This window comes from Mustela erminea, chromosome 5 (genome assembly GCF_009829155.1).
Source record: "Mustela erminea isolate mMusErm1 chromosome 5, mMusErm1.Pri, whole genome shotgun sequence".
Taxonomy (NCBI): Eukaryota; Metazoa; Chordata; class Mammalia; order Carnivora; family Mustelidae; genus Mustela; species Mustela erminea.
This window is the reverse complement of record NC_045618.1, coordinates 120,771,562-120,915,740: the sequence shown is the minus strand read 5'-3', so window position 1 is coordinate 120,915,740 and position 144,179 is coordinate 120,771,562. Positions and strand designations below refer to the sequence as shown.

Here is a 144,179-nt window from a genome sequence, read left to right as displayed (position 1 = left end):
AGCTGGCTTCATCCTAATATGTGATTTAGAGCTGTGGGCCTCAACCTATCAGTAGGAGGCTTTGCGATGAGTGTGAAACGCGTGCCTTTAAAAAATCATATATACTGACACCTCCGTATGGGTGTGTGAGTGTGCATGTTTCCTTTGCCTCTAGCTATCAGAGATACAATGGGCTTATGTTCACAGCAGCTGACCTTCTGCTAGGGTAGATATACAGAAAGTTTCAGCTGAGCCTCCCTCATTCTGGCCCTGAAGAACATGGCCTGTGCCTTCAACCAAATCTTCAAAGCCTCCTCTTGCCAGAGCACAAGCCCCGGGCTTCAACATGGTTGTCTTTATAGTGATGTGGATGGCCGCTGCACAGAGCTGGAGCTCTAGGCACTCTTAAGGTCCTCCCTGGAACACTCCACACATTAAGTACTCCAATCCCCGACCCCACCACAAAGTAAAATCACAAAGCACATCGCCCTCATATTCCTCCATAAATTCCTTTGTCAGCTATGTATCAAACATTTGTCATGTCATGGTTCTTGACCCTAAGGTACATCAACAATGAAGACAGTTCCAAGTCTAGCCACTGGAAAGTAAAAGTGAGGGCGTGAGAGGTCATAAGACATACACAGCTAGAGGAAATCATGCAAGACCAAACAGAGGCTGATGAAGATTGAAATCTGAGATTATGAGAATTCAGGGGATAAAGAAATCACCACTGGTCTGGGGAAATCCAAAAAGGCTTCATGAAGGATCACTCCGCAAGATGAGAAAGGGAAGGCTTTGCATATGGAGGAACATTGATCTGTGTTGAATCAGGGCCCACACAGAGGTCAATGAGCAAGCAGCCATGATGGTGGAATATTCATGAATATAAATGGGTGACATTACAGGCAAAGGCCTTGAATGTCAAGCTGAGTTTGAGTTTAACCGAATTGGCAGAAATGCCTTCAAGGAGGCATAATTTCATCACACAACTTCTGTCATTAGAGTTGACTTGTTGACTGATGTTTCCAAATCCTGTGTGCACTGTGCTCTGTATGCCCTTCATGTAATTTACAGTGCTCACGTAAATCATGTGAAAGGTCCCACAAGGGAACCTATTAAAGGCAAATCATAAGAAGTCAGTCTTCAGCAGTACTCAGAGTCAGCTGATGAGGAAAGGTTTAACTGGATTAAATTCTACATGTGCTAAGTTTAACCCAGGGAAACTCACACCTTTTACTGAAATTCTCCTCTCCCCTGGCCCTCCTCAAGTTTCCAGGGGCACCCTTCTCTGGCTCCGTCCTTGTTTCTTATACCTCTGCCTGCTTTTATAGCAGACTTTGGTCTATTCCAGAATTCCACCCTTGCCCCTTCTCTTTTTTTACCATCATACTAGTTCTGATTAGGGAAAATATCTTGGGCCATTACACCACCCAGCTTGTATTAAGACAGGTGAAGAATCCAAATTCACTTTAGAGACATGGTGCAAGAATATCAAGCTGAAAAGTTAACATCAAAACTTATCATTGAAAAGTGAAACTTCTGGGTCCCATAGGAAAAAAAAAAAAAAAAAAAAAAAAAACTAAACGTGTTCTATAGGAGGCATTCCCACAGCTCAAATACAACAGACTACCACAAGAGAGAATCCCCCACCAAATAAAAACCCACAATTGAAACTTGAAAATCACAGGGAGAAAAACAAAATCACGGACACATACCATCCAAAGGAGAATCAGCAGTTGCAGCAAACAGTAGAATTAGCATTCCAAGAGCCAGAAATGCCTGCAATACCTAAATACTAAAATCTGGTATTCCTAAAATATTAAAGAGAACAAAAGAGTAGAGACATTAATGACAGAATAAGACACCGATTTAAAAATTGATTTTTTTTAAACCAACTAAGACTAAAAAAAATGAATGCAAGAGGTATTGTATACAATATGCAATGGACAAATTAAACAACAGATCAATGAACCAGAAAGAATAGCTAAAGAATCCATCCAGAATGCACACAGACACATAAAGAGATAAACAATGTCAACAAAAGCTTCAAATATATAGTGAATAGAATGAAACCATCTAGTGTATATTTAATAGGATAGACAGGAGAAGAAAATAAAGACAGGAGAAAGACAACATTTGAATTTCCTGGGAATGAAGAAAAATTTAAGTTCCCAGATTGAAAAATCAAAGTGAAGTCTAATCTTGATCAATAAAAACAATTAGAGAAAATTATTCTTTTTAAGCCAACATTGATCTAATAATAAAAAATTTTGTTCTGTACAAGCCCACACAAAGGGATCTTCACAAATCCCAAAGACTAAGTGTCATACAGCCCAAGTTCTTTGTAATTCTTTGATGGTGGTATTTAAAAAAAAAAAAAAAAGCAATAACTGGCACATCATCAAGATAAAAAGCATCTGTGAAGCAAAGGAAACAGTCAACAAAACTAAAAGGTAACACATGAAATGGGAGGAGATATTTACAAATGATATTGCAGGTAAAGGGCTAGTATCCAAACTCTATAAAGAACTTAACAACTCAACACCCCAAAAATAAAAAATCCAGTTAAGAAATGGACAGAGGGTGAAGAGCAAGATGATATAGTAGTAGGAAACCTAAATATCATTGGGTCCCAAGGGGTTCAGCTGGATAGTTATCAAACCATACAAACTCAACAGGAAATCGAAGAGAAGAGCAGCCATTCTAGGAACAGGAAAGAGACCACTTTCTGGAAGGTAGGACATGCAGAGAAGTGAATCTGAGGCAATAAATGGGAAGAGAGGCCGGGGTGGGGGAAGGTCCAGCTCCCAGCAAATGGTAGAACAGCAGAGCCCAAAATCGGAACTTTTAAAAGTCTGCTCCACTGAGGGACATCATTCCTGATGCTAAGCTGGGGGTGGAGCCCTCACAGGGACAGTGTGGTCTCAGGACCCACAGGGTCACAAAAAGACCAGGGGTGCTTGAGTGTGGCAGGGCCCCCAGGTCTCAGAGTGGGGAAGTCGGCTACAGAGACAGAGCTGAGGAGTGCACTCTCAGCTCAGGGTTACCTTAAATCATGATCCAAGGCACAGTCAGGTCACTACTCTTTGGGCAGGAATCCCACAGATGGCAGATCCATGGAAACCCCCTCCCTCCTCTGGGAGGAGGGGTGCGGGAGTGCACCGCAGGAGACTTGAATCTGGGCCATGTGCAAGAGATAGAAACACTCGGTCACAGGCAGGGTGAGCTTGGAGTGCAGCCTGAGACCAGAGAAACAGGAGGAACTGACTGCTTTTCTCTGAGGGCACACTGAAAAGTGGAGCCCTGAGCTCTCAGCTCCTACAGGGAGGAGATTGGGAGGCCGCCATCTTCATTCTCCACCTCCAAAACTGTATGGAAAGCATTCAGGGAATAAAAGTTGCCAAGAGTGAACTTGAGCAGATTACTTATCTTGGCCCCCACCAAGGGTGGTGCAATTCCGCCTTAAGCAAAGATATTTGAGATCACTGCAACAGGCCCCTCCCCCGGAAGATCAGCAAGAACATCCATCCAATATCAACTCCACCAATCAATGAGAAGTGCAAAATGTCAGAGCTGGGTGAATACAGCATATAGATAGAATTCATGGCATTTTCCCCATGATTCTTTAGTTTTTCAAAGTTAAATTTTTTTAATTTTATTTTTTTTATTCTGTTTTGTTTAATTTTTCCTCTTCCCTATTTTAACCTTTTTAAACTATTTTATCTTTCAATACTTTTTTTAATTAACATATAATGTATTATTTGCCCCAGGGGTACAGGCTTACACAATTCATAATACGCACCATAACACATATCCTCCCAATGCCCATTAACCAACCACCCTATGCCTCCCTCCCATCCCCCAGCAACTGTCAATTTGTTTCCTGAGATTAAGAGTCCCTTATGGTTTTTCTCCCTCCCAATCCCATCTTGTTTCATTTTTTCCCTCTCTAACCCCCCTGCCCTCCCTCTCAATACCTTTTGAAAAAATCTTTTTTAGCTTAATTGTTATAGTCATCTGCTATTCCTTCATTGTATTTAACCTTATTTTTTGTATACATACAGGTATTTCTTTCTTTAAAATTTTGGGATACAGTTTCTTCTAACAGATCAAAATATACCCTAAATCCTGAACATAGCTTTATTCTAGTCTCCAGTCTTATCACATTTTTTCTTCTTTTTTTTTCTTTTTTCAACAAACTTCCCATCTTATCAATTCCTTTTAGAACCTATTTTAATCTTCATATTTATAGTCATATTCCATCCCTTCATAGTGTTTACCCTTATTTTTGCATATATATATATTTTTTTTTTTTCTTTCTTTCTTTAAAGTTTTGGGAAGCAGTTTCTTCTAACAGATCAAAATACACCCAAAATCAAGTATGAAGTATGTGGCTCTGTTCTGTTCACCAGCTATACACACACACACACACACACACACACACACAAAGAGAGAGAGAGGTGTTTTTTTTTTTTTTCTCCTTTTCTTCGCCTCCCACCCTCCCCAGTTTTGGGTCTCTTCCAATTTGGTTAGTGTGTATTTTTCTGGGGCTATTGCTACTCTTTTAGTATTTTGTTCTCTCACTCATCTATTCTTATCTGGATAAAATGACAAGGCAGAAAAACTCACCTCAAAAAAAAGAAAAAGAGGGGCGCCTCGGTGGTTCAGTGGGTTAAGCCGCTGCCTTCGGCTCAGGTCATGATCTCAGGGTCCTGGGATCAAGTCCCGCATCGGGCTCTCTGCTCAGCAAGGAGTCTGCTTCCTCCTCTCTCTCTCTCTGCCTGCCTCTCTGCCTACTTGTGATCTCTCTCTGTCAAATAAATAAATAAAATCTTAAAAAAAAAAAAAAGAAAAAGAGGAAGTACTGATGGTTAGGGATCTAATCAATGCAGACATTAGTAAGAGGTCAGAACTAGAGTTCAGAATGACAACTATCAAGGTGCTAGCTGGGCTCAAAAAAGCATAGAAGATACTAGAGAACTCCTTTCTGGGGAAACAAAATCCCTTTCTGGAGAAATAAAAGAACTAAAATCTAACCAAGTTGAAATCAAAAATTAATGAAATCAAAGACTATAAATCAAAGTAACTATTAATTATTTAAAACTATTAAAACTATTAATCAAAAAAATGAAAGCTCTTACTGCTAGGATGAATGAGACAGAGGAGAGAACTAGTGATATAAAAGACCAAGTGATGGAAAATAAAGAAGCTGAGAAAAAGAGAGATAAACAACTATTGGAACATGAGGGGAGAATTTCAGAGATAAGTGATACCATAAGATTAAACAATATTAGAATAATTGGGATCCCAGAAGAAGAAGAACAAAAGAGAGGGACACAAAGTATATTGGAGCAAATTATAACAGAGGATTTCCCTAATTTGGTGAAGGGAACAAGCATTAAAATCCAGGAGGCACAAATAACCCCTCTCAAAATCAATAAAAAGTGAAAAAATCAGTAAAAAGTCTCAGTGACAAAGAGAAAATCCTAAAGGCAGCTTGGGACAAGAAGTCTGTAACATACAATGGTAGAAATATTAGATTGGCAGCAGACCATCCACAGAGACCTTGCAGGCCTGAAAGGACTGGCATGAAATAATCAGAGAACTAAATGAGAAAAATATACAGCCAAGAATACGATATCCAGCAAGGCTGTCATTGAAAATAGAAGGAAAGATAAAAAGCTTCCAGGACAAACAAAAACTAAAAGAATTTGCAAAAACCAAACCAGCCCTATAGGAAACATTGAAAGGCATCCCCTAAGCAAAGAGAGAGCTTAAAAGTAACAGACCAGAAAGGAACAGAGACAATATACAGTAGCAGTCACCTTACAGACAATATAATGGCACTAAATTCCTATCTTTCAATAGTTACCTTGAATGTAAATGGGCTAAATGCCCCAAAACAAAAGACACAGGGTATCAGAATGGATTAAAAAAACAAGACCCATCAATATGCTGTCTAGAAGAAATTCATTTTAGACCCAAAGACACCTCCAGATTTCAAGTGAGGGTGGAAAATAATTTACCATGCTAATGGACATCAAAAGAAAGCTGGGCTGGCAATCCTTATAACAGATAAATTAGATTTTAACCAAAGACTATAATAAGAGATGAGGAAGGACACAATATCATACTTAAAGGGTCTGTCCAATAAGAAGATCTAACAAGTTTAAATATCTATGCTCCTAATATGGGAGCAGTCAATTATATAAAACAATTAATAACAAAATCAAAGAAACACAGTTGATAATAATACAATAATAGTGGGAGATGTTGACATCCCTCTAACTGAAATGGACAGATCATCTAAGCAAAAGATCAACAAGGAAATAAAGATCATAAATGACACACTGGACCAGATGGACATCACAGATACATTCAGAACATTCCATCCCAAAGCAACAGAACACACATTCTTCTCAAGTGCACATGGAAAATTCTCCAGAATAGATCACATCCTGGGTCACAAATCAGGTCTCAACTGGTACCAAAAGATTGGGCGCATTCCTTGCATATTTGCAGATCACAATGCTTTGAAACTAGACTCAACCACAAGAAAAAAGGTAGAGAGAACTCAAATACATGGGGGCTAAAGAGCATCCTACTGAAGAATGAATGGGTCAACCAGGAAATTAAAGAAGAATTTTAAAAATTCATGGAAACAAATGAAATGAAAACACAACTGTTCAAAATATTTGGGACACAACAAAGGCAGTCCCGAGAGGAAAGTATATAGCAATACAAGCCTTTCTCGAGAAAGAAGAAAGGTCTCAAGTACATAACCTAACCCTAAATCTAAAGAAGCTGGAGAAAGAACAGTTAAGAAAACTTAAACCTAGCAGTAGAAGAGAAAGAATAAAGATGAGAGCAGAAATCAATGAAATAGAAACCAAAGAATCTTAGAACAAATCAACGAAACTAGGAGCTGGTTCTTTGAAAGAATTACTAAGATTGATAAACCCTTAGCCAAACTTATCAAAAAGAAAAGAGAAATGATCCAAATTAATAAAATCATGAATGAAAGAGGAGAGATCACAACCAATACCAAAGAAATACAAGCAATTATAAGAACATCTTATGAACAACTATACACCAGCAAATTTGACAATCTGGAAGAAATGGATGCATTCCAAGAGACATATAAACTACCAAAACTGAACTAGGAAGAAATAGAAAACTTGAACAGACCCATAACCAGTAAGGAGATTGAAGCGGTTATCAAAAATCTCCCAAAAAACAAAAGCCCAGGACCAAACAACTTCCCAGGGGAAGTCTAGCAAACATTTAAATTAATACCTATTCTCTTGAAACTGTTCCAAAAAATAGAAATGGAAGGAAACCTTCCAAACTCATTTTATGATGCCAGCATTACCTTGATCCCAAAACCAAACAAAGACCCCCCAACCATCAAAAATAATTACAGGTGAATATCCTTGATGAACATGGATGCAAAAATTTTCACCAAAATGCTAACCAATAGGATCCAACAGGATGGTAAAAGGATTATTCACCATGACCAAGTGGAATTTATTTCTGGGCTGCAAGGTGGGTTCAACATCTGTAAATCAATCAATGTGCTACAATACATGAATAAAAGAAAACACAAGAACCATATGATACTCTCAATAGATGCTAAAAAAGCATCTGGCAAAGTACAGTATCCTTTCTTTATCAAAACTCTTCACAGTGTAGGGATAGAGGATACATATGTCAATATCATAAGAGCCATCTATGAAAAACCCACAATATATATCATTCTCAGTGGGGAAAAGCTCTCAGCTTTTAAGGTCACAAACATGGCAGAGCTATCCATTATCACCATTGTTATTGAGCATAGTACTAGAATTCCTAGCCTCAGCAATCAGACAACAAAAAGAAATGAATGACATCCAAATCAGCAAAGAAGTCAAACTCTTATTCTTTGCAGATGATGTGATACTTTATGTGGAAAACTCAAAAGACTCCACTCCAAAACTGCTAGAATTCATACAGGAATTCAATAAACTTTCAGGATATAAAATCATGCACAGAAATCAGCTGCATTTCTATACACCAACAGCAAGACAGAAAAAAGAGAAATTAAGGTGTCGATCCCATTTACAACTGCACCCAAAACCATAAGATACCTGAGAATAAAAGTAACCAAAAAGGCAAAGAATTTGTACTCAGAAAACTATAAAGTACTCATGAAAGAAATTGAGGAAGACACAAAGAAATGGAAAAATGATCCATGCTCATAGATTGGAAGAACAAATATTGTGAAAATGTCAATGCCACCTAAAAGAATTTACACATTTAATGCAATCCCTATCAAGATACCATCAATGTTTTTCAAAGAAATGGAACAAATAACCCTAAAATTTATATGGAACCAGAGAAGACCCTAAATAACCAGAGGAATGTTGAAAAAGAAAACCAAAATAGCCCCATCACAATTCCAGACCTTAAGCTCTATTAGAAAGCTGTCATTATCAAAACAGTATGGTACTGGCACAAAAACAGACACATTGAGGGGCGGCTGGGTGGCTCATGACCTCTGCCTTCGGCTCAGGTCATGATCCCAGGGTCCTGGGATCGAGCCCCACATCAGACTCTCTGCTCAGCAGGGAGCCTACTCCCCGCTCTCTCTCTGCCTGCCTCTCTGCCTGCTTGTGATCACTCTCGGTCTGTGAAATAAATAAAAAATCTTTTTAAAAAAATTTAAAAATTTAAAAAAAAAAGACACATTGATCAATGGAACAGAATAGAGGCCCAGAAATGGACTCTCAAGTTTATGATCAACTAATCTGCAACAAAGCAGGAAAGAATGTCCACTCTCGGTCTGTGAAATAAATAAAAAATCTTTTTAAAAAAATTTAAAAATTGAAAAAAAAAAAGACACATTGATCAATGGAACAGAATAGAGGCCCAGAAATGGACTCTCAAGTTTATGATCAACTAATCTGCAACAAAGCAGGAAAGAATGTCCAATGGAAAAAAGACAGTCTCTTCAACAAATGGTATTGGGACAACTGGACAGCCACATGCAGAAGAATGAAACTGGACCATTTCCTTATACCACACATAAAAATAGACTCAAAATGGATGAAAGACCTCAATGTGAGACAGGAATCCATCAAAATCCTTGAGAAGAACATAGGCAGCAATCTCTTTGACCTCAGCTGCAGCAACTTCTTCCTAGAAACATCACCAAAGGGAAGGGAAACAAGGGCAAAAATGACCTACTGGAAGTTCATCAATATCAAAATCTTTTGCACAGCAAAGGAAACAATCAACAAAACCAAAAGACAACCAACAGAATGAATGGAAGAAGATATTTGCAAATGACATATCGGATAAAGGGCTAGTATCCAAAATCTATAAAGAACTTATCAAACTCCACACCCAAAGAAAAATAATCTAATCAAGAAATGGGCAGAAAACATGAACAGGTATTTCTCCAAAGAAGACGTGCAAATGGCCAGAGACACATGAAAAAGTGTTCAACATCACTCAGCATCAGGGAAATACAAATCCAAACTACAGTGAGATACCACCTCACACCAGTCAGAATGGTGAAAATTAACAAGTCAGGACACAACAGATGTTGATGAGGATGAGGAGAAAGGAGAACCCTCCTACACTGTTGGTGGGAATGCAAGCTGGGAAGCCACTCTGGAAAACAGTATGGAAGTTCCTCAAAAACTTGAAAATAGAGATACCCTATGACCCAGCAATTGCACTAATGGGTATTTACCTTAAAGATACAGATGTAGTAATCTGAAGGGGCATGTGCACCCAAATGTTTATAGCAGCAATGTCCACAATAGTCAAACTATGGAAAGAACCTAGATGTCCACCAAAAGATGAATGGATAAAGAAGAAGTGGTATATATATATGCAATGGAATACTATGCAGCCATCAAAAGAAACGAAATCTTGCCACTTGTGACGACATGAATGGAACTTGAGGGTATTATGCTTAGCGAAATAAGCCAATCAGAGAAAGACAATTATCATATGATCTCCCAATATGAGGACGTTGAGATGCAACATGGGGGTTTGGGGTGTAGGAAACGAATAAATGAAACATGATGGGATCAAGAGGGAGACAAACCATAAGAGATTCTTAATCTCACAAAACAAACTGAGGGTTGCAAGGGGGAGGGGGGTAGGGAGAGGGTGGTGGGGTTATGGACATATGGTGAGTGCTATTAAGTGTGTAAACCTGGCGATTCACAGACCTGTAACCCTGGGGCTGATAATACATTATATGTTAATTTAAAAAAAAATTTTTTTAAAGAAGACATGGTATGTATCCATACAATGGAGTACTATACAGCCATCAAAAAGATTGCCATTTGCAATGATGTGGATGAAACTAGAGAGTATTATTAACGAAATAAGTCAATCAAAGAAAGACAATTATCATATTATCTCTCTGACATGAGGAATTTGAGAGGCAGGGCAGGAGGTCGTGAGGGGATGAGAAGCGGAAAAAATCAAACAGGATGGTACTGGGAAGGGAGACAAACCAAAAGAGACTCTTAATCTCAGGAAACAAACTGAAGGTTGCTGGGAGTGTGGGAGGGTAGGGATAGGGTGACTGGGTTATGGACATTGGGGAGGGTATGTGCTATGGTGAGTGCTGTGAATTGTGTAAGACTGAGGATTCACAGACCTGTACCCCCGAAGCAAATAATACATTATATATTAATAAAATTTTTAAAAAATAAAAGTATTATATAAGACATCCTTATACAAGGAAATTATTTGTCTAAAATTCTAATTTAGCTGGGGAGCCTGGATGGCTCAGTCAGTTAAATGTTTGCCTTTGGCTCAGGTCATGATCTCAGGTCATGATTCCCAGATGTGGGGATGGAGCCCCACATCTGGCTCCCTGCTCAGCGCAGAGTCTGCTTCTCCCTCTCCCTCCACCCCTCCCCCTGCTTGTGCTCTCCCTCACTCTCAAATACATAAATAAAGTCTTTTTTAAAAATAAAATAAAATAAAAATTTTTAAAAAAGAAATGGGTGGAAGACATGAAGAGATACTTCTCCAAAGAAGACATATAGGTGGCCAAGAGATACATGAAAAAATCCTCAACATCACTTAACATCAGGGAAATGCAAATCAAAACCACAATGAGATACTACCTGACACTTTTCAGAAGGGCAAACAAGAACAACACAGGAAACAACAGGTGTTGGCAAGGATGCAGAGAAAGGGGAACCCTCTCCCACTGTTGGTGGAAATGCAAACTTGTGCACCCACTCTGGAAAACAGTATGGATGTTCCTCAGAAAGTTAAAAATAGAACTACCTTATGACCCAGAAATTGCACTACTAGGTATTTATACAAAAATAGTGATTCAAATGGGCACATATACCTCATTGTTCATAACAGGAATGTCCACAGTATCCAAACTATGAAAAGAGCCCAGATGTCAATCAACAGATGAATGTATAAAGAAAATGTGGTATGTATATACAATGGAATATTACTTGGCCATCAAAAAGAATGAAATCATGCCATTTGCAATGACATGGATGGTGCTAGAATGCATTATGCTAAACAAAATAAGTCAGTCACAGAAGGACAAATACCATTAGATTTCACTCATATGTGGAATTTAAGAAACAAACCAGATGAACATAGGGGAAGGGAAGGAAAAATAAAATAAGTTAAAGACAGAGAGAGAGGCAAACTGTAAGAGACTCTAAACTACAGGGAACAAACAAGATTGCTGGAGGGGAGGTGGGTGGATGGAGGGGTCAATTGGATGATAGGCATTAATGAGCCTATTAATGAGCCTATTAATGAGCACTGGCCATTATATGCAACTGATGAATCACTAAATTCTATCCCTGAAACTAATACTACACTGTATGTAGTAGTATTTAAATTAAATACTTTAAATTTAAATTAAAATTCAAGTATAACTTGAATTTAAATAAAGTCTTAAAAGAAAAATAAATACATGCATACATAAATACATAAATAACAAAAATTTAAAAAATAAAAATAAAGCAATAACAAAGAGATAGTCAAGGAATTGGGAACTTGTTTTTGTTTCATTTCTTTTTTTCTTTTTTTTTAATTTAAATTCAATTAGCCAACATATAGTGCATCATTAGTTTCAGATGTAGTGTTCAATATTCCATAAGTTATGTACAACACCCAACCCATCACATTATGCTGAGTAAAATAAGTCAATCAGAGAAAGACAAGTATCATATGTTTTCACTCATACGTGGATTATAAGAAACAACAAAGAGGATCATAGCAGAAGGGAGGGACAATTGGGTGATGGAAATTTGGAATTTCTGTGGAAAGTTCTGGATGGCTATTGGAAGTATGAACAGGAGAATGACATAACTAGGTATTATGTTTGAGGAAATTCTCTTCAGGTGCAGCATGGAAGATGGCTCTGAGAACACAACCTGATTGGAAGTAGGGAGGTATCCAGACAAAAATAAATAACTAGGACCAAGACAGGCACTCTCTCTAGGAATAGAGAGAGTGGGATGCATTTGAGAGGCATTTTAAGTGATGATATGTTGGTTGGGTATGGGATGGGACAGCAAAAGCATCTATGACTTAGACTTCTGGTTGTGAATGCATTTGGGGGCCTTTCATGGAGGTGGAAACCAAAGAAACCAGTGGAAACCACCATGTCACCCACTCAGGACACCGTCAGAACCCATGTCTCATGTTTCGTGTAAGTGGTAACTAAAGCCTTGAGTACAGATGAAGTTATCAGGGAAAGCATATGCAGTAAGAGGAGCAATGGACCCAAAAACACTCTGAGAAACACCAGCATTTACGGTCTCAGCACTCTTGAAAGAGATCCAGAAGGAATAGTCACAGATACATGAGGAAAACCAAGATTTCATAAGAGAAGAGAAGTCCAAGTGGAAAGCAAATGCTACAATCAGGGCCTATTCTCAAGAGAAGTCACACAAATCAAGGAAAGAATGTGTCCATTGGATTCCCAGTTGTGGGAGTCTTGCTGAACTTGGAGAGAAGAGTTTTAGCAGAATGTCAGGGATCGACATGGAAAGGGTATGAACTGAGGAGTGAATGTAAGGTGAGGACATGTAAATGATTATTGAGGTTCCTGTTTCCTGAGGCTTGGCTGGGCATGTAAGGAGACAAGGTCTCATTGGCTGAGAGTTACCTGACTTAAAAGAATGCTAAGCCTCTCAAATAGGTAAAACTGAATAGCAATTTGTTGGAAGGAAGAAGGAAAAAAGGAAAGAAGGAAGGAAGGAAGGAAGGAAGGAAGTTGAGGAAGAGAGGGAGGGAGTGGGGAAGGGAGAAAGGAAGGAAGGAGAGGAGGAAGAAATTTTACCAAGGTTTAATTCTTGGTAGAATTTTGTTTCTGTAGATACATTTGAATCTTTCAAACTAACAGAAAATTTAAAGTAGACAACTGATCTCATTCTTCTTCTTTTCTTAGTTTTCAAAGTATGTGAAAGTCATCCTGTTCCAATGTACTCAAGTATTTTCAACATGGGTGCCTACAAACCTTTACTACCTAAGCTTCTTTCAGATCTAACCCTTGCTTTGGTCTTTGTGTTTCCAACAGAGCATCTATAAAGCACCCACAAAGTAGGAGGCAGAATTCAAGCCGGAGAAAGGACGGTGCCCCTTCTCTGTCTCTCATCACTCCGATCAAGAAATAACTTCTCAGCCTATTTCATGAATTCCTCTAAAGCTCATCCCTCCTGATCCCTGAGTTGTCAGGCTGTGGTATAAATTGTCCTGCCTGACAACTCAATCACAGACTCCTTTGACAGGTAAATGCAGAGGCTCCATTCTTTACCTAAAGTTCTCTCCATCCAGAGCAATTTAAATTCAACAAATGACCACTCCTTAAAGTTCAGAGAATAGTTTTTGTTGTGGCATGTTGTGGTTTCTACTGGTTTGTGGAGTGCTAGTCCACTGGTTATGGGACTAGCACTAATAGTTTTTGTTGTGTCATGTTGTGGTTTCCACTGGTTTGTGGAGTGCTAGTCCACTGGTTATGGGAGTGCTAGAACAGAGTTCACCCACAGGATTGTGTCTGAGTCATTTTTTTTCATGAATACGATAGGGGTTTGGGGTAGAAATTTTAATGGGAAAAGCAGAAAAATACAGTATTAACAACCCCATTTAGAGTCATGATTGATTTCACTGATTTGGATTTTCTACCCTTTTCTGGAAAGAAAAAATTATAAATATCATTGAAAACGTTTATCACCTGAGATGCACCATTTGGAAAAGAAAACAGGAGAACATATTTTTAAACCATAAATTTCTACCGTGTTCACCTCTCGCATAAATAAGCAGCCCCAGCCTTTGCAAGAAATATTAAAGTTCATTTAAATTGCAAATCTGACCTTATTAAAATAGCTTTCTCAAAGAGCCATAAACAAATAGAGTGCGTTAGTAATACTGCCAAACAACAGAATACATTCGCATCCAGTTCTGTAATTAAAGTGGAAAAATAGAATTTTCACAGTTCTGAATGACTCAGAGATGGAAGAAGAAACATGTGATGACAATCTTGAGGTGGGGAGAAGGCATCCATCTGGAGGGTCCCTTCAAAAACATCTCTGCACAATGATTCTGAAAGTCAATATAAGCTCTCATGAGCAGCTTGGAAACATTATTATATTGTCGCTAAACTAATGTGCTTTTGAATACTTTTCTCCACAGCTACCACATTCCCTTTTAACGCTGGAGGCACAACTATTAAGATTTACTATGTTTGGGGTAAGAATAAAAATGAACAATTAAGAATGAGCTTGTATCTGCAAAAGGCAAGGAGGAGCCAATAAATTTCAGAATTAAAAGCCAAACAGGCCGGGCTGGTTACCAGGTTTATGGAAAATCCATACCTGAAGGTATATTTAAATTAGTGGATTGTCAGCAAGCAAATGGTTTCCTTTTACTTAGAAAAATAATCCAAGGTGCCATAGGCCACACAAATCAGATGGAGTTGAAGAAGAACTTGACTTGGTTCTAGCTGGGTTTAGCAACTGTGAATTTATGGTTAAGGACGGGCTTCCATGAGGTCCAGAGCAAAGTAATGAGAGTATTGAGTTTTAAAGAATTAAAAAAAAAATAAAATGAAGGTTCAGGACAGATCACAAACAGAGCTCTTTACTGACTTAAAATGAGGTGGTCACCCAAAATATACTAGTTTCTTAAATTTTGTTAATTTTTAATTTTGTTTATTTTTATTAAAATTAATTAATTGTTAATTTATTAATTAAGAAATTAATTGTTGATTTTGTTTAATTTTTTGTTAATTTTATTTTATCTAGATGTGTTTTTTTTTAAGATTTTATTTATTTGACAGAGATCACAAGTAGGCAGAGAGGCAGACAGAGAGAGGAGGAAGCAGGCTCCCTGCTGAGCAGAGAACCTGATGTGGGGCTTGATCCCAGGACCCTGGGGTCATGACCTGAGCCAAAGGCAGAGGCTTTAACCCACTGAGCCACCCAGGCATCCCTAGATGTGTTTTTTAAAATTTATTCATTGATTCACTCAACAAATATTTCTGGAATACCTGCTCTGCACTAGACACAGAACTCAGTGCTGAGGATGTATTATGAACAAAATAAACACAATTTCTGCCATAGCTAAGTTTACAACTTAATTTCATATAATCTGTTTAAGAAGGCAGGATAAGTTTCACCTCATTTTATAAATATTTCTAACAAAAATAATTCAAATAAGCTTTGATGCCTAAGTGGTTTGCTTTTTGTTGTGCCTTTAAGAGGTGATGAGTATGTGAGTGTATGAGTGTGTGTGTGCGTATGTGTGTGTGAGAGAAAGAGAGAGAGAGAATTTCATTTGTGGATATTCTCTAAGATTTTAATAATTTCAAGTGCTTTTCACTGAGAGTACTGTGTACCTCAGAAAAGCTGACATACATCCCTTCATCTCATTTGTGCATGAGCCCTTGGTAAATAGACCTGTCCCCTAAAACTTGCCACTCACCAGCTTCCTATGTTGTCCCAGAAAAAAGAGAAAACTAACTTGTGTATGAAGCCAAAATAGCAGCATCAGGCTCAAACTTTACAGCATGGCATCCTGAGTGGTCTCTTGGCCTCTCCGAGCCTCAATTTCCTTTTGTGAAGTGAGGAAATAATTTCAACTTCCTCTTCCTGTTCAGAAGATAACGTGAGATCACACAGAATAAAGGCAGTGTGAGTGCTGGTGTCCAGATGCGATAGCTGTGTCTACCACTTCTACAAACTACTACAGTTACAGTTGGGGCTCTGTGATAACAGAGGGATTCTCAAGAGAAAAACAGACAAGTGTTTTGACACGTGCTCTGCACATGTAACACATGAGAAGACTCAGAGATAAGTAACTCAAAGAAGTGGCTTAGAATTCAGGCTTGTATGGCAGTTCCAACAAAGAACAATACATTTATAGAGAAAAGAGGAAAATGATTTGAGACTTCCGAAGGTAGTCAACTATGGGAAGGTAAGTAGAATGGAAACTGATGGTAGTTAAAAGCTAGTGACATAGATGCCTCTGGTGCCATCTCCAGGCTGATATGGAGCTAAAATTGTCTCTTATGATTACCTTTTGTCCTCCTTGGAAGAGAAAGAAGGAGAGAACCCTTGAAATGTTGTGTCCTGCTTTCAGGTGAGTAGGGGGAAGGTGGGGAGCTTTCCTTGTATCTGCTTCTTCTCAACTGCCTTCAGCTCAAAATGATCCTATGCCAAAGTGTCATATTTTGGGGTGACATGTTCTATGTCCTCCAAGGACAATGGCTCTCTGCAGGCCAACCAACTGTTTGTACTTGGCTGCTAAAAGTAGCCTCAAATTAGGCTGAGGTTGCAACCAGGCCACTGGCAGAATGAATACTAAGCATGTGTGTCTGACGCTGACACACCCAAAGATAAATCAACACTGAAATTCCCCAGGATTTTCAGAGTATCTGCCTCCACCCGCGTGGAGTTCAGGTTTTATTCTTTGAACCCACTTTGTTTAATCATCAAATGCTAATTGAACACCTTCCTTGAATCATGGTAGGGACTTAGATTTCACAGGTGCCACGGGGACCCACTGAAGAGTTAATATGCACCCATACGTACCCAGCACAGTATGTATTCAATTATTTTTGTTCCCATATAATAAAAGATCTGAATACAACAGTCTGCTAAAACAGAAATGGAAAAAAAAAAGAGAGAGAGAGAGAGAGAGAAAGAAAGAGAGAGGCAAACCACCAGACTAATGGAGTTACTGAACTTAAGCATTTCATTTTGTTCTATATAAGCAATTCAGAGTTAGGAACATGTTTTAGTTCTTGTCATTTTTTTCTCTCTGTAACACCAGGAGAGAAAGTTTCAAATGACTAATGACTAAAATGGCCCCAGATTTCTCATTCAGAAAGGACCATTTTCTATGTTTGAAATGTAATGAGAAAAATATCCATCAATGCTAAGCGCTTGAGTGTGGCTATTTCCAACTAATAAATCACAAACCTTGGTCAATCTGTTGATCCCAAAGCCTGACCTGAGAGATTGCCATGCTCCTCCCTTTTTCTGCTCTGAACCCACTTCTCCAGAGTCCCATGCCTCACATGGGATTGCCACTGTCGGGGAGGTAGGGATGTGAACAGCCTCCATGTCCCATGCCCTCTGCCCCCCTCCATATGTGATTCATGTTGCTGCTATGACATCAAGCTACTACCAAATGATAACCACCATCCTGATTCCGCTGTCATTTATTTCACTTGCAACACCATCCTCTCAACCCAAACCAGTGATGTCAAGACTCAAAGACATGGAAAGGTCATTTACTATTAGAGAAGGTCGGGGAAGCCACTGGAACAGAATTCCAAGTGATCTGGGTGTTAGCATTCAAGTTAAGGGCCATTGTCTCCACCTCTGCTGTAGCCTGCCCAAAGGCTGTGGAAGAGGACAGTGGGGTGGGAAAGAGTGTGGGGAGGAAAACAAACCCCCCTTGGACATCAGTAACCCCGGAGAAATAGCCCACTGTCTCCACTCAGCCAGTGCATGTGCCCTTCCTCCTATGAATTCCAGTTCAGGAAATAAAATCAAGAGACTGGAACTCAGAGACAACAAGAGGCAAAATTGATTAAAGCTCCGATTTTCCATGTAATACAGCTTGAAGATAGCAAGCTGTATGACTCCTTGAGGAGATAACAAAGAATGTGATGCATTTCTCTGAAGGCTTAGGAAAAGGATCCCCCAGCATCGTATGTGGTTTTATTTCCTGGAAATCAAAGAAAGCACTCTTCCCCTCCACACTGGTACTTTTCTGTGACTTAAGCAACACCCTGGAAATGCCCACCAGGCAATAGCTACGGGTCTGGCCTGAAAGTCGGCTGAGTCAGCAGGTATTTATCACCTACTCTATACATCACCAGGTGTCTCACAAGGTTGAATTTACAGAATAAACTCAAACATTCTTCTCCCCAGAGAAGTTCAGTCAGGATGGAGAAGCTGTATCTCTGTACACAAAATGAGAGACCAAAAGAGATGAGCACAGAATCTGGTACAACGTACGATAGAAATAAAGATGGTCGGGACAAAAGGAAGGCAATAGGAAAGGCAACATGAGATGGGAAGTTCCAGACAAGTTTAGAAGAATGTACAGTTCTGCTGGTGGTGTTCCAGGCACCCTTTGGGGGCTTGGAAACTCCATACTGTAGAGTCGTGTCCTACCCACCATCACGTGGAGCTAGATTCAGATTTCCAGATTCCGGAAGCCTGCTATCTGTGTTTCTGGAAGCTGTCCAAGACCACAGAACTCCTACCTACTCAAAAATCTCAGGGTGAGCAGAAATGGGCACACCCCAGCTAATGGAGAATGTGCATACTGGCACAACTTAAACGGAGATTGGCGGGGCGGGGGGGGGCGGTCATTTGGCAGGATGTTTTCAAAGCTTCACAAATATGCCTTCTTTGGCTCCAATAATTCTATGTGGAAGAATTTATGCCAAGGAAAAAATAAGGCTGTGCATAAAGATTTTTTAGCTGTGTCCATTTTTATATATATCATAAAAAGATTGAAGCGACCTAAACAACCAGGAACAGCAAGTCAGTTAAGGAAATTATACTATGTTAGTATGATGAGGTATTGTTCCGCTATTAAAACTGAACCAGGTAAGTATGCTTTGGCATGAAAAGATGTTCATGACATGCAAAGCATACTACAAAATTGTATGTATGAGATGACTAATTTTGTAAAGAAAATAAAGTGCATATAACACACACACACACACACACACACACACACACCAGCTTATTATGCATCCTTGTGTGTATGTCTATAATTATAGACAAAATACCAGGGTGATTATCTCTGGATGGTGGGATTCAGGGGTGCATTTTATTCCCTTTTCAATTATCTGCATTTCATAGTTTTTATATGACACACATGAATGGCTTTGGATATTGGGGGAAAAAAAGTTTATCTTTTTTATTTTTAAAAAATGTTAAAAAGCAAACTCTCAGGGGAAATTAATCCATGAAACAAGATGAAGAGCCACAATGGTGGGCCCGCCAGAGAGTCCATGGGGGCCACGGGTTGATGTACGACTGTAATTCAACTCCAGGCAAAAGTGTGGCAGGAAAAAGAAATGCATGCTGATTCTCAGCCAGTCGGCTTGGCCATTTTATCCGAGACACCCCCAAGGTGGGCAGGAAAATAAAAGCCCAGCAGACTGGAGGGTCTTCAAGCGATTCCATGTGACTCAGATAAAGATGAGAAGGGACACATGCAGCGGGTTCCTGTCAGGCATGAAGGCAGCAAGGTAAAGCTTGTGTTCCTTGGCCTTTGCAAGCTCAAACTATACCACTTCCTCTCTGCATGAACAAATACAGAGACGATCATGGGGAGGCTCCCTGGAACCCAGCCCAAGCCTTCTCAGCGGGATGAGGCACGTGACACTGTTACCAGCTTAAAACACAATTACACAATTACACATTACACAACACTGTTACACAACTTAATAACAGTTTTTAGGCAAATGACAGAAAGCTCACTGAAGCCACATTACCCACTGAATAGGGAAAAGAATAAATACGGCAGAGTTTATTAAATGGCAGAGCAAATGATTATAGGGTAAATAAAAGTGACTCCAGGAAACAGAGATGAGGACAGAGTAAGGAAGAAAGAAAGACGTCCAGCCAAAGAGGGTCTGTGGAATGAGGCAGGGAAGGGGCAGGCCACTCCAAGGAAGCAGGAAGCTAGGCTGGCTCGAAACACAAAGAGAGAATTCATTCGTGGTTTTCTTAACACCATGGCGGGCAAGATGGGAAACAACCTGGGACTCCCTCATGCACACATTGTCCTGAAATGCAGAAATCAGGGTCCTGGAGTGGCCCAGAAGGGGCACAGGAAGGGAAGGACGTCTTTTTGAGGAAGAATCTATGTGACAGGTGGAAGAGAGCACGAAACCCAAAAGAAACTCAGAGAAAGTTTCTCAGAGAAACTTGAGAAACCCAAGAGCTTCTTCGAGCAATTTCTCGCATACCTTCTGCTGTGCAACCAGGGAAGCTAACCCACAGCCCCGTGGAGAAAGAAACCCCACAGAGCTCATCTGTCTGTCTGTGACTGTGGAGCCGGGTAGTGGCTTCTTACTTCGACACTCATCCATCCCTACTCCAGTTCTGGAAGAGATTCCCCGGAGACGGACGGTGTCTAGAAGTCAACCAGAGACACTGGCTCCACTGGGCTAAGTGCTTACCGCTTTGGACACGTGGGTGTGCCAACTTGTGCTCTGCATGACACATCCCCAGGCAAAGCTCTTTACCTGAGATTTTTTCGGTGAAAGATGTAATGATCATAACCAAGCTGCCGTTCCCACAACATCTATCTCCTTCGCTTGGGAGACAGCTTACACTCTATACTTTTACTGTCGTACGAGTTACGAAAAATTCCCCCAATAACCTCACAAGCAGGTCTTTCACAACGCTGAGCCTTCAGTGATGCTCCCTGTCGAAACTGCTAGTTTTCACCTTGCTAACTTGCAGACTAAACTCCAGGGGCATCCCCTCTCAGGAGGCTTCCTTGCCAGCCCCTCCTTACTTCCGATAAGCCCCCAGGGTGACCCGCCATCGTGTCCTTCCACGACCGGACTGATAGTTCTCTGAAGATGTGGCCCGGGTCTTTTTCCATGTTCATTTCCGGTCACCAAGCCCTGAGGATGGCATTTTAATGAGGCTCCAAAACGCTTGCCAAGTGAGTGAGAAATCGAGCATGCAAACGGCTTCCTCTCCAAGCCATCCCTCCCTCCTGTTGTTCATGTTTTGGGAAGAAGAACAGGGATTCAGGAAGAGAATAGCTAAGATACATTCTTGCACGGGCAGTCTTCTACCCTTCCCAAGTTGCCAGCTAGAGTTCATGTCAACATCCTTGCTGTCTACTCGTGCATTCAGTAGATGGATGAAGGGCTTATCAGGGACAAGACCCGTCCTTTGCAGGGTGCAGCATACTTGCCTTGCCCTCTAGAAGTCTTTACTTCGAAATTCATGGCTCAAAGTACTCATAAAAGTATAAGTATTCGCTCCTATTTATTTAATTTCCACTACCCTCTCCATGAAGAGCCCCCTTACCAACTACCATGATAATTTTAGCCTCCTGGTTTCCAAAGGATAAGCTCTGCTCCCTCACCTTTATTATGCTGGGGTTCCTTCCTAAATAGAGCTTCTATATAAATTATGTTCCCCAACCCTTGTGGCATTAGCATTCCCTTCTCCAGATGAGAAATGAAGGTACGTAGAGGTTACAAAACTCACCACAAGACACGTGCTCTGTGGACCTCTGAGCTGGGATCAGAACCTGTGTCTTCCTGGAATGCCAGCATGCCGCTCCCACTCTGTGGACCCTCCTTCTCTTCACCCTTAGCTCTCTTAACTCTTTTTGAATATATATATATATATATATATATGCAGTTCCTTTAAAGAATTTTTTTTTTTAACTAGAAAACCAGTACAATAGCTGTCACAAAACACGACAGTTGGTAAAAGTCAGGCCCATGGCCTAGATAATGACGGTTCTGTATCTTGAAGTTGGAGAAATCATTTTGAGCAAGAGATGGAACAGGTCTCTTTATAAACTCGTTTATGAACTCAGCCCTTAGAGCTACACTGTCAGGAGGAGAGAGATGGGTCACAAATTGCTTCAGAAGGAAACCGATCAATGCAGGGTCCCTGGCAAAGGTGTTTTGATTTGTTGCCTCTTGACAAAAAAGAAATGTCCCAATGAGGAGTTGTTCCCAGATATTGAGAGTCCTCCTTTGGCAAAACCCACGTAACTGAAGAGCAGGCAGAACCCCTTTGAGCAAGTTGCTATCACACAAATATGTCAGAGGACAATGTGATGTTTAGTCACCTCCTGGGGTGACCACAGCCCTGCCAGCTTACGATTACATTTCCCTCTGCTGCTTTATATTAATTAGAGGAGCAAGTGAGGTGACCTACCTGTTGCTAAAGCAAGATTCCCAACGAAGGGCACGTTCAGCCACATGCATAAACAAGGCCCTGCCCACAAATCCTATTGGGTTTAGCTCCTCCCAGATTGGCTCCTCCCATCTAAAATGGGATTAGATATGAAGCCAAATCCCATATTGGATTTGGCTCCTCCCATCTAAAATGGGATTAGATATGAAGATACTTACTGGGGAAAGTGCCAGGAAGGGAAAACGGAAAAGGACCAAGTAGAACTGGAAGAGCCATCAGACCAGAGTGCAGGTCTGACCTGTCTGCAGGAGACAGGGAAGAAGGCAGGTGTGGCTGAGCTGTCCTCGTCTTTCATGCAGTCTGGCCAAAGTTCCTGCAGGCTGTCCTGGAGTCCTGAAGCCAAGGTGGCCCATCAGAGGAGTCTTACTTCTTGCAGAAATGGGACTGCATCCATGTGGTCACAACGTTCAGCCATCAGCTGGAACAGCTCATGGGGAAGCCCATGGACATGACTACTGAGGGATCCCATGGAGCCTCTGGGCCCCTGTGAGCCAGACTTTGTCCAGGACATTATTCCGTACCTGACCCCTTAGGGCTTCGCTCTAACAGAGGGCTATGACGAAGCTTTTGGTCTCTCAGTAGCAGTGTCAACTCAGATCCAATGTCTAAGTGTCCTCAAAATGTCCCCTTTCCCCAGTGTGCAGTCTGCTCTCAGTGAAGAAAGCTCTTATCACAGGAAATATTGAAGAGCCCCAGGCTCTGTCAGTCAGTTACTGGGAAGAAAAAAAAAAAGAATCTGTCTCTCATTTTCTTTTTACAAGGCCACCAATATTTTCTGATTAGGATTCCACCCTTTCCCTCATTTAACGATGATTACCTCCTAAGAGCCCTATCTTCAAATACAGTCACACTGGGAGCTAGGACTTCAATAGATAAGTTTAGAGGGAATACAATTCGGTCCAAAGCAGGCCGCCTTGTGCCACTAAACCCAGTCAGAATGAGATCCTGCTTGCTACCAGGTCATAAGTGACATAGTCCCAGAACCCCATCTTACCACCCATTTCCTGGGACATCACTGGCATCACCTACATCGGTTTGGGTTTCCCAACAAGTGGATGCCAAGACCAGATTAGATATACAGGAGATTTATTGGAGGAAATTCCTGTGAGGAAAACAGGGTGGTCCAGAGGAGGTGGGGAAAGCTGTCGGACAGCAGGGTGCACTTGGGCCTGTAAGGGAGAGATGGAAGGAGGGGGTTTCAGATGAAGATCTCAGAATGCAATGCAGTTCTAGAAAGTTTCAGCCAAGCTGAAAAGCAGTTCTCGAATGACGACCTAAAGCAGCTTTCTGCTGAGCAATCATTGGCTGGAGCAGCCCATGGAAAACGAAGCTTGGCATGAGGTCAGGGAAGAATTCAGAGCTAAAGTCATCAGTTAGTGACCTCCTCCCCAGCAGGGACTCTGAGTAGTATATGGGCATGGTCACCAAACCTATCTACTCCAGAGATTTACTAGAAAACATACAAAGTATCCAGAGTCTACCAGGAAACCAGGAGACAATCAACTGAAAACCAAGCAAAAATGTACTTGCCTTTGTTAGAGGAATTGCTGAAAACTTCTATCCACTTGTAGCAGACAGAATTCTATAACCCCTGTGGTCCTTGTCCTTTGGATATAGTGAGATCCTTCCTATGATTCTATGACATTAAATGGCAAAAAGAATTCTTACAGGGGAGACTTGGTGTCTCATTTGGTTAAGTGTCTGCCTTCAGCTCAGGTCATGATCCTAGGGTGCTGGTTCGAGCCCCACATCAGGCTCCTTGCTCAGCAGGGAGTCTGCTTCTCCCTCTGCCTCTCCCCCTGCTTGTGTGTGCTCTCTCTGTGTACGTGTCAAATAAATAAAATCTTTAAAAAAAATAGAATTCTTGCATATGTAATTAAGATACTAACGAGTTACCTTTGGTTAATCAAAAAGTAGATGATCTGAGTGGGCCTAACTTAAGCATTAACTGGTGGTAGCCAGAGAGTTTTCTCAGCTGGCATCAGGGGGAGTGATTCACAGAGTGAAGGGGTTTCAACTTGAGGGGTCTCATGGCCAGCTGGGAGAGGTAGGAGGGCATGTGAGAAGGTGTCCAACAAGGAACCACAAGTGGCCCACATGACAGGGCTACCCCGCTGGTCGCCAGACAAAGGGGCCCTCAGTGCCGCATCTGAAGGACCAGAATTCTACCGGTGACCTCAAAGCCGGAGGGAAGGAGACCCAGGAGCCAAGCTTTCCCACCAAAAGAGCTTCCTGGAAGGCAAGAGTAGCTGAAGACCTGTGGACAGTGGTCTCATGGGCTTTGTTTTATTGTTCATGTTATTTGTGCTACTTTGCTTGTTATTACCATGTCTCCAGCCCTCCAGAGGAGGTCAGAAGGGAGAGAGGAGGAGCCGAGAGCTACAGAGGAAAACACACAGGACAAGAAGAGACATGGTCGCACTTCAGCAAAGGGGGCTGTCGAAGCAAACCACTTACAAGCTTGAGGAAGAGAGTTAGGAAACCCAGCATCCTAAATGGACGCCTCAGAGACCCCTGAGCGATGATGCACAAGAGAGGTCTTGAAGGGGTCACACAGGCATAAGGAAGCCCGGCTTCATTACTTGCCTGCACACCTATTCTAAAAATCCTCAGCTCCGGTGTCCTCCGTTGCAAACCTATCAGAGGAGGGGGGCATCTATTTCTTCTCACACCGCCCTCTAGCTCAGCAGCACAGCAGAGACCCACGTGGCTATCCTGCTTTCCAAGTCCTACCTGCTCACCTCCTAAACCCAGCACTTTACCTAGGATCTGCCCATCGGTAGGCACTCAATAAATATTAGTGGAATTAATAAATGAACGCTGTGACAATTAAATTGGATGTGCGAAAGCCGATGTAAATTTAGATGTATGTTGAAGTCTCTGGCCCCAGACCCAGTGCATTCAAAAGGCTCAATACATGTTAGTTTCGTTTTGCCCTTCTCTTTCATCTACCAAAGAAGCCAAATCAAATTGCCCCCCTCCTTGCTAGCCGTTGCAATTTCACAAGCTTGTCATGCTAAACACCAAAATGCCACCTGCTGAAGTTTCATAAACCCCAGGGGAAAGAATAGAGTCAAAAGCAGTTTCCTTGATAAATTACCCTGGGTGTTTCTTTCACAAGCTGTTTGCACATGACATAATCATGCATAGAAACAGACTCAAATTCTCCGCTACCATTCTCAGATACAATGACTTATTTTCTAGAGAAAATTGAAGGAGGAAAATGTGTCTTCCTTTTCTGCAATTCCTCCTGGAAAGCAGATATTCTCCTTTCTGGGTTGTTGTTTCATATTTTTAACAAAAAAGATTTTGAACACAATGATCAAAAAACTGGAACTCACACGTCTAGTCTGAGAAGTGGAGCTGAAAGAATGAGTGTAGCCCCTGAAAGAGATTCCAGAATCACTCCTATCCTTTATGTGAATTCTCAGAACCTATAGGTCATGACAAACTTCTTTAAACTCTCCCTTTCCAGTCCCTTCCACTTCCTTCTCCGTTTGCAGTTGCTCCCACACCTGCATAGCTGAGACTGGGCATACCTGGGCTTTTCTTGTTTTAAAGGCCACAAATAGAGGCCTGTCTTCCCACTGACCAGCTGTGAGATTTTGGCAAAGCTAAGTAACTTCTCCAAGCCTCAGATGCCTCATCTGCAAAATGGGCATGACATGCCTAACTCATGAACCGTTGTAATGAATGATTGTATTAATGAGATATGCATGTAACACATTAATGAGATATGCATGTATTAATGAGATATGCATATTGTATTAATGAGATATGCATGCAACATTAATTGTATTAATGAGATATGCATGCATGATACCTTGCACTCGCTAACTAGGGGTTTATGGCTTTGCAAATTATATTAATGATGTAATTAGAAGCAGTCTCCAGTCATCTAATAAGAAGCAATCATCGATTGAGAGTTTACTATATTCTAAGCACTGTTGGAAATGTTCTTCCCATGTTTTCCTGTTATCCTTGCAATTGTTATGAAAGAAGTTTTCTAATCCCCATTTTTCCCAGGAGGAAACTTGCCCAAGTTTACACCACTGGTGTCTGGCAGAGTTGGCATTTGAACCAGGCTGTCTGGTTCTGGAATTCGGCCTCTCAACCACTAGCCCGGACTGCTCCCCTTTGAAATACCACTGTGGTTTTAGAGTCCTGAGAATTGAGCAGAGATGCTAACGACCAACCAGGGAAGAATGTTCTCTTTTTTTATTTTATTTTTATTTATTTTTTAAATTTCTTTTCAGTGTTCCCAAATTCATTGTTTATGCACCACACCCAGTGCTCCATGCAATATGTACCCTCCACAATACCCACCACCCACCAGGCTCACCCAACCTTCCACCCGCCTCCCCTCCAAAACCCTCAGTTAATTCCTCAGAATCCACAGTCTCTCATGGTTCATCTACCCCTCCAGTTTCCCCCAACTCCCTTCTCCTCTCCATCTTCCCATGTCCTCAGTGTTATTCCTTATGCTCCACAAATAAGTGAAACCATATGATAATTGACTCTCTCTGCTTGATTTATTTCTCTCAGCATAATCTCCTCCAGTCCCGTTCATGTTGATACAAAAGTTGGGTATTCATCCTTTCTGATGGAGGCATAATACTCCATTGTATATATGGACCACATCTTCCTTATCCATTCGTCCACTGAAGGGCATCTTGGTTCTTTCCACAGTTTGGTGACTGTGGCCATTGCTGCTATGAACATTGGGGTACAGATGGCCCTTCTTTTCACTACATCTGTATCTTTGGGGTAAATACCCAGTAGTGCAATTGTAAGGCCATAGGGTAGCTCCATTTTTTATTTCTTGAGGAATCTCCACACTATTTTCCATTCCAACAGTAAGAATGGATTCTATTTATTATTTTTTTTTTAGATACCATTTGTGTTTTAAATTTTTGTTAGCTGTTTATAATGAATCTTTCAATGAACTAATGAGGAATCTTGAAGCCTTTAGGAAGTTTCTTTGTATCAATTAAATTAGGTCACCCATTCAGTTTAATTTGGGAACCCTTACTTTTTTTTTTTAAACCATGTTCTGTTAGCCACCACACAGTACATCATTATTTTTTGATGTGGTGTTCCATGATTCATTGTTTGCCTATCATACCCAGTGTACCATGCAATCCATGCAGATTCTCTTTTTTAAAATCTTTACAGTCTTTTGCTCTGATTTCCAGGAAGACTAACTCTTATCCTTGGATAATATAGCCACACTTCCATAAATTTTTCATTAAATATTTATTTTACAGAAAAGAGATATAAATTATTTTATACATTATAACATAATACAACTATGTAAAATCCAAACACTAAGTCTTAGAAAAAAAAAAGAAAGAAAAATACCCCAAAATATTGATAACAATCATCTTTTAAAAGTGATTTCCACCTTACTTTCCATCTTTCTATATTTGCCAAATTGTCTATACTTTCTAATACATCACCTTACAAAGGAAAAAATACCATTTCATGAAATGAAAATTACACATTCCATCAGATGATTGCACAGAAACCAGGATTCCTCTGATTATCAACTACCTATTGTGTTTATATAAATACTCCAAAGTTTCCTTAAACACGTAAAAAATTAACATCTTCTATTTAAATTCAACCACCTCTACTCCTCCACTTCCCACATATGCTAGTTTAAGCCTGACATTTAGAAACTGCCTCAAACCATTTCTGTGAGTGGACTCCTGCCACAAAATAAAAGTTTATTTTCTCTCTGGTTTTGTGCCATCGAATTGCTTTGCCCTCTCTCGTTCAGGTGTTCTCCAAAATTCTTGCATATGTTTACTAACCATGACCATTGTTCTAAATACAATACAAGCATCAGACAGAAAATAGAGACAAATAAACTTTATTAAATGTCATTCTTCATCACTAAAAGCCGGCCAACTCACTACACATACAAAGCTCTAAAGAATCATTTCCAAAATGTGCCAAGCGGGGTGCTGAGCACTTTCTCAGACAGTCAATATTCTGAAAAGCCTCTTGTATTAGTCAGGATTCTCCTGACAACAAATAAGATCTATTTCTAAATCTACGGACATATGTATATTTGGGGGAGGGCTGGTGGGATTGAAATCTATGCTAAAGAATCAGCCCCTGTAATTGTGGAGGTGCATGTCTGAAATCTACAGGGTAGGTCAGCAAGCTAAAACCCAGGGAAACGTTGAGCTCAGTTCAAAGGTCAACTGCTGGCAGAATTCTTTCTTACTCAGGGGAGACCTGAGGTCTCCTAAGGTCTGCAACTGATTGGGTGAGACCCACTACATCATGAAGGATCATGAAGGATAATCTGCTTTACTCAAAGTCTACAAATTTAAATGTTAATCTCACCCCAAAAAAAAACCTTTATAGAAGCATCTGGAATAATGTTTGACCAGCTATCTAGGCACCCATGGCCCAGCCAAGTTGACTTATAAAATCAATCATCAGAAACCTGTGATACTAAGATGAAGAAACCAGCTTCAATGCATCTACAACTTTCCCTACTAAAGACCATATAGTTGGCGTTGGTTAATAATTTCAAAACTTCTGTGTAATCTGTTTTTCTGTCTAGGAATCAAAATTCTTCAATATAATTTAAATATATGAAAAGGAAACTGTCAACAGTGAAATACAGAAGAATCTCATTAATTGACTCTGCCCAGGAAAAAGTCCTGAATTACTGGATATTGAAAGAAATGCAAGCTTATTAAGTACAACAATATATTTTAGTCAAAAGTGGGATCACTATAGGGGCACCTGGGTGGCTCAGTGGGTTAGTATCTGCCTTCGGCTCAGGAAATGATCTCAGGTCCTGGGATCAAGCCCTACATCGGGCTCTCTACTCAGCAGGGTGTCTGCTTCCCCCTCTCCCACTGCTCCTCCCCCAACTTGTTCTCCCTCTCAAATAAATAAATAAAACTTTTTTAAAAGATGGGACCTCTACAATTTATCAAGTCAATTTCCTTCTGGATTTGTTTTAATAATCAGCTGTAAATGATGAGGAAACAAAACATCAATTATTGATATGGAAATAGATGTCAAGTGGACTTTGAAAATTGTGTTCTTGGGGGAGGTCAAGCCTGCACAGTGTAGCCTGGTTTTCAATATTAATGAATGTAACCTTTCAAACACATATCTGACCTGGAAAACACCTTACATCGGTAAGGCCCAAATTATTAAGGTTCTTCTAAGTCTAACAATTTTACCAGGCGTCTGGACTTTCTTTTCTAAGACACATAACTTTCCATCAGTGCAATGCCAGAGAAAAAGCCAGAAAAGGTCCCTTGTCTTCCCCAGTGAGGGATGCTCCTTTTAGTGTGGTCAATAGAATTCTTGAGGGGAGGAATATTTCAGAAGGACATATAAGCAAATGTCTGGCACAGGAATAAATGCCTGCTGGCTAAGAGACCAAGTCCTCGTGGAGGAGGGCACACTGAGGAACAGTGTGCAGATGGATTCAAGTGCAAAACCGTTTTGTGACAGACAAGAGAAAGACAGAACAAATGAGGCGGTTTATCAAAGGGGAAGGGAAGGGTGATTCTAACAATAAAACGAGATTGATGGAGTCTCCTTTCAAAAAGTGTTCTCTCCAAAATTCCCAAGTTCTTCTAGACACATGACTTTGTCCAGATGTAGTTTCAGGTCCCCCCTTTTTATTGTCAGAGAGAAAGTCAACCAAAAAAAAAAAAAAGAAAAATTCTTTGAAATCTTTGAATGTGTTTGACACGGAGGATGCGCCCAGCCTTAACTTCTCGGCAACATCGTGCTTCGTGCTTTTCCTGGATGACCAATCATCATTCTGCTCAAGACTCAGTTTTTTTTAAAAGGCTTCAAATTGGTAACATATAACAGAATTACTACAGTTAGCCACACTCTTCTCAATTTTAGTTTATCCCATTCTTCATCCTTTTTGCCTTCAGCTGAACTGATTAATGATTGACCTTGCCTGTTCTCCAGAATGTGTTGGCAAGGAGACTGGGATTCCATTTCCTATTGGGGCAGTGGGGGGAACTGCTGGGCAAAAGGGGGTGTGGTTGGAAGCCCTCTGCAAAGATTCTGCCTCTGGATGGACCTCAGAACTGAATAGCTTTGACTCTATTGCCCAGATGTTTATTTTTGTGCAGAAAGGCCCCCAAATTTTAGGAGTCAAGATTTTCTGGACATTCCCCTGGGGTGATGGGCCCAAAATGAGTGGGGGGAGGGGCAAATCAGTAAGGCAGGAAAACCTGGGTTCAAACTCTTGCTTTGATACCGAGCAGCTTAGGTTGCTTGATCTCATCACCAGTCAGGTGGGGTAAGTCCACATGCTTTGCAGGCTTAGCTAGAGACAACATAAGCATCAACAGCTGGGAGAATGGGACATATATCAGAAATGATGTTGGCTTCTCTGTATTAGAAAAGGAAAAACTGGGGCAGTAGAATTCAGGTAGTTTGAGAGAACAGCTGTAGGAAGAGACCGCAAAAAGAAAATAAATAATTTATTCCCCCTAACAATGCAGATTTTTATAAGAAGTTTGTCACATTCACTTCTGGTTTTAATAAAGAGAATGACCAATAGCCAAACTGGCTGCCTGGGACTTCTGCTCAGTCCTTGAAGGCCAGGCTGCCTCAGAAAGGTGGGGCCCCTCGGGGTCTTCCTACACAAGCTGCAGAGACAAAGATGTACCTGTCTGTCTAGGTAGGGACCAGAGGGGTCTTAGAAAGCCCTTCCAATACAAACTGCGGATGTCAATGACCTTCCTACTTTTCTTCCATAGCGCCCACCTCCCTGCTCACCTTCCTTCACCCACCAGGCAGTTGCTAAAAATCCTGGCAGCTATTTCCATGCAATGTTAAAAGGTTTCTACCAAAAGACATAGAAACATCAAAGGCATCCAAACTTGGGCCTTTACTGATTGTGGGGACATGACTGACAACCTCCTTTTGATTTCAGAGCTAAAAGAATCATCCGGCCAAGCGAATCCCCAAGAAAGAAGTGCCTCGCACACTCCAGTGTTGGGCTGTTGACCGTGCAGAGGGCTGGGGGCGATGCTGAAATCCGTTTGATGTATTTATGGTCCCTACTCTGTGTGATACCTTCAAAGAATGTGATGACCAAATGCCACAAAGCTTCCTCAGAAATGCACTGTGGGCCCAATAAATACAGACATAATTTGACATTTCTTTGACATTTATTGGCTTCTCAGAGGCTCACGGTATATGGGAGACAGGCCACTTGAATGTTAAACAGTATCCTACCCACGTGGTTTTCATTGCTGTTTACAATACCTTTCTTGAGACCCTCCCTCTCCCGTGCAAGTTCCAGAAAAGAAATGGGGATTGAAGAACTACAGACAGGGATGTTGGCAGCTGCTGGATGGTCAACGGAGACAGACGTCCATCCACCTCTTCCCCCAAGAAGCGGAGAGCAGTGCTGCAGAACGTGCTCCCTTCCCCAGGGGTCTGACCTCCCATCTGGTAAGAAAGAGGCTGTTACTCTAAAGGGCTAATGGTATCCAGTTCATTGGGGGTGAACTTCACAAAGGGCATTAGCCAGAACATAAAGGCTCTCCTTTGATATAGGTGATGACTGCGCTAGGAATAACTAACATCACTTCAGGGCTCACAATCAAGGCGAGGGTTTCCATTGGAACCACCTGCACCAAGAGTGAACATAAAATCCCCAAGGGGAAGCACCAGGCAGAGGCACCAACATGCTCCCTTCTGACATCTTGCACCAATATGTTACGACCCATCAAGGAAGCCGTATCTCATCTTCAAATGGTTGAGCTTTCTACTGCAGCTCTTAAAAAATGCTATTTGTAATTGTAACCAGATTGTCCCCCCCTCAACACACTACAGAATTTGGTAATAAAGGTAATGTTCTTCTATAAAACAACGATTTCATAAAATGATCAGAGCCTGGCCCAGTGTCCTAAACACTTACCTACCCCCTTAAACTTTGGGATTAGATTAAAGTGCCATGGGGACATAACTGATGTAATGTTTCAAAAATCATAAATGCAGGGGGAGGGATTTTAAAGCTGGATAATGGAGAGGATGGAATAATGCAGTAAAAGCTGGCTCAAATACTGAGTCTGTGATACTTGATTTATTGTTTTAATATAACGCCGTAAAGGCCATGCTTGAATATACAGCAGTATTTTATTTATCTGACCGTTGTGAGCCTAACAATGGGTGTTTAACAACGGCTTTCCTGGAGCTGGTGACCCACACAGATGACGCTGGTTTCGGGACATCCCCCGAGTAAGGTAACAGAACAGCAGGGAGAGGTTGACAGGCTGTGTTTCAGGGGTATGTGAGAGCCCCACTGAAGGGTAATTCCTCACCTCTCCCCCATGGCTCTACAGTTTTAAGAACTGCCTCCAGCCCTGTAAAGCTCAGCACTGGACATAAGATGAAGACCCTCATGGAGAGTCACAGCCCACAGGACTGGCCCTGAACTTTCAGGTACTGAAGCTGGCAGTGGGGAACACACAGAAAGAAGGTCGTGGGGAGGTGAAAAGAAAGCAGCACCCCCCTGTTCCTCATCTGCCTGAAGACCCAGCTCTGCCCTCTTGGAATGTGCCAGACAAAACACCGTGTGTCGTGGGACCAAAGTCTCACTTTATTCTGATGGAATTTTCAAGTCCTAAACTGAGAGATGGAAAATTCAGCTTGATGGATTGGCTGACATCCTTCTTTCTTTAAAACGAAAAAAATCAAATCCCATCATCTCTGCGCTATTTCCAACAGTTCCTTGTCAGACAGCCCATGCTGGGGCCCTTTACTGTTCCCCCAGCAGCATGGCACAGTGGCTAAGAGAAGCTCTGGGTTCAAAGCCTGCTTGACTCCCAGCTAGTTTTGTGGCCTCATGATGACCAGTGGAAACTGTGAAGACTTAACTTCTCCACCTTCTCAATGGGGATAAAAAGATCACCACCTCAGAGAAAGTTCAACAAATACCATCTATAACCAGTAAGGACAGAATGAGAGTGGTTCAAAGGTTAGAATCAAAACTCAACACTTCCTTTATGTCTTCAGTGGGGGGCATTGTTTCTTAGCATTTGGTGGAAGACCGTCTAAAGCATGGCCCACAACATGTGCACCTGAGATCTTAAGGTGTTTTCAAATCACGTCTCAAATATGGTCTCATTTCAGAAATTGGAAGGTCCAGTTCTAGACAATAATCACATTTGACTTGTCTTCAAAACTTCTGCTCTCCCCAAGCTAGTGCCCACCCCAGAAAGAACTCAGTCCCTCCACATGGTTCTTTTGGGCAACCTCCTTTTAAATGACCCTAGACCCAACATTATAAACGACCTAGACTGGGACCAGTCAGCACCTCTGGCCTAACATTCGTACACCTTTGACCTACTTCCTTCTTCCTCACCACGTCTCTCCTTCATCCTGCCCACTCTCCCACATCAGACCCAGGCTCAACACGCCCCCCAAATGCCAACCAGACAACCCCTTCTCCAAGTAGTCTCACTGAAAGCCCTCACAGAGGGGAGGGTGGAAGAGGGAGGGGTCTGACACAAGCTACCTTCAAAGAAATCCTCCTCAGGGCCCTTGGGTGGCTCAGTCAGTTAGGCAGACAGCTCTTGATTTTGGCTTGGGTCATGATCTCAGGGTCCTGGGATTGAGCCCGGTGGCAAGCTCTGTGTTCAGCAGGGAGTCTGCTCGAGGAATCTCTCTCACCCTCTCCCTCTGTCCGGAGGGAGGGAGGCAGGGAAGGCGAGAGGAGGAGATCCACCTGACAAACCCACTCCCTTTACCTTTTATACCCTACAGGGGGAGTTTTCACACCATCTAATACCTGTGCCCTTGAACATCTGCGTATGGTCTGGCATCTCACCTTAGAATTTCACATCTATAGTGAACTGGTGTTTCTGTTGACACACCCTGCTTCTCTCCTATCCCATGTGTATAGAATGGTCAGCACTTGCTTGGCATACAGTAAGTACTTAATAAATGTGTCTCTCCAGAGGAATAATGTGAGTCATAAACTACGGCACTTGACACAATAACATCAAGTCTGAAACACAGATCAAGGCATATCTCCATTTGGCTAAAATCCTCAGTGGCTTCCCACTGCACTTAGAACAAACGCCCATCTCTGCCCTCACCCGCCAGCCCCTGCCCACCACCCACGTGTCACCTCCAGGCACACACTTCTCTGCACATTTCCTCCAAACACACTGGAAATCTTCAGCTGCCATTTCCCCAACACCTAAGTTCTTCCCTGTCTCGGGGCTTTGCCCTCCTGCTGCCATGGCCTGAATACTCCTGCCAGATCTCTGCTCTGATCCCAGCCAAGAAAGCCCACCTGACCAGTTGCCAGGAGTAGGTTTCTTCATCCCACCCCAATCCCAGGTACAAATGAGCCCATTCATGGGGCACCTGGGTGGCTCAGTGGGTTAAATCCTCTGCCTTCAGCTCAGGTCATGATCCCAGAGTCCTGGGATCAAGCCTCACATCGGGCTCTCTGCTCAGCAGGGGACCTGCTTCTCTTCCTCTCTTTCTGCCTGCCTCTCTGCCTACTTGTGATCTCTCTGTCAAATAAATAAATAAAATATTTTTTAAAAATGAGCCCATTCTTAGGAAACCTTTCCTTCATGGCAATTTCCACAATCTGAAATCATCTTCTTAATGTTTCCATGTGCTAATATTATGGACTGAATGTTAGTGCGGTCTCAAAATGAGTAAATTCCTCACCCCCAGTGTGGTGGAACTTGGAGGTGAGACCTTTGGGAGAGAATTAGGTTTAGTTGAGGTCATGACGGTGAGCCTTATGATGGAATTACTGCCCTTAATCAGAAGAGGAAGAGAAACCATGGTCCTCATCCTCTCTGCCATGGGAGGACACAGTGAGAAGATGGTCATCTGCAGGCCAAGAGGAAGGCTCCCACCAGGAACCAGCCATGCTGGCCCCCTGCACTCAGACCTCCAGCCTCCAGACTATGAGAAATAAATTTTTGGTTAAGCCACCTCCTACGGTATTCCGTCATAGAGGTCCACGCCAGGACAGCTTATTTTCTCTCCTCTCCCTCAGACAGTGAGTGACTCCCTTATGATTTCTATCAAAAGAAAAAACATCTCCCTCTTCTGAAATCCATGATGTTCTCCTAAGACTACTACCTATGATAAGGGAACAATTATAACTATTAACATGTATAGAGGAGTGGGAGGCAAATTGTCTTACGGGTATTAGCACACTTAATAAACACTATAAGGTAGGTACTTATTATGCTCATTTTCTACTGAGGAAAGGAAGGCACAGAAACGTTCAATAACCACTGCCAGGGTTACACAGTTAATGAGGGGTGGATTCAGAATTTGAACGTGGACTGTCTGGCCCAGAACTTGGATGGTCGCCCATCTTGCAGTCCGCCATCTTGTTCTTCTATCACCTCTGTGTGCAGAGTGGAGGTCTGCCAAAGCAGGGATGGGCACCCTCTCCCCTCCCCTGCTCCACCCACTCTCTGTCTTTCCAAATCCGCAGCATGCCTACAGCTTTAAGACTGAATTTTTACACAAATGCACAGAATAGTCATAAATTTATAGATTTAAGACTCTACGTTTTTACCATTCAAATTCTTTTTGGCTTAATCATAATTTTATGATGCTTCTCTGAAATCTTTCTATCAACATCTGTTTGGCACCAACTAGACTGCTAGATGACGAAACATGTTAACTGTTTATGTGTGGTGTCACCACATTCCTGTTGTGTACCCACGGGATGGGGTGACTTCAAGATCAAGTCAGTCAGAACTTCTCTCTCTCTCTCTCTGTTTGTTGTTGTTGTTGTTGTTTTGTTCTGTTTCTTTTATTTTTTGGTTTGTTTCTGAGACAAAGCAGCATGGAACTACAGGGCTGTACTCCAAAACATTTTTTTTCTGGGCTCAATGAAAACAGTAATGTGACCATTTGGTGAGGAATTCTTGGAAAGAGGCAGTGGAACATAGTGTTTAAAGTTCGGGTTCTGTAGGCAGACAAGTTCTGGACACTCGCTTGAGAGTCTGAGCAAGTTACATCTCTTGGTGCCTCAGTTCCCTAAACTGAAGAGTGAGGATACATTTTTCATAGAGTATTCTGGCTATTAAATGAGTTAGTATGTACAAAAGTGTTTAGAACAGTGCTGATATAAATGTGAAGAGCCTGTCAGTTTGGGGCAAGTAAGGCAAAAAAGGGATGTGTCAGAAGGGGGGGAGCACCCCCAAAAAAGTAGGAAAGGAGCTCCATCAGCCTGTGGATTAGGGCAAATTTCATGAAACATAACCCCAAGACAATGCCTTTACAGACGAAAGGGAAGCTGAGGTGAGATGAAACATTATGGCACAGGGCAGAGAATAAAAGAGAAATGCTTTCATTTTAGCCTGACACAGTCTTCCCTATTGTCTCCCATTTACAACCACAGGTTCTAAGTCCCCACAGGTCCCACCTAAAGAAGCTTCCAACCCGCACAAGAATCACCTTCTGCCATGTCCCCAAGGTAGCCACATCCTAATCCTCAGAACCTATGAGCATTACTTCAAATGGCTAAAAGGACTTTGCAAGGGTGAATAAATTAAGGATTTTTAGAGGGGGAGATTACCTTGGGCTATGCATAAATAATGAATAAGTCCATCACAGGAAAAATATTGATAATAGTTACCAGTGTTTGAAAACATAACACCATTGTCTTCATCCATTTGGGCAGCTATAACAAAATGCTACAGACTGGGTCACTTAAAAAAAAAAAAAAACAGAAATTTCTTTCTCATAGATCTGGAGGCATGAAGATCCAAGTGCCAACATGGCTGCCTGCTGCTGAGTTCAGAGCTGGTTCCTTCTCCCTACATCCTCACGGGGTAGAAGGGGACAAGGTTCTCTCTAGAGCCTCATTTAGAAGGCACTAGTACCATTCACAAGGGCTTTACCTTCTCCATGTAAGCACCTCCCAAAGACCTCACTGACTAATAACCATCCCCTTTGGGAACAAAGATTCAACAGACGGATTTTGAGGAGACACATTCAGAGCAACCATTAAGCTTTTCTCTGTATATTTTCATTATATTCAACCTTTACCATAATTTCCTTTCTACAGGTGAGCAAACAAATTTGAAGTGGTTATTTGTCCAAAGTCATAAAGTTAATGAAGTAGCCAAATGGGAACTCAAACCCAGGTCGAGTCCCTAAATAATTACGTTGAATTGAACAAATAAAAATATATAAAATTTAAGTTTTCTCTCAATTTTCTTATACTTATGAGGTCTATTACCACGTGTCTGTCGGCATAAGCTATCAGAGATCCACACAAAAGAACTAGAAAAACATAATATTATTAACAGCAAAACTCAGAATCATCAATGCCTAAGATCAAATCAATGCTTTAAGAACACTAGGGACTTGGACTTGTAATGTTACTTTGTTTAATAGAATGTACCATTTAGTTACACTCAGTGTTTCTAAGCATTGTAAACTGGAAACAAATAATGAGCGCCCTCTTAAACTGGCCATTTGTCTATATGTGCCTACTATTGTCAGGGGCCAGGACTTGATAAGCATTAATTCTCAAGACTACACTAGGATGCCAGTGATTTTTTTATTCTTCCCATTTTACACATGGGGAAATTGAGGCAGGAGAGGTTAAGTGACTGGTCCAAATTCACCCATGATATGAGCGGCAGAGCCACAGTTGGAATCAACAGACAGCCATCTGAATCCAAAATCCATACGCTTTTCTGAAACCTCCCGAGAGGGAAGAAAACTAGCAAATTCTATCTACTTGCCCCTCCCACAAAAGATGTCCTTTAGAGGGACATTCCCACCCTCAGTCCCTCAGAGGGACTGAGAGATAACAGATCATCTAGCTCTGAGGAGAGACAAGGAGAAGCAGCGAGGCGAGGCGAGAGAGAACAGCTCAGTCTGTGGCCTTGTGGGGCTCCACAAAGAACACAGTGACTTCTAGGTATAAGGGGCCCTAAGCTAGCACATTATTCATTTTGAGGAGCCTGAGTCTGTTTGCCTGTGATTCAATCCTCTTCCCTGGATCTTACCTCTGGGGTCACTGACAACAAACCTCTTTCCTTTCCTACCAATGGACCTGACGTGCCTCCTTAAGTTTTGTTCCTGAGCTAACCAACTCCACTTCTTCAGATGCCCTTGACAGAATTACAGAGGATTGATAGTAGAAGCTTTCTGCATCAGAATCTGTCACCATCAGAGGTGACTTCGTACCTGGATGCTTCCTAGACTTTAGTCATGTCAACTCATATCATGTCATCAAGATGGACACCACAGGACGTGGAGGAAGAGGCTGGTCAGGGATTTTGTGTTTGTTTTTGTTTTCCTTATAGTTACTGATCGGGAGTGTTGTAATATTCAGTTCTTCCCATTGCAGCTTCCAGATCCTGGCTACAGGAGTGGTGAGTTGAATGAAGAGCAGCCACAGCCCCGAGCTGGCACTGGTCATCGGAACACAGGGGGTGACACAGAGCAGTGGCCTGCACCTGACCACCTACCCTGTGAGCATGACCCGAAAACTGCCTCACTGGAATGGGAGAGGGTTCCCTCTATTTCCTCCCCTGGGCAAGAACATTCCTACCTCTTCTAAAGCATGAAGAAGTGGTCCCTCTCCATCTCCAGAGACATGAGCAAGCATAATTTCTGGGCAAGGAGCTTCTTGTCACAATGCCGTAATATCCTCCTGGAAAAGAGCAAGGAGCACACGCAAAGTGCCCACACTCAGGCTTATTTGTTCTTGTAAAAAAGGAAAAAGTTATTCCTTTCAGGGTGAGTCTCAGTGGGGTCTTTGGGCTCCTGAAAAGAATTTGACCCATGATCTCCTGTAGCAGTCTCCATTTGTAACTTTCTGGTTCTCCTCTAGATAATTCCATTTAAGGTGGCTTCATTTACACAATGGTTAAATAGAGGTATTGCAGAAAATAAATTACTTACGGTACATTCTTCTCTAAGAAAGATGGCAAGGCATTAAGACCTTGCCACAAAGGCCAACCAAAATATCCTAAAAGATATCGTGCTAAAAGAAAAGAACATAGATTTGATCTGGATTCCATTTAAACACACATTGGCCCAGGATGAAGGACACCATGTTGCAAGCCAGATGCAAGGCCCCTGCCAAGAGATCTCCAACTTTAGGCCAGTATCCTTTGGGTTCCAGGGTCCCAATGGACTTTGGTTCTGCTGCCACTTCTGACCAGGATGTGGGAGCTCTGTGGTAAGGTGGGACAAGTAGAATCAGGAAGCCAGTGTTGAAGGTCTGCCTCTGCTTACTTTCCATCTGGGATTTTGTACCCACCCCTGACCCTTCTGAGCTTCGATCACTGTATCTGTGGAAACATTATCTTGTCTTACACTATGAGTTACCCAGCGGAGCTACTGTGAGAAGTAACGACAGAAGCGCTACATTGCCCAAGTGTTACTGGTGGGATACAATCCAGGAGCAGGTCTGGTGCTCTCTCTTACTGGCTCTCCTGGTTCATTCTATACGACTGGCTTTTTCTGGCCCCTCTATCATATTTAGGTGAAGTGTCAGGATCCGTCAGACATTTTAAAGTACAGAAGGTCCTTCAGCAACACAGGGGTTAGGGATGCTGACTTCCACCCAATCAAAAAAACACATATAACTTTTGATGTCCAAAAACTTAACTACTGGGGCGCCTGGGTAGCTCAGTGGGTTGAGCCACTGCCTTCAGCTCAGGTCATGATCCCGGGGTCCTGGGATCGAGTCCCACGTCGGGCTTTCTGCTCAGCGGGGAGCCTGCTTCCTCCTTTTTCTCTCTGCCTGCCTCTCTGCCTACATGTGGTCTCTCTCTGTCAAATAAATAAATAAAATCTTAAAAAAAAAAAAAACTTAACTACTAATGGCCTACCATCTGCTGGAAGCCTTACTGATAACATAAACACTCTATTAACATATATTTTGTATGTTAAATATAGTACATATCCTGTACTTTTACAATAAAGTAAGCTAAAGAAAAAATGTGATTAAGAAAATCATAAGGCAAATGTACTTACTATACTGTAAAAAAATCCCTGTATAAGTGGACTCACAGGTTCAAACCTGTGTCATTGAAGGGTCAACTGTAATCAAAGCAGTCTTGGTTGGGTAATTCATACCTTTGGGTCCAAAGGAATAAATAAAACTTTCCACTTTTATGTTCGCACTCACAACCTTTCTGTGTTCACAGCTGGCCGAGCCGGCTGGCCACCTGCCTGGGAAAAGAGGATGTTTGACTTCTCCTTCCCCATGTTGTGCATTCATTCATCCCTTCTCCTCAAATGTGTCATGGTTTCTGACCCTTTCTGGATCCGAGTGTAAGGGAAGGAGAGAAGAAAAGATGTCTCATCTTGGGATGACCTAGCATGAGGCCCTCAGCTTCTCTCCAGGGGCTCTATCCTGAGTCTCACCCCATAGGTGAGCATTTCTCTCCTGTAACTCTATTGACTTGGGCAAATGTTTCCCTTCCAGCAACACTTAGAGATTCAGACCTCTGCTTACTCACGGCAGGGGTGGGGGGGTGGGGGGTGGATATGGACTGCACCTTCTGGCAGCCATCTTGGTCAGGATCTAAGAGAGCCCCACTGCTCACAAGTAAGCCCTCACCTGCTCCATAAGACACCCTTCCTTTGCCTAGAAAAATGCACAGAGTGCAGTGGGCTCCAGGAAAGCGCAATTGCTCCTTCACTCTTTTCTGTCAGCAACTAGCCAGTCAGTCTCTCACGGTCTGAGTTCTAGAGTCACACACCAGTCATTGATGTCCAACAAACTGCCTGAGACATATTACAGTCTCTGGGTGAATTCCTTGCAGCTCCTTTCTCTGGACTTGAGGAGAATCACCCCACCCTTCTCCCTCTGGCAGTGACTCACCGCACCAACAACTCTGTGCACCATGCCCCTTCTTATCTCCTCACCCGTACATCCAGCCTCTTCCAGGCTGGTGGTCAAGAGGGAGTCAGAACCTAGGTCTTATTCCCCTCCATGCCTAAGTCTTGCTTGTGGTTTTGTGTCTCACTTTGGACCATAGCCTCTATTAACTGGAATGCCCACCTACAATCGGGACTGGTAGAGCTTGGTGTTAATACCTTATTACAACAAGAGTTACAATGGCAGGCAATGCTGATCGTCACTGAAATGCACCGAGCGTTTCACAGGCATGTTCCTGTTGACTCCTCACCGTCCCCTATGAGGGAACTGCGGTGTTTGTTTCACCTGACGGATGACAATAGCTGAGGTCTAGAGAGGGTCTGTGACTTGCCCAGGATTGCAGAGGGGTGATGGTGAGAATGAAAAGCGGGTCGGTCTGTTGCTGACGCCGGGGCTCCAACCTCTGTTCTCGCACTGGAACGCCGGTGGAGCCATCAAATCAGTCATTTATTTGATAGTCTACGAGAAAGCCTTTTGTAAAACCATAAAGTATTCCTCAATTATTTATATTGTTATTGTAGTTATAAAAAAACAATAATTTTTATTATTCCATTCTATTGGTATGGCTTTAGGCTGCTTATATAAGATACATTAAACACTCCAGGATGATTTAAATGGGGACTGGGGATTGGGAGGTGATGGAATAAGTGTTGCAGTAGCCATTAAAATGTCTTAGACACTAAGGTGCCTAAAAATGGAATATTTAACTGCATTAAGATCACCAAATTAAATTGGCTGTCTTCCAAAGCATGATCTATAGCAATTGCCACTTGACTGAAAAGTGAACCAACAGAATGAAATGTAGGCAACACCAATGACGTTCAAGCCACCCTCTGTGCGACACACGTAGCTTTATTGATTGCTCAGAACACAGAACATATATGCTTTGCAATCACACAAACTTCAGAAATATTTGCACAAGTTTCCCAAATCAAGAGGATTTAAGAAGATAGTTTTCCATTAAAACGTGACGTGCAGGGGCACCTGGGTGGCTCCGTCATTGGGTGTCTGCCTTTGGCTCAAGTCATCATCTCAGGGTCCTGGGATTAAGCCCCGCATCAGACTCCCCACTCAGCAGAGGGCCTGCTTCTCCTTCTACCCCACCCCTGCTTGCACACACTCTCTCACTCTAATACGTAAATAAAATCTTTTAAAAATTAAAATAAAAAATAAAATGTGACGTGCATACTATATCTGCAGTTAGCAGGTAATGAGTTGCTGTTGTTGGCGGGGGCAGGGAGTGGACACTGGCCTGAGCTATTCCTGAGAATGACTGCCTTCAACCTTCTCAACAACCTATGTAAAACCATGAGGATTCATTCTCAAATTATGGAGGGAGTTTAGGACAAGCACCATGGGAGGCAGAATGATCCCTGAGAACAATTCTTGCTCTGGGGAGAGGATACTAGATAATGCAGGTGGTAATCACAAGACTCCTTAGAATCACAGTAGGATGGAAGGACAGAAGAGAGAGGCAGAGGGTCAAGGTCAAATTCAAAGACAGATTTGAAGATAGCATGTTCCGGCCATCGAAGATAGAAGAAGGGGCCCTGAGCTAAGGCATATGAGCAGCATCTAGAGGCTGGAAAAGGTAGAAAACGGGTTCTCCCCTGGCACCTCCACTAGGCTCGCAGGACTGCTAACACCTCGATTTCAGCTCAGGACACCACTCATTTGGACATCAGACCTCTAGACCTCGAAGAGAGTAAATACGTATCATTCTAGGCCATTAAATGTAGTTTGTCTCAGCCATAAGAGAAGACTAGCACAGTCACCTGCATTAATCAACCAATTCTTCAAGCCTGGATTTGGACTCTGGTGTGCCTATCTCCAAATTCCATCCCTGGGCTTTCTCACTGTTATGGAATAAAAAGCGTCCCCACCACCACTCTCAGAAAGATAATAATAATAATAATAATAATAATAATAATAATAATAACAAAAATAATATGAAAGCCCTAATCCCCAGTATCTGTAAATGTGACCTGAATTGGAAATAAGGTCTTTACCCATGATCAAGATGAGATCATTGGGGGGCCCTCATCAGTACGACTTGTGTCCTTATAAAGGGTGAAATTTGGTCACAGACAAGCACAGTGAGAAGACAGTGATGTGAAGACACAGGGAGAAGATGGTCGCCTACAAGCCAAGGAATGTCTGAGGCTTCCAGAAGCTGGGAGTGGAAAATCCTCAGGCCTTGGGAGGGAGCACGGCCCTGCCAAAACCTTGATTTTGAACCCCTGGCCCCCAGAACTACAGGACAATAAAAGTGGATTGCTCCAAGCCACCTGGTTTCTGGAACTGCGTCTTGGAAGCCCTAGGAAATCAGTGAGCCCAGGGCGGGAAGCAGCCTCGAGGTACCTGAGTGTGGTCTCACTCACACACATGCTCCCCCCATCTAACGCTGGGGAGCCTACTGATCACAAAGTGAAAACAGTGCCACCTGACACTGGTGTGAGTTTTTATCTTCTAGAACACTTAGCCCGAGTACTGACTTACCGGAACTCAACGCAATCCTGTAAGAGAAGCCGGGACTTCTCCAGGGCGGCTCCACGGGGGCCGCACCTTCCAGACACTGACCTTCAAGAGTCTGGATGCAAATCTGGCCTCTGTCACAGACTCAGGAAATGTCCCAACGCGCACGTGCCTCCATTTTCTTCTCTGTGTATTAGAATCATCATCATTCCAGGCTCGGAGGTTTTTGCGAGAGTTAAATTACGTAACACACGTGATGTTCTTCACCCAGCCCCTAATAAGCGCCCCCCAAAACCCCACCTCACAGACAGGAAAACCGAAGCTCAGAGAATTTAAGTAATTCACTCAAGGACATACAGATTCTAAGTCACAAAACCAGGACGAAAATCCAAGTCTCCTACATACCAGGGCAGAACTATTTGTACTATAATATGCTGCCTCTTACTTTTTATTTTCATTATTCTTCGGGTTTAAATCAATCTGAACTTTTTTGTCCTTTGAGCCATTCTAATTTTAATTCTGCTTTCCATGCCCACCCCAGTCAGTCAATAAAGATTATAGTTTCCCCCAACCGCTAATTCTTCTTGTCCAAATGCTTTTATGAGACCCTTTATCCCAAGGAGGAAGTCACCTTATTGCCCAGCAGCAAAGCCGTTTTCTCAAGATAACGCTTTCACTGGATAAAACACCAAAGACATAAAAAGGTGGAAGTCACAGCACCCCCCCACCACCTCCCACCAAGCCACTCAACCCCCCAAATCCGCTGTGTTCTCTTCCTGGGTCCGCTTTGCTAAGTGAGGTGGCCCCTGATAATTTATGAGCTCTTTCGGTGTTTGTAAATAAATTCAGTGTCCCACGGATTCAAAACCTGCCTTGGGACCTCCCTTCCACCTTATTATATTTTCTGCATTTATCCAACCATTTCAGAAACTGGTTCTCCTTAAAATTATGGGATGCAGAATGAAAAACCCATCAGGATTTAACGACCACATTTCAGCATCTTACCGCTTAAAGGAACTTGGCTTTTTCAGCATTTTTGCAATCTTGCAGCCTGGAAGCAGATCAAAAAGGTAGAGCGAGAGTTTGATTTTTTTTTTTTTTTAACTGTCACAAACCATCCATCAAAGTGAAACTATTGATAGGGAGCAGGGAGAAGGCATGAAAAGTCATGAGTGAGGAGGATGGGCCAATATTAAAAAAGACAATCTCTCAGTCTAATAAAATACAATTAACTGAATTTCATCAAGGCTCCTATAAAAAATACACAAAGAATCAATATTAGGCATAAAACCCAAAAGTGGGTTGTTATCTCTAAACCAGAGAAAACATTTCATTAGGCTGAAGGATTTTATACTCCCATTGGGAAAATTGCTTTTCCCTGGTACCTCTCCTTCGCTTACTTACAGAAACCCAATTGAAAAGTCAATCATCAAAATCACTTAGCAAATGTCAAAAGGTGCTGCCACTTTCTAAATATATTTGTTCCTTTATGGGAAATGCAGGCCCCAGAAACCCTGGCACCTTGCCCCACCCCGACCCACACTTTTCCAGCATTTTGCTGTTCTGCCATTTTCACAGTTTTCTTTTTCTGATTGTCTGCTTGTTTTTGTTGTTGTTGGAAACAGAAAGCCCATTTTATAAGGTTATGGGCAACAGCTTTTCCTTTTAACAGGTCAGTGTTCTTTCATGGCCGCGCATTGTGAGACCTCCTGTTGCCTGGGTTATAAATGAGCGTCACTCCCAGGCCCGGCTCACTGCAAGCCTTTTCCAAGCTAATCGGACGACGTACGGTCATTTCACATCTCCTCTTAGGAAGAGCCATTTGGTGACTTTACACTCCACCCAGTAACAAAGCTGGCACTATGTAGGGTCCCCGAGACCACAGACCAGATCTCCCACCATTTACTAAAATACAGGTGGAGCAGATACACGAAGACCCCAGGAGCAGAATTCGAAGATCAGGTGCACGGACATGCACACACAGTCAAACCTGGAACTTAGAAAATCATCCAAAGATCTGAAGTCATAAATTACTGAACCAGAAACAGCATGATCTAAGACCGCCTAGGCTTGGGTACCAAGGGCCAGGCTTCTAGTAAACAGTAGCCATAGTATATTATTAGTAACCTTCTGGGTATCCCCAACGTGCACCCAACACGCTTTACCTTTCTGCTTCCGAATTCTCTCTTCACTGGCTCGCTGCGGCAGCTGGGGCAGATGGCTGCATTCTGCGGGCCCAGAGTTGTTAAACTCCTATGTGATATATCTATCTGAACGCTCTCTGTCAACCATCAAGTGCTTTAAAAAGCCGCCCACAGTGACTAGTTCTGTTTGTGGACCAGTCTCTGTGTGTACTCACTTATTTAGCTAACAAAATAAACCAGACCGTCTGCATATTTCTAACCTACTTTGTCTAGGCCGTGTGGATGTGTCCTAAAGATGACAGATGGTGACAATAGGGGGACAGCTGCTGCCCGGCCCTGGTCCCTAACGAGCACGTCTGGCATCGGTCTCCTAATAATCCTTAAATTTGTAAAGCTGCCTCTGATATTCTCAGATCCAAATCCTCTTCCGGATCACCCAGCTATTTCCGAAAGAACTTTCCACGATCCACAGAATAAGGGCCTCAATCTTAAAAGGACTTGTAAAAGGAAGAAAGAAAGAAAGTTAGTTTACTAACTAGTACTAAAGTAGGTACCTTAGATACGTGTCGTGGTATCTTCCAGCAGCACATAACCTCCATGAAAGCCTCACTTGACATCACCAACAGCTCACACATGGCCTGGCTCTCAGTAAAAACATAAGGCCTTAACATATTGCATCCACAAAATATCAGAGATCAAGCTGTAGTTGATATGAAATCATGGGAGAAAAAGAAGAATCGGGCTCTATCATACGACTGAGGGAAAGTCACGACAGAGCCATAAAAAGTAGGATCACAGCTGTGTGGCTCACGCTACAGACTAAAGCCATTTCGTAAATAAACATTCGTTGCCCTTTGAAGAATGTAGTTTTACCAAGCCAAAGTTGGGATTCAATGAGCAAAGGTGGTGATAGCCAAAGGACGATTAGCCATAACATGAAAGCTGCTTGAACAACACATGAAATAATTCATGATCGTAAGAATTATACCAAGAACGCCAATATCCTTTGCAGAATAATAGGAAGAATTATATATGAAATATAGTATGATTTAGAATATTTTAATAACATATTCCTATCCATAAAACCATCAGAGTTCCAGCCTCTGTGTGGTATAAAAAGATCCTTTTTTTAATGTCAAAGCAAGCCAGTGTGATCGTTTACCGTGGTCCTGCTGCCATCTAGTGGACAGACCTTAGAATGGAGATTCTTCTGTTGCCTGGATATGTCAAGGGAAGGATACCCAGGTCTTGAGGTTCATGTCAGACATGCATTTTTCTTTAGGGGACCAATTTTTGGAATTCCTCCATAGATTTTCCTGTGTATTCATCTGTGTCATCTTACATTATCCCTTTCCCGTATCTTCATAGAAAGATATTTTCAAATGTGTCAGTCATATTCAGCGGGCTGGAATAGAACTTGTTTATCTGCTTTGGTTTACAAATGAGAAGCTTCCCACAAGAGGAAGTGTGTTCCCTGGAAAGAAGCACCATCAGTCTGACAACAGCCTCCCATGGTGTGTCCTTGAGAAACTAGACTCAAACTAGTGACAACTTCCCTGTTTTGTTTTTCTTTTTTTATATATAAATTTTTAATTTTTTTTATTTTTTTATTTTTGTTATTGTCTCCAGACATTTATGAACACTGTTGTGTGCACACCAAGGAGGGCAGAGGAAGTGGAAGGGAAAGCAGAGACAGGACTCCTTTCTCAGCCTCGGGGCTTGAATGAGTCATTCCACATGCCTGAGTCTGTTTCTCCCCCTGGCAAATGAGCAGTGGCATTAGAGGATGAGAAAAAGTACCTCTTCCCTCAGGGGTCCTGGGTGGCTCAGTCCATTAGGTGTCTGCCTTTGACTCCAGTCGTGGTCCCTGGGGCCCTAAGATGGAGCCCAGCATTGGGCTGTCAGCTCAAATGGAGTCTGCTTTTCCCTCTCTGCCCCTCCATCCTCCACCTCCACGGCCCCTTCAACCCCACCTCATGCTCTCTCTCTCTCGTTCACTCTCTCTGTCTCAAATAAATAAAATTTTAAAAAATAATAAAATAAAGTACTTCTTCCCTCAAAGGCTTGTTCAGGTTGTTGGGTCCATGGTCAAAAGAACAAGACTGATAAAAAAGCAAAGGTCAAGCAAAGCTTTATTTCGTGCCAAGCATCAAGAATCAAACCGACTGCTGGGAAAATTGGACAGCTATATGTAGAAGAATGAAACTCGACCATTCTCTTACACCATACACAAAGATAAACTCAAAATGGATAAAAGACCTCAACGTGACACAGGAATCCATCAGAATCCTAGAGGAGAACATAGGCAGTAATCTCTTCGATATCAGCCACAGCAACTTCTTTCAAGATATGTCTCCAAAGGCAAAGGAAACAAAAGCGAAAATAAACTTTTGGGACTTCATCAAAATCAAAAGCTTCTGCACAGCAAAGGAAACAGTCAAAAAAACAAAGAGGCAACCCACAGAATAGGAGAAGATATTTGCAAATGACAGTACAGACAAAAGGTTGATATCCAGGATCTATAATGAACACCTCAAACTCAACACACACAAAACAGGCAGTCATATCAAAAAATGGGCAGAAGATATGAACAGACACTTCTCCAATCAAGACATACAAATGGCTATCAGACACGTGAAAAAATGTTCATCATCACTAGCCCTCAGGGAGATTCAAATTAAAACCACATTGAGGTATCACTTTACACCAGTTAGAATGACCAAAATTAACAAGACAGGAAACAACATGTGTTGGAGGGGATGTGGAGAAAGGGGAACCCTCTTACACTGTTGGTGGGAATGCAAGTTAGTGCAGCCTCTTTGGAGAACAGTGTGGAGATTCCTCAAGAAATTAAAAATAGAACTTCCCTATGACCCTGCAATTGCACTCCTGAGTATTTACCCCAAAGATACAGATGTAGTGAAAAGAAGGGCCATCTGTACCCCAATGTTTATAGCAGCAATGGCCATAGTCACCAAACTATGGAAAGAACCAAGATGCCCTTCAACGGAAGAATGGATAAGGAAAATGTGGTCCATATACACTATGGAGTATTATGCCTCCATCAGAAAGGATGAATACCCAACTTTTGTAGCAACATGGGCGGGACTGGAAGAGATTATGCTGAGTGAAATAAGTCAAGCAGAGAGAGTCATTATCATATGGTTTCACTTATTTGTGGAGCATAACAAATAGCATGGAGGACATGGGGAGTTAGAGAGAAGAAGGGAGTTGGGGGAAATTGGAAGGGGAGGTGAATCATGAAAGACTATGGACTCTGAAAAACAATCTGAGGGGTTTGAAGAGGCGGGGGGTGGTGGGAGGCTGGGGTACCAGGTGGTGGGTATTATAGAGGGCACAGATTGCATGGAGCACTGGGTGTAGTGAAAAAGTAATGAATACTGTTATGCTGAAAATAAATAAATTTAATTAAAAAAAAAAAAGGATCAAACCGACCGTCAAACCAACTGGTCGGGGCCATCTCTTGCAAAGAGGCGACCCCCCACCCCCCGCCTCACAGACTAACTTTAATAGAGCAAAGGCCATGTGGTTGGGCCTGGCCACACGCAGGTGGCCTATGAGATTGTAACACACAGAGAAAGCTACACAGTCATGCTAGGTCACACACGGGTGGCCAATTGAATTACAATTCACCCCATAGTAGCTATTTGAACTAGCCTATCACCTTGGTCAGAATTGGCACCCAAAAGGCAGGGCCCACACTCCTTGGTAGCTAGGGAGACAGTATGCGTGCCCCACTGATCGGATGTCTCCACCTGGCCTGTATTTGGGCTTTGTTACCTGGGACTGGTTTCCCGGGCTTGCTTTTAAGTAAGTCCCCTGTGGGCAGAGGGCAGGGTCAGTTTACTGCATAAACAACAAAATGACTGTTTAATCCAAGATGGAATCGCTTTGGCTAAATAGGCCCTTACAAGATCTATCTTTATATGTGAGTTTACCCACCCTAGGAGCAGGGCCAAGACTTTGCCTAGACTGCAGACATAGAAGAAAATGGCAGGATCTCTCTAGATCCCCCCTCCTGAGTGGCTGTCAGGCCCTCACTGGCATCGAGAAAGTCTTGGAGAGAAGCGTTGCTTTTATCCACTCAGTGGATAGATTGACATATGCGATTCACACTTGTTTCTGGGCGCTCCATTCACTAGGCTCATGGGTCTTCACTTTGGGTGCCCATTGGAACCATCTGGGGAGATTTTGCGATACTGATGCCTGGGTTCTCTCCAGATTTAATTGGTGTGAGGGGCTCCTGGGGCCACAAGATGACCTTACAGCTCTCCAGGTGACTGTCATGTGCAATAAAGCTTGGGAACCACTGCTCCAGAGAAAACAAAACACAGAGCCCTTTGATATGCATCTTTGCAAGAAAGGGCAGGAGACTTATATCTGTACCCAGTCACCCCATCCCTTGTCATCCATTACCTTAAAAAAACTACAGCCCACTCTGGCTTCCTTGAAACCCCCGTACTCACACTGCCAAATTCCATACCCTGCTAGTTGGCTCCTTGATGTATATGCACGCATTGCCATAACTCTCTTCACCAAAGGAGGATAAAATAAAAGTTAAGGGAATATTCAATTCTCTTTGCCTAAGGCTTTTTAAGCACCATAGACATTTTAAAGAGAAAGGGTAATTTAGAGATGATCTATTCTAATTCCTTGATGTGGCAGGCAAAGGTGCAGACCAGGGGAGATCATGAGTCAGGCATTGGTTATACGCCCTTGGAACAGGTAGACTCCTCGCTCCTGCTGCTATGTAGGCTTTACCATTAATGCTTCACTACAGATCAATACGGTGGTCATGTTACAATTATGTTGAGATTTCATGAGATTAAGTCACATAGGTAACTTTGGACATGGACTTGAACCTGGACCCCCCAGCTCCCATACCAGGCAAAATCCTGGTCCCAGAGCTCCAAGTAGCCAGGTCAGACCTGAAGCCTCAGGGCCATCCCACCACCACACCTCGACTGCCCTCCATTTGTCCACCTGCTGGACCTGAATTCTTAATTCTATACACCAGCTCATCCTCCCAGTCTTGTTAGAAACCTACGTTACAAAAACCTTGACTTTTCTCATCCCCAAATCCCTACAGCATCTTATTTCCCAGACAGAGTGAAATTTCATAATCTGACAACAGGGCACAATTTGGAAATTGTGATAAACTGGGAAAACATGGTGTTGCTTATCTCTAGTGGCTTCATACACACAAATGTCTTGTGTGTGTGTTTGTTATGTTCATTAAAGAGACTGTGTAAACTTTACAACAAAATACAAAAAAAGAAAATAAGAGTCCCCCTATTTGGACCTCTGAGAAATAATCACCATTTTCACTTTGATATTTTTATGCATTTATTTATAGCTGGTTTTTTATAAATTTTTTATTGTCTTTGCAAAACTGGAAACATAATGTGTAAATTCTACTTCATATACTGTCTCCAAAAACTTAATGTTATATCATAAGCAGTGTCCCCTGTCACTAAACATCTTTCTGCAAGCGTGTTTTTTTTAAGGCTTTGACCCCATTGTACAAGTATACCTAACTTCTTTACCAATGCTTCTATCACGAGACATTTAAGTCAATTCTCATGGACTTAAAGAATGCTGTAACAAATACCCTTACACACACATTTTTGTACCTAAAGCTATATTTTAAACATATATAAACATACAATAACATTTATAAATACATAAGACACAATATGTTGTTTTACACATTACCTATTATATATAAAACAGCATTTATAATAAATATTTAGATATGTATTTGCCAATATAAGAGGTTAAAAAAAGACTGTTTTATTTAATTAAACTACCCATTTTCATAAAACCTCCTATGAACTACAGTGATGCAAGTCCCACATAGTCATCATCAAAACAATTGATTTGGTCATTGAAAATGGCGGCTAAGATGGGTTCCTGATCACAAACCACCACAAAGTGCAGGGTCCAGAATCCTCCTCAGGTAGAAATGTTTCACAGGCACTCACAGCATTGTTATGTTCTTAGAATCTCCACACTCGGGGCGCCTGGGCAGCTCAGTGGGTTAAAGCCTTTGCCTTCAGGTCAGGTCATGATCCTAGGACCCTGGGATGGAGCCCCGCATTGGGCTCTCTGCTCAGCAAGGAGCCTGCTTCCCCTTCTCTCTCTGTCTGCCTCTCTGCCTACTTGTGATCTCTCTCTGTCAAAAATAAATAAATAAAATCTTAAAAAAAAAAAAATTAAAATTAAAAAGATGCTCCACACTCAAGGGAAACACTCCTGAGAATACCATCAGCCCCCATGGAGCCGGTGGCACCCATTTTCTCTCTTTTTGCTCTGTAGTACCCCAATTTACCCAGCAGGAAAGACAAGCTTTTTGTTTTAGCTGTAGAGCAGAACTGGTCCTTCACTGGTCTAACAGGAGTCCCAGAGAAACACCAGGGAGGGTTCAGCTGCTCTCAGCTCAAGGAAGTCCTGCTGAGCAGGGCATGCCAACGAGCAGCCAGCTGTGGCCTTGGGCGACTTACACCCCACCTCTCTAGGCCTCAGTTTCCCCATATGTTGAACTGGGATATTAACTGATCTTATAGGGTCCATAGTGCTTTATAAGATTAAATGAGCTCATGGAAAACAGCAAAAGCAGAGTACAATTCTGGTGCCAATATCAATGTGGTGGGGGAGGGGTGTTCCCTCTACCCCCAGGCAATTCTCAGACCCCAGCCAGGTGTCCTACAAATCAGTTCTGACACTCTCTACCTGAGATGGCGTCAGATCCCATAAGGGCTCAGTCCATAAGGCTGTTCTCCACTTTAGATGCCAACTGGAAGGTTGTCACTTGTGCTGACCACCTGACTGTAGATCAGCGCTCCCATGACCCCTTCCTTGGGTTCAATTAACTTGCTAGATCAGCTCACAGAACTCAGGAAACCAGTTCACTCACAAGATTATCCGCTATTGCAGAAGCTTTACAGGATGTGCATCAGCAGCCAGATGTAAAGATGGGCAAGGCACAGGGGAAAAAACTCAGAGTTTCCATGCTCTCCTGGGGCACATCTTCCCCCTATTTCTATGTGTCCATCAACCCAGAAGCTCTCCCAATCCTACCCTGTTGGGATTCTAGGGAGGCTTTATTATATATGCATGACAGATTAGATCTTTGGCCATTGACAATCTGTCCAGTCTCCAGCCTCTCTCCCATTCCTGGAGACCAGGGGTGTGGGACTGAAAGTTCCAATCTTTGGTTCTTCTGGTAACCAACCACTTTCTTGGGTGACTGAGGGGCTTTCCAAAAGTTGTCTCATTAACATAGCAAAAGAGACCTTGATCACTCTCATTCCTTCAAAAATTCCAAGGTTTTAGGAGCTCTGTGCCAGAAACGGACCAAACACCAAATACATATTTCTTATTATAAATCACATCAACGCAGACATAGCCTTCAACACACTGACCCCCTCTTCTGCCTGCTCGAAGGAACTCCTGACCTTGCCTCATCCTTCCCTTGGCTGCCGAACTGAGCCGACCAATCCCTCTGGATTAGCCTCAAGGTCCCCTCTACCTCTCTCCATACAGACCCAGCCAGCCTTCGACTGCAGCCAGCTGGGCCATGTTTTGTCCTGAGAACCCCACCCACTTGACCCCCACCACTGCTGGTTCTCTGGCTCTCCAGACCATGGGAATCAATCATCCGTCCCAACACACCTCAGCTATGAAACACCTCCCCAAGCAAAAGGGCTCACTTCTTCTCAGTCTCCACCTCTAGAATCCGTTGGCTCCTTTTACAAAACATACTGATCTACCAAAGTGATTTTAAAAAGGGACTATGAAATTAGGGTCCACAAACTCAACCGAATGCTATCTGGCCACCAAAAATTACAATTATAGAGAACATAAAAAAATGATGCAGCACCTTTTATGAAAATGCAAACTGTGGAATAGGGCTATGAACACTGATTATAATAACGTTAAAATGTGCCTATACACAGCCAAGGAGATCCAAAAAATAGGAAAAGCCATGTTTTGTTAAAATATGATGTCAATGAATAAATTACTTCATTTTTTAAGTTTTCATTGTTGTAATGTATTCTTTTCCATTGTTATAATGTGTTCTTACAACAATAAAATTCAGTCTAACAGGCAGGAAGCTCAAAATTTAATTAAAATCTCCATCTTAAATGGTTAAAATTAATAGAACTTTGGACTCCAGAAATAACAGCACTGAGTTAAATACTATAAATTTATAATAAAAATAACAATCATTTATGAAGTACTGGGTATATGCATTCTGGAGCTAAGTTCTTTGTTTGTATTATCTTATTTAACCAGAACAACAATACTCAGAGGATTAATTAACCTAGTTTGTTTACACCCAAGGAACCTGCAGCCCAGAATAGGGAAATGGTTGCCCAGGAACAGAGAACTAACAGGAGACAGAGGTAAGGGAGGTCTGTTTGGCCTCCAAACCCTGTGGGAGGATTTCCACTTACGCTGTGTGATTCATTCCTGACAGAGCGGAACACGTAAGAGGTCTTAATAACATCAAGTTTGGTCAAGTCTTCAGCCTCGTTTAGCAGGGCAAGCACGCCCAGATCCTTCATTTGGTTAATTTATATTAGTGAAAAATGCTTAAAAGCAGATTACACTTTTTACTTTGCCTGCCTCTGAAATACACTTAATAGGTAAACTGTGATACTTATAAAAATGGACTTTCACAGCATCTTAAACAGCTGTGACAGCTTCGTGGTGAATTTAAAATTTGCACTGTCTTTTTTTCTTTTCCTACTCTGAAAATATGACTTCTATGATTCCTCACTAATACATTTCTTATCTGATTAGTGTTTGATGACTCCAGCTCAGCGGCTGACACATAGTAAGGATGCTGTCCACCAGGGAACACAAGGGAAGGGCTTAGGGCCAACCCACACCAAAGACAGTACTTTGTGATCCGACCGATCAATTCACATCTGCAAAGCCATTTAAGGCTTCCGGAAAACACTTAGCCATTCAGAAACGTGCATGAAAATATCATTCGTCTTATGCAGCCAGTGTCCTAGAAATGCTATGCAAACCACGCAGCCTTCACTGAATTATTCCTTTAACCCCCTAAATAAAAATCCTGTTGGAAGGGCCCTCTATCCCAAGCCACTGAAAAAAATTATACCTTCACCTTTGCAATTTTGTCTGCTGAAAAAGCGACAGAAGCGCCTTGGATGAAGGAGATAGAAAGCTATCAATAGACTGTCACCAGCTAGACCCCAGGACCTGATCTTTATTGCTCACCTGCTTATACCCACTGACCTATTGTCCCACATTTTTTCCTAAGCTCTTCTTTTCCACTTATCTCTTAACTCAGGCAAAAGACCCATGGGGCATATCACCCCAGGCTGGAAACCCGGAATACCTTTCAAACAATAATGACTGTCCTACCCAGATAGAGTTCTCATTGGCCTAGACCACCCAGCCCAGCTTGAACATAACTGCCAAACACACGCCTACGCTGGTGGACCCTGGAGTGACCAACGGTGACCCTTATCTCATTATAATACCAAAATCCTGCCTAAGCAGGAGCACAAACCTCATTTACATAACATACAATGTATGTATACGCATGTGTCCGTAAGGCTCATGCGTACCCTTATGCCCGCCTCTACACACCATGACAATGTTTCCCTACCTAAATATTCATCCTAACCCTAAACAAAAGGAACCCATTCATGGAATATTCCTCATCATCTCTTTTTGCTGCAAATAAAGTTTCTTTTGTGGGACAGCTCACCTGGTGTGGTTTCTACCTGTGACTCACGGAGGAGCAAACTCACCTTGATTCTCTTACAGGATGACCAGTAAAGGGAAGAATTAGGTAGAAGCACAATCCAGATTTTCTGCTCTGTTGAGAGTAGAGGGTGGTGACAGTGAGACTTTGAATCTCTTGGCCTCAGGCTTTGCTCTTTTAGCAAGAGTTCATGGAACCCCCAGAACATATCCGGAGCATACCCCTCGACGCCACCATGCTCCCTATGATCTAGACTAGGGTGGCCCTGGCTCCCATTTCATTTCAACCATCCAGAAGTTTCCTGGCTGTTCATGCCTTTCTACTGCCTCTGACTTAGGGTCCTGCTTCTGCCGAATTCACTAATCTCTGGATTCTCTCCTCACCCAACCCTGCTCTGCACGGCAGCCACCGTCCCTGGAGCTTCAGGTCCTTCTACCTACACAAATGCCCTGTCTCTGTCTCTCCCTCTCACATATGCACACACAAGCTCTCATACATATTACACACACACGCACCCCACTAAGAAAAGACATGCACTCGTGTGCACAACACACTTGAGTAAGGATTTCAGCAAACCGGGAGGTCAGCATGACCAAAGTGCAGCCCCTTCCAAGTGAGTGTTTGCCATCCCTGTGCAGAAAATTCCTTGAGCTTCTTCCCAACAGGGGGACTGGGATGATCAGTCTTGTCTGTCCACCTGATTGGGCCGGGAGATGTTCAGATTTCTAGTTACACATTACTCTTGGCTGTGTCTGTGAGGGGGCTTTGAATCGGTGGACTGAGTGCAGGGATTGGCCTCCCCATCGGGAGGGCCTCAGTCCAACAAAGAGTGGAAGAAGGTTGAATTCATTCAGCTTGACTGTTTGAGCTGAGATTTTGGTCTTCCCCTGCATTTGGTGCTCCTGGTTTTTAACTTTCAGACTTGGAATCTGTACCATCAGCTCTCTGGCTCTCAGACCTTTGAACTCTATCAATATCTGCTTTTTTGGGTCTCCAGCCAGCAGATAGCAGATGATGGGGCTGCTCACCTCCATAATTAGAAGAGCCTGTTCCTTGTAATAAATCTCTTCGTGGAGGTACATAGGTAAGTAAGTCAATAGATAGGTAGATCGATAAATAAAGAGAGAGAGATGCATACACATACATTTATGTATATGTCCATATCCTCTTGGTTCTGAGTCTCTGGAGAACCCTGATGATACAAGAAAGGCATTCACACTCCACAGGCCTCTGGCCCCCTCTCCCACTGCTTCCTCTCTTCTCCTTCTCCCCACATCTTAATATCATGTGCAAAGCACTTTCAAAATTCCTTTGGTTGTCTGGACTCCTCAAAGCCCTCAGGGTTCCCTTTCCACCCACAAATGACTTGTCAAGATCCTTCCTTAAAGGAACTCCCTTCCTGGGAGTGTTTCTGGTAGCAGATGTTAAAATAGTGCACTCTTCTACCACCTACATATGTACTTCTGTCTCCTCTGCCTGCTTTTTTCGTGACTTGCTGCCTGGTAGCAAGGACAATATTCAAACGTGGTGTTCTGGATTTGATAAAGTCTGCTAAGAAAAAGAACCATTAAATAACTTAAAAATACCCGCATTGTTACGGACATCCCACTAATCGGAAGGACCTTCCTGGCCAGAGGGCAGACCTGTATATTTCTTGACTTGGGATCCTAACCAGGCAGAGGCCCCATCAGTTCCGTGGCTCTCAGCTCTATTCAGGGACAGCTGGTCATCCGTCAACCACAAGAGTTGAAGCCTAGAAGACAGATGTTCAATAATCCAACAAGATGGTTGGGGGGAGGCGCCAAGTGCATGATTCCATGTCAAAACAGAGGCTTGCCCAAGACTCTGCTTAACGGGAACTAAAGAAAGCCATGCCAAGCAGAAGGGATTTCAAGATAATTCAGCAGGAGTGGGCATGGACAGGACAGCTGGAGTGTTGCTTTCAAGCCTCCGACCATCATGCCAAACGCCCAAATTGAACAGAGTAGGAAAAAATAGAACAAAGGCATGAGCAGATGCGAACCCAGAGTGTCAGGTGTCATCTTGGCCATGACAAAAAAAAAAAAAAAATGGAGAGAGGAAGGAAGGGACCAATTTCTTGGATCCATGACTTTACACGTGGGGCCAGTTCTCGGTCAAAGACCCTCAAGAAGCCCACCCCTCCTTTCCCACCAGTTCTGCACTGGACTTGCCCCTTCCACCAGCCTTTTCAGACCCGCGGGAGATTCTTTCACCTCCCTGCCCATCCTCTTTCTCCCCTGTATTTGCCCTGAAACCCACGCCCTGGCCCACACATGAAAGAGGATTCCTGGGGCTTTTGCCTTCATGGGAAAAGCAGAACACTGTCCATACCCCTCTGGGGCAGCTGCATTTTCACCTTGTTGAAAGGATAACGCTATCTTGGCATGAAGATTCCATCCTACCCCAGGACAGGAGGACAGGAGGTGGGGGGCAGTATGATGTGCTTATATTTTGGTCAAAATTTTTTTCCTCTTCATTCCCGAAATCACTCTTTGCCTCTGCTGGCTTCTTTTTTCAGTACAAAGAGAGCAGCTTAGCCAAGGATTATGGGCAATTTGGGAGGTGCAATTTGCCTGCCAAGTTGCCAAGTCACTAAGAAAATGCAACTTGTCTGGCAATAAAGGGACCAGGAAAGAGTGATGGTCTCGGAGTTCTCCCCCAGCTGCAGCAGGGATCCACCGAGGGAGATGCAAGGCATGGTAGGGATCAGCTCTCCTGCGGAGCCCCAGCATCTAATCAAGGGCAGCTCTCAGCCCATACCCCTGTGGCCCCACCAGTAGCATCCCGCTGGCCCATCACACTCTCCACCTGAGCCCATTCTCGCTGCCTCTCTCCAGCCACGCTGCCCACTCCTGCTGTCTCCTGGGCTGCTCTCTCCTCCTGACCTCCAAGCATGAACAAGCTAGGGCTCAATCTGTGGACCTGTCTTTTACATCAATTCTCATGCTCTCACTGACCCCGCAAAGACCACTCACATGCTGCTGACTCTCAAATTTGTAATCCCAGGTCCTTCCCCTCACCTCAGACATGAATATCCAACAACCTACCCAAGTTCACTTGGGTGTCAGACAGGTACCTCAAATAAAACACGTCCCAAACAGGATTCTCTGTCTTCTGCCCTAAATCTGTCCCTCTTTCTCTCTTATTCAGCTCAGTCAATCAATGGAAAGGCCATTCTTCCAACTACTCAGACTAAAGTCTTAGCCTTGTCCTTGACATTCTTTTTTCTCAGACCTTCTACATCTGTCTAGAATGCAACCAACTCTGACCCCCTCGTCACTCCCGTCCTGGTACCAACTGCCATCCCTTTGAGTCTGGACCATTGCAGTAACCTCCAGCCAGTCCTCATGTTTCTATCCTTTCCTCAATGTGTTCCACCAGAGCTGGGAGTCAGATCAGACCATTTCTCTGCTCAAATCTTCCAAGGATTCCCAATCTCAGCATAAATTCCTACATGATCTGTCCCCTGCTGTTCACCGAATGTCTTATCTTTATTTTTGGCACTTAGTCATACCTGCCATGGTATATATCTGTTTTATTGTTTAGAATAGGAGTCAGCAAACTATGGTACCCAGGCCAGCCACCTGTTTTGTAAATAAACTTCTATCAGTGAAAGCCATGTTTATTTACTTATTATCTTGTCTACAGCCGCCTTAGTGCTAAAAGGGCTCACATGCCCTACAAAATTTACTATCTGACCATCTACAGAAAAAATATGCTGATCCCTGCTCTAAGAACATACAACCCACAGGAACAGGGATTTTGTAAATGTTCCATCAATATTTGGTAGATAAATAATAAACAAATAGAAGGGCATGGTAGTGCCCAGAGTTCCAACAAAGGTTCAGAATGTGATATCCAAATGAGTGTCATCTTGCAAAAATAATAATAATAATAATAATAATAATTGTAATAATAAGGTCATGGGTGTAGAACTCACTGAAAATAAATAAAAAATTTTTGGATGCTGCAAATGGAGTTTTGAATTTACTTTCAAGAAAGATGATGTTTTGGTTTAGAAAAATACAGATTAGCGGGTTCCCGCCTGTTGCCCCTGAGAGAGATGTTTGTACATTGGGGTAAAGCAAGCGATGTTCAGGACCGCTGTATTTAATAACGCAAATAAAGTGTGTCTTTCAGCAGGGATATTAGATGAGAGGAAGGCAAACAACCAAATGATTCCTTTTCTCTCTAGATGCCAAGGAAGCTTGTCCTTAACCCTGAGGAGGGGAGATGCCTGCGGCCTTCCCAGTGCAGCGCTGGGTGCCGCCCCTGCTGTGCAGAGACTGGTGGGGAGGGAGACAGGAAAGGCTCCCTGAGAGGAACAATCTGAGGGCAGGTCTGGGCCAGACAGTTTGTGCGCACCAACACCAGTGGAGGCTTTAAGTTGGTCTCTGCGGTTGCTGGGTCTCTCATGTGCTCCTGGGAATTACAAGAAGAGCTTGGCCCAAACATGGAAAAGCAAAGGGCAGAGGGCAGTCCATGCTCTCCTGAAGCCAGAATGGGGATGCTGCAGAGGGACACCAACCCAGGGCGCTGTGCCCACTGGAAAGGGTCACCAGGAACTGGGACAGTCATCACAGGGGAGAATGCTGGGGCCAGTTGTCCTGAGCACCGGTGATAGACAGTCCCTCCGAAAACTCCCAAACTTCCACTGAGGAGGGGACTCCCATGGTCAAGACAGTGCAGAACATGACAATGTGGATACTTCCAAAGGAATCGTGATCTTACTCTGGATCACAGCCTAGGAAGACCGGGACATTTAGCTTACAATAAAATCAGCAATTTAAAGAACATTATTTTAATGACCACCAATGAGTGTTCATGTACTCCTTCATTTGGTAAATATTGATTGAGTGCCTGCCATGTGCCCGTCATTGGGCTGGTAATGGAGACAGAATGCTGAGCATAACAGATGTAGCTGCATTCTCAGAATCCCAGGGACAAGTGGAAGAGGCAGACAATAACCAGAAAAGAAACAAGCATGCACTTGTTATCAACCCCACAAAGGAGAAGCACAGGGAGGGAAACAGAGCGAGAGGAAGAGAGAAAGAAAATAAAAGGAGGGAGGGAGGAAGAACGGGTTTTCCAACTTCCCATCCTCCCCAAATCATCCGATCCGTTGTGATTTGCTGGCCTAAGAGACACGTGTCATTCCCAGCGGGCTGGTGGGGTGACTTGAGCTGACATTCCTAAGAATATCCTTCCTTGGGTCAGGAAATGGACCCCACTCGTTGCAAGCCCTCAGGCCTGTCCCACACACTCGCTGTACTACACGCCCCCAGCACGGAGACACCTGTCTCTTCCCGACCTCATGCCCCAGGCCAGGGGACTTCTGGGTGACTTTCTGAAAATGGAAAGGTGACCCAACCCCCCAGCAGCCTCATGGTGGTACAGTAAACACTGGCTGTCTACAAGGACACCCGAAGGAGCCGAGCCATTCCCTGGCGGTGTCACTCAGGGAGTTATAAACGCAGGATATACTCCTTCTGGCCGGTAACTGCCCTGCCCAAAGGATCCGCTCTGCGGCCTCCTTCCGCTGAAGAGAAGAGGATTTTAGTAATATCTCAGCCCAGTTCTCTCCCTTTCTGATCACTAGCAATGATTAGAACAGCAGAGTTTCTGTGCTTGAAGACACGACACGTCCAACTCCGACAGGCTCCCTCCAGCCTCTTGCCGTCCGCCCCCTTCAGCCGTGGGGTCAGGGCAGGAAGCTGGCCAGGAGCCCCAGGTGACCACCGGCTGCCTGGGACCCTGCGCCAGCTCCTTTCTCTTGGTGGCCTCTGCTCCTCTGTGTGAGCTTGTTGGACATCTGTCCCCTTCACCGGATGAGGCTTCAGGATGGACTCTCAGGAGCGCGTTCGTGGAGTCTCATGAGGGACAGCGGTCCTTACGGTCCCTGTCCATGGAGAAGTCCTGCTGGGCGTATCCTGCACCCACCTCCTTCAGCACCCCCAGAGGAGACTGCAGGGGCCCCTCTCCCAGAAGGCAACTCTCTTGCAGGGAGACGCAGGAGGCAGCCAGCTACCAGTCCTGGGCATGCTCTAGATCCACGGTATATGTGTCTGTCCCTCCCACGCCCACAGGGGACGTACGGGCAGCATCACTGGGCTGTGCAGGGGCCCTGCCTCTACACTCCAACAGCCCTGGGGCTTGGACAGACCAGACCCAGGGACCACTAGCTCCTACACTGGAGGGAAGAGGGATGGTGCAGACTCTCTATGGCTGTGGGAGTCTCCCATCCCTTATTTTGAAGAGGAGAGAAAAAGGAAACCTCTCTTTATCAACAGTCTCTCTCTCTCTCTAAACACACACACACACACACGCACGCACAGACACACGAACACACCAAGAGGCTAATAATACCTGTGTCCCTCGCCACAGCCCTCCTCCAGCAGGATCAGGCCCGTTCTCCGGCTGGTATCTTTCAGGAAGCCCTGCAGAGTGGAGCTGGGCTGCATCTGCTGGTAGTTCTCTGAGCTCAGGACATGGGGTCTTAGCATCTCTGGGTCTCAGCTGTGGGGCTTTGCAGGCAATTCTAGGGAAAGATGATCTGGAGCACACCTGACCGCAACCTGTTACATCAGTTTAACTGCTCAAGACCAAACTGGGTGAGAGCATGAGAATTCAACACTGTCTCACTGAGAGGATGGGTGAAGCCCAAGGGAGGGCCCTCGTCTCGCCCAGCTGGAGCTCTCAGGACTCCAGGACACCTCGATGGTGGAAGAGGGACAAATTGTCTGCCAGCCGCTGAACCACACGCTCACTAACCACGAGCAGAGCAGGAGCCGAGTGCCGTCTTCGGCTGCACCAGCAGGAGCACCTGGTGCGTGGGGCTTGGTCTCCGTGTCCTCAGCACCAGCCACACCGTGAGTTCATCCCAGACAAGGAAGAGTACTTGGGAACCAGAGATGGTCTCTGGGGCTATCGGTCTAACGGAGGAGACAGATCTGAATGCAAACCTGCTCCCTGTGCGGCAAGGAGCAGCAGCAGAGAGGGGCAACTCCCCCAGAGAATGGGGAAACCTTCTCAAAGGTCTAACATGGGTCCTGGGTTTTGAAACAAAGCTAGATAAAAAGGAACATGTTAGGGGCGACAAGGAGAAACCACATCAGCTTTTCAAATACAATGGTGAAGGGATGTGTGGCTGCTTTATCATCACACCCCTAAACCCGACAAACTTCTGAAGTACCCTATCCGAGAAAATAAACACCAGTTTCCAGAGCAGTACATGACAGTGACCTCTATCTACCTGAAGAGTTTTGAAGTGGGACAAGTAGTAGACTTTCGGGGAGTTCATTCTGACCTAGAATTAGAATCAATAGGCAGAAGTTCAAAAGAGGCATGCCTGGGGCTCAAAACAACTCATTTCTGGTGATTATAACTCTCCTGCAATAAAGACATCTCTCTATACACGTAGGGACACCTGCCAGCAGAGGGGCCAGGTTGAAGCTGGGCCATCATGGGTCAGAGCTGCAGAAGCTGGGGTGCCCTCCCCCCCAGACTCCAAAGCACCTTCCAAATGTCGCAAACATTTGCTAATTCTATCTTAAAGAGAGTCCCATCCATTCAGATCTTCATTTCCAACATGTTTATTAAACAATAATCTCCAGAGTCCACAGGTCATCAGAACAGAAAAAGTCTGCCAAAGAGGACCGCTAGTGAGAAGAGCTCACGGGCCGGATCATTCACCAGTTGTCTGAGCCTACGTCGGAGGACTAGACTTTTTGTTCTGGGCCTTTATTGATGGAGGAAAGAAGGTTTCTGCTAAAAAATATAAAAATTATAAGCTTCTTATTTTTATGACCCTAATAATAAAGAAAGGTGCTTTCTTCCCTCCAAAGTACTGTTTCAACTTTCCATTGTGGTTGCCATGGTGATGGGAGCCTCCTGCTAGGAGCCCCCAGCTCCCTGCTGTGGTCCAGTATGTCTTCAAGCATGTGATACCCCCATCTTCTCTTGGGGACCCTGGCACCCTGTCTGCCAGGAATGGGCTTGTTGTGTCTTATTTTAGGCAAGATAATAAAAGGAGGGAATTTAGACCCTGGCCTTCTGGGTTTTTTAAATAAGTTTTTGAAAACTGCTCTGTGGTACATTAGAAACATGCATACACACACAGAGAGACACACACACACACACACACACACACACACACACACACAAATAAGACCGTGCACATAAAGTCAAATCACTGAGATCTCATTCAAACAGGACTTCTGTTAGTATCTTCAACACGCTGGAAAATTCTGTGGTTGCTTCTCTCCTTTATGTGCGTGTGCTCACGCGTAGGCTGCTTTTTATATAAAATAGATCGTAATGTACTTGATCTTTCCAAACCTTAATTTATCACTTAAAATGCCATGCCATGGTCATTGATCTTGAGCAACAAACATAACATCGAATATTCACTGAGAGCGAAAAAGAAGCCATCGTATTAACTCATTTAATTCTCATAAAACCGCAGCCACCGAGGTTATTATGTGCTATGCCTGCTTGACTGTTATTAGCTGTTTCACAAATGGCAAACTGCGCTCCAGGAACACACAGCCTGCTAAGCGTCAGGGTTCGGACCCATGCACTCTAGCTTCAAAGCCTGTGGACTTACTCGGCACATGACACTGTCCCTGAGCAAGGCCCCTCTTCCTCAGAGGTGGTGTGTATTTCATGGTGAAACTGTACCATCATTTACATCCTTACTCCCTGTCCGCTGGGCACTGAGATTTGCAGTGTTTTGCAATTAGGAGCCACACCTTGAAAGCAACACTCTGATGCTTGGATATGTCTCTTGCTAACTTCATGAGATCATCGTCTCTTTCCTTGGCTGACATATCTGTTTTTTAAGATTTTAATTATTTATCTGACAGAGAAAGAGAGAGAGTACAACCAGGGGGAGTTGCAGGCAGAGAGAAGGAGAAGCAGACTCCCGCTGAGCAGGGAGCCCCTTGCAGGACTCCATCCCAGGACCCCAGGATCAGCCCTGAGCTGAAGGGAGATGCTTAACTGACTGAGCCACCCAGGCACTCCCTGGCTGATACGTCTTGAAGTGAGATTGCTGAGTCAGGGGGCTGACTCCACCCTTTATAAAGGTTGTCTGACTTTCTGGTGGCATGAGGCCTCTTCCCACTTCAAGAAAAGAAAAAGGATCTTTTCTTTCATTCGTACAATTACTACTTCCTCCTTTCAATGTGTATGGGGGGAGGGAGAGACACTAGAAATAAGACAATGGCCATAATCAAACAGTCCCATAGATTTTTAAAAGCCTTTCATAAACACTTGAATGTGCACTTTATTCCATGCCAATGGGTGGAAAGCTTTCTCTGGAAAGGACAGACAGTAAGTATTTTGGGCTCCCCTGACCCTAAGGTCTCTGTGCCAACTGGTCAGCTCTGCCCTTGAACCATGAAAGCAACTGTAGATAAGATGTACGGTCATGGGCATGACATAGCCTCGGTGCCCCGGCCTCCTGTCCCATATCCTCCGTTCATCCGTTCCCGGGCCATTACTGTGCTCACTGTCTTAGTACAATTTAAACTCCTTTCTCATTATACTTCTTTACAGACTGGCTTTTTTCTGGCTATGCTGGAGTACCTATGCCTCCAGAGTGTTCTAGAGCAAAGAAAACAGAAGTAAAGCTTCTGAATTATCTTTAGGAAGCAAGAACAACATTGGTATAAAAGAATGGGCTGGGGAGGGTACTTAAAAACAGCCACTCCACTTTAGAATTGCTTTCTCAAGTTAAGAAAAGCATATTGGAATTATAATTGGAGTATAGCTTTATTCACTAATGAATGTAAAGGGAATGCCATCTTTACAAAATTATCTTCCAATCTCCATGTAGGCAAGTCTCCTGTTGTCAAGAACTTTGGCACAGATTTGAATCTCAGCTCTGTCACGTCCAGGCAGGGTGACTTTGGGCAAGTTACTTCTCTGTACTTCTATATTCTCATCAGGAAAATGGGAAGAACAGGATCTTTCCTGCAGGGTTTTGGGAGGATGGGATGACTTCCCTGGAACACAGAGGAAACGCTGCTCACTCAGTGCTCTAAACTTCCTGTTACATCTGTTAAATCAGACTGGTTGTTGCTGCGGGCATCCCGTGCACTGCTAACTTCAGAAACTGGTTCTGAACTATTTTACCACTAAGCGTCATGGAAATAACTCATGGAAATTTCCCTAATATGATCTATTACCACTTTACTGTTTTGTGTATCTGGAACATTATGAACTTACATCAAATGTCCTCACCACGTCTACTGAAATCAACATCCTTTTCCTGTCCTTTACCCATCAAAAGAGACATTTACATTAGCAGATTTCCACTACTGATCCATCTTTGATCTTTGAGGTTTAAGCGAACCTCACTCGGCCATGGGCCTCTCCTTTTCTGCCTTGCTGGATTCTATGTGCTTAAACTTTAGCTGGAATTTTCTTATCAATGTTCTTGGGGAAGGTTAGATTCTTGGCTGTTTTTAAGTACCATCCTGTCCCATTCTTTTATACCAATGTTGTTCTTGCTTCCTAAAGGTAATTCAGAAGCTTTACTTCTGTTTTCTTTGCTCTAGAACACTCTTTTTTTTTTTTTTTTTAAGATTTTTTATTGGGCGCCTGGGTGGCTCAGTGGGTTGGGGCCTCTGCCTTCGGCTCAGGTCATGGTTCCAGGGTCCTGGGATCGAGCCCCCCATCGGGCTCTCTGCTCGGCAGGGAGCCTGCTTTCTCCCTCTCTCTCTGTCTGCCTCTCTGCCTACTTGTGATCTCTGTCTGTCAAATAAATAAATAAAATCTTTAAAAAAAAAAAAAAAGATTTTTTATTTATTTATTTGAGAGAGAGAGAGAGAGCATGAGAGGGGAGAAGCAGACTCCCCATGGAGCTGAGAGCCCGATGTGGGACTCGATCCCAGGACTCCGGGATCATGACCTGAGCTGAAGGCAGTCGCTTAACCAACTGAGCCACCCAGGCGTCCCAGTTTAGAACACTCTTAAATGAACCTAAGAACCATCAGATCCTCAAGAATTTAAAATTATCAACTGGAAACTGTTTGTACCTGGCATTTCATGGCAAATAGCTCAATTTCCATCACGATCATTGGTCATTCTCCTGTTTTCAGTTCCTCTTGAGTCCGTTTTATTAATGTCTTTTCTTAGAAAAGCATTCATTGGGCCTAATTTTTCCATTTGTTAGGAGATAAACTGCCCTCAGATTTACTGGTTAGAGAAAAACTATAAAACCCTCCTAGTTCACACTTGTTTGGGTTTTGTTTTGTTTTGTTTTGTTTTTCCTCCCTGAGATTCATTCATTCATTTCTAATTAAAAAGAAAAACAGTCTCTTATAACATACACCTCACTCCGGGCTTTTTGTAGAAGGTGCCCTGCCCGCCCTCCCTCAACCCCAATCAAACACACTCTTTTGACCGTCTTGGAAACGCCATCCAGTATAACCAGCAGCCCGCATGCTAGAAGAGTCAGAACACAGGAAGGGGGACAAGGCAAAGAAGACAATGGTTGCCAGGGCAGGAGCCTCGGGAGGCCACAGGAAGGACTCAGCCTGGACCACACACGGCGAGTACACACTTCTAAAATAAGTACCAGTGTCGGACTCCTCCCCCAAACCTTTGGGGTGGAACCTGGGCATCAGTAGCTTCCCTCTCTTCAGACGATTCCACCACGCCCCCACGGATGAGAACTAGGCTCCAGAAAATGGAGGGAGAGAGACACAAAACCTTTGAAGGTGTGCAGCCACGTGGCCTCTAACCCACACCCATCCCTCGAAGACCCGACCCCTAGACCACGTCATTCCCATGTGTCTCCATCAAGAATTCTCCGTTCCGGGGCACCTGGGTGGCTCAGTGGGTTAAGCCGCTGCCTTTGGCTCAGGTCATGATCTCAGGGTCCTGGGATCGAGTCCCGCGTCGGGCTCTCTGCTCAGCAGGGAGCCTGCTTCCTCCTCTCTCTCTCTCTCTCTCTCTCTGCCTGCCTCTCTGCCTACTTGTGATCTCTCTCTGTCAAATAAATAAATAAAATCTTTAAAAAAAAAAAAAAAAAAAAGAATTCTCTGTTCCAAACACAACAGCTTAAGTCTTTCCGGACGGGTCTGAGAAACAGGATCCTGTATTCACCCAACACAGGTTTCTGGCATTAAAAATGCCTCAAGCCAAACAGAAAGGAAAACAAACAAACAAACAAAAAAACCTCATACACAAAAACAGAAAAATTCTTTCCCCATGAGGTGGAGAAGCAAGGCTTAAGACATAGATACCTCGGAGAGATGGCTCCTGGAGCCCCTGGCTCTCCTCCCCGCAGACGTCCCACGGCCTTTGAAAGAGTGTCCCGGAAATGAATCCTGGGAGTAAGATCTCTGAGCCTTTCATCTCTGCTCTAGATGTGATTACACCACAGGGTGGCATTTTCAAACAGAATGTATGGCTCAGGAGAAAGTCTCTTGACATCTCCAACACGACAGAAGCTTAGTCGATAACCATCCTCCACTCCACCTCACTGTTCCCCAGAAATATACCCAATTATCTTTCGCTGTCCCATTGGTTGGCCTTTTCCTATTTTATTCTGCTATTTTTTAAATAAGGTTAAAATAACTTCTCTTTAGTGCTGGATAACATGTCAACTAAGCGGGCTTTCAAATTCCTCGTAGTTAATCTGACAGTTTGATACATCTCTGTGATAATCAGTGGCAACCCCAAAATCTCCAGCTTCCCTAGCAATTCTGCATGGAGTCAGACGGACCAGCCAGGACCCTGCCGCGTTCTATGTTTGTATCCTAGGGCACATTTTCAAGTTTTAGTTTCAAGTATTGCCTACCTCATGGGATTGCAACAGGGATGCAAGGAGATACCCAGTGCAAAGCGCTTAACGCAGTGTCTGCCACTGCGTAAACACGACCTCTACCCACGCGGCTGCTGTTGATTTCTTGTATTATATTCCGCATCGAGGACTACGCGAGGCACTGTGGATACAGCAGTGCGTGAAATCAAAACTGATCCCCGCTTCCATGGGGCTTACAAACTAATTCTCAGTAGATGCCAGCTGTTATTTCAAGATGCTGAGAATGGGAATGATCCTTGCACTGCTGAAAAATGAATAGTGTGAGTGGTAGAGCGCAGGCCTGCAGCCTTTTCCCGGGGTTTGCGATTCCCAAAGGGCGGGTATGTGCAGTTAGGTTCGCTGCAATCCAGGCAGCACCGAAGAAGGGCCAGAAGACTTTCTGACTTCAAGTAAACTTGCAACGACGGGGATCGAGGTGCAGAGACACAGCCTGAGATGGCCCACTGCCTCCTCCAGGAAGCCTTCCCAGGGCGGTGTTGCTTCAGGCAGGTCAAACTCACCTCCCTGGGCTCTGCTGTCTTCCTCTGCAAAAGGACAAAGCTGTGGCAGGTGATGTCTCTGCCGGCCAGTGCTTTTTCCCGTAGAAACAAATGTGGGGGTTGGGGGAGGTCCCTCCTAAAATGATGAATCCGGTCTACCGGCTTTAAGATAGTAGCCCTGAAAATAACTAGGCAAAATGTTCTTCCACAGATTGAGCTTTTAAACTCTCTCTTTTTTTTTTTCTTTTAATTTTTTAAAAGAGAGAGAAAGAGCAGGCATAGGGGCAGGGGAAGAGGGAGAGAGAATCCCAAGCAGACTCCCCACTGAGCCCGGAGCCCACCTTGAACCCAAGGCCAGCCCAACTCGGAGCCCACCTCAAGCCCAACTCAACCCAACACGGGACTCCATCTCACAACCCTGAGATCACGACCTGAGCGGAACCAAGAGTCCAGAGCTTAACAGGCTGAGCCACCCAGTTTCCACCGGATAACATTAATAAAACTAGGCCCCTGTGGCAAAGGCTGTTTCTTACCTGCCTGGACATTCATTTTCCCTTTTATTCTTAGTAACTAAACCCCAATTTCATTTGAAGTCTCAAGGTGCCCAGCAAGAAGACCTGCTTCCTAGCCTGTCTTGTGACTCCAGTTAGAATTATACTGAATTCCGGTCAATAGCATGTAAACTGGTCTTTCCAGCACATCTTCTGGAAAGGAAAGTGTCAGGTGCTTTTTTTCCTCTCCTGAACAGCAATAAGCAAAAGGAATAGGTGGGAGTAAAATGCTACCGAAACATGCAAAAGAGGAATTTTGAAAAGTCAATGTTTCAACAAACTTTTTACTTAAATATCACCATAATCCAGCAAGCAAGCCATATGCATTCTTTTTAGAGGATTGAGTTAATGGCTCTTACATCTTTTACACCTGCCAGAGGGAAAAATGTCATCACAGTTAGACTAATTGTAAGTTTTCAATTCAACATTCATTCACAAATGTTCGTGATTATTGAAGGTTTCTCATATTCTCTTCAATCCCCTATGAAAAACAGACCCAAATCCTCGTGTTCTAGGTGACATTTTTATTAGAAAATGTAATGCAGTATCCCAAATAGAAAATTTTATCTACTTTCAGTTAAGATTTCCAAGATGAACTTCCTAAATAAGACCATCTGTATTAGTCAGGGCTCTCCAGAGATGCAGAACCAGTAGGCGATATACATATAGAGAGATTTATTTTAAGGAATTGGCTCACAGCATGATAGAGGTTTGGCAAGTCCAAAATCTGCTGAGTAGGCTGGCAGGACAGAGACCCAGGAAAGAGTTGCATTTTGAGTTCAAAGGCAGTCTGCTAGCAGAATTCCCTCTTCCAGTGGGGTTGGTCATTTTTTAAATGGAAGCCTTCAACTGATTGGATACGGCCCACCCACATTATGGAGGGTGATCCTCTTTGCTCCATTTACTGACTTAAATGTCTATCTCATTTACAAAAATAGTTTCATGAAAACATTTAGAATAGTGTTTGACCAAATATCTGAGTACACGGCCCATCCAAGTTGACACATAAAATTAAGTTTCATAGCATCTTAAGTAGTTTTATTTGCAAAAATAATAAGTCTACATAAATCTATCACAGTGCGTATGTGGAAAGAGACCTCTGGAGGTTCTGTGACCTGGACAGACAGGAGGAGTCCATACCGAAGGAACTGGCCTTCTACTCATCTAGTTCTGCAGTAGTAAATTCTCAGATTGTTCTGAGATTGTTACCAGTTATACCTGGGGAGTAGCCACGCACATAGCTAGCAAACAATTGGGAAGAGACAGGTGCGTAGAGACATCCTGAATCTTCCCATTTGCAAACAACCTGACCAAGTCCAACCCCTGTCAGAAGCTGGTGAGAAATCTTGTGAGCCTTCAGGACAGAAATTATACACCCCACCTGGCAGGATGGCCCCATGTGCCCCACACTGAATTACCCGTACACAGCTAAGATTTAGTGCCATTTGCCTCATTGAAGGAACTTGTATCCTCTGCCTGTGTGTAGTGGGGTCTTCCAATTGTGAGGCTGACAGCCTGTTTGTTATCAAACAGATCAGTAAATCCACGGCGGCAACACCGCAGCTCCCAAAGTCCATGACGATTCCCAAAGCACACGGTGCCACCTTGCACATAAAATCTTTAATGCGGGCTTAAAAACACTTCCCACGTTGTGTTAAATACATACCACACAATTCAAAAACATTAATCAGTGCAATCTGTTAAACAGATGCAGAGAGCAATAAACTGCCTTTTCAGTATAATCTTCCAACCACTTATTTCTATAATGTTTTCCACCCCCAGGAATGTGAAAACTATAAATATCTTGTCGGGGCAAAATCATTTCAAATTCCTTGTCCAACAACCCCCTACAATCCCTCAAAGTGTGTGCATTTTTTCCTGGTTCAGTAACAATTATCGGTTCTCCGGAGCATCCAGTTCTCCTTCATTGGTGAAGGAGGGGGGAGTGGAGGAGAGAAGGTGGGGGAGGAGGGGCTGGGGAGGAGGGAAGAAAGAGGGGCAAGAATAAGGGAGGGGAGAAGGAGAACACATTTTAGAACTGTTTCAAATCAGTCACAGGCTTGAATTAAGCCAAAAGGCTATTTTTAGAATAATATGATCAAATTGTAATACTTCTGACATACAAAGAAAAGCAAGCGTTCTTTCAAGTAAAATTAAATATGAACAAGAGAAAAATCAAGTGTTAGGAAAAATCTACGTATAAGCACAAACCAGGACACTGTGGTTTCTAAATCACGCCTCTTGATTATCTCTTGTTTGGACACCGTGACAGCTTAAGTATATTATGAATAGTTCTGTGAGAGTGATAAAGATGGTCCTTTTTATGCAGATCACATACCTTTGGAATGGAACCTGCAATATGGTTTATCTGTATTAGTTTAAAATGAGGTAAAATGCCGTTTGCACCATGATTTCACTTGATGAAGCCATTTTGCCAGAATGAAAATGCACAGAGCATTGTATGATCATCTTCAAGTCTGGGAAAACAATGAGTGGCAAACATTACGGATTTAGAGGGGGAAAAGTTACCTCTTCAGGTAAGCAAGATTAGACGGAAATGAAGAAATGCAGCTTTACAAGTTAAAGAATTAGAGAGTAAGGACTGGAAGGGGTCTCAGTGACCAGCCTGGGATCTTTGCTTTGCACACAGCAGCTTCCAACTGGAGGGCTTAAGTGATGAAGCCCAAGTTAAATTAATGGCAGAGTTGGCATTGAACTCAAACCTTAGGACTCAAATTCCATACTCTCACCATGGCAACCCCCACATTTTGTGGTGTGTGCTGTGTTCTGAATGTTTGTGTCCCGATTCTGGGTTGAAATCCTAATGCTCGTTGGGATGGGAAGGGGATGGATATGGGGCCTTTGGAGGGGCTTCGGCTATGAGGGTTGAGTCTGCATGACTAGGACAAGTGCTCTTGGAGGAGTCAGACATCTCCCTAGCCCCCACCACTGTGTGAGGACACATTGAGAAGTTTCTGTTGTTGATGAGTTACGCGGTCTGTGGTAGTTCATTACAACAGCCTAAAAGGACTAAGACAGTGTTCAGAGTCGTCAAGACAAATTGCCGAGACAGTCTGGCAATTTACAAAGCGCCTTCACCTAGAGGCTCTGCTGGATCCGCTTTGGTAGGTACAATTCATGGTTATCTGTCACCACATATAAATCCAGTGTTTCAAATCAACCTGAGCAGAAGTCAGGTCCCCACTGAGCCCCGAAACACGGTATGTAGAGGCATGAGATACATTCTTTATACCCAAAGAACTACACGCTACTTCAGAAGAGTAAGATTCCACATGAAACATCATCAAAGTCATAATGGCATAGGGCTCAATGTGTTAGCATTAAAGGATTTTGGAAAAGGTCCACGAAGACTAAATATTAAACTGGATGGGTTGAGAGCTCCATCTCAAGTGATGATAGAATAACAATGGGAACTGTTTCAGGTTGTTAGACAGCAGGCACCCCAGGGCTGTGAGGCCTCAAAGAAGGGAAACAAAAGAGGTGATCCCTGAGACCCCCAATTTCTGTCTGGAGGCATTTACTAGATTCCAGTACACATGGGTAAATACAGAGCTGTGAAGATAAAATCCGAGTTCGAGGAGGCTGACACATGCAATGCAGAGCACCGGAGAGAAGGGAGCTCTGCAGAAAAGGAGGTCCAGACATGTGCCGAGGGCTCCCTTCGTGTCTGGCTCTAGACTAAGCTATGTATTCACAGCGTGAAACTCTGTGAGCTAGGCAAAGGATCCACAAAGAAAAGAATGGTTACCAGGGTCCCGTTAGCTGTACAACGATCAGGACTCTCACAGGGCTTGGGGATGGTCAAGATCAGAACAGCTCCAGTGCAGAATGCTCGTTCCACCCGGAGAGAATTCCTCGCCTTGGGAATAAGGCCATACATTCCCTGGAGGAAAGGCTACAAGGCTACTGTTCCTGCCCTAGCAAAGCTCTAAAGTATTTTTATTTCTTTGTTTGAGAAAGAGAGAAAACAAGTGGCGGGGGGTGTGGGTAGGGGGTGGGGCGTGCAGAGAGAAAAGCAGGCTTCCCACTGAGCAGGGGAGCCCGATCTGGGACCCCGGGATCATGACCTGAGCTAAAGGCAGACACCCAACCGACTGAGCCACCCAGGCAGCCTCTAACAAAGCTCTCAAAGACCTGGAAGAGTCCAGCTATCAAAGCTGAAGAAGAAAGAGAAAACATAAAATTTTATCTGGAGACTTCAATACTCCTCTCTTGGTAATGGATAGAACTAGACGGAAAATCAGTAAACACATAGAACTCTTACACAACATAATCAGCCAACATGACTTAATTAATATTTGTAAAACATTACAGCCAATCAGTGCAGAATGTGTACTCTTTTGAAGGGTACACTGACTAAGATAGATTGGGTCATAAAACAAGCCTAGATACATTTAAAATAATTGAAATCCTAGAGAGCATACTCTCTGACCACAACGGAAGTATTGATTAAAAAAAAAAAAAACTGGGAAATCCTTAAGTATTTGGAAATTAAACACTTCTAATTAGCACAAAAGTCAAAAAATAAAAATAAAAAGGATATTAAAGAACATTTTCAAATGAATAAAAATGAGACATGTAACATATCAAAATATGTGAGATGCTGTTTGGTGTTCTACACAGTTTTCAGTGTTAAATGTTTATATTAAAAAAAAAATCACAACCCAATCATCTAAGCTTACATCTTAAGCTAGAAAATGAGCAAATTAAACCCAAAGTCAGTAGGAGAAAATAGAGGTACAAGCAGCAATGGATGAAACCAAAAAAATGAAGAAACAATAGGGGGAAAAAAATAAGAAACCAAAAGCAGGTTCTCTGAAAGATAAATAAAACTGACAAAACTCTTACTAATAAAGATCAAAAGAAACAAAGAAAGCACAAGTTGGCCATATTAGGAACATCTTACAGATAATAACAAAGAAATATTACAAACAAGTTTATGCCCATAAATTAGACAACTGATGTGGACAAATTCATTGTAAGACACAAATGGCCAAAACTAACACAAGAAATGTAGAAATTGGAATAGTGCTGCTTCTATTAGGGTTCCCCATGCCCCAGGCCCATTTTGATCTGCTCTGTGATATTGGAGCTTGGATCTGCAGACCTCTTTCTTTTGCCAGGCAGCACAGAGATACTGCAGGGGCTTTGCAGGGGAGAGGCGCTTACCATCCTCGGGCCAGGGTGCTCTTCCTGCCTGCTCCAGTGGTGGGTGGCCACTGGAGGCATTTGGTACACTCCATGATGCACCCCTCCCAGGAAGGCTGGCATAAGCAGTGGTATTCACAGGTCAAACAAGAAAAGCAACTGTATTTCAAGGTATGTGCAACAAATAATTGAAAAAGGAAATTTAAAAAATCATTTACAACAGCATCAAAAAACCATAAAATATTTAATGATAAATTTAAAATACATGCAAAACTTGGTCTCTACAGAAAACTATAGAAATGGCTAAAAGTATGGAAAGCCTAAACCTGTGGAAGGTGGAACATGTTCATGGATTGAAGGGTCGATAGAAGTAAGAAATCCATTCTCTCCAAATTGAACTGTAATTTTATTGTAACCCTAAATAATAATTCCCCAAGCTCTTTGCAGAAATATATAAGGTGAGTCTATAATTTATATGGAAACTTTACGTTTACCTCTATTAGCAAAAAAATTTCTGAAGAACAAGTTGAGAGGACTTAAACTGAGTTTGACATTGACTATAAAGCTACAGAAATAGACAGTGTGGTATTTGCCTAAGGACAGACATACAAGTCAACAGAACAGAATACAGTGTTTACTTCTGGATGTATACATAGATAGTCAATTGATTTTTCACAAAGAATGGTCTCTTCAACAAATGATACTCAAAAAACTTGACTATCCATAAAGGAAAAATAATGAACCTCAAATCTCACCTCCCAGCATATACAAAAAGTAATGCAAAAATAGTTCACAGACCTGAATTTAAAAGCTAAAAATATAACACTTCTGGAAGAAAACAAAGAAAAAGATCTTTGTGAATTTAGGATAGACAAAGATTTCTTAGGACACCAAAAAAACACCTACCCTAAAAGGAAAAAAAAAATTATAAACTGTACTTCCAAGTCAAAATTTTGTATTCTTAAAAAGATATAGGTTAGGAGAAAACTATTTATAAAATATCTGATTTAAAATTTCATCTGGGTAAACCCAGGGGTCTCAGTCATTTAAGCCTCCAACTCCTGGTTTCAGTTCAGGTCATGGTCTCAGGGTCATGACACTGAACCCCGCATCAGGCTCCATGCTTAGCAGGGAGTATGCTTGGGAGTCCCTACCTCTTCCTCTCCGCGGCCCCCACTCATGCATTTTTTTTCAAATAAATAAAACCTTTTTAAAAATTGCATCTGAAATTATATAAAGAGCTCTTACAACTCAATAAGAGAGAAACCCTATTTTTTAGCAAAAGATCTGAACAGACATTTCACAAAAGAAAATATATGAATAATGACTAAGTCCACGAAAAGATGCTCAACATGTCACGTACCTACTACACACCCACGCACCTGAAATTAGAAAGACTAACAACATGAAGCATTGCGGAGAATGTGGAGCAACCAGAACTCTCCAACACTGCTGATGGGAGTGTAAAATCATAGAAGCATTTTGGAGAACAGTTTGGCAGTTTCTTATAAAGCTATACATACATTTCCCTAAAGATACAGCAGTTTCACTCTGGTACTGATTAAGAAATGAAAATAGGGGCACTTGGGTGGTGCAGTGGCTTAAGTGTCCAACTCAGGTCATATCTGGAGGTCAGGAGATTGAGCCCCGAGGCAGGGTCTGTGCTCAGTGGGGAGTCTGCTTCAGACACTTTCTCTCCCTCTCCCTCTGCTCCTCTGCCTGCTCTCTCTCTCTCTAAAATAAATACTTAAAAAAAAGAAATGGTAACAGATGTCCACACAAAGACTTGTAAATGAATGTTTAGAACAGGTTTATTTGTAATTCCAAAAGGTGAGAGAGGAGAACGGCAAACTGCGGTTTAACCATACAATGGAATCTTCTTCGAAATAAGGAGCAAACCATTGATATACATAGCAGCATGGACAAATCTCAGCAGCATTGTGCTGAATGAAAGAAACCCTTCGCAAAAAGGCACATAGTGTCTATCACTTCTATAACGTTTTGGAACAAGGAAAACTTATCAGTATCAACAGAAATCTGATCGACAGTTGCCTGAGATGGGGGCAGGTGAGACGGGATTACTGCACAGGTGCGCACGAGAACTTTCTAGGGTAATGGGTCATGGGTAATGGGTAATGGTAATATTCCGTATTGGTTGGGGTGTTAGTTTTGTGGGTGTATCCACTTGTCTAGGCTCACTGAGCAGTATACTTAAAACGGGGACACTTTATTGTATGTAAATTATACCACAATAAAGTTAACTTAAAAAAATATGTAGTCGTGAAGTGGAAATCACTTAGAGTTCATTTTAATTAAAACTTTTTCTCTATAAGAGAATATATCTCTGTTAGATATATTCTAATATTTAGCTTCTTGTCTTTGACAGAAATATGAAACTTCATGTCAGTTTAGCCTATGTTAATCCGTTACAAATTCCAAAATCATAGAATTAGTCCAGTGAAGTTTTGAACTTTCACTTTAGAGAATTCTAGAATTTACTTTATTGACATGAACAATGGACGTATTTCTAGGAGGTTCATTAATGCTTAGATATAAATTATACTGCATGAGAAATTTGCTCCCCACACTTCAATATAAACACATTTGTACTTTCGTGAAATAAATGCATCTAATCACACGACTATTAGAGGATGATCCAATTCTATGAACTGGCAGAAGCTCAGTGTTCCCCTTCTTCCAGGCACAGGGAGAAGTCATGAGCTGTGTTAGTCCTTCACCCGTGGCACACAAGACGACAGGCCGCGAAAGGCACCATGAAATGACACACCAGAGAAGTGCCGCAGCTTCGCCTGTAGACTCGCGAACAGCACCGTCCACGTGGGATTTCTGTCCTCCTTCCAGCCACTTGGGAAAATGTTCACAGAGAGCTTTACGGGTTACAAGACTAAAGGGTGGATTTGAAAGAATTAAAAACTGCGGACGGCCCAGTTAATCTGCTCACATTGATTACTGCAGGACTAGCTTTAGAGGTAGTTTATTAGTGAGGCGTTTTTCAAATGATCCACTCATCATATCTATAATTCAAAAGCATCATCGTAAAAAGGAAAAGAAAAAAATACTCTTTAGAGTGTTAAGATTAATGTGTTGAAGTAGTTTCCAAAAAGCAGCACTTCCAGTGTTCTTCAGTTCCCTGTGGTGGGGTGTGACCTCTGGACGAGGCCATCCGCTCCCTCAGACACACGGTCCGTTTCTGTGATGATCGAGTTACTGCCATCCACGCCATCCCTTGCGCATTCAATGAAGACGGCCACCTCAGCGTCAATGCCAAGGCTTTGAGGTGTGAACCACCCAAACCACTCCTCACAACAGGACCGCTGCACAGCTTGGATTTTAGGGGACGTATCAGGTCATGTTCAAGATTCATCAGTTTCCCCTGGGCACTAGTTCTAAAAATATCTTCCAGAAGATCAAGTACACATGTATTTCTCTCCCCATTGACTCTTCACTATTGTTAGCCTCCAAGAGGCTCAATATTGATCCATCAAAAGAATTGGCTCTCGACCAAAACCAAAAACAAAAGAAAGAAAATCCAAAGAGTGGTTCTATGGTGCTCCATGAATATCAGCTTGAGGCTTCCACATGAAAGTTGTCAAACTGTGCAAATTCAAAGGAGTAAGTTCCAATGGCAGCCCAGCCGTTCTTCGGGAAACTCACAGGGATGCCCGTCCAGACATACTGGCCGTTCAGCATGCCAGAGGAGAACCGGCCCTGGAGGAAAAACAAATGCACCCCTTGAAGACATATGCAAACGATTCTCTGAGGTCTGTTTCATAATGTGTACAGCCAATCTAGTCAGTGGAGCTAATATCCTTCTCACTTCAGACCATGGCAAAACCTAATTCCACAGTCTGAGCAAAAGCTGGAAACACAGGAAAAACTCTCTCAGAGGAAATTCTTATCTACGTATGTAAAGAGTTTCCAAGGCACGAGGAGGATTTCCTTGTACCCCACCAAGATGCTGTAAAACCTACAGAAATGTACAACTTTCCATAGCATCATAAAATTTTGGACAAAAGCCCACTAAAATAAACAAATATTTGTCATGTACCAGTACTTGCACGCACACACATTGTCCAACAGGCACCAGCTCTTTCAACACGGCTACTGGAGCCAAACCATCCATCTAGTTAAGTCCTTTTGACCCCATGTACAGAATACCACTTCAAAGTCACATGAAGAGCCCACCCTTAGGTTAGAAAAATAGTAACCATCAGTTAAACTGATGACTGCAGTCGGGGAGATCAGAGGGTAAGAAGGGACATATCCATAGAAATGACTCACTGGTCACTGACGCAGAAAGATAAAATAATTTCCTCAGACAGCTGCCATTCCTACAGAGCCAAGTGCCCGGCAGACAGCGGATAGTAAACGCTAGCGCTCATTATCATTATTACAGCACATTTAGGAGCATATAGTCACAGAATATCAATTGCAGCTAAACATGTAAAAGTGGCTAATTTCAAAGGGCGAAGAGCTAAATAAAGATCCAAAGCACGAGACTGAGGACCAAAATAAGATCTGTTTTTATGTCACAGAATTACAATGCGCTGGGCCTTCATTTTCGTCTTTCATCTTATGGCGAAAGATAGGGAGACATGAGACTCTAAGTCAAAATCACAGCTCACCAGCAGAGCTGGAACCCGAATCTCAGTTGTCCAACTCTACGCTCAGGGAACCCACATTCCTGCTGTCACACACGTGCACAGCTCTCCGCAGCCCTCAAAGTGGCCACCAGGGACTACTAACCCAGAGCCAACACACAGTCATACGGCCCAGGTGCCCTGCACCCCCTCCCCACGCCCGCCGCTGGCCTCCAGGCTGCTCCTCACACCAGCCCAGTCACGAGCGGCATCCTCTGCCCAGAACACTCTTCCCACCAGGCATGCCTCAACTCAAAGAGCACCAACTCTCAGAGTCCTTCCCTGGTCTCTGCACCTGGAGAATCCTGGCAGGGGAGCTACCTTATCTCATTGTCCCGTTTCATTTTTGTTTTTTTTCTTCACAAATTAACTGACTGATTGATTTGTTTGATTTTCTTACTGTTTTAGAGCAAGAGGCAGCCATTCTGGCCCACAGGCCAGCCACCTATTTTTATCAATAAAACGTTATTGGAATCACAGTCACATGCACTCCTTTACCTATTGTCCGTGGCTGCTTTCTCACGATACAAGCAAAGTTGAGCAAAGCTGCACAGACCAGATGGCTCACAAAGCCTAAAATATTTACTGTGTGGCCCTTTACAGAAAGACTTTGCCAACGCGTGTCCTAGAAGAATACAGGCTCTCGAGAGCAGGAACCTTGTGTGTCTTACTCACTGCTGCATCCCTAGCATCTAGGAAACTACACATAAAAGGTGCCTAGCAGACATGTATTAAAGGAAAGAAGAAAACACAACTAACCCTAAGACAACCTACAGAAGCTATCCTCCTTTTACAGGTAAGGAAACAGAAGCTCAAAGAGGTGAAGAACTTGCAGGGAGTCAGCAGGTGTCAGCAAGGCAGTCGGCCCTGCCTGTTTCCATTACATTTATCACAGTTTTCCCCTCTTACCTGGTAACAAAAAATGCCAGAAAGGCACAAGAAAATATTTTACCTCCAGGCATGCTGGTCAGCATTACTTACGTTAATAATTAGCGTGAGTGTATACCATTTTTTTGCTGTAACGTCAACATGTCCTAAAGCATATATGATCCATCCAGCTGCAACACAGAAAGATTATCCTGATATATTTTTAAAATCAAAAGCACAGAATCACAGAGCTCAGTTAGGGTTCTCAGGTAGCATTTATATGTAACGAAGTAAGCCTTAATAAAGATCTACATTTCCAGATCTACCACTGATTTAAAACAAAACATCCTTCCTTCAGGCATGCAATCCACAAGCATGTCCTGGGATCCTCCTCTGGGCCACATATTCTATGTGAGTTCACAGGAGAACCAGTGAACTAAACTCACAAACCAACCACAGTATAATGTGTCAGCTTCTACAGTTCAGGCACAGATTTATACTCAACTGGACTGGATAAAAATAAGGAGCAGTGGTCAAAGGTCACCACAAGATTTCTAGCTGGCCTAACTGGTTACATGAGAATAGCATGAACTAAGAATTAGAAAACAATGAGTTAATTTGGGGATAGGTTATACTTGAATGCCTGAGAGAAACCAGAATAAGATGTTGAGTGGGCAGTTTAAAACATAAGAACAGTGGAGACTAAAGACCTGGATGTAAATTGCTAGTTCCAGCTCTGCTATGAGCTCATTTTGAGACTTCGGGCAAATCAATTAACCTCTCTGGTTTGGACTGGACCGTCAGGAAGGAACGTTCCAGATGGGTCATGCTATGACTCTGCAGTCCTACTCTACTGTCCTTATAACCCACTCTTCCCACTCTTTCTTTTTCACTTGTGGAGCCCTTTCCACCTTAGGAAGAGGCGAAGAGTGGCATAGGAGAGAAGGTTTTTCACAAATGCAGGGGAAGTCAAGAGGCAAGCAATCGGGAAGACACAGCACCAATACGGTCTTTTTCAACAGAGTGGATGTACCAACACCAAAGTGAATTAGAATTCAACACAGACATATTTTAAGCACCTATCCTGGATAAAATACTATTCTACAAAGACAAGGGCTGTTCAAGATGAATGTAAAAAGTCAAGCTGTTTTCAAATTATTCAATAATTTGGGAAACAGGATTTCTCCATTTTAAGCAGACCAACCCCTCTCCTTGTATTTCCGTAAGCACACCAGCACGCTCTTGTAGTCTTGCTTTTTGTTTATGGGGTTTCCCGGTCATTCTCTCCCTACTACGTCCACCTCACCCCAGTCTATGCGAATCCTACCCTGACAGCCTCACTCAGCTCTACCTGAAAAAGCTGGGCACTGTTTCCTTTTACATTGCTGCCTCTCTAATTAACTCTCCAATTTTGAATCATTTGGTTTTTGCTTCCATGTGCTGAATCTCTTCCCAGTTAGACGTCCAAGCCCCTTGAGGTAAAGCTCTCTCATTACACAGTAAGTGACAAGCTCACCGTGGCATATGTCATAGCGAGTCATGTGCTACAGAAGTCACTTACCTAGATCACCTGTAACTCTGTAGGTTCCATTTGCAAAAATCCAGAAGAAAACTCCTCTGGCGCCTCTAATCAAGATACCACCTTTGTTTACTCTTCCGGCAATGAACACGCCTCCCTTCTCAGGAGTCTCTATGTAAACATCACACGTTACAGTCAGATTGGACCTGCAGAATGAAACTGTTAGTTAGCGCTCTTAATTATGCCTCTCCGATTGCCGCACAAACGTGTCCCTTCACAGCCACATGCTGCCAGACTTCTAATTGAGGTGAGTATGTGCTTTGCTTCGTCTGTGCGTGTAGCAGGGATGGGCTTCAAGAATCTTGATTCAGGAAAAAAAAAAATCTCATCGATGACAGTTTTAAGTTTTATGTGGCTGAAGTTAAGTCATTTCATTGCCTCTTTTAATGTAACTGGAAAAAATAGTACTTATTGCTTTTAAGTCTCTTAACACATCTGTTATCTCTCTATAATAAAACAACTTCTCATCCTAAGACTGTAACATTAGAAGAAGCCTACCTCGAATCCAGGAGGAAATATTGGGAAACGGCACATAATAAATAGGAAGAGCCTAAATCTGAAAGGGTCTCGGAAGTCAGGCCCAGATGTGTAGATCTGCCTGGGCTGCTGGCGAGAGTCACTGCATATTCCTGAGCAGAGGGCTGCACCACGAAAGCAGGGCTAAGAAGGATGAAAACAGTCCCTTCTCGAAGGGCGTCACTGCCCTTTCCTCATTCTTTCTCGTTCAAACTCTGTCACTCTCCCCCTCCCCGGCCGCTTCCCTCTCTTCCCACCTCCTTACCCACTGCAGCGGGGAAGATGGCCACTGCTATTTCAATACTGCAAAATCCTCAAAGTTATGAAGATGTTTGGTTACTTTCTAGATGGTGCGCTATCCCATCTCTACAACAGTTGAAGAGCCTTGGTTTTTCTAGAGTCCCTGCCAGACAGAAGTCTGGGTTCGGGGAGAGCCATGCTTCTGTAGCACTCACAGCAAGGAGAGTAACAGTTGTTGCAGAAAGTTAAAGGTTTTCGATGGTGGCTGGCTTCCAAACTGGCAATCAAAATAATGGGGCCCATCCCTTAGATAAAGGAAACCCAGCTACCTGCTTCATAATAAGACCACGGGTAGCAAGTGAAAAAAGTCACACGTGCTAGTGAGCTAGCATGTTCAGAAAATCGAGATACAGTGTCTACTACAGAGATGTGGGATAAATGGCATTTTTGTTGTATAAAAAGACAGGCCTTTCAGGGTTATCCTAAGTTAGGCAAGCATTCTTCATTGTACCCCAATAACTCTGGGTTCTAGAAACCAGGTAACTAAAAATTTCTCAAGACTTACAGCAGACCTTGGAACTAGAATTGGGATTTCTTTTTTTTTTTTTTTAAGATTTTATTTATTTATTTGACAGACAGAGATCACAAGTAGGCAGAGAGGCAGGCAGAGAGAGAGGGCAGGAAGCAGGCTCCCTGCTGAGCAGAGAGCCCGATGCGGGGCTTGATCCCAGAACCCTGGGATCATGACCTGAGCTGAAGGCAGAGGCTTTAATCCACTGAGCCACCCAGGCACCCCTAGAACTGGGATTTCTAATAGGGAGTAAGGCAATAGAGAAGGGATAAGGACTTTCAGCAGCATGCCACAGATAAACAAGTCAAGGCTCTTTTCAGATTTATCATCCCTGCCTGCTCCAACTTCCAAGTAATAGATGCGGCTGCTTGGTGACTTCGCATTAACAGCTACTATCACAAAACCTGGAATGTGTGAGTTTTGTTTCACGGAATTATACTAGTTAAAAGAAAAAGTAGAAAAGAAACACCTAAAACAGGTATAAATCAGTACATTAGAATCCCACAAATGACTTTAATAATGAAGGTGAAGTTTTGGTTCGGTCACTACGTTTGAAGTGTAGAATAAATATAAATTGTGTCTTTAACAAATACCTAAAGAAAAGAGTTGAACTCACCCACCAAGTAAAAGCTGATTTGCTTTTCACTATTGCCATCTACCGTCAGCCGGTGAACAGATTTTCCACGAAGGCTAAAACAGTGTAAGTCTAGAATGGATCCAGCAGGTGGCAACACCAGATCAACAAATCAACTCCCCAGCAAAACCAAAAATACATAAATCACTAGATCTGTTTATAATAAAATAAACTACAAGTGGATCCAAAAGTCCTTAATTTTTACATTAAAAGCAATCTGTTCCTGCAACAATCACTATTAACCTGGCAAATATGAGGGAAGGACACTGAGGCGACAAAACCACATGCTGGCTTGTGGCTTTCATATTCAACAATTACCACACACCCATTAGGTTCTTGTACAAGGAAGACCACTGAACAGTCTTTGCTTCAGAATGTACCTGACAACATTACAAGGTTATTTCGGCTAGATCTACGTTAAGGACACCAGTTTTATATACCATTTGTAATCTCCTATAATACTGATGGTGTTGTACGCATCAGCAGCCCAAGTAATGGGCCGCTGATTGAGAACTTGGCGTAGTGTGAAGCGATGCTCCCCAGGGTCTTCGATGTTCGTAAAGTATTCAAAGACGCCAGTCTGATCAGCGAAATTCGGAGCTTCGCTAAAAAACGGGTAATCTGTTCAGAACACAATTAAATTCCCTGGTTAGTATAAAATTCTTACAGAATCTCTCTTCTCTGATATTTTATGGCACACTTTTTAAACACTTTTGAGAAGTCCTAAATGAGTAAATGATACTTAGAACAAGCGGAAGTTTAAGGGTTAAGTTAATAAAGTATATCATCATTATTATTCAATACCAATACGATCAGTTTGATAGACAGACTTTACATATTTAATCCATGCAACTGCATAAGAGGAAAGATCATAAGTTTTAGAGAAAGGCAGACCCAAGATTTAAATTCTTGCTCAGTCTGTCCCCCTGGCCAACTTGTTTAACTGTCCTGTGTCTCAAGCACCCCCCTCTCTACGTGGGCATGAGGATAAGAGAATTAAATGAAAGAAAGCACGTCAAGCGTGTACATAAAGCAGCACCTAGCAAGGGCTCAATAAGAGCTAGTTTTGTTATTTCTAGTGTCTGCCAAACAAGGTTCTAAGTCCCTGGTCACAGTCATCAGCTGACAGAAGATTAGGAATGGCTCACTATGTCAATCACAGAATTTAAATATTCCAAATTTTCTTTTCTATTTCTAAAATGGAGTAGAAGCAGTTGGGCCTCAGCTATCTTTCAATTTTTTTTTTTTGGTTCAATTAAATTACACTTTTACAATGACAAAGGCTTAGAGAAGAGCAAATTTAGTCATAATCTTACAGCTAATTTCACACTTCATGCTTTTCTAAATGTTTTCCTATTCATCATTTGAGAAATTAAGAAACACATAAAGGAGCGCTACAGCCTGACTTATAGTTTTTAGTTTATTTTGCAGTCAATAAAGCATTACATTTTAGATTTGAAGGTTTAGAATTGCTTTTTGGTTTTCAGGTCATAGAATAAGTAATTCTGGTGTTGGGGGAACTTCTCTCTTATTCATGAGGCCGTATCCCACACAGACTCCTTTACTGAAGACCAGAGGAGTTACTTTGGCCACGACACAAGTGAGCAACAGACTGCAAAGACATTTCTGGTGGCCTACTCATGCATTCTCTAAGAGGCCACTTCAGAGAACTGGCAGGAAACGAAGCACAGAGCCTCCGAGGGTCCCTGTTGTCTCCGTTCTGCAAATAACTGAGAGGACTCCAATACACAGTCCAAGGGGCCTCGTACTGCAATGAACCCACATATCTCTTCCTGGGAAAGGCTGCTGAGACCTGCGGCCAGTGACTGACCAGGAGGGGGTAGCAGAAGTCTCCAACCAGCCGTGCTGCAAAGAGCAGCCCTGCAGACAGGAGGTTCAAGATGCTCTCTCAATGGCAGTCCCCTTCCCTGTTTCTCTCCTACAGCTATGGATTTTAGGAGCAAAGAAGAGAGCTACCTGACCCTGTCTGTGAGATCCAGAAGCTGTACATTTCCTGCTCACCAAGTTCTGTCACTTACTGAGCGATCTGGGACTATACCCACGATGACTGTGCCTTCCAACTTTTCAAGCAGCTTTCTTATGTTACCTAAAATCAAAAGCTTTTCTAACAGCTTTAGGACAGATCTTCCTAGAAAACCTGGAGGGTGTAAGCATAAAATTCCCAGGTAGATAATAAGATGAAGCACCCACGGGGAGCCTAACTGCCCTCAGCATTCAGTCCACTAGCCCTGTGGAAAGTGAAGGACCTTGACCTCCACACTCATTGAGGAAACTCATTGAATGGCTTTCATGAGGTGTGAATAACAGGGCATTGGCAGGGTCACAAACCTTAAGCTTCCCCAAAACCAATTAGGATTATAGCTTTCATTCTCACAATGACCTCTCCATTTTTTCTGGCACTGAAAAATACAGGGCCCGCAAGCTGAGTCACCTTGAGGTAACACAGAAACAAGGTCTCAGTTACTGCGTGGACACTGAGAGCTACACTTTACAGGAGTTCTATCACGCAGCCATCTGACAGGTAGAAATCTATCCCCTAGTGCTAAAAAGGGAAACCATGTTAAGTTTTAATAAAAACAAACAAACAAAACTTACCAACATCGAAATCATCTTTATAAACCTGTGGGAAGGGCCTGGACTTTGGAGGCAGTGGGTAGCTGCCCTTGGTCCCTGTGGTGAGAGTGGTGAGCGTGAAGAGTTCGTCCTCCTGCAGCTCCAGGGTGAAAGTGCCGCCGCTGTCGAGAAGCTGGAAAATGAAAATGCAGAGGTCAAGGCCAGGTGCTTTGGCTCATCTCATTTGGGCAAAATCAACTTTTTGAAAAGTCAACTTAAAGGAAAGCCAGACTCACTTCTGCTAAAACTTCATAACCACTCAGGAAGGCCACACCCAAAATCAAGGCCTTGGGATATTTTTCTTTAAGTTATTTAGAAGACCTTACAAAATTATACTTTCTAGATAGGATTTTAAAAGAGTTTCTCTCGAAAGTGACATTAAAGATGTGGGGAGAAAAAAAAAAAACAAAAGAATTTCCCTCCATGGAGGAAGAAAGACTAGATGACACCAAAATTTCTATTTGTCTCTTCTTTGCTATTACACTGTAAGCTCCTCAGAACCCGTGTATATTCAATACACATAAATAAGAGATCTGCTTATTTACTTTTTAAGACTTTACTAAGGGAGAAAAATGAAAAAAAAAAAAAAAACCCTTCACTGAAGACTCATCTGTTAATCACAGAAAACCTTTAATTATTAAGAAAAAAAGGATCTGGGGCACCTGGGTGGCTCAGTGGTTTAAGCCTCTGCCTTCAGCTCAGGTCATGATCTCAGGGTCCAGGGATCCAGCCCGCATTTGGCTCTCTGCTCAGTGGGAAGCCTGCTTCCCCCCTCTCTCTCTGCCTGCCTCTCTGCCTACTTGTGATCTGTGCCTGTCAAATAAATAAATAAACTCTTAAAAAAAAAAAAAAAAAAAGGTCCTACTTTTGACATGTTCAATATACATTTCAATGAGCAAGTTAGGTTTATGTCACATTTATGCTTTTGGCAGCTTAATCTTTTTAAGCAACTTCGCCACAAAATAAGGGGGGAAATACACACCTCCTAGGGTTGCTGCAGGATTTAACAACAAACTGTTTACAAACTGCTTCACTCAGTGCATGACCTTCCCTAGAGAAACACTCCCTATATGGAGGTGTCCTGTGCTGCATGAGGACCTCTGAAGACACCAGAATGCTTTGCATAATTAACGTAGGCATTACATGTATGCCCATTTCAGGAAATATGAGGGGTTTTTTTTTTCTACTTTGACTTCAAAGGGCTTATATCATATCTTTGCTTTAATAATAACTTATTGGTCAGATCCATGAAATACCTAACACCACATTCTGGTTCAGGTAATAACCCAAATGATATTATTTTTCCTGTGAGGAAAATTGATTTTAATATGCTATATCTAGCAATTTGTTGTGCAAACTGCTCTTTTTTTAGAATTTAATGCAGAAATGGTGTTCAATCATTGATAGTGACTAGTTGATTCAGAAAACATTAATAATTTCCAGGAAAAGTAGATTTGTGTCAATTAGGTGAAGTAATGTGTTCACTTGGACCAATTCACATTCTTTGAAATGTTTCCTGAGGAACTACCATGTGCTAATAAGTATGATGGTAGGGACCCAGAGTAAAAAGCTAAATGAAGCAGGGCCCCAGTCCTCAAAGGGCCCAATGTAGTGGCAAAAGTGTTTAACTAGGTAAGCACCTGCTCCTATGGTGCTATGCTGGTGGCTATGAGCTAGGACTGGTGGGGAAAGCTTCAGCGGAAGCAGCACCTGAGCTGAGTCTTGAAGGACAACAAAGACATGAGAAGGCATTCTAGGAGGAGGAAGAAGCAAATACAAAGTCACAGAGGGGAGTGAAGTGGCACACCACGCTCTGAAAAGGGCAAGAAGTTTGGTCTGTGAGTACAGGCCATGTTAGTAGAACAGGCATCAAGAAAGGAAAGCCATCTTTTATCTTACGAGGTGGTCACAAGAGTCGAGTGCCATGTTGAGGGATGTGAACTCACAGGAAAAATCACTGACAGACTTTGAGCAATGGAGTAACAAAACTCAGATCTGCATTTTAGACACATCATTGTGGTAGCAGTGTGATGGGTGGCTGGAGGCTGGAAAAACAGGAAAGAGTTTCCAAAATCCAGGAGAGAGATAATAAGGAACGGAAATAAGCAGTAGCAGTGGGAATGGAGAATGAGGACTGCGCAAGAAGAACATGTGTCAGTGACAGAATGCTCTGGACTTGACCGATGGTGGTATACAAAGATAGGGTGGATGGGAAAGATGGTCTCAGATAAGACTCAATTTTCTGACTTGGGCAGCCAAGGGATGGCGGTACCATTTACCACAACAAACTAAATGCTAAGACCAAACACACCTATATTCCATTATGCCTTGGGGAGGACTTCTATTTAAAAACAAAAACAAAAAAACAAAAACAGCTGGGGACACCTTTAGCTCTATTATACTTCAGTTATAAAATAAATTATAAAATTAAAATTTCTTAATTCATTAATTAAATATCTGTCCTCTTTTACTAGTTGCAAAGCTCAAAATACAGGAATTTATTTTATAAACTACCCATAGAGAATCCAGTTGTTTAAAAAGAAATCTCGTAGATGGTCTTCCAAGCTTTGTATACCACACCTGTAGCTCTGGTATTTCACTCTGAGGAAAAAACACACACAAAAAGGCATGGTTGAGTGGTTCATCATATCTTCTGAGGCTTTCCAAAATTAATACCAGCAAGAATGAACCCCTGATAATGTGCAGTCTATTCCTATTTGCCAAAGACGCACCTCAAATCTTAAACAGTTTATGTTCTGAAAGTAGGAAGATATTGTTCAAGCAAATACTTTATTTCTTATAAATAGCACAGACTTTTGGCAAATGTTTAAATAAAAATATTTTAGTGCCTTTGCTTCAAAATACTTACTATTATACCTGTGTAAAACACTTTTTAGGAATTTTCTAGTATTAAAAACAATTTTTATGCAATTAGTAGTCAGAAAAAGCACAGTATTTTCTGTGTTCAAAATTACCAACAGGTAGAAACAGCAAGAATCTGGTGTCTTTTTATGTTGTTGGGTTTTTTGTACAGAGTACTAAAAAGATCAATGCTTGAAAGTTCCTTAGACTACTGATGCTTCTACCAACAAGAACAATTTTGTTACAAACTGACTTTTGTTAAGTGTTCTTCAAAGTGACAGAGAGTTTTAGCCACAGGGAGTTTTGCCTCTTAGGCTTCTGTACTGTTTGACTAAGACCATTCAGCAGATAGAAGACACCAGTGCCTGTATCCATTCATATGCAAACACTTAATAGCTCCTAATAGAAAACTTCACTCATAAACTGCTAGCCTGTGATAAAATATGTAACTTCTCAAATCAAAACCAAAATAAAAGTCCCACATACTTACAAAGGACCCTTTAAGAACAAAGGTAGCAAACTGATGTGACACATTGAAGTAAGGCAGAAAGGGCCGTATACACTTAGAATGTCTATGGCTCTAGGAGGAAAAAAAAAAAAAAATCACGTAAGTTATCCAAATGATATACGAGCCACCTTAGGAAAAGAAAATTTAACATTCATTGCCCTAAGATTAACAAAAATGGCACATATTAGGTGATAAATATGAGTTTATTTCAAATTTCTAAAGACTTTTTTTCTAATATAACCTACACTGAAAGTCTACTGTGGATGCCTCGTCAAAGTAAAGCTCGATGGCATTTCGACTGAATTAAACTGAATCCATGGCTAAACTACAGAGTTATTTTGTGGCACACAGATTAATTTTTACATTATAATTCTTTTCCAAGTAACATACATCAAATAAAACACAAATACTTATATGTTTTCACTGAAAAGACATCTCATCTAAATAGAACCTTCCTATACAACTAAAGTCAGTACGTACGTATAACAAATAGTTCTCACACTGACATCATTTTTTACTAAACAGTCACTACTACAGATTGGGATCAAAGGAATTATGAGACATAATCCCTACTTCAGGGAATTCAACGATCCCAGAGCACTTAAGCAAAAGGTTCTGGGCCAGGCTTCATGGACAGTAAAAAAATTATAATTGTAGTTAGAGATTGTGACACCTCATCTTCAGTAAATGATGTACAACTAGAGAGAAAATCGAAAGGATAGAGGTAATTTGCACAATGCTATCACATAGCTTGCCTGGATCGATATCTATAGATCATCTCACCCAGCAACAGAGATGCACAAGCAACATTCACCAAGGAACACTATATTCTTAGCCATAAAAGAACTTTTAATACATTCCAAAAGATTCAAATCACACAATGTATGTCATCTGTCCACAAGATAAATTAAATCAGAGATAAATAATAGAAAAACCTCTAGAAACACTCCAAAATGTTTAGAAACTAAATAACAAATTTCTAAATAATCCATGTCTCAAAGAATAAGTAGAAATAAAAAGGGAAATGAAGAATTTTGAGTTTATCAAAATAAAAATACAATGTACGATTTGTGGGATGCCACAAAAGCAGTACTGAGAAGCAAATTTATAGCACTGAACACTGATAAGAGAAGAAGGATGTGAGACTTCAGCTTCCACCTGGAGATCCTAGGACAAGAAGAGCAAATTTAACAACCAAAGTAAGCAGAAGGAAAACATTAAAGATCAAAGGAGAAATCAATTAAGCAAAACCCAGAAAAATGAGAGAATTATTAAGAAACCACAAGCTGATTCTTTGAGATCAATAAAACTGAGTAATTTCTAGCTCGACTAGTCAAGAAATCAAGACAGAAAGAAAGAAAACACAATTTGCCTTTGTCAACAGTAAGAAAGGTGACATCAGTAGAAATTCTATAGATATATGCAGAATAATAGGGACTAACACCAATAACTTTATGTCCAAAAATTGAATGAAACTGAAAAAATTTGTGAAAGACACAAAAACCAGGGGCACCTAGGTGGTTCAGTTATGCACCGAATTCTTGATTTCAGCTCAGATCATGATCTCAGGGTTGTGAGACTGAGCCCCATATCAGGCTCCACACTGGGTATGGCACCTGCCCTCTCCCTCTGTCCCATTCCTACCTCCCTCCCACTCTTGAAAGAAAGAAAGAAAGAAAGAAAGAAAGAAAGAAAGAAAGAAAGAAAGAAAGAAAAAGAAAGATACAAAAACCCAAAGCTTACTGAAAAAGATAAAGATAACCCAAATAGCCCTGATGGCTGTACTGGGAAATTACGGTCAACCCTGAAGCTTTGCTCAAACATGAATGTGAGACTGGCCAAGGCCAGAAGACTTGCTAGCTCCAAACATAAGGAAACCTCTGTACAGTCATGTGCTGACCACTAAGGTAACTAAGCAGAGGCTTCGGGGCCACATATAATAAAGCTGACAAAGTACAGAATTTGTTCAAGAAAGTCACTAAGCAAATAAAAAGCAACAACAATAAAGAATAACAACCACAAATGCTAGACAGGGGAGATATCTGACCTCCAGAGTTGCCACAATATATTATGTAATATGTCTAATATTCAACAAATAATTATGAGATTTGAAAACAAAACAAACAAACAACAACAACAACAAAAAAGAAAGTGGCCCATACACAGAATAAAAGCAGTCAACAGAAACCATGTCTGACAAAGCCCAGGCATTGCTTGCCACATATTAGACTTACTAGACAAAGACATTAAACTGGGTATTTAAATACATTCAAAGGAAACCACATCTAAAAAACTGAAGTAGAGTTGTACTTCCAGAATGACAGTTTGGGAGCTCCATGAAGCTGTGTCCCTTAAAACTGGTGAAAAATATTTTTTTAAATGGAAATGATCCAGAGTTCCTCTCTGTCTCAAATAAATAAATAAATAAACATAATCTTTAAAAGAAAATGGAAATGATCCTATGGGCATGCAACAAATAAACATTTATTCAAGAAAATCTACAAAATCTCAGTAAAAAGAATAAGAACCTGTGACATTTAAACCACGATCTATTCTGTCCCTGTCCCTCTCTTACCCAAGCGGAAGAAAACTGCATGCTGAGTAGGTGCAGCCAAAAACAGAGGGCTCCCTCCTCCCAAATCACAGCTGAAGGCTACAGTAGCTTACTGGGGGAAGCAGGAGGTCAGCGTTTCTCACCACCCACCCCGGTCAGATATCTGAGGTCAAGGTTAAGTAGCAGCAAGTATGGCTAGGAAGCTGAGGGCTCCCTTCCTCTGCCCAGCTACCATTGACTGGTTCACCTTGGAATACTGAGATTAATGGGGTCCCAAACCTCCATCTATCAACCTGTGCTCCTAAATCAGAGGTGTTATTAAGAGAGAAACAAGAGATCTTCAGTAAGATTAAAAGTGGATTCTTCATCAGAAGTAACAAAAAGTAACACATTCAAAATGCTCAATAAAAAAAAACAATGTCAATCAAAAATCCTATATCCAGCAAAATTCTTCAAAAAATGAAGGCAAAATGTACTTCCACATAAAAGAAAACTGAGAGAATGTGTTGATACCAGACACAACTGTCATAAAATATCAAAATGAGAATTTCAAGCTGAAAGTAAATGATCACACACAGTAATTCAAATCCACAAACAAAAGTATAGGCAAATATAATTAGTAATTATAAAAGATAGTAAAAATACCTATTCCTTCTTTCTTCCCATAACTGATTTTAAAAGCAACGACATAAAATAATATGTAAATAATCATATTGTTGGCCTTATAAAATATAGAAATGTGATACAACTGCCAATAATAGCACAAAATAGCCAGGTGAGGAAAAAACTGTATTAGAATAAGGAAATGTTACCAAATAATAACTCAAATCCACAGGAATAAATAAAAACAACCAAAAATAGTAAGTAAAAATAACATAAATATTATAAATACATAATTTCTCTCCTTTATTCTCTCAGATTTTTTAGAAGACTTAAAATTATATATTAAGTTGTAATTATAACAGGTCTTGTTAGGCTTATAACAGATAGAGGTTTAACATATATAATAACAACAAAAAGTGGGAGAGAGAATAGCGCTATATAGGAATAATGTTTCTTTTTTTTCTTTTTTCTTTTTTTTAAAGATTTTATTTATTTATTTGACAGAAAGCATAAGCAGGGGGAGCAGCAGTCAGAGGGAGAAGAAGAAGCAGGCTCTCTGTCAAGCAGGAAGCCCACTGCAGGGCTCAATTCCAGGACCCTGGACTCATGACCCAAGTTGAAGGCAGATGCTTAACTGACTGAGCCACCCAGGTAACCCAGGAATAATGTTTTTATATCTCACTAGAATTCAGGTAATATGAATCTGGAGTAGATTCAATTAAGTCAAGATATACAACCCTAGAACCACCACAAAATAAATAACTCACTAAAATACAGTGGAAAAAATTAAAGGAATTAAAATGTTGTATCAGAGAATATTCACTTAATGCAGAAGACAGTAAAGAAAGAATAAAGAACAAAATGAGACATACAGAAAAAAAGTTGACATATAAATCCAACTATATCAATATTAACATTAAATATGTATGGAATAAACAACTCAATCAACTAATTACAGAACAACCAATTACATTTTTAAAAGCAAGATCTAACTATATGCTGTCAAAAGAAGACATATTTTAGATTCAAAGATATAAACAGATGGAAAGTAAACGGAGGGAAAAACATATATTAACAGAAACCACAAGAATAACTAAAGTAACAATAAAAAGACTTTAAAGCAAACAAAAAATTGTTACTAAGGTAGAGACATTTTATAATTATATAAAGATAAATCCATCAGAAAATATAAAAATTATAAACACATATGCACCTAATAAGAAAGACTCTAAATACATAAAACAGAATAAGAGAAAAATGGCCAGATGACTCAACAATAGTAGTTAAAGACTTCAATTAGCTGCTATCAACAACAGAGAGAACAAGGAAACAGAAGACTTGAATGCTATAAACCAATAAGATCTCACAAACAGCTACAGAATAGAATAACAATAACAGAACATACATTCTCCTCAAGTACATATGTAATGCTCTCCAGGATAGATCAAATACAAGGAAATAAAATACAACTCCATAAATTTAAAAGGATTAAAATCAAAGTATATTCTCCAATCTTAATAGAATGAAATTAAAAATCAATAACAAAAAATTATAAAAGCTCATAAAAATGTACCAATCAAATAATTCCCTCCTAAATAAGCAATGGGTCAAAGAAAAAATCACAAAAGAAATTAGAAAATAAAATGAACAATAATGAAAATATAACAGAATTGGGGAGTCTGGGTGGCTCAGTCATTAAGCGTCTGCCTTTGGCTCAGGCCATGATGGTCCTGGGACTGAGCCCCATATCAGGCTTGCTGCTCAGTAGGAAGCCTGCTTTCCCTCTCCCACTCCCTCTGCTTGTGTTCCTGCTCTTGCTGTCTCTCTCCGTCAAATAAAAAAAATAAAATCTTAAAAAAAAATGACAATAAAAATGAAAATGCAACATAACAAAACTTAAAGAGATACAATACAGCTGAAGTACCACTTACAGAGTAATTCATAACTATAAATACCCACATAAAGAAAAAGAAATACCTTTATGCTAAGCGAAGTAAATCAGTCAGAGAAAAGCAAGTATCATACGATTTCACTCATACATGGAATTTAAAAAACAAAACAGATGAAACATATGGGAATAGAAGGAAAAATAAAGTAAGATAAAAAAAATAAAAAACAGAGGGAGGCAAACCATGAGAGACTATTAACTGTAGGAAACAAACAGAAGGATGTTGGAGGGGAGGTGGGATGGGCCTTTAGGAAGGCACTTGATGTAATGATGAGCACTGGGTGTTATATGCAACAGATGAATCACTAAATTCTACCCCTGAAATTAATAATACACTACATGTTAACTAAACTGAATTTAAATAAAAAATTTAAAGAAAGAAATATCTCAAAAAATAACCTAATCTTCTACCTACAATCTTTAAAGAGCAAACTAAACTCAAAGTTAACAGAAGGGAATAAAGATTAGAGTGTAAATTACTGAAATAAAGAAGAAAACAGAGAAAAATCAACGAAAGTTGTTTATTTGAGAAGATGAACAAAACTGACAAACCTTTAGGTTTTCTAACCAAGAAAAAAAGGGAAGACAAATTACTAAAATCAGGAATGAAAGAGGAACATTTCTACTAAACTTACAGAAGTTAAAATGTAATACGTAAGAGAGTACTACACATAAACATATGCAAACAAATTAGGTAACACAGATAAAAGAGACAAGTGCCCTGAAAAATACAAACTACAAAAGCTGACTCAAAAAGTAACATAAAATCTGAATATACCTGTAAGAAGAGGTTGAGTCCATAAACCAAAACTTTCTGGTAGGAAAATCACAAAATCAGATAGCTTCACTGATTAATTCTACCACACATATGAAGAATTAATACCAATCCTTCGCTAATTATCTTAAACATAAGAGGAAGGAACATTTCCCAACTCCGTTTATGAGGTCAGTATTGGGTGAAATACATCAATCAGAGAAAGACAATTATCATATGGTTTCACTCATATGTGGAATATAAATAATAGTGCAGAGAACAATGCGGGAAGGGAGGGAAAACGGAATGGGAAGAAATCAGAGAGGGAGACAAACCATGAGAGACTCTTGATTACAGGGAACAAACTGAGGGTTGCTGAAGGGGAGGTGGATAGGGGATGGCATAAATGGGTGGTGGGAATTTAGGAGGGCACATGATGTGATGAGCACTGGGCATTACATGCAACTAATAATCATTGAACATTATATCAAAACTAATGATATACTATATATTGGCTAACTGAACTTAAGTAAAAAAATAAAATAAAATATAAAAAACAAAGATGTTACAAGAAAAGAAAACTATGCACCAGTATTTCTTACAAATCTGGACACAAAAATCCTCAACAAAATACTAGCAAATCAAATCCAGCAACAAATAAGAAGGATTATACATGATGATGAAATGGAATTTATCCCAGAAATGCAAAGCTAGCTTAGCAGACAAAAATCAATCAATGTAATACACCATATAAATAAAGTAAAAAACAAAACCACATGATCATCTCCATAATCCAGAAAGTATTGGATAAAATCTAGTACCCTTTCATAATTAAAGCACTCCAAAAACTAGGAATAGAAGGGAAGTTCTTCAGTCTTATAAAAACTATTTACCAAAAAACCACAGCTAACATTACACTTAAGATTGAAATTGTTTCCCCTGAAATCAGGTACAGGATAAGAATGTATATTCTCACCATTTCTATTCCATATTTACTAAAGCACAATTAACCAAGGGAAAAAAAAAAGGTATCTAAATTGAAAAGAAAGAAGCAAAACTATCTCTATTTGCAGATGACATAATCTTGTATAGAGAAAATCCTCTAAGAATCAACTAAAAAACTACAAGAACTAATAAATAAGTACAGAAAGCTTGTGGGATACAAGATCAATATGTAAAAATTAATTGTATTTCTATATATTAGCAATGAAAAATCTGAAAATGCTATTAAAAACACAATTCATTTAGAGTTATGCCAAAATAATACTCAGAAATAGTAACTGTAACAAAAAGAAGGGCAAGACTTATACCCTGCAAACTATAAATATCTTTAAAAGAAGCAAAAATAGGGGTGCCTGGGTGGCTCAGTGGATTAAAGCCTCTGCCTTCGGCTCAGGTCATGACCTCAGGGTCCTGGGATCAAGCCCCGCATCGGGCACTCTGCTCAGCAGGGAGCCTGTTTCCCCTTCTCTCTCTCTGCCTGCCTCTCTGCATGTGATCTCTGTCAAAAAAATAAATAAAATCTTTTAAAAAAAAAGGCAAAAATATAAATATATGAAAAGGCATCCATCTTCACACACTAGAAGATTTACTATTGTTATAATGGCAATACTACCCAAATGATCTACAAATTAAACATAATCTCTATCAAACCCAAACTGGCCTCACTGCAGAAATTGATAAACCGATCCTAAAATATCTATGAAAATGCAAGGGACCCCTAATAGCCACACAGCATTGAAAAAAAAAAAAAAACCAAAGTTGGAGGATCCATGCTTCCTAACTTCAAAATAAAGAGCTATAGTAATTAGGGCACCATAACGCTCCTATAAGGATAGATACAGAGGTCAATGCAATAGAACTGAGAGTCCAGGAAAAAATAAAAATAAAAAACCTCATATTTATTGCCAACTGATTTTCAACAAGGAAGCCAAGACAATTCAATAAGGAATGAACAGTCAACAAATGGTGCAGGAACAATGAGATGATACCCACCTGCAAATGATAAAGTTGGACACATATCTAACCCTCTATTAAAAAAATTAAATGGATCAAAGAACTAAATGTGAGAGCTAAAACTATAAAACTCTTAGAAGAAAGTATAGGTATAAATTTCATGACCTTGGATTAAGCCATAATTTCTTAAATATGACACAAAAACATACAAAAAAAAAGAAAAATATATATATATTTGATTTCTTCAAAATTTAAAACTTTTATACTTGAAATGACATCATTAAAAAGGGAAAAACAACTAATATAATATTGTATGTCAACTATACTGTAATTTTTTAAAATAAAGTTTAAATTTTAAAAAGGAAGTGAAAAACCACCTACAGAATGGGAGAAAATGCCTGCAAGTCATACATCTGATAAGGGACTTTTACCTAGAATATGTGAAGAACTCTTACATTTCAATAATAAAAAAAAATAATAAAACTCTTACATTTCAATTTCAAACATCCCAATTTAAAAATGGGCAAAGGGTCTGTCTATGTGGGCATTTCTCCAAAGAAGAAATACAGATGGCCAATACACGCAAGAAAGGATGCCCAACATCATTAGTCACTAGTAAAATATAAAACAAAACTAAAACTAAAATAAGATACCACTTCACGTCTCCAGAATGGCTATAACAAAGAGACAGGCAATAACAACTGATAACCAACTACTGTTGGTCAGGAAGATGAAAAATTATTTCTATTTGCCAATCATTTACAAAGAAAATGCAATGGAACCCACAAAAAACTATACTAGAACTATAGGTGAGTTCAGTGATGTTGCAGAAAACAAGATCTTCATACAAAAATCTACTACATTACTATATACTAGTTACTACTTGAATGCAAAATTTAAAAACTACTATTTACAATAAAATTGAAAATGTGAAATACTTAGCCAAAATTTGATAAATGATATGAAATACCTGTACACTGAAAACTATAAATACTATTCAGAGAAATTAAAGAAAACCTAAATAAACTTGAGGCTATGTCTTGCTAAAGGGCTGCAAGGCTTGATATTGTTCAAATATTAATTCTCCTTTACTTAATCTATAGATATAATGCAATCCCAGTCAAAATCTGAGCAGGCTTTTTTTTTTTTTTTTTTTTTTTTGGTTGAAACTGACAAGCTGATTCTAAAATTCACATGGGAGGGGGCACCTGGGTGGCTCAGTGGGTTAAGCCTCTGCCTTCAGCTCAGGTCATGATCCCAGGGTCCTGGGATGGAGCCCCGCATCGGGCTCTCTGCTCAGCGGGGAACCTGCTTCCCTTCCTCTCTCTCTGCCTGCCTCTCTGCCTACTTGTGATCGCCATCTGTCAAATAAATAAATAAAGATCTTTTAAAAATGAAAAAATAAAATAAAATAAAATAAAATTCACATGGAAGTACAAGCAACCTAGAAGAGCCACAACAACTTTGGAAAAGAACAACTCTGAAGAGCAAACACTACCTATTTCTAGGAACTGTTTTATACACACCCATACACACACACACACAGAGTAATCACAGTAGTGGTGTAAAGATACATAAATAGGTCAAAGAAACAGAACAGAGTCCAGAAATAATCCTACATATACTAACTGATTTTCTACAAAGGTGCAAAGGCAATGCAATAGGAAATATAGACTTTCCAGCAAATGGTGCTAGAAGAGACAGAGACCCATATGCAAAAACTTCTCGGATACCACAGCAAAAGCATGTTCCATGAAAGGACAAACGAATAAACTGGACTTCATAAAAATTAAAAACTCCTGCTCCTCCACAGACACTGTTAACAAAATGAAAAGAAAAGCTACAGACCGGGAAATTATCTTTACAAACCATGTATCTGTGATTGACTTGGACCCAGAATATGTAACACATAAAGAACTCTCAAAATCCAACGATAAGAAAAAGTCAACAAAAAATAGGCAAAAGAACATACACTTCACCAAAGAAGACACATGAAGACCAAGCACATGAAAAGCTCAACATCATCAGTCATTAGGGATATGCAGGCTAAAGCCAAAAATAAAGTGCTATATCATATATACTACAAGCTGAAATTTTTATAACTGATCACAGCAAGTGTTCACAATGATAAAGAAAAACTAGAACTCCAATTATGCTGCTGATGGAGATTTAAAACAGGAAAACTGTTTTGGAGAAGAGTTTGGCAGCTTCCTAAAAAGTTAAACAGAAGCATATCATTCATTATCCAGCCAATCCATTCCTATGTCTTTACCCAAAAGAAAAGACATAGATTCCCATGGAAAGCCTGTGCACAAATGTTCCTAGCTTTCTGTGTAGTAGCCAGAAAGTAGAAACAAGCCAAACATCTACCCACATGTGCATAGATAAACAAAAAATCTATGGTGTGTCCTTACAATGGAATACTACTTAGCAACAGGTGTATCACAATGTGGATGAATCTTAAAATAATTACCCTGAGTGAAAGCAGCAAGACAAAAAACTACATACTGAACTGGTTCCGTGGAGACAAAACTCTAGAAAATGCGAACTAATCTATAGTGCCAAAAAGTAATAATCAGGGAAGTCACAGGGTGTGAGGAAAAGCGGGACAGAGGGAATATTTAACAAAGGACAGGAGTACTCTTTGGGGGGCTTATCTAGATTGTGACGATGGTTTATTGAGCATTTACCTATTGTAAGTCATAAAATTGTGCATGTTAATTATGTGTTTGAAGTGAACCAGAATATGCCACCAAAAAAAGGCCACTTTGGTATAAATATTATTTAAAGTTAAAGGTATTTGAGATTCAAAATATGCCGCGACAAAGTCTTCTCTGAGCTTCCCTTAGTTTACTCAGAGCAGCAACTTCTGGGAAGTAAGACTGCCACAAATGGATCTACTCTGTAGGATGGATTTACTCCCAGAAAGGAAAATGGGAATAAAACCTACCCCCAAATCCCTTCTACAGAGGGTTTTTTACAGCCCTGAAGAGGGAAAGACTGCTCTCCAGTATAGACATACAGTGTCACAATCATTCTTGTTTGTTCTCCTGAAAACCCATTTATCTTCCCAAAAAGTCATTTATTTTCCATTAAGTGCCCTTTCTCCCCTTTTCCCCTACTCCTCTAGGTATATAAACCCAAATTCTAACCACCCCTCAGGGTTACTCATCACTAAGCATCTCCCATGTGTATGCATGTTGCTTGCACAAATAAACTTTTCTCCTGTGAATCTGGCATTTTTTTGACAGTTTAATAGGTGGGGCCTCAGTTTCTGAAACTAAGAGGGTATAGGAAGTAGCTTCTTCCTCCCCTACATGTTATTTGTCATATGTCAATTACACTTTGGTAGAGCTGGGGTTTTTTAAAAAGGAAGTGTTTCATTGTGTTTTCTACTGTTTTTCTAATTCTAAGAGAGTCCGTTAATTCCATAAAAACAACAAAGAATTACCATAGTTTCAACGATGATGGTGAGGTTACCTTGACCATCAGTTAGGGCCACGTAGCTTCCTCCTTTCTCTAAGTGACCAACTGTCTTCAGGTAATACCAACCTGGTTGAGTAAACTGAGTGGTATGAGCTATAGAAAAGCAGAGAAAGACCCAATAAAATAGTGATGGAAGAGTTTCTTTAAAAAATAAAGCTGTCTACAGGCTTGAATCTGATTGAGTCTAACAAGCTCTTTTTTATTTTAGAAGAAAATACATGCCAATGTCATGTTTCAACTTTTGAATAATTAATCCAGTTAAATGGTACAATTGTAGTAAGAATAACTATAGTTAGAATTACCGCTAAACATAAATGAACTACACCATTAATTCAAGAGTATTGTCTTTTTTTCCCAAGAATAAAATAATCACTTCTGAACTATTGTGCCTCTCTATTTAACTCATCCTAATATAACTACAAAAAAAAAGACTAAAAATAGTTAATATTACACTTCAAAAACTAAGCTTTATGATTTCAAACAAGTTCTATTTGCAGAATATATATTTACTGGGTACCTCCAAAGCTGGCTCTGAAAATGTACTGAGCAATATTTCGTGTCGCCTTCCTACCCCCAAGACACAGTGACAATATTAGCAGAGTACATTAGTTCACCTAGATAATATGGGACAAACAATTACAAATTTAAGGGGTTAAGCAATGAGTACATACATACAAGTATATTTTTTTAAATGTAATTTAGAGTTTAGAATAATGTTACGATTTCATGACTAATATCATGACTACAAATCCTTCTGAGGAAAATACATCAAATAAAAAATAAATTCCCCAAAATAAAGGTTTAAAAGAAAACAACTTCACTCCAAACTCAGATTTTTCCTATGAAAGCATCCTGCCTTTGAAGAAATGGATTTTTTTAAAGACTGCAGTTATGATGTTAAAACAAAAGGTTATAAATGCTTTAATTTTTTTACTAAAAAAAATTACAGAAAGAACCTGAATATTATTCAACAACAGGATTTTTATTCTGTTTAAATTATATTCATTTTTAGCATGGTTATATCATTCATGAAAAAGTGATAATTGTCAACCACTGTCTGCATGATCTCAACGTCCCTTGTGACTAATAACTGATACTGCGACAAAAATTTTGTTGCTACAGCCCTGCTGATTGTCTTTAAACTATTTTGAAACTTCTGTAAGTGTAGATAACTGATGGATGTGTAAAGTGTCTCCTATCTGGCAAGGACTTAATTGATTTCCTATCTGGCAAGGACTTAATTGATTTCCTCCCCTCCCTGCTATGGGAAATCCAACCTGTCTCCTTTTGCAATTTATCTCAAATTCTTTTACTCTAAATAAATGTGTACTGTTTTTGACTTCTCCTTTGAATTGACTGATTCATCTGCCTGGTTTCTACATAGCATGAGAAAAGTCTTTAACATGTGTTCATTTGTATGTGCATGTAAGTCATGATTTTACATTTTTCTTAAATTATCTATAACAATACTCATCAGTATAAAGCCACAATATCTCACAGAACCTTTACATCTACTTATTCCTTTAGTAATTCATTTGATTTTGTTAGTACACTATTCTCACCAACATAACTATATTAATACAAAGCAACAAAATGTCTCCAAGACTAATTTTAAGACTTCTAGATACTTCTGAGTTGCAATGAATCTTTACAAATACATCATTTCATTAGAAATTATCATAATTTATAATTATACATTTATCAGCTATTTCATGTATTTGTCTCCATCACCAGATGATAAGCCTTTTCCCTCCTCTCTTTCCCCTTTCTTCCTCTTTTTTAAGAGCCTGGTCTTAGGATAGCCAAGACTGGAATACAAAAAGTAGTTATCCAAAAGGCTCTTAGAGAATACTATGGCAAATCTTACTTACAACAGAGACGAAAACTTGGAACTTACACATGACACACACATACATACACACACACACACACGCACACATATAATTAGTGTAATCCCTTCTGTTTTCTGCTTTTTCTCCTTAGAGAGAAATCTGCGGCATGAGAGATGGAATCTGAACCATACCTGATACCCAGATAGGAGACTCTACTACATAGTGCCCACTCCATGGCTCCTGAGCGGTCATCAACCCACATCGTCCGTAAGGCAACTGTTCATAGTAACTAGCCACCAAATTCCAAGCAATTGTGCTAAAAGGTTTATTTGATAAAAGAGAAAGGCCAAAATAGCTTGTTATCAAAAGGTAAATGTCAAGAAAACTGTATTTAAAAAAAAAAACCTTATTAGAATTTATATAAATATATGAGAAGGAGCAAAAATGACCACCCAAAACAAGAAAATAGAAGTCACCTAAGTTCATTCACATTTTGAAAACTTCAGCGCTGGATCCATCTAGGTATTTTTAATGGTGAAATGCATAATTTAAAAACACAAATGTATATGGGATATATAATTTTTGCTGAACAGTGGTGTAGCCAGAAGATGAATATGCTCTACCAGTACCAGACATGTCACAGATTTTATTCAAATACAAATAAAGGCTTATCCATACCTGCTTTCCCTTCGACAGTCAGCCTTCTTAATGCCCCAGTTTCATGACATAATTTTATGAACTTGACTCTGAGCTGCTGCAAAGTTTTACAATTGAGAACTCTTAGAGTCAGACTGCCTGGGTTCAAATCATGGTTCCACCACTAACCTCTCTGGACCTCAGTTTCATCGTCTGTAAAATGAGGATAATAACCATATCTAGCTCACGTGATCATTGCGAGGAGTCACTGTATTAATGCCTGTAAAGTGTCTAGAACAAAGTCTGATGTCTAATACTACGATGATTCTGTCTCATCTACAAGATGGGTCAGCTTGGTGGTCTGCATTTTGGCCCATTTCGGAATTCTATAGCTGGTACTGAACCCTGAAATAGTGACTCCGTAGTTTTCAGGAAAATCCAAGGGGAAAAGGGAAGCTCTGGCTCCTGGTACTGCTGGGTTTCTCACAGCTCAAAAACTAAATAAATAAATAAAATTTTTAAAATAACAAAATGAAACAACAACAAAAAAACAGTAACAATAATAAGAAACCCAGAGCTTACCCTCAAAATTTCCCTTTTTTCTTACCAAGTCATCACCCATCATAAAATGACTTTTTTAGGAAATCAAAGCCTTCTAATTCTGTCAACACAAAGTAGAAACAATAGCCCCAATTTTCAAAAATCCTTACTACCAGCAAAAACTAAGAGTTCTCATGATTTTACCCCTGGATTACAAGATGCATAGTATCTTCTCTGACTAGTGATAGATACATAAACCAAAAGCTACCTGACTAGCATTTTATTATATACACAAAAGTCTTTAAAATCTATATACCTCCCCTTTCTAAAAATATACCCTAAGGAAATAATAATAGATGTGTACAAAGATATCTGTATACAATTGATCATTTCAATGAGCACAAAGCTGTCAACTTAAAATAAAAACAATTCCGTTTCTGGAAGAGAAGACCCTTCAGTGAGGTATAAGACACTGTCTACATCAGTGCTTCCCAAACTTGTGGGGCATCAGAATTGGCTGGGGCACTGATGACACCAGCAGAGTCTCCAACGCCTTCTGGGGAGATTATGAGTCAGCACACCTAGGCAGATGCCAAGACATCTTGGCATCAGGTGCTTCTCGAGACAAAGCAAGTTTGGGGAACCATGTTCTATGTAACAGAACCTACATAAGCATTAAAAATGATGAAACAGAAGTACACTCAAATACAGAAAAAAAGGTCATAATGCCTTTTTAAATGAGCAGCTTAATACTAAACATACAGTATGGTCTTAATTCTATATTTAAATTTCATACATATAAATATAAATGGGAGGACATACACCAACATTTTTAAGGATGGTTACCTCTAGATGGCAAAAATAGGGGTGATTTTGTTTCCTTCTTTGTACTTATATGCAGTTACTAAATTCTCTGTCATGAGTGTGCGTTACTCTTAATACCAAATTATGTTATTAGAACCAAACTCTTCATGATAAGCATCTTTTCTTTTAAAAAGGGAAGAAAAAGAACAAAGGCTGTAAAAAGAGCATATCAGCTCACATTAACATCACAAAAATATGTACTGGCTTACTTCTGTTCTATTTATTATTGTTTTAGAAAGCAAATTTGAATCTAATTACAGTTAATGCTTCTTAAAGCATTTAAGAAATGTTACCATGAGAAATAAAAAGAGCTGTATTCTGGGGTGCTGGGGTGGCTCAGTGGGTTAAGCATCAGACTTTTAATTTTGACTCAGGTCATGATTTCAGGGTTGTGACAGCAAGCCCTACGATCTCAGGGTTATGAGCATGGAGCCTGCTTAAAATTCTCTCTTTACCCTCTCTCTCTGCACCTCCCTGCCCCGTAAGCATGCATGTGGGATGCTTCCTCTCTCCCCCCCAACCAAAAAAAACATTGTGTTCTCTCTTAAGAGACAGTTATACAAATTAAGTGATTCTATGAGGAATCAGTCAGGCAGACTGGGAAGTGGATAGTCCATAAGACCACCTGCCTGGTCTTTTCAAAAGGTTGCAGACATAAAAAATAGGGAAGTAAAGAGGGGCACCTGGGTGGCTCAATCAGTTAAACTTCTCCCTTTGGCTCAGGTCAAGACCCCAGGGACCTGGGATCGAGCACCATGTCAGTCAAGCTCCATGCTCAGTGTGGAGTCTGCTTCTCCGTCTTCCTATGTGTACTGCCCCCACTCATGCTCTCTCGCTCCCTCTCAAATAAATAAATTCTTAAAAATAAAATTAGGGAAGGGAGGAAACCATTCTAGATTTAAAAGAGATTGTAGGGCAGGACATCTAAATGCAATGCAAGCTTGATTGGCTCTTAGTTTTTTTTTAAAAAGGCTATAGGTGATACCTTGAGGAATAATTAGGAAAATTTTAACATACACTAAGTAGCAGATATTTTTTTAAAGGGCTCTTATGCTCTTATGTATCAAAATGATATACTGATCATGTAGGAGAATATCCTTTATGTTTTGGGACCACATGCTAAAATCTTTAGGGGCGAAGTGTTATGACATCTGTAATTTATAACTGTTCATTAAAAGATATACATAACATCAAAAATCATAGAACTGCATAAATTTTACTATAAATTATATCTCAATAAGCCTGACTATTCAATACAGACAATATTCAAATATAAAAAAATACATAACCTTAGGTATAGATAGAGGTACAGATAAAGCTAATAAACCAAAATGTTTACAATCATTGAATCTAGGTTGCGAGAATATGGGAGCCTATTGTACCTTCTTCTACTTATTGTGTTTTTGAAATTTTTCATAATAAAAACCTTTAAAAGTTTTCAATAACTTACGCAGTCATGTAGCCATTGATATAATTCTGATTCAATATACGGCCCAAGCAGCCTGCACCCACATCATTATTTAAGGTGCTAAAATCTTCAGAAGACCAAAGCTTCTTCTTAGTCAACTTCGCATCCTTTACTGTGTGGGTCCCAGGATAATGAGCTCTAGAAAAGAAAGCATGGAAATGGGAAAAGGCAGAACATGCCACTTATACCTATTTGTTGAAAGAATAAAAACACGTCCTCACCACTGTTTTCTATTTTAAAACAATGGGCAGCTTGTGGGTAGAGGTCACACCAACTAGAAGCTTCTGCTTCCTATTCTTTTGTCTCCGGATGCCCTGAAAATGTGATAAGCCTATACTCACACACAGAATAGGAAGGAAGATCACCAGTGGATGAGAGATTTGTTTCTAGAAACCATAAAATGGATGGAAACCCACTGACAGACAGAGACAGCAGAGGAGGGCACAGCCTAGAACACTCCAAGAGATGAATCAGATGGAGAGAGTATTCAGACTTCCCAGGGGAAGCAGAGAGCTCAGAACAGAAGAAAGGAATATGAAGGAAACCAAAAATAAGACTAATGAGACTACTGTATACCTACCCCTGAGTAGAGAGAGAAAAAAAGAGCTTGGTATCTTCCCAGGCAAAAACAAGAAGTCAAAAACAACCAAAGCCCAGAGAGTTATTTCTTGAATAAAAAGAAGACACTACCTTGGATACGCTAGAAACTATCACCCCAAAGCAGTGGTGGTTCTTAACCCTGGTGCTTCTGCTGGTGAAGAAGGGAGGGCCAAGCAGGATTTGCTACTCCCATCCTAAGGTGCACAGGGCAGGTCCTCACAACAAAGAACTACCCAGGGAACATATCAAAAGTACAGAGGATGAGAACCCCTCCCTTATTCCATCATTTAAAAAAAGTCAGTCCAAGTATAAATGTGTATTTATTATTCTGAGTAAAAACTGACTTAATGATGATTTTGGAAGTTACTGATTACTGAATAAAAACAGTTAAGAAATTTCAAATAGAAATAGAAATAGAAAATGACAGAAGAACAAGAGCACATCAACTAAGTGACTTTAGGCACATGAGTGTATACTTTCTAGGACAACAATTATTTACAGAAAATTAAATAATATGAGCAGAATAATGGGGACAGAATTAAAGCATCATTCTAAACTTTGTAGTTTGGTGTTGCAGTATTCATTACATTAAAGAAATGAAGACCTGTTTTGGTTTGTAGTTATTTAATTCCATTTAGGTCATGAATCTTTCAAGAAAAATTCCCATTTGGGAATTCATTCTACCTCATGAAGATGAATTAGGGCACAGCATCAGTTTGGCACTTCAGGATTTCATGAGGAAGAAAAGAACATGAAACAAACAAGAGAGGACTAAGAAGAAGGATTCGAGAAAAATTAGGTAACAGCAAGATGTTGCCGCATCAGCGAACTCCACTGAAAACAGGCATTTGATTCAGCAGTGTAAATACACACGACCTACAGAGACCTCAAGGGTAGGCTAGCACCTAACAGGGTTAAGAAATTATTATTCTGACACTGCAACGCCCAACACGTGAAGTCTGTTACCAATGTTTGGAACAATTTTAACAAATTTTTACATTTTAGTTTCATAAGAATGAAGCTGAAGTATCTCAGAACCAAATATCCTAGAACTTCATTCTATATCATGATATTCAGCCACATACTAGTATTAAAATTCATCCCAATGTTACTCAGCCAAATGTATGCTTGGTCTATCTCTGGTCAAATATACTTGCAGAAAAAAGTAAAAGCCTGGGGGCACCTGGGCGGCACAGTCAGTTAAGCATCAACTCTTGGTTTCACCTCAGGTTATGATCTCTATCTCAGGGTTGTGGGATTGAGCCCCACAAAGGGCTCTGCACTGAGTTCAGAGTTGGCTTGAGACTCTCTCCCTCTCCCTCTGCCCCGCCTTGCCATGCTCGCTCTCACTCTCTCTCAAACAAATTAATAAATCTTAAAAAGAAAAAAAAAAAGGAAATAAAGTGAAAGCCTGTAAAGTGATATGCTATTGTGTTACTAATGATCTCCAGATTTTAGGATTCTGAGTAAGTTCTATCTTTACAAGGTTTCTACCTTTTCCAAATTTTCATTTTCTTTCATGAATTATTTTTATAATCTAAAAAAGTATCTCTCTTAAAGTTCCAGATAACTAAGAGATCCAAGTACAATATACTGCTGACAGTTTAAACCAACAGAAATATGAAGTGAGCAACACGTGTATAATTTTAAATTTTGTAGCAGCTGCATTTAAACAAAGGAAAAGGGAAATTCTCCTGATATATTTTGCTTAACTCAATGTATCCAAAATATTATCATTCAACATGTAGTCAACATAAAAAACTAATAACATTTAACATTTTTAAAATATCAAATCTTTAAAAGCCAGTGTCTACTTTACAATTACAACACACCTAAATTCAGACTAGTCACGTTTCAAGTGCCCCTTAGCTAACTGTGGCTAGTGGCTACCGAATTAGACCATACAGGTGTAAACTCTTCACGGTTTCAGAAATACATAGCCAACAATCCTATTGGGAATGGTAGAGCCTCGTGGGTAGGAGAAGCTGCCTGACCAAAGTCCACATTGATCAAGACAGGCATACTCAGGGTTAGGGAGAGACAAGAGTTAGGTAATAAGGAGCATCGGGCCCAGAAGGAGCAGACCCCAGAAGGCACTGTGACTACAAAACAGGAGCTTCCGCTAAGGCCAAGTACAACGTGAAGATGGCAAGGAGACCTACCCTTCCTAGGGAGGGGGCAGCAGGAGAATGAAGAACTCCTAAAAATCTTATTATTCCACAATAACCTGAATTTGGAAATGATCCAAATGACCACTAACAAAGAAGAGAGGGATAAATTGTGACTTATTCCTACAACTGAAGGCAAAACAGGAATTAAAAGGTATCATGTCTATACTTGGCAATAAGAGTTAATCTCAAGACTACAATGTTGACCAAAATAATAGATACTCAATGATGCCATTTTCTTTTAAGATTTTATTTATTTATTTGAAAGAGAATGAGTGAGAGAGAGCAGAAGCCAGCAGGGAGAGGCAGAGCAGACCCCCCACTGAGCAGGGAGCATGATGCGGGGCTCCATCCCAGGACCCTGAGTGGAAGGCAGATGCTCAACTGACGGAGCCACCCAGGTGTCCCTCTATGATGCCACGTAAATAAAGTTTTTTTTTTATTTCAAATCAATTAGCCAGGGGTGCCTGCGTGGCTCAGTCATTAAGCGCCTGCCTTTGCTCAGGTCATGATCCCAGGACCCTGGGATAGAGCCCATACTGGGCTCCCTGCCCAGCAGGAAGCCCACTCTTCCCTCTCACGCTCTCCCTGCTTGTGTTCCCTCTCTCTTGTCACTCTCTCTGTCAAATATATACATAAAATCTTTTTTAAAATTTTAAATTAAAAAAAAAATCAATTAGCTAAACAGACACATGAAAAACCGCTCATCACCATTAGCCATCAGAGAAATTCAAATCAAAGCCATATTGAGATACCACCTTACACCAGCAGAATGGCAAAAATTGACAAGACAAGAAACAACAAATGTTGGAGAGGTTGTGGAGAAAGGGGAACTCTCTTACACTGCTGGTGGGGATGCAAGTTGGCACAGTTTTTCCACTTTGGAAAACAGTTCCAAAGGGGGTTGAGGGGGGTTCCTCAAAAAGTTAAAAATAGAGCTACTCTATGACCCAGCAATTGCACCACTAGGTATTTACCCCAAAGATACAGATGCAGTGAAAAGAAGGGCCACATGCACCCCAACATTCATAGCAGCAATGTCCACAAAAGCCAAAGTGTGAAAGGAGCCAAGATGTCTTTCAACAGATGAATGGATAAAGATGTGGTCCATACATACAATGGAATATTACTCAGCCATCAGAAAGGATGAATACCTAACTTTTGCATCAACATGGTCGAGACTGGAGAAAAATATGCTAAGTGAAATAAGGCAAGCCGAGAAAGTTAATTATCATATGGTTTCACTTCTTTGTGGAACATAGGAATAGCACGAAGGACATTAGGAGAAGGAAGGGAAAAATGAAGGGGGGTGGGTGGAATCAGAGGGAAAGACCATGAGAGGCTACGGGGCTACGGACTCCAAGAAACAAATTGAGGGTTTTAGAGGGGAGGGGAGTGGGGGGAAGAGGTACGCCAGTGATAGGTTATTAAGGAGGACACGTATTGTGTGGAGCACTGGGTGTACAGAAAAACAATGAATCATGGAACACTATGTCAAAAACTAATGACGTACTGTATGGTGACTAATGTAACATAATAAAAAAATAAAAATAAAATAAAATCAATTAGCCAACATATAGTACATCATTACTTTCAGATGTAGAGCTCAGTAGTTCATCAGTTGCATATAACACCCAGATCTCATCACATCACATGCCCTCTAAATAAAGTTTTAAACAAGGAAAATTAGTCTACAGTTTTAGGGCTAACATTAGTAGTTGCCTTTGGGACCAGAGGAGAGGCCAATGATTAGAAAGCTTTCCAAGGAAAGAGTTGCTCAGATACTGATAATTTTCTATTTCTTGACCTGGGTGGTGGTGATGCAGTTATGTTCACTTTGTGACAATTCATTATTCCATATTCTTAAGACTTATATACTTTTATATATGCATGTTGGTATGTGTATATATGCATGTTATCCTTTGTTAAGGAGATGATTGTTAGACAACAGAGGTATAGTAAACTAAAATGAGAGAATTCTAGAATTATTATAAAAAAACACATTTTAGAAATGAAGAAAGGAAAAAGAAACACAAGACAGAATAGACCTTGTGGAAAACACAATTAAGAAAAATAGAGGGTAGCAAGGATAAAATTATAGAGAATCAAACAGAAATAAAGAGATAACAATGGTTTGAGAGAAATAGAGAACAAAGGTAATATGCAAACAAGATCCAAAATGCATTACTGGGTATTCTAAAAGGAAAACCAAAGCAATGGAGCAGGATAATTACTTAAATTAAGATTTAAGTAAATCTTGGGGCGCCTGGGTGTCTCAGTGGGTTAAAGCCTCTGCCTTCGGCTCAGGTCACTATCCCGGGGTCCGGGATTGAGCCCTGCATCAGGCTCTCTGCTCAGCAGGGAGCCTGCCTTCCCCTCTCTCTCTGCCTGCCTCTCTGCCTACTTGTGATCTCTATCTGTCAAATAAATAAAATTTTTTTTAAATATTTAAGTAAATTTTATTGAAATAAGAAAACACTTAAATACAGACAGTGAAAAGGCATATAATATGTACTGGAAATGTTAAAGAGCATATAACTACTAGATTTAAAAGTTAAGGAAAAATATTCTTTGAATATACAGGAACTGTGTCAAGTCATTTATAAGGAAGAAAAAAATAAGTTTCATCAAGGATAACACACTTGAAAATGGCAGAACCTAAGATCAAAGGGCACCTTATAGAACAAAGTTGCTCAATCTTCCTATATACTGTTTTATACTTTTACTTAAGAAATAAACAACTATCTTGCTTAAACCACGTTCTGTTTTGGTCTATGAAAACAATTTAAATAATACCCTAACACATGGAAGCTAGAGATGTAGATGTCTGACATAGTTCAGTGATCGAAGAAGCCAGGATATAGTTTCAATTATCCCCCCATGGAAATAGAACTAAGTCCTTTTACTGGAATATAAGATAAGCATACCTACAAAAGGATATTTGCTATTGTTGGAGACAGTTTCATTAACTAATATGAGGCTTTTTCTATTATTTCGACTCGAACAAAGATAAGGAATTCCAGGAGCAAAATAGAATGCTCACACAATAAGATAGGAAATACTGTTTAGAGGCCTCAGACTACAAAGAATGTAGTGGCATAAAGAAAAAAGTATATTTTACTTCCATATAATCATTCCAAGTTGAGAATCAAGGTTGGTGGAAGCAGCACTTCTATCTTCTTCTTGGTCAAATGGTTGCCTCAGATTCCAGCCGGTAGGAAGGAAAAGAGGTAGAAGAAGAGTGTACCCAATATCCTACAGTATAAACCCTCAGGTGTTACTTATCAATTGTGCTCTCATTTCATCACCAGAAACTTAATCCTATTGTCCTATCTTAACTGCAAAGAATGCTGAGAGTCTTGCCTTGGGCCCAGGAAGAACAGGATAGGTTTTGGCAAACCACTAGCAGCTGCTTCTGCATTAGGGTAAATGAGAGGTCCAAGAGAGGGGGGAAACAACAACCAAAAAAGAAAGAAAGAAAGAAGTCTAGCATCAGAATTCTGAACAGCAACATTTTATGTGAGTAACCAACAGCGTAAATTTTATGGCATTCAAGGATTAAGAAAATGTCAGTCAGGGAGTTTATATCTAGCCAAACTGTCCTTCAAGTATAAAGACCACAAACGATGAGTTAAAAAACATGTAAGAGATCAAGAAATATTGTTTCCATTAGCACTTCCTGAAAAATATGACACATAGTAAGCTTCTGACACCTAAGAATCTAAGGAAAAAACTTCAGCAAAAGACCTGAAGGTGAACACTGCATATGCTTAATGGTAGAACTAGACTAAAAGAAAGAGTAATTTAGTACATAAATATTACATGTTCTTTTTTTTTTTTTAATTTATCTGAGAGAGAGAGAGAGAATGCATGAGCCAAGGGAGGCGCAGAGAAGCAGACTCTCCACTGAGCAGCGAGCCTGACATGGGACTCCAACCCAGAGTCCTGAGATCACAACCCGAGCTGAAGGCGACGCTTAACCTACTGAGCCACCAGGTGCCCAAATGTTACATGTTCTGATAATGTGTAACTAATACAGCAGATGCAAAATAGGAGGAGGAGGAAAGAAAATGAAATGTAAATGAAGTCTGCCAACTGGCTGAGAATTGAAGGCTACAGCGTGCAGCTGACAAATCAAGACAGTAAAGCTTAAGGTCATGTAAGAGTACAAAGATTAAGAAATTCTGGTAATTAAAATTCCACTGTAGGAGTGAGAAGGCAAGAAAGAGGAAGTTATGAAATAAGTTTCGCACTGCTTATAGTAAACCAACACATAATAACCACATAGAAAAGGAACTAAGAGTATTAGTGTGAACATTTTCTCAACTGCAGCACTATTGATATTTTGGCAGGATAATTCTTTGTTGTGGGGAATTTATCCTGTGCTTGGGAGGATACTTCGAAACGTCTCTGACCTCCACCCATCACGCCAGTACAATCACAGATATTTCCAGGCATTACCAAATGTTCCCTGGGAGGCACATTATCCCCAGCTAAGAACAACTGGCATAAAGGTATCAGTATAAATGCAATCCATAGAATCAAAAAAATCAAACCTTGCTAAGTAACAAAAAAGATACTTTCTTCAAAAAGAGCAAAAAGAAGGGGCGCCTGGGTGGCTCAGTGAGTTAAAGCCTCTGCCTTTGGCTCAGGTCATGGGCTCAGAGTCCTGGGATCAAGCCCTACATCGGGCTCTCTGCTCTGCAAAGAGCCTGCTTCCTCCTCTCTCTCTCTCTGCCTGACTCTCTCCCTGCTTGTGATCTCTGTCTGTCAAATAAATAAATAAAATCTTTAAAAAAAAAGAAAACAAATCACATAGCAAGATTTTGTTTTAGTATATACACAGTGTAAATAATTAAGTAATAAGACAATATAGACTATATTATATCATTAATTATATATAGTTTCAATTATATCTTTAAGTACAAACGAGTTTAAACCAAGCATTAATATCAGAAGATTTTTAGAGCAGTGAAAAAAACAAAATTTAAATCTATGCTTTAAGCAAGCCACACACATAAAAAGAAATAACGTCAAGAGGTGAAGGATGAAAGTATGGGCAAAGGTATTTCAGGCAAATATAAATGAAAAGAAAGCAGAGGTCTCTTTCTTAGTCAGAGGCAAAGCAAAATTCATACCAAGAAACATAATGAGGCAAAAAATGACATTTTCTTTCCTTTTCGGGGTTTTTTTTTTTTTTTTGGTCACCACCTCTCCCAATGTAGGGCTCAAACTCATGATCCCAAAATCAAAAGTCACATGTTCTTCCTCCTGAGCCAGCAAGGTACCCCAAAGAATGTCATTTTCTAATGTCAACAGTTCAAAGATAAGATGATAAGGTAAGACATTAATACCTGTAACATAACACAGAGCAACTTTCAGAAGCATAAACTGCAAGAAACTGAAACCCACAAGTGAGAGGTAACTAACACTCTGGGTAACCCTGGATAGTTGAAGTGAACAAAATAATTAGGATACAGAATACCTAAACAATGCAATCACTAAGGTAGATAATATACACTCAACCTTTATATCCTGATTAAAAAAAAAATAAATCTTAATATAATAAGACAAAAAGAAGCTTCTGGGAAAGTTTTTGAAAAAAAGTTTTTAAATGCATTCAGCATTAAATGACAGTGCAATGAAATGAGAAAATAAAACAGAGCTAAAGCAGTCCTCAAAGGAATATTTGCTTTGTCAGTTGGCCATATCAATAAAGATACAATGAATTAAACAACTAACTTTTTCCTGAAGACACAGCAAAACCCATAGCTTCATTCAAGTATTTCTTCCTAGACAAATATATTCAAAAATCAACACAACTTTGTTTTCCCCCTCAAGACTTGAGCTGCTTATGAAAGTATTAACAATAAAGGCAAAAAACTATATTCTAATTTCAATGAATGCAATGTTCAAATACATCTTCCTTTTCTTGCCCAAAATAAATAAATAAATAAATAATCCTAAATCTGACCTAATAATGCTTCAATCAATTTCCAATTAGAAACAGAACAGATGGGCAGGTTAAACTAAACTGTAAGGATGAAACTATTAAATCCCAGACTGTGAGATACATTATAGGACAAACAATCCAGTTTCTTTGACAAATGAAAGGGAATAAAAAGATGGGGCAGCGGGGCACCTGGGTGGCTCAGTTGGTTAAGTCTCTGCCTTCAGCTCAGGTCATGATCCCAGGATCCTGGGATTGAGCCCGATGCTGGGCTCTCTGCTCAGCAGGGAGCCTGCTTCTCCCTCTCCCTGTCACTCCCCCTGCTTGTACTTTCTTTGTCAAATAAATAAATAAAATCTTAAAAAAAAAAAATAAGATGGGGCAGGAACCGAAAAAATCAGAAGAGACTTAAACATCAACCAGTCACAATGTATGAAACTAAACTGGATCCAGATTCAATTAAAGCTATAAAATAACAGGAACAAATACTTGATAATATCAAGAGACTGTTACATTTTTGGATGTAATATTGTTATCATTTATGGTAAAAAAAAAAAAGAAATCTTTAAAGATGCATGGTAGAATTTTTGCGAAAGAAATAACATAATGTGTGGGATTTGCTTCAGAATAATGTGGGAGGAAGAAGAGAAACTATAAGCAGAAAGAGCTAGGCGCCCCCAGAAACAGAAAGACAAGCTTTCTTGACATGAGAAATGTCATCTTGGGCCCCCAGCCATCTTGCCATCTATGCCTAACTGGCACCTCTTACCCAAAGCACATTTCTTGCAGAACTTCCTGAGATATGTTGAAATTGCAGAACAACAGATCCCAGTAGATAACAATTTCAAGGAAACCATAAAATGTAAGCACAAACAGCGACTATCAGGCCAGGAGATAAACTAATCATATCAGGAACAATAAATCAGTGGTAAATCTTCCAGTGCTGGTCTAAAAATAAAGACTGACCTGATACACATTCTTGAGCTATCTTTGCAGGATCTGGACCGTTTTGAGTGCTCAGATACCAGGAACTGGTGATGCTGACCCTCATGACTTGGGCTCTGTCACTTTAAGATGACTTCTGCCCCCATTACATCCTGAATGCCCCACTGAGTAAGCCCCATCACCTAAAACTTCCTCAGTTTTGTGGTTCAAGGAGACCCTGCTTTGGAAACATTCCTGGTGCTCTCCTTTACTTGTTGCAAGTAAAACCCTTCTTTCTTTATCCTTTGGATTGGTGTGTCTTTTGGCTCCACACACATCAAAAGATGCAAACCTAGTTTCAGGTAACAGAATGGACAGGATATGGGTAGAGAACTAGCCATGGGGTCACAGTTATGGAGGCTGAGTTACAGGAACCAGGAGATTCATTATCTTATTCTGCCTATGTCATATACATTCAAAGTACTTCATTTAAAAAAAAATAGGGACATGTAGATCAAGCAGTCTTCAGAGTGAATGAAGACTAAATTCCATACATATGTGTATTCTATTTTTCAAATGTTTATATACGTCACAACAGACAAAATTCAAATTCACTTAAAAAAATACTGGTAGGTGAAGGGTAGAAGAAGAGGGAATTGGAGGAAGATGGTCAAAAGGCACAAATGAGTAAGTACTAGGGATGTGCTATATGGCATGAGGCCTATAATGAACAATGCTGTGGGACAAATAGTAAAGTTGTTAAAAAGTAGATACTGGGAGCTCTCATCATAAAGATAAATCATCTTTCCTTTTCTTTTGACTGTATCTGTATGAGATGATGGATGTTAACTAAACCTATCATGGTAATTATCTCACATATATGTAAATCAAATCATTATGCCCTATACCTTAAAGTTATACAGTGATGTATGTCAATTATTTGTCAATAAAACTGGAAAAAAAAGACAGAAAAAAATTACTAGCACTCAGGAAGGCCAAGGCCCAAAGGACTGACTGGCAAACTAGACTAAAGAGCAGGGTCAAAGCCAGCCTGCTAAGGAAACATGACAAGAGCCATGGCCAGTGATTAGCCGTCCATTTACATGAAGTCTTCATTCATGGAAGAACGCCCAACACAGGAAATCTGTCTTTTGTAATTTCTAAAATTTAAATACTACTCTGTCCCTTAATTGAAACAAAGCCATGTTTCATTACTCCAAACGTTAACACATTTCTTCGAAGTACCAATATATTCCATTGTCATAGAAAGATCTCAAACTACAGGTGACCCTCAAATGATGTGCATGACAATAATGTGCATGATTTTCATGTGCATCTGAAAATCCAAATATAATCTTGGACTCCCCAAAAATGTAACTGCCAATAGCCTGTTGACCAGAAGACCAATAACATAAATAGTTGATTAACACATATTTTGTATGCTCTATGTGCTACATACTGTATCCTTACAGTAAAGGAAGCTAGAGAAAAGAAAATGTTATTAAGAAAATCACAAGGAAGAGGAGTCAAGATGGCGGAGAAGTAGCAGGCTGAGACTATTTCAGCTAGCAGGAGATCAGCTAGATAGCTTATCTAAAGATTGCAAACACCTGCAAATCCATCGGCAGATCGAAGAGAAGAACAGCAATTCTGGAAACAGAAAAACAACCACTTTCTGAAAGGTAGGACCGGCCGAGAAGTGAATCCAAAGCGACGGGAAGACAGACCCCGGGGAGAGGGGCCGGCTGCCGGCAAGCGGAGCAACGGAGCACAAAATCAGGACTCTTAAAAGTCTGTTCCACTGAGGGACATCGCTCCAGAGGTTAACCAGGGCGAAGCCCACGCGGGGTCAGCGTGGCCTCAGGTCCCGCAGGGTCACAGAAGGATCGGGGGTGTCTGAGTGTCGCAGAGCTTGCGGGTATTGGAAAGGGAAAACCGGCGACAGAGACAGAGCCGACAGTAAGCTCACAGCTCCGTGTTACCTTGAACCAGCCATAGGCTCGGTGAGCTCGGAGCGCGGCCGGAGGTCAGGCAGACGGGAGTAACTGGGCGCTATTCTCTGAGGGCGCACTGAGGAGTGGGGCTCCGGGCTCTCAGCTCCTCCGGGCTGGAGACCAGGAGGCCGCCATTTGCATTCCCGTCCTCCGGAACTCTACAGAAAGCGCTCAGGGAACAAAAGCTCCTGAAAGCAAACCTGAGCGGATTACTCAGCCCGGCCCCTGGTAAGGGCGGTGCAATTCCACCTGGGGCAAAGACACTTGCGAATCACTATACCAGACCCCTCCCCCAGAAGATCAACAAGAAATACAGCCAAGACCAAGTTCACCTACCAAGGAGTGCGGTTTCAATACCAAGGAGAGCAGCAGAATTCCAGAGGAGGAGAAAGCAAAGCACGGAACTCATGGCTTTCTCCCTGTGATTTTTTTTAGTCTTGCAGTTAATTTAGTTTTTTTTTCATTTTTTTTTTCTTTTTTTTTTCTCGCCTTCTGGTAAAATTTTTTTTTTTAACTTTTACCCTTCTCTTTTTTAACATTTTTAAACTAGTTTATCTAATATATATATATTTTCATTTTTATATTTTTCTTTATTCGTTTTCTTTAATTCTTTTCTTTTTTTTTTTTCTTTTTTTTCTTTCTTCCTTTTTGAACCTCTCTTTATCCCCTTTCTCCCCCCTCACGATTTGGGATCTCTTCTGATTTGGTTAAAGCATATTTTCCTGGGGTTGTTGCCACCCTTTAGTATTTTACTTGCTCCTTCATATACTCTTATCTGGACAAAATGACAAGACGGAAAAATTCACCACCAAAAAAAGAACAAGAGGCAGTACCGAAGGCTAGGGACCTAATCAATACAGACATTGGTAATATGTCAGATCTAGAGTTCAGAATGACAATTCTCAAGGTTCTAGCCGGGCTCGAAAAAAGCATGGAAGATATTAGAGAAACCCTCTCGGGAGATATAAAAGCCCTTTCTGGAGAAATAAAAGAACTAAAATCTAACCAAGTTGTAATCAAAAAAGCTATTAATGAGGTGCAATCAAAAATGGAGGGTCTCACTGCAAGGATAAATGAGGCAGAAGAAAGAATTAGTGATACAGAAGACCAAATGACAGAGAATAAAGAAGCTGAGCAAAAGAGGGACAAACAGCTACTGGACCATGAGGGGAGAATTCGAGAGATAAGTGACACCATAAGACGAAACAACATTAGAATAATTGGGATTCCAGAAGAAGAAGAAAGAGAGAGGGGAGCAGAAGGTATACTGGAGAGAATTATTGGGGAGAATGTCCCCAATATGGCAAAGGGAACGAGCATCAAAATTCAGGAGGTTCAGAGAATGCCCCTCAAAATCAGTAAGAATAGGCCCACACCCCGTCACCTAATAGTAAAATTTACAAGTCTCAGTGACAAAGAGAAAATCCTGAAAGCAGCCCGGGAAAAGAAGTCTGTAGCATACAATGGTAAAAATATTAGATTGGCAGCTGACTTATCCACAGAGACCTGGCAGGCCAGAAAGAGCTGGCATGGTATTTTCAGAGCACTAAACGAGAAAAACATGCAGCCAAGAATACTATATCCAGCTAGGCTATCACTGAAAATAGAAGGAGAGATTAAAAGCTTCCAGGACAAACAAAAACTGAAAGAATTTGCAAACACCAAACCAGCTCTACAGGAAATATTGAAAGGGGTCCTCTAAGCAAAGAGAGAGCCTACAAGTGGTAGATCAGAAAGGAACAGAGATCATATACAGTAACAGTCACCTTACAGGCAATACAATGGCACTAAATTCATATCTCTCAATAGTTACCCTGAATGTTAATGGGCTAAATGCCCCTGTCAAAAGACACAGGGTATCAGAATGGATAAAAAAACAAAACCCATCTATATGTTGCCTCCAAGAAACTCATTTTAAGCCCGAAGACACCTCCAGATTTAAAGTGAGGGGGTGGAAAAGAATTTACCATGCTAATGGACATCTAAAGAAAGCAGGAGTGGCAATCCTTATATCAGATCAATTAGATTTTAAGCCAAAGACTATAATAAGAGATGAGGAAGGACACTATATCATACTCAAAGGGTCTGTCCAACAAGAAGATTTAACAATTTTAAATATCTATGCCCCCAACGTGGGAGCAGCCAACTATATAAACCAATTAATAACAAAATCAAAGAAACACATCAACAATAATACAATAATAGTAGGGGACTTTAACACTCCCCTCACTGAAATGGACAGATCATCCAAGCAAAAGATCAGCAAGGAAATAAAGGCCTTAAACGACACACTGGACCACATGGACATCACAGATATATTCAGAACATTTCATCCCAAAGCAACAGAATACACATTCTTCTCTAGTGCACATGGAACATTCTCCAGAATAGATCACATCCTCGGTCCTAAATCAGGACTCAACCGGTATCAAAAGATTGGGATCATTCCCTGCATATTTTCAGACCACAATGCTCTAAAGCTAGAACTCAACCACAAAAGGAAGTTTGGAAAGAACCCAAATACATGGAGACTAAACAGCATCCTTCTAAAGAATGAATGGGTCAACCGGGAAATTAAAGAAGAATTGAAAAAAATCATGGAAACAAATGATAATGAAAATACAACGGTCCAAAATCTGTGGGACACAACAAAGGCAGTCCTGAGAGGAAAATATATAGCGGTACAAGCCTTTCTCAAGAAACAAGAAAGGTCTCAGGTACACAACCTAACCCTACACCTAAAGGAGCTGGAGAAAGAACAAGAAAGAAACCCTAAGCCCAGCAGGAGAAGAGAAATTATAAAGATCAGAGCAGAAATCAATGAAATAGAAACCAAAAAAACAATAGAGCAAATCAACGAAACTAGGAGCTGGTTCTTTGAAAGAATTAATAAAATTGATAAACCCCTGGCCAGACTTATCAAAAAGAAAAGAGAAAGGACCCAAATAAATAAAATCATGAATGAAAGAGGAGAGATCACAGCTAACACCAAAGAAATACAAACTATTATAAGAACATACTATGAGCAACTCTACGCCAACAAATTTGAAAATCTGGAAGAAATGGATGCATTCCTAGAAACATATAAACTACCACAACTGAACCAGGAAGAAATAGAAAGCCTGAACAGACCCATAACCAGTAAGGAGATTGAAACAGTCATTAAAAATCTCCAAACAAACAAAAGCCCAGGGCCAGACGGCTTCCCGGGGGAATTCTACCAAACATTTAAAGAAGAACTAATTCCTATTCTCCTGAAACTGTTCCAAAAAATAGAAATGGAAGGAAAACTTCCAAACTCATTTTATGAGGCCAGCATCACCTTGATCCCCAAACCGGACAAGGATCCCATCAAAAAAGAGAGCTATAGACCAATATCCTTGATGAACACAGATGCGAAAATTCTCACCAAAATACTAGCCAATAGGATTCAACAGTACATTAAAAGGATTATTCACCACGACCAAGTGGGATTTATTCCAGGGCTGCAAGGTTGGTTCAACATCCGCAAATCAGTCAGTGTGATACAACACATCAATAAAAGAAAGAACAAGAACCATATGATACTCTCAATAGATGCTGAAAAAGCATTTGACAAAGTACAGCACCCCTTCCTGATCAAAACTCTTCAAAGTGTAGGGATAGAGGGCACATACCTCAATATCATCAAAGCCATCTATGAAAAACCCACCGCAAATATCATTCTCAATGGAGAAAAACTGAAAGCTTTTCCGCTAAGGTCAGGAACACGGCAGGGATGTCCATTATCACCACTGCTATTCAACATAGTACTAGAGGTCCTAGCCTCAGCAATCAGACAACAAAAGGAAATTAAAGGCATCCAAATCGGCAAAGAGGAAGTCAAATTATCACTCTTCGCAGATGATATGATATTGTATGTGGAAAACCCAAAAGACTCCACTCCAAAACTGCTAGAACTTGTACAGGAATTCAGTAAAGTATCAGGATATAAAATCAATGAACAGAAATCAGTTGCATTTCTCTACACCAACAACAAGACAGAAGAAAGAGAAATTAAGGAGTCAATACCATTTACAATTGCACCCAAAACCATAAGATACCTAGGAATAAACCTAACCAAAGAGGCACAGAATCTATACTCAGAAAACTATAAAGTACTCATGAAAGAAATTGAGGAAGACACAAAGAAATGGAAAAATGTTCCATGCTCCTGGATTGGAAGAATAAATATTGTGAAAATGTCTATGCTACCTAAAGCAATCTACACATTTAATGCAATTCCTATCAAAGTACCATCCATCTTTTTCAAAGAAATGGAACAAATAATTCTAAAATTTATATGGAACCAGAAAAGACCTCCAATAGCCAAAGGGATATTGAAAAAGAAAGCCAAAGTTGGTGGCATCACAATTCCGGACTTCAAGCTCTATTACAAAGCTGTCATCATCAAGACAGCATGGTACTGGCACAAAAACAGACACATAGATCAATGGAACAGAATAGAGAGCCCAGAAATAGACCCTCAACTCTATGGTCAACTAATCTTTGACAAAGCAGGAAAGAATGTCCAATGGAAAAAAGAGAGCCTCTTCAATAAATGGTGCTGGGAAAATTGGACAGCCACATGCAGAAAAATGAAATTGGACCATTTCCTTACACCACACACAAAAATAGACTCAAAATGGATGAAGGACCTCAATGTGCGAAAGGAATCCATCAAAACCCTTGAGGAGAACACAGGCAGCAACCTCTTCGACCTCAGCCGCAGCAACATCTTCCTAGGAACATCGCCAAAGGCAAGGGAAGCAAGGGCAAAAATGAACTATTGGGATTTCATCAAGAACAAAAGCTTTTGCACAGCAAAGGAAACAGTTAACAAAATCAAAAGACAACTGACAGAATGGGAGAAGATATTTGCAAACAACATATCAGATAAAGGACTAGTGTCCAAAATCTATAAAGAACTTAGCAAACTCAACACCCAAAGAACAAATAATCTAATCAAGAAATGGGCAGAGGACATGAACAGACATTTCTGCAAAGAAGACATCCAGATGGCCAACAGACACTTCTGCAAAGAAGACATCCAGATGGCCAACAGACACATGAAAAAGTGCTCCATATCACTTGGCATCAGGGAAATACAAATCTAAACCACAATGAGATATCACCTCACACCAGTCAGAATGGCTAAAATCAACAAGTCAGGAAATGACAGATGCTGGCGAGGATGCGGAGAAAGGGGAACCCTCCTACACTGTTGGTGGGAATGCAAGCTGGTGCAGCCACTCTGGAAAACAGCATGGGGGTTCCTCAAAATGTTGAAAATAGAACTGCCCTATGACCCAGCAATTGCACTACTGGGTATTTACCCTAAAGATACAAATGTAGTGATCCAAAGGGGCACGTGCACCCGAATGTTTATAGCAGCAATGTCCACAATAGCCAAACTATGGAAAGAACCTAGATGTCCATCAACAGATGAATGGATCAAGAAGATGTGGTATATATACACAATGGAATACTATGCAGCCCATCAAAAGAAATGAAATCTTGCCATTTGCAACAACATGGATGGAACTAGAGCGTATCATGCTTGGCGAAATAAGTCAAGCAGAGAAAGACAACTATCATATGATCTCCCTGATATGAGGAAGTGGTGATGCAACATGGGGGCTTAATTGGGTAGAAGAAGAATCAATGAAACAAGATGGAATTGGGAGGGAGACAAACCATAAGTGACTCTTAATCTCACAAAACAAACTGAGGGTTGCTGCGGGGAGGGGGTTTGGGAGAAGGGGGTGGGATTATGGACATTGGGGAGGGTATGTGCTTTGGTGAGTGCTGTGAAGTGTGTAAACTTGGTGATTCACAGACCTGTACCCCTGGGGATAAAAATATATGTTTATAAAAAAATAAAAAATTAAAAAAAAGAAAATCACAAGGAAGAGAAAATACATTTATAGTAATGTAAAAATTCCACACATCAGTGGACTGGCTCAGTTCATACCTAATCTATTCAAGGGCCAACCGTGCATACATTTCAAAGGGAAAGGAATGAGACACCAGTCACGGGTGTTTTAGTTAAGTAAATACAAGAAAGCTCCCTCCAGGGGCGCCTGGGTGGCTCAGTGGGTTAAAGCCTCTGCCTTCAGCTCAGGTCATGATCCCAGAGTCCTGGGATCAAGCCCCACATCAGGCTCTCTGCTCAGCAGGGAGCCTGCTTCCTCCTCTCTCTCTCTGCCTGCCTCTCTGCCTACTTGTGAACTCTGTCTGTCAAATAAATAAATAAAATCTTTAAAAAAAAAAAAAAAGAAAGAAAGCTCCCTCCAAAAACGTAGTCAAGGGGGAAGGAAAAGCAAAAACAAAGGTACAGTCAAGTATGGAAAGCAAGCAATCAGAAACTGATAAACTTTCAAAGCAAAACCTTCCTTACCCTATAACATCAATCACCTCCAGGAGCTCAGGGTCGAGCAACATAGAAGCAGAAATGGGCTCCCAGAGATTGTCACTCGCTATGATTTTCACTCGATGGAGACCTTGATAGTTGAGCATTCTTCTTAACACCTTTCGGAGAGAGAAAGAGAACGCAGGAAAGTTTACAAATGAGTTTTCAGCTGTTGAATTACAACCACAATAGCTGAAGTACCTTGGAAAATCACCATCCTGGATAATAGTATCAATATTATTTCTCAATAGAAACGTGGCTCCTATGGAAAATATAAAGCATTATCATTAAGATAACCTACTTCATGGGACTGTAAAAAAAAAAAAAAAACAAGAGGTAAAAATGCTTTAGAGGAATTCTCCCTCTGACTTTAATGGAATCAAAAACAAACTCATAATAGCAAAAAAAAAAAAAAAAAAAAAAAAAAAAATTAAGTAAACCACCACCATATATGCAGATCATTAGTTTAAAAAAAAAAAAGGAAACCAGATTCTACTGTTTCCAATGCTTCCTTCAAATGAAATGAACTAGAGAAGCACATGTATAATCACAAGGAAAAACACAGGCTGTGAAACGTCAAACCTGGGTAGATAAAAAAGTTCCCCACCTTCACTATTGGGACCCTGTCATGACGCCGCCCTCAACTGCAGGGTCAAACAGCACACACACAGGAATATGGCTTCCACCCTGGGCTTTTGATTCTCTCATTAGCCCTGCGCTCACAGAAGTCATGACTTTGCAGGAACAACCCTGTGCTTCCATCTTATCCCTGCTCCGCTGCCCCACCTCCCACAGCCCCACAATGCCCCCTCCACCACATCTCACTTCACTGATCATGCCTGCAGCCTGGAGGTGACCCTGACTTACACGGACCTGGCTGCAAGCCACCCCATCAAACTCAACAGCTCCAGATTAAAGCGTGCCAGTCCCCTGGTGATCACCGAAGCCTACGGGAGCCTCAGAGTTCCCGCGTGTCTACTCTTTCACCCTGGCTCTTTCCCCAAATCCCTTTACTCTCAATCATCATTTCTTGGTGGCATCCTGCCCCCACCCTAGCAACCAGGGGAGTTCCTATGCATCCCACCTTGAAGATTCCAACCACACGTCACCTTCTCTAACAGCATTCCCTAATCTGCCTAGGCAGAAGCGTCAATGACCACCCTGTACCTTCTGACAACCCTGCTCAGGCATTATTCTGCTAGAGAAATTATGGCTGAATTTTCATTGCCCATCCAGGACTATAGCCCTCAAATGTGAACTCCTTTTGGGCAGCAACAGTATTTTGTGTCCTTGTCTTGTAAGCATGTGCGGAATGCCTGACGCCCCCCACTGCTGAGTCGATGCTTGCTGATGGAATAAATGAATAAATAAATTGAAAGGAATTTAGTGGATATTACCTGCTTAAACACACAACACACTTAAAGAAAGAAATTTTTTTTAAAACCCAAACAAAATGTAACCACAAAACCATGTTTTGTGGAGCAAACACAAGACAAAAAGAACTGGAAAGCAAACCAGGACTACTTCCACCTGAAAAAGTTAAACTGGCATTAGTTTCCCAGTGACAGAGGAATTATTATTCTCAGTTTTTCCTTTCCTGAAAAACAGCAAATAATTACCTAATAAAGAAGCTAGTAAGAATGAAATGGAGATAAATAACTAGGAAAAGCGACCCTAAAAAACACACTTGGCAAATGTTACCGATTTGCTACCTATTTGCTAATCATAGAGAGAAACATATGGAACATTCCAATGTAACAAGCATTCCAAAGAAAATAACCATGAGACTATATATGAGAAATTTTGATGTAAGATGTGGAACTGTATAAAATTTCTGGCCAGAAGAGACTTCCTTTCCGAGAGATGAACTCTTGACCTGGGCCAGAAGTGCCAAGAGTGTTACAGGCAATTGCTCATAACATTTCAACAGAACAACTGGCATTCGGAACATATGAGGACAATAAAGTTAATTAATACATTCCAGTGACAGTTTTGTTTGTGATTGCACCAATAAAATAATCGATGAGAGAGTTACCAGAAATGGCTCAACCAGTCAGCCCCGGATTAGCAGTGTTTTCTCTTCTTTATCTACATCATGGAATTACCTCTTCCTTCTTTGTCATAAAAACCCCTTGCCCGCCCCACCAGGGCAGGACACTCTTCTGGTTACTCCAGAATCTGTGCTCCCAAGTTGCAATTCCCACCCCAAATAAAGGTCTTTGTTCTTTTTCAGGTTTGCCTCCTTTTCTTAGTTGATAATGAAAAAAAAAAAAAGCTACATTTCTTTAAGTCCTCAAAGTCTACCATGATGCATTGTTTTTATAATGATTATCATAATTCCACAAATAATAAACTTTAAAATAAAAAAATTCAACACAAGTCTTCAGACAAAGGAAATTTGGGGTTCACAAGGAGTTATCTATGCTTTAACCAGGAATTTAAATATGATTAAGCTTTTGCATGAATTTTATATCACAATTAGCAAAACAAATATCTATGCTGTAAAAAACAGTGTTTCTACTAATTTCCATGGAACCATAGAGAATTATTTACCAATAACTTTAAGATAAAAAGATTTTATAGTTGTACAGACCTTGATATAATTGATGTCAAATGACCTCTCATTCCAGATCTGCAAAACAGAAAGTCAAACAGTCCGAATTGAAAGTTAAAGGTCAGGAAGTTAAAATTAAAATATTACCTTTTAAAACCTTGAATATTTGGTGTGTATTTTTAAATAGTCACTTATTCCGGTGATTTCCTTCTTTTTTTTTTTTTTAATCGTTATTTCTTTGAGAGAGAGAGGGCAAGCAGAGGAAGAGGGGAGGGAGAGAAATCCTCAGGCAGACTTCCTGCTAAGCATGGAGACTGACATGGAGCTCAATCCCAGGGCCCTGAGATCATGTGAGCTGAAATCAAGAGCTGGAGGCTTAAATGACTGAGTCGTCCACATGGCCCATTCTAAGGATTTCTAAAATGGGAATACCCATTCAACCATTCAACAAACATTGCCAGTGTATGTGTACAGGGACTCTTATTAGGCACTGGAGACCTAGCAGACACAAGGAATGTTGTAATAATTCTTACAAGATCTTACCAGCACACCTAAACCCAAGTATTAATAAGTACACTGTAGAAGTGATTTTTTTTTTTTTTTAGCCCATATCATGTGCTACATCACAAAGGCAAATTCTTAACAAGGATAGATAAAAGGAAGATGCACAGCTTTCGTTGGTTTAGAATCAGGGAGAATGAAGTTTTAGAACTGAGAAAGAATTTCCATGACATTTGTTTTGGGGCTAAGAAAACTGTTAATAACAGAGATGGCCTTGCGTCTAGGCACTATATATAACTCATTTTACTCTTGCGATACAGTAAAGTACTTCTTATGAAAGAAGCTCCTCACCACAGCCTGTGAGTCTAAAAGAGGTGTGAATTACCCATTCTTTACCAGAAACATTTTCTAAGTGTGACTTCACCATAAAATAAAATGTTATTTAGATCTAAACCTACATTGAGTATCACTACAGATTAAAAATACCCTAACATTTGAAAGTTCTCAAACTAATTTTCAATTATAATTTGGAGAAAGACAACCAAAAAACAAGTATATTCTTGCTTCTGGCTCCCTACAGCCCTTAGCCCACCCTCATGTTCTCTCTCCTCCTGTGATAGTACAGTTTATCTGTCCCAGTTTCTACCTCTCTCACTAACCTCCTTAAGGGCTTACTCATCTTAGTATCCCTAGAACGTAACAGTCACAGTGCCTGAAACATAGCAGGAGCTCAATAATTGCTTGCCAATTGCATGAATGCTTTTAAAATCAGTTTTAACAGATGATGTATTAATACGCAAACAAGCATGGAGACCACTGTGTGTACATGTGAGGCTCTGTGAGGTACGATGCCTTCAGCCTGCCAACAGACCAGTTGGGAAGACGTTATTTCTACATTTTTTCAATCATTAAAAGGTGTTAAATAACAGTTTAAGATTAGGGTAGGCAGATTTTAGCCAGCCTGCCAAATCCAGCCCACCCACCATTTGTATTTTTTACAACCTGAGAGCTAAAAGTGGTTTTTACAGTTTTAAATGGCTACATTTTAAATGGCTGTATAATTACCTACATAATAGCCTTAATACTGCCTTTGGCCCATAAAACATAAAATATTTACTCTTTGATACACTAAGAAAAAGTTTGCCACCCCCTGGTTTAGGACAATAAAAGATTCAGCAAAATGAGATTAATCATTAAACTATATGGTAAATCTAGTATTTTTATATGACTAAAGAAACTAGGGAAAGCGTTTTAAGAAGGAGAACGTGAGCTGGGGTGATACCAAATCAAAATTAAAAATAAAAAAGAAAGGTAGTTCAGAGAAGGTATTATATACTTAGCAGTTTTCAAAAGGGGTCAAAATTTAGATGGGCAAAGAGGAGAAATAAAAGGTCAGATGTAGTTAATTCATTATCAGATGCCAATAAAACAAATTAGTCTCGTGACACAAAATGGTCAGTCAACAAAATGCCAGAGAATCAAATTACTTTAAAAAATTACAAATAGGGCGCCTGGGTGGCTCAGTGGGTTAAGGCCTCTGCCTTCTGCTCAGGTCATGATCCCAGGGTCCTGGGATTGAGCCCTGCATCAGGATCTCTGCTCAGCAGGGAGCCTGCTTCCTCCCCTCTCTCTCTCTCTCTGCCTGCCTGCTTCTCTGCCTACTTGTGATCTCTATCTGTCAAATAAATAAATAAATAAAATATTTAAAGAAAAAAAAATACAAATAAATGTTCAAAAGTTAATCGACTTTTAAAAACATTACTAACCCCAATGTAATCAATATCTAAATCATGATAATGCTTGGCACCCACAATCCAGGTCATGACATAGTAGGCAGTCAGCTGAAGATTTACATAAGGCCAGTTGTAATGTTTTCCTAGCCATCCGGGGAACGACCACGGCAACCCTGCAGACAGGAAAAGGTAAAGGTAGAGTGGGCATACCCGTGCTGGCCCCACTAGAAACAAAGCAAAAGAAACCTAGATGAACACAGGATAAGCAAAAAGCCAATACTGAGCTTTTTTTTTTTTTTAATACAGATCTTCTTAAAGATTATATACTGTGCACAAATTCTCAAAATCCCTTCCAGTTTATGAACTCAGCAACTCCTTACTGATCCCTAGAATTGCTTCCATAACTCCAAATGCGCTTTCAAGAAAAGAAATAAAACACTTTCTCAAGACACTTATCAATAGAAAGAAATGTAACATACAATTTAATTTAACATGCCCACCACCTGCTATAGGGATATTTAATATTCCATTTCTTTCCTCTGAAGTCAAATCAGAGGTTAGGCTTATGCCTAACCATTCCTACAGGTTAAGTATAATACAAATTCCTCATTCGTTAGTACAACTTCTAAAAACTTAAGCATCCTTAAATTAATTAATTAGTCAGATAATCAAATTCAGCAAAACTAGTTTGTCATCATATCTGTATAAATGCCAATGACTCAATAGGAAAGTATGCCTTTGTGGTATGATTTAGATGAAATAACCCACATTCTTCCAATGCCTTAATTATTATTTTTAAGAAAATGAGAATAGTCAAGAAGCACTAATTACAATTCTAAATCCTAATTCTGTTACAACATATCAAAATAAGCTCAACAGTTAAGTTCCTCAACTATTTATATCACCAATTCAGTACACCACTGAAAAAAAATCAAAATGAACAAAAGAACAAAATGCTTATTTTTCTAAACTCAGGAGGAATGCCTCTGTGTATGTATATTCCATAAGAAATGTGACACTAAAATACTGGAACATTTTAGAACAATGAAATGCCAAATACATTCAAAAGGCCCAGCATGTGTAAGTCTTTGTTAGAACATGGTTCAGCATGCCAGATTTTCTACATTTAAATGAGAACTGACTTTGAAAGCAGCCCAATGGTGCTGAAGTCAATAATGCTTCTTTTTTTTTTTTAACTGCTCCAAACATTTCTGGAATCTCTTACAAAAGACCATTTTGAAAGAACACACCAACTCCTCATTTTTTTAATTTAGAAAAACTTATGCTTGTCCTTTAATTCGATTGTTGAAATGATTTTTAAAATAACCTGAAATTAAACCCTAAAAAATGGATCTCACTGGTCTGACACACACTGGATATGGAAGCCTGTTTCAAAAAATCAAATTCATTTCAAATGATGACTGCATGCCATCACTGGGTATGTTTACAATATCTTACAGGTCTGTGCATTAATATATGAGAACTGTAAAATAAATACAGTAGTCCTATTTGAGAAATCCAATGATCCTGCTACTAGAACTTAAGCTCCACAGGGCAGGAATTAGGGGCTGGACTGCTTGGTACCCGCAATGCCTAGAACAGTGACCATCACGTTGCTGAGGTTCAAAACAAACTTTTATGTGTACCTCTTCTAGAAATGGGGTCTACTACTGTATGTAATGCATAATTTTACAAATAGTTGGTATATACTACTGTACCTAATATATTATTTTCTAGATAGTATTGCCCTTTTACAAATTTTCATAAGAAATTTTGTTGAGGATAAGAGTTGAGCATTGCAAAAACAACCAGAATGGAATTAGCTTCTATATCTGATTTTGCCATTTACTAATTACCTGACCTTAAGTCAGTGGCATAACCTAAGCCTCCACTGCTTTTGTAGATGGGAAGAGTAATGCCTCACTGCAGAGGTATTACACATATAGAGCAGACATAGCATCTAAGGGCAAAGAAAGGATCAAGTCTGACTCATGTTTTGCTGCTAGTACGATAATGGTAGTATTGACAGCATTATTGGTACTTCAGTATTAACAGTGACTCCACACACAGAATTCAGAATCTGAAAGTCAAAGAGACTGCAAAAGCATGGCAAACTTCACTTCTTACCCATGAGTATAATATCAGGGTTCCGCTTCTTAGCTTCCTTCATTAACCACCACTCATATCCTCGGAAATAATTCTCATCTAACGCGTAGTGCATGTGGGAGGGTTCAGTACCATCTGCAGGGGAGAGAGCAAAAGAGAAAGAAAGGAAACCAGAAGCACTGTTTTCAGAGGGTCCCTCTCCCCTATACATACACACATTTCAGAGAAGACATATTCTGGTTCCAATCCTGACATGGGGCAAGTAAGAATGATCTTAGACAACTTGAGGATGAATGATCAAAGCATATTATTTCATATTTTTTCATTACTCTTAGTATCATAAAAGTCTTGAAAAACAAAGCCACAACTTTCTATTATATAAGCAGCTTTGAGAGAAGTGTTGTCAATTCACGTAATTGAGAAGTCCTAGGACTACATTCTCCCAGGCTTTGGTCTGGTCTTTCTGGGGTTTTCAAATCCCCATGTTTGACACTGAGTTAGATCAGCTCAACTTCTGGTTTCTCAGTCCTTGATGTAAATCTCCAGGCTCCTAAGCCCCATTCTCATACCCCAGGACTTAAGCCTATAGCATGCCATGTGACACCAAGACAACAGAGCTTTGACAGAAAAAAGAGTATACATCTGTATTTCCCCTCTATAAGAAAATTCTACCTAACCTCTGTGGTTTGACAAGGTAAGTAGCTGATATCAGTCCTCATAACATTACATTTCACCAACATCTGCCCATGTTAGGAAGGGTCTCACAAGGAGAAGGGCCTTGCCCTTTTCTTCTCAAAGATAAACATCAGATTCACAAGAGCTACCCACTTCTATATCTCTACCTCTAATTTCACTTCAGCAAATGTAGAAGGCCAGCCATTACCAATTCTGCATAAAAGAAGTGGACAAGGAAATACACGTCCTCTTATGGTAGCTTGAGGAGGTTTGTGTTACAGAGGTTTCTTTTGTTTTTTCTTTTTTCTTCTTTCAATATTAATTAAACACTAATACCACCACACAGACATATCTCTTTAACAAAAATTATTCCCAAGTCACCAATAGGAACACATGTATACAGACGATACTGTAAAGTTTACTCTAATGGAATCTGGCCTATAAATAATAAGCTACATTATCACAAAAAGAATTTTCTTCTTCCTGTACATTAATTGACTACATGGACTACACAAAGCCAATCAAAAGGGTAACAATGAAGATTAAAAATTTAATGGTTAAAAAATAATTTTGTTTTTGGGCGCCTAGGTGGCTCAATGGGTTAAGCCTCTGCCTTCAGATCAGGTCATGATCCCAGGGGGTCCTGGGATTGAGCCCTGCATCAGGCTCTCTGCCCAGCAGGGAGCCTGCTTCCCCCTTTCTCTCTGCCTGCCTCTTGCCTACTTGTGATCTCTGTCTCTCTCTGTCAAATAAATAAATTTTTAAAATCTTTAAAAAAAATAATTTTGTTTTTAAAAGAGAAAAAAGCTGTATCTCTGAAATACTGATGACTTATATGTTTGCCACATTATTTTATTTAAAGCTAATAACATAATAACATTCTACATGTTTTCCACATTAAGAGTTTTCTTTTTTGAACTTCTCAATAAAAACTTATAATTGTCTCTATGCTCTGTCTAGTGATACAGTTTTTTTAAAAAATTGTGGGTTTGTTTACTACCGATTAATCCAACTAAATAAGCAATCTAAAGTCCAAATGCTATTTTTTATGAGAAAAAAATGAGTATTAACATGTATTTTAACAGGATAAAAAAGGACCAATAAGAAACAATCTATAAGCAATAATCAACATCAATAACGTTGGTATCATTTATATTCGAATTCACAGTTCCTAGGTTTAAGTGTAGATTAAAATGTTGAAGGAAATCAATCCCATCTCCCAAATCTCCTACCTGTTGTCTGCCCATCACCACCTATTTCGACTTTTAGAATATGCAAAGAGGCACCGAAGTTTGGCTGGGGAAAGAAGTAGGAGTATTAATACTATGATTCACTGCAAAAAGGACAAAGTACATTAAGACAATTACTGATGCGAAAACCCATTTCAAATAAATAGCAACTTATTCCAAAAGTAATTTTCTGGTTTTTTTTTAAAGCTAGAATTGTGAAGGCAATCAATTCTACCACTAAAATTCACCATCGTTTCAAAAATACCACAGATGCCATTAAATAATTATTTTCTCATTACCTTAAAGAGATAATCCAATATTTGAGAACGATAGGGCTCTGGATAATTTACTAGAAGTCGGGAGGTTGCCTAAAAAAAAATTTTCAAAAGTATGAATAAAACAAATCCAATCAGGAACATATTTCATAGTGCTGATGCATGCCACCCGGCAGCCCATGTTTAGCCAGTTCTTGGGGAAAGTTGAGTGGTGGAAAGTCATTTCCCAGGGCCTCCATCAGCCTCCCTGTACTCTATTCTCCACACTACTTGCCACATTAATCTTCCCAAAACACAAACCCAACCATGAAAATATTCTGTTTAAACCTTCCAAGACCTCCCCTCTGCCCAGAGCTTTCAGGATAAAGTTCAAATTGGTCAGTTTTATACCCAAATTTCTTAACTACTTGACTGTGACACTTCAGCTGGTATCACTCTTGTGCTTTCTATCTAGTCTTAACAAACTACTTTTTCTCTTTCTTCTGTCTAGAATGAATTTGGCCACTTCCAATGCATCCTCTTCAGGGAAGGTCCCCTTCTGCTCCCCGCTACTAGTTTGATGTAGGTAGTAGTAATCTGATGTAGTTCTGTGGGCTCCTCTGGCCTCGGGTCCACATTTCTACTCTAACTGGTCTAACCCTGCACCCTCATCGCCGTACTTCTGTCTCACCTCTGAGCTCCTCGAGGACAGGGACTGTGTCTTACTCAAGTTCATATCCCCATTTATTCTCTTAGTCAGTAAACATTTAATATCTTTTATGGTATTGTTGGTTGCGCTGGCACAGGCAACATCATACAGGAGGCTCTGAGTCAGGAGCTTGCACCCTGGTTACAAGCTATGAGACCAAGGGCACTGTGTTGTAAAGTAGGCTATCTTACTCCTTAGAACTCCTTCAGCTGTACTAAGGTGAAAACAAGATGTATGTAAAGGACATAGCCCAGCAGCTGGCACACAGTTAGCACTCAATAAATGGCAAGCATTGTACAAAGCGTTCTTAAAAACACACCCTTCTCAAAGAGCTTACAGACTGGTGGAGGCTCCCGTATTGAAATAGGCACTCTTTAAGTGAATGAACACTGTATATGCCTGAAAACCCAGCCCTGATCAAAGGGAAAACAATGCTTCCAACCCTGAATTATGTCATTAGAACAGTGTGTTTAGCTGTTTGGGCATTATTTTGCCTCTATGCAATCCTATCCGTAACACAGAAAACGCCAACTTTAAGCAAACACACATCATTACGCTATCGCAAAGCCGAGGTCATTCTCAATGCAAAAGCATTAGTCAATGGCAAGAGCCAGTTCAGTGCACAATAGCCAAATGTTGAAATGCACAATCAAAGAATAACAAATTACCAGTCACACTCCCTGAGAAAGGCCTGGAGCTGTTTCCAATCAGCTGGGGAAGCCTTCTCACAAGAGAGAAGCATTTATTGCTCTCAATAAATGGCAGACATTTTATACCCAAATAAGTTTTTCATGTAACTTCCTCCTTCCCAATCCCTGAAACAGGATGATATTAACCAGAATAATCATGTGCCAGATGCCATCCTAAGCACTTCACATCTGTCCTCACGATGTGCCCACCAGGTTTCAAAGTCTCCGCAGAAAAGAAACTGAGACACTGGGAAGTTACGTAACCTGCCCATGGCAGTACAGTGAATGGCAGGGCCCAGAATGGACCCCTGACAATCTGCTCTTAAACCCATGTTCTTAACTACTGCCCCACACTGCCTTCCCCACCGGACTGGGAGAGCAAGTGAGAACATTCCAAACACTACTGCTGAGGCAGACAGAGACCCCGGGGCCCTAGTCCCTGCCTGTCCCCTGCTCTCCATTGCTCCTGCTGAAGCAGAAGAAAAGAACAATGGCCGTCCTGTTTGGTTAAGAAAAGAAAGAAACGAGTCCGGCGGGATGATTTAGCACTCTCCTGAGATGCCTCTGTATAGATTATGAAGAAGGCCAATGGGCCCTGAGACCATGGAAACATGCCATTACAATCCCCCATCACCCGTAACCATAAAAACTCACCCCTAAACCTGTCAGGTGCTCAGCCTTTGGGCAAGGATCCCGCTGAGCCCGCCAGCGATAATAAATCTGAGTTCTCCCTGATTTCTGTGTGCCGCTGGAGTTTCCTAGGTCGCTTCAGATTTGCCGCAACCCTGCCACAAACTTTGCTACGTACCAGGGACTCCACACAGAAATCTAAAGTAGTGCTGCAACCATTTTCCTTCAATCAGTATCTATTAAACTTCTTAGATGAGAAATGCACTATACACAGGGACATTATCAAATAGATAAAGAGTATCCTACTCTGAGTTATGCAACATTCTTCCCATTTTAATAATCTTAAACTGAGTTAATAAATATAAAATAATGAAGGCATCCGTTTTTCCGCAAGTTCAAATACTGGATTTAATGCCACAGGTAAAGACGTGAGAACAGATGGGTCATCATTTAATGAAATACTGGCTATTGTAGGTTTAAACCACAAAAATCAAAAGAAGAGGGGCACCTGGGTGGCTCAGTGGGTTGAGCCGCTGCCTTCGGCTCAGGTCATGATCTCGCGTCCCGGGATCGAGTCCCGCATCGGGCTCTCTGCTCGGCAGGGAGCCTGCTTCCTCCTCTCTCTCTCTCTGCCTGCCTCTCTGCCTACTTGTGATCTCTCTCTGTCAAATAAATAAATAAAATCTTTAAAAAAAAAAAATCAAAAGAAGAATGACTGTAGTAAAAAACACACAATGACCCGTTAGTCTGTGTTACCCTGAAATACGCTCCAGCACCTAGGAGTAAGGTTGCAACATCAGGAAACAAAAACATAAAAATCAAGAAGAGTAAGTTGGGTTAAGGCAAAGGTTTGTCTCTCCCCATTCCAACAACTCCCACATCCCCACCCCCACACACAAAGCAGGTCAGATCAGCTAAAAACCAGGTCATTCATTCTAGTGTAAGCCACAAAGGTTGGCTTTTTTCTTTTCGTATTGCAAATGTTTAACTTAAGCTTCAATGGTCAAGGCATCCACTTTTCAACAATAATTGTGTTTTACGGTATGTGTACTTAAAACATTACCCAGAGCTTTTTGGTAACTTGAAACCTTAGTGTTTTGCAAAGTTCAATGATGGAAATTCATTAAATATATAGCACATTGCCAAATATGAAATATTGCAACACTAATTACTGAACACAAGTTTATCTACTTTTGGTTTCTTGTAACAGAGAAGCTAAAGATATCTAGATCTCTTAGTAAACATGTCCTGTGCTATAGTGAAAAATTACTATTTTTTTTCCTAAAAAAAGGCATATGCCTCTAGAAATTATGAAATGTATTCATAAATTTTTCAGTATACAGAATGCTAGTAAACAGCTCACAACTAATTACTCACTGGTTTCACTAGAAATGAAGGTTTCTAAGAGTTAAAAATTCTAACAATAATGTAATTAAAAGTGCAGTAAATAAGAGAATTCTAGGCAAGGAAAGTAGATGTATTTTAGTTAAGGTATGAGGCATGGAGATGCATTTTTGTTAAGGCAATTGAAAGTAATTTTGTCCTAAAGTATACAAACTAAATGGATGTAGAAAGTAGGAGAAAGAAAGAAAAAAAAGAGAAGTGAGAATTGTATCTTGTGTAGACAAGCTGGCAAAAATAAAATAATTTATTATAAAGATTTTTTTAACAAGCTTTAATAAATAGTGTACTTCTGAAAACTAGCTTAATTTTTCTTTCACCTGCTAAAAGGACAGTTTTCTTGGACTATTGGTTAGTTCTTGATAAGACTGCGCGGTCTTTCTTTACCTTTTAAGTAATCTGCTTAGGAAATAAAGATTCTGTATTTTATCAAAATAACTTCCTGTGTTTCAAGTTGTCTTCATCATGTCTTTGATTACTTAAGAAAACAAGTCTCTACTTAAAGAGCTAAGGTTCTTTTTTTTTTTAATAAACTATGTAGCTTTCTGTATTTGCCTATAAAGTCTTTAATTGTAACTTTGGTTAAAGTTTAAATGGATTACTAATATTTCACAGCCGTCTATGATCCATTGTAATCAAGTGTTTTAAAACCTTTTGATATTTCTCACAAATTTCCCAGAATCAAATTCTAAATGAAGTCTTTTTAAACCTTGAACTAATTTTGAGATTTTTCCCAATGGTCCTGGAACATCTCAAATGTTCTGTTCCTTTTCCTTATAAAAAGAGAGATGTTGAACTACATGGAAAGCACTGTCAAAAAGTAATGAGAAATCTTCTTTATGTTAAATGTATATGCAATATGTGATTGATTTAAGTGTTCCAGAAATCATGAAATTCCTAGACATCTGCTATGTCCTGGTATGATTCTCTCACTTATAATTCTAGTTATCATCTTAGAATTTTATACGTCACAGAAATAACCAAAGTTCTTTGCCAAATGCATTGTAATGAACTCCCATCAGGTATTTAACATGGCTATTTTTAAGCCTTTAAGTGTTCCTGCAGCCTCACCAAGTAATTAAGAAAGCCACTTGGGAAGCCCAAAAACATCAGGATATTTGGGGGTATTGAGAGGAGAGGAATTCACCCAAATCTACACGTATTTTAGACGAAGTCTAAAGGCAAGTCCTTGGCTTGATTGCCCTGTCCTGAGTCCAAGCTAAGATTCCTTGTGGGAAAAAAAAAAAAAAATCCAGGAAAGCACACTTAAAAAGGCCTATTTGATTGCTACTTACATGAGATGGCCAAAGATGTTTAAATATTTCACAATATTACCCAAATTTGTGAACACATTCCTGAGCCCCAGGATCACTGACCTGGTTTCATGGCAGGAAATTTAAAGCTTGTAACAATGGCTACAGACTGGATTTCAGACTACTATCTGTATAATTATTATAGAAGTGCTATATAGTCCTACTTAGATGTGTACTTTCTGGGTTACAACATGCTCTACCCCTGGCTTTTAACCTATCAGCTATCCAGGGTCACCTGAGGGATGCCTCAGCATCAAGGGTAGACTGTAGCATCAATCCAGACAGTTTTTTTCTTTTCTGTTAAGGCAAGTGCCTGAGGGCATCCTCCTCAAAGAGGCATCTACCTCAAATATGGCCTTTTCAAAGAAACACATTGTCAGCCACACACCTGGAGAAGGAGACGGGCTGCCCAGAGGGGCGACCCTAGTCGTCTTTGTTTTAAAGATCTTGATTGATTTCCATAACTGACCATTTAGGCAGCTTGGTTAGTCTCTTACTGCACTTTAAATTCCCCCTCTTAACTTTTAAATCCAAACAATGAGTGAGCCTGCAATAAAACAGGACCCCAGGGGCTCCCGCACCCACTCTCTCATGCTCTCCCCCCCCAACCCACACCCTTGCTCTGTGGCCCCGGGTGTGCTATGTGTCTGGCAGGATCTGTGAATAATAAGCCTTTTTTTTTTCCAACATTTCCTGATGGGTTATTACTAAGGACATCTTAAAATCATAATAAGAACCATAAGGGCCAGTCTCGCTACAACACTGGCTATCAGTAGGCGGAGATCAACACAAAACATCCATTCAGCAAGCAAGCAGTCCAGCTAGTTCTGAAATGCATCTGAATATACAAGCTCCATCTGACTCAACCCAACCAACCACCCATTCAAGAGTTAGGCCTTAACATCAAATAAAATTAGCTCTAGTTGTGATTTAGGGTACAATGGAAGGGGATAAAACAAAGACAGGAAGAAAGTTAGAGAGCTTATGATAGAAGCAAGTAAATTTCTTTAGAACCACGAAGAATCATGCTATTAAAGCAAGCTCCCGGGCCTAGATGTCACCTGTCAATATGACCAGGAAACTAAGACAATTACCAGCTATGCCCACACAATTTTACACAAGGTTGGAATGGCGCTCCTGTCTGCCAACACGTAAATGTTATGAAATATCAGGGTAACAGGAACTCATTCATCCCAACTGTCACAGCCAAGAAAGGACTAACACATGCCAATTAAATGCATTTGGTATTCTGGATGGGATCCTAGAACAGAAAATAGGAATTAGGTAAGTACTAAAGAAATACGAAGTGTGGATTTTCATATGCTATCAATACTGGTTGTGACGAATGTACCATACCAAAGTTTGGATGCTAATAACAGAATAATGGCTGCAGGGTGTATGAAACTCTGTCCTGTCTTGGAAACTTTTCTGTAAATTTATACTATTCTAAAATTAAGTTTACTTAAAAGAAAAGGTCTCTCACTACTTAGTATGAGAATCAACTTACGTACGTGTTAAAATGCAGATTCTCAGGCCCCCATCCAGAACTATAGTCAGAATGGGGAGTGCATTCTAACAAGCATGCCGGGTGATTCCTATACACCATAAAGGTGGCGAGCCACCTTGGCTGTTGACCCAATGTTTTCCCCTTTCTGCACACAAAAATTGCCACCAATGAGACACAGAGGCACTGATCTTTCCAGTGGGCAAACCCACCCCACTTTGGACCTTGAGGACTCCCAAAAAACAAAGCCTCGCAACTGTAAACAATCCTTGACTACCAGTTGATGCTAGCATAGCCTGCCATTAAAAACAAAACACGGGGGGGGGGGGGGGGGGGGCGGGGAGGAGTCCCAGGTTGGCCTCGAACCTTCCTAAAGAGGCCCTGAGGCACTTGTCGCACCTCCAAACAAAAACGTATTGTGCACTGGCCCCGCTGAAGTTAGCCAACCGTACCCTGCACTAGTGGTCCAGGGCTTCCGACTCCCCGACTGGCAGTGGGCATCCTTTTGGGAAGAAATGCTCCCCGGCTCCCTGGCCATTTCTGGAGAGACCCTCAGGAATGCCCTCTCTACAGCAAAGAGAGCCCAGGCTCCATCGCCCGGGATGAGAGTACGAACCCCAGACTTGTCCCTGCCTACACCTGTCACTTACTCGGTGGACCTCCGCATCCTCCTCTATGAAAACTAAGCGCCTCTATAGGTTCATCTAAAACGAACAAGCGCCGCTTCCAACACTGTAGCCGCCCGGATCTCTGGCCGAGGGGCACCGACCAACAGTGGGGCCGCGACTGGAGTGCGTCGAAACGCCGGGCTGCGCCGCGGGGGCTTGTGGGGCGCCCCCCTGGGAACTTCCGCGCATCCCACCGCCCGCCGCTCACCCCACCGCCGCTGACCGCGCCGATGCCATCGAACTCCCGGCCCAGCCCGTCGGAGTCGTCCAGCACGTATGCGCCGCCCGGCACCAGCAGCGCGCACAACAGTAGGGGTAGCGCTGCGAGGCCCGCCGAACCCGCGGCGGCCGTCATGGCTTTCACTCGGCGTTGCCGGGAAGCCTGGAGTAGGCGTTCAGCCATTGTGTGGGTCACATGACTCCGGCGCCCAGGGAGGCGGGTCCGGTCGCCGCCATGATGGAGAAGGGCAGGAGGTTGCTGACGCCAAAGTCGCCATCTTGCGTGCGGGCACAGGTCGCCCAAGGGGCCACAGTAGTGTTGTGGTACTCTGGAGCTCGAGCCCTTTCTGGTCCTGACCTTGTCGGGATAGGGCCTTCAAGTGTACTCAGTTCTCGGCTTCTCTTCCGGCTTCATCTACTGGAGTGCGTTATCGCAGGGGAGGTGGATGTCCAAGGCCACCTAGGGAACTGGATTTCCCTTATCATCTTAGGGCGACACCCAACCTACATCCCTTAAGGAGGTCCCAGTTCAGGTGTGGCCCTGGTTGAGTCACTTAGCTTTCTGAGCCTAAGTTTCTTTTTGTGTCAGATAAAACAAGAGCAGCCACAAGGGGACACGTGATTAAATGAAATACAGGGTAATAGGCCCTCAATAAATCAGCTGAATGCATTACACACTAGGCAAACAAATTTCTTGGACAAATTTCTCAATTCTGGTAACCACTGCGTTTATTTAGCTTTCAACTTCATCAGCTACCCTGCATTGCCCGTTGACATGGTTTCAGGAAGATAACCCTAAACTGGTAGGGAAATTGTGTCATGGGATTTTGCCACATTAAGCGCCAGTCTGAGATTTCTAATCTTCTTGTATCAGAGCAAACTAAAGAGGATGGCTACAGAGAAAGCATTTCTGATCCCAAAATCTCCCTTTGTAGACCGTCTGTCTGCAGAGACCTTCAGTATCTGCACAAGCCCTGGAGACCCCAAAATGGCAAAGAGGAGACTCAAAGGCTATAGGACACAGGAGACCTTATCTTCAGGGTTCTGTTTGGATTTAGATTGTTTTGCCCCTTAACTAGAAACCTAAATTTAAGTTTCAGGACAACAATTATAAGGAAGAAAAGTACCCATGCAGTCCAAAAAATGAAGTTGTCAGGCCTTTCAGCTATCCCTGCATTCTTTTTTTTTTTTTTTTAAGATTTTATTTATTTGATGGTGACACAGCAAGGAAGGGAATACAAGCAGGGGAAGTGGGAGAGGGAGAAACAGGCTCCCCACTGAGCAGGGAGCCCAATGGGGGACTTGATCCCAGGACCCTGGGATCATGACCTGAGCCAAAGCCAGACTCTTAAGGACTGAGTCACCCAGGCACCCCATCCCTGCATTCTTATTGGACAATAGCTATGCATGCTTTTTCTCTGAAATTACTCTAGATCTATTGGGTTTACCAAGACCAGTCCCAGCTTATGTCTATTGTTCGGGTATAATTATTAATAGTGCCCCTTTTGCCCTCAATAGTGCTCTGGCTTGGATGTTAAGTTACATAGCTCCCTACATATGGGCCACTTTTTCTTCTGTTTCTTCTTTTCCCAGTACAGCACATGTCTGGACTCTACCTTCTCGACCACCACCATTCTATGATACAAGTCAGGATCTATGCAGGTTGCATAGATATGATGAAGTTCTAGAACATAAGTGAGGTTTGATGCGGTGAGGTCTGGAGCGGATGACCAAGAAAGAATTCTTGAGACATCGTTGGTGCAAAATTGTGGTTTATTAAACCACGGGGACAGGATGCGTGGGCAGGAAGAGCTGCTGCCCCAGGGATGTGAGGAGTGGTCTATTTATATACTTGTAAGTTGGGGAGGGAATCAGGGATGGCGTAAGTCTCTAAGGAATTTTGGAAGCAAGGTTTCTAGGACCTTGAGGGGTGAGTTATTGTCTGGGGAAAAGGTTATTCATTATCAGTAATAAAACCTTCTCATGGGGTGCCTGGGTGGCTCAGCAGCTTAAAGCCTCTGCCTTCAGCTCAGGTCATGGTCCCAGGGTCCTGGGATCAAGCCCTGCATCAGGCTCTCTGCTCAGCAGGGAGCCTGCTTCCTCCTCTCTTTTGCCTGCCTCTCTGCCTACTTGTGATCTCTCTCTGTCAAATAAATAAATAAAATCTTTTTAAAAAAAAAAAAAAAAACCTTCTCATGAGACCCTTTAGATGTATATCAGTGGACCATACTCTTGGTAATGATTGTCAACACTATCTTGGAGGTTTAGAGATAAAGATTCCAAAAGGAATTGTTAGAGTAGGCTTCTAGGATCCTGGTTGGGGATAGAGGGTTGGTCAGGCTAGGATTGTCCTTTGCCCATAGCAAAGCCTTAAGGTGGGGGTCACTCTGCCTGTTTCAAGGGCTTGTCAGTAGGTAAGGAAATTTAATGATTTTCTTCTGCCTCTTTTTCCCATATCAGATATACCTTCCCTGAACTCACTCTGATCCATCCCTTCTAATACAATATTTTAAACCAGAATTTGAGCACCAGTGGATGCAAGCCACAGATGATAAGTCAAATGAATGTTAAGCTCCCTACCAATTCTGAGACTTTGTATCTGTGATGTATATATAACATATGCATAATAATGCAACTAGAGGGGAAGTACCAGGGTGAAAATAGAAGAAAATACCATACACATGAAATGAGAAGTTGAAACCAGTACCCAGTATACATCATCCTGTAACACACCATTGCACCTGTATTTGAAAGGCATACCACAAATATTTGTATACTTTGTGATCTGTATAGAAGATGAAACACGGAATATTTAACAGAAAAAAGTGTTCTCAGGGTGCCTGGGTGGCTCAGTCCTTATGCATCTGCCTTTGGCTGGAGTCATAATCCCAGAGTCGGATGGAGCCTGCATCAGCTCCCTGCTTGATGGGGGCCTTCTTCTCCCCCTCCCGCTCCCTGAACTTGTGTTCCTGCTCTTGCTGTCTCTCTTTCTCTGTCAAATAAATACATAAAATCTTTAAAAATTAAGAAAAAATTATAAATAAAGTGTTCTCATTCCTAGGATATATCACTAGTTCTTACTACTTCGTACACCAAAGTAATTCCTTAACAGAGAAAATATCTCTTATTTAAAATATCTAACCTATGTTTGGGAAACCATTAGAAAAGAAAGTGTCTAATAAAAAGACAATTAAATATAAGAAAGAGAAACCCATGGACAGCTGGACACAGGAGTCAGATTTGCTCAAGAAGTGAGATAAAAGAAAACAGCAGTTATCGGACAAGTAATCATGTGTTCAGCTTCCCTTGGTCCTGTGGTTTGGGGCTTGAGATAAATAAGAGAAGGAGTGCCTCTCAGTTCTCAAATTTCAGATGCCTTTTGAAAGTTAAGACTGCCTT

General features: G+C 41.1%; 1 protein-coding gene across 5 annotated transcripts; it reads right to left on the bottom strand.

Annotated features, from left to right (window-relative positions):
• Window positions 1-76,609: 76,609 nt before the first annotated feature.
• GALC (galactosylceramidase) lies at window positions 76,610-141,304 on the bottom strand. Of its 5 annotated transcripts, none has more exons than XM_032344771.1 (17): window positions 141,139-141,304; window positions 133,693-133,761; window positions 133,397-133,460; window positions 131,511-131,624; window positions 129,417-129,556; window positions 127,189-127,227; window positions 124,584-124,714; window positions 106,512-106,667; window positions 103,213-103,337; window positions 101,155-101,282; window positions 89,871-89,960; window positions 89,033-89,119; window positions 86,501-86,651; window positions 84,325-84,505; window positions 81,906-82,069; window positions 80,459-80,535; window positions 76,610-78,545 (listed from the first exon to the last, which is right to left on the bottom strand). In XM_032344771.1, the coding sequence occupies exons 4-17, from the start codon at window positions 131,602-131,604 to the stop codon at window positions 78,399-78,401; spliced, it is 1,710 nt and encodes a 569-aa protein (XP_032200662.1). In that variant the 5' UTR covers window positions 131,605-131,624; window positions 133,397-133,460; window positions 133,693-133,761; window positions 141,139-141,304; the 3' UTR covers window positions 76,610-78,398. The 5 variants fall into 5 exon arrangements, with proteins under 5 accessions (XP_032200662.1, XP_032200660.1, XP_032200661.1 ...); XM_032344769.1 differs by lacking the exon at window positions 141,139-141,304 and adding an exon at window positions 140,770-141,054; XM_032344770.1 differs by lacking the exon at window positions 141,139-141,304 and adding an exon at window positions 140,544-140,745.
• Window positions 141,305-144,179: the final 2,875 nt, after the last annotated feature.

What these genes read in the sequence shown, in the direction of transcription:
- GALC (XM_032344769.1), bottom strand. Translation starts at nt 140,964, where the DNA reads ATGGCTGAACGCCTACTCCAGGCTTCCCGGCAACGCCGAGTGAAAGCC. An exon ending in GAGGTGATTGATGTTATAGG is followed by an intron (nt 106,668 to 124,583) that starts GTAAGGAAGGTT and finishes TTTCTTTTCTAG; the next exon opens with AGCTCATTATCCTGGGACCC. An exon ending in AACAACTGGATTCTCTATGG is followed by an intron (nt 86,652 to 89,032) that starts GTAGTTTATAAA and finishes TTCATTTTCCAG; the next exon opens with CTTCTCGACAGCGGCGGCAC.